This window comes from Antechinus flavipes, chromosome 2 (assembly GCF_016432865.1).
Source record: "Antechinus flavipes isolate AdamAnt ecotype Samford, QLD, Australia chromosome 2, AdamAnt_v2, whole genome shotgun sequence".
In the NCBI taxonomy this organism is placed as follows: Eukaryota; Metazoa; Chordata; class Mammalia; order Dasyuromorphia; family Dasyuridae; genus Antechinus; species Antechinus flavipes.
In genome coordinates this window covers 529972272-530116450 of record NC_067399.1, presented here as the reverse complement: position 1 = coordinate 530116450, position 144179 = coordinate 529972272, and the positions used below count along the sequence as shown (strand labels likewise).

At 34.8% G+C, this 144179-nt stretch overlaps 1 protein-coding gene across 4 annotated transcripts; it reads right to left on the bottom strand.

Moving 5' to 3' along the window:
- Positions 1–25983: 25983 nt before the first annotated feature.
- On the bottom strand, positions 25984–138336 carry MYZAP (myocardial zonula adherens protein). Of its 4 annotated transcripts, XM_051980722.1 has the most exons (14): positions 138214–138327; positions 137828–138000; positions 115890–115976; positions 99070–99225; positions 97064–97156; positions 93016–93129; positions 86800–86952; positions 77416–77541; positions 75540–75668; positions 66856–66941; positions 65020–65125; positions 41228–41311; positions 31951–32051; positions 25984–26996 (listed from the first exon to the last, which is right to left on the bottom strand). In XM_051980722.1, exons 1-14 carry the CDS (start codon positions 138227–138229, stop codon positions 26888–26890), a joined length of 1533 nt encoding a protein of 510 aa, XP_051836682.1. In that variant the 5' UTR covers positions 138230–138327; the 3' UTR covers positions 25984–26887. The 4 variants fall into 4 exon arrangements, 3 of the variants coding, with proteins under 3 accessions (XP_051836682.1, XP_051836683.1, XP_051836685.1); XM_051980723.1 differs by lacking the exons at positions 137828–138000; positions 138214–138327 and adding an exon at positions 137398–137648; XR_007951025.1 differs by lacking the exons at positions 25984–26996; positions 31951–32051 and adding an exon at positions 57503–57829 and having other exon boundaries at positions 138214–138336.
- Positions 138337–144179: the final 5843 nt, after the last annotated feature.

The following is a 144179-nucleotide window of genomic DNA, read 5'->3' as shown; positions in this document are numbered from 1 at the left end:
AAGAGATGAGATTCAGGGGCACATGTAGGTAAGCTGACCTTGGTGAGGAGGTGCACTTCTTTATCAGAGAATAGAATAAAGCAATAAAGAATTCTGGGTACCAATAGGTGTTGAGATGCATAATAGCAAGGAAGATGCTTCCAATGAATGGTCTCTTGAGATTAGTTCCTGTGTTGAAGAAGGTCATGGGAAAATGTGGGAAATGGGAGGCTAGAGAAAAGAGAAAGCTTTGAAAATTCAATTCAATAAACATCTTTAAAGCATCTACTATGAGCCAGGGCCCTGTGCTAAATGTTGGAAAATCCCTTACAGGGAGTGAAATAAAGAGACAATGAGTGAATTAATGTAAAAATGAAATGAGATGACATATATAAAGCATTTTACAAGCGTTCAAGTACCATATAAATGCTAGTTGTTTGTTTATTATTATTATTACTATTATTACTCTAAGAGAGAGTTAAGAAGATTGCCTTATTTTTACAAGATGTTGAAATTAATTAACATTTGTATTGTGGAGTGAGTCAGTATAATTGTGTTTTTAGTATTTATCAGCTTCTTTAGGAAGCGCTTAGAAGGTAGAAAAATTGAGATAATCCAAAACTAGGATTTGGTAAGGCAAAAGTGAGGAGGAGATAGTGAAGAAAGAGATTAACCTTATCTTAATATCAGAATTCACTCTTACAGAACTGCCACTGCCAGTTTTTACTTCAAATGACCTATGAATGTAATTTCCAAGATAATTATTTAGGCTATCAATTTTCATCAATATTATCATTGAAATGGATTCAATTAACATTGAAATGTTGACTTATCATAATGTGGATTAATATCTTTTTTTATGTTCCACATCTAGGTAATGCTAATATAAATAGGTTATATAAATGCTTAGGAAGCAATTGTCAGTTATAAAGTACTACATGCATAGTTAACAATAATGGAGTCTATCATCTTTTAGACTTAAAGGGTTGAATAATATACACTTTGGATCAAACTAAACTGGAAAGGGGCACCAATGCAATTCTACTTAGGCTAGAATTTAAATTATCTTTACTTATCATCCAGGAATGTATTCCCTATAAATTTTTCTTTTTGAACTTCTATTGCTTTGTGGTACTTTATCCTAGTGCAGAATAATACTTAACATAAGGCAATTGGTTTTCTCTTAGTGCACAAATATGAGATGGAGGACAGATAAGTTCCTCTTTATGGTCTTCCACCAAATCTACACTGACAAACATGACCCCCCTTGTGATCCTATTCCTTCAAGGATCCCTGTTCCACCATTCTCACAACAGTCTAATCCTCATCCCACTCTTCTCCCAGGGTCCACCTTTTTCCACCATGGCACCAGCATAACTTTATGCACGTGACTAGGAAGGAACTATTCATGTTATACCACCAGAGCTAGGAATTTGCATCCTGGGAGACAGCCAGAATCATCAATGATAGAAGCTTGTGATTGTCTCCCAGCATCATTCTTGTTGATCTTATGTCCTTGCTACCTTCCCCTAGCTGAATTTATCACATATATTGTGTTTCTAAGTAGTTCTGTCTTGATATATTAATAAAACCTTTTTAAATCTTCAAATCATTTTCAAACTTGTCAAAGGGAACTTTTCTTCTACTTGCTAGTTAAAATAAGAGAAGGGATCATAAGAAGAATATATTAAGCACCTACTATGTGTAAGGTGATATGCTGGGGATATGAACACTGAGAATATACAGATCAAAAAAGGATACAGTTACTAAGGAATCTACATTCTAATATGTGACATGAGGTAAAATTTCATAAGCCAAAGAAGAGAGCCAAAAAGTATACTATAAAAGAGCAGCATCCTTCAAATAGAGCCTTGAAGGAAAAGAAAAAATTTCAAGAGTGGAGACATAGAAGGGAGTACGTTCTAGTTATGGGAAATAAGTGCATGGAGAAAGTAGAGAGGAAAAATAGATCATGGAGTAGCACACAGATGAGTTTGGCTAAAATGTTGAGCCCATGACAGGAATCAAATGAAACAGTGCTGTTAATCTAAATTAATTACAAATTATTAAAGTCCTTTAATGCCAGTATAAGTAGTAATGCAAGTGTACTTTATCCTATGGGCATTGTGGAGTCACTGAAGATTTTTAAGCTAGGGAGTAAGTGACTTTCTCAAGTTATTTGACTGTTTAACTAGGGATCACTATGAAGGATAAATTGGAGAGGGAAGATGCTTGGGGCGAGGAAATAATCTGGAGGCTGGGATGATAACACTATGAATAGAGAGGACAAAATGGATAAAAGATCCCATAGAAGCAGCGATTGATATTGGGGGTGAGAGAGTGGCAAGAGATCAAGACAATTCTGAGATTTGGAGCCTGGTGAGTAAGATGATAAGGATGATGACATCGGCAGAAATGGATTTATGGGAGAGGATAGTAAGTTTCTAAGCTGTTGAGTTTGAGGTGCTAGTGAATATCAATATGAACATATATAAGATCATAAATTTAGAGCTTAAAGAAATCTTACATGATATTGAGTTCAATCCTCTAATTTTTCAATAAAGAAACTAATATCCAAAGATGTTAACTATTAGCTCAGAGTCACACAGATAATAAGTAGAAAAGTGAAGATTTAAATCTCAATATTCTGACTCTCAATCCAACATCTTTTATTCTGCATCCCATGTCCAATATGTTGTTAGAAATATAAGACTAAAAATTACTCAAGACTTAGAGAACATAAAGAGATTTAAGAGTCATCTTCATAGAGATAATGGAATTTACAGAAGTAGATAAAATTGTGAAGGGAAAGAGTATAAAAAGAGAAAGATAAAGACAAAGAATTTGAGAATACTTCCTCTTGGGGGGGGGAGTAGTTTGGGAGTGGAGTTGAAATAAAAGAAACTAGTAGAAGAAAACAAAAAGTGGTTATATATGTAGAAAGAGTCTTAGGATAATGCAATAGAATGGAAGGCAAACAGGTTCCAAGTGATCATTAAGTCACTATTCATACTAAGGTAGGAAGTAGTTGGAAATAGTGAGGAAAATAGTTTTAAAAATTAAAAAAAGCTTCTGCTGAAGGGATCATGTGTTAAATTTTTGTGCCCTCTAAATTTTTGTGCCCTAAACCAAAATCCCATTTATTCCACCTTCGTTATGGCTCTTCTTCCCTCTATCTGCCTCTGTTAACTTCTCTTCCTATGCTATAGCTTGCACTGTCTTACTTTTAAAGCTGTGTATATTACATATAAGACTCTCTTTTAAAAATGTTTTAAGCAACTTTAAAAAAAATGTATCTTTTAAAACTGAAATAGAAATAACTTTTTCTATCAACTACTACTACTAGCATAGAAGAAAAGAATAAGGCCACAGAAAAGTAAAAAATCATCTTTATTTATGGTAATTATCAGAGAAAAAAAGAATGGACTATATTTTACTTTTTATTATTATAAATAATCATTTTAAAATAAGAAAAACATGATATTTTTCAGCAAAGTAATACATATAAGTATGTATTTATGTATATCTGTAGATGTAGATATATAAATATATGCATATCTACCTATATTCATATGCTTTATAGATGTCTAGAATGCATCACCTAATACACATTAACTCATTTGATCTTCATAGCAATCTTTTGAAATAGTCAGGGCCACCATTATCATTCCCATGTTAGATATTAGATTAACAGAGACCAAGACCTATTTGACCATGTTGTTTCTGCTACATTGTTTCTCTATAAATACAAAACATTTTAAAATTACATTATGACTAGCTGAGGGAGAGAATAAATAATAGAAGAAAGGGAAAAAGAGAAGAAAGATTGGGAAAAAGGAAGGAAAAGAAAAAATCAAGAAGAGAAAAAGAAAACAGAAAGAAAGGATAGAGGAGCAGACAGAAAAAAACTCTATAGAATTACAGAATTTTAGAACTGGGAAGCCTTTAATGACTATGTAACAGCTCAAATTCTACTTGTTAAATCTCTTCCACAAGCATTCCTAATAAGTGATGAGCCATCCTTCATGATTTCTGCTGATAGGTAACTCACTATCAATGGAGGAAGCCCATTCCATTGTTAAACAGCTACTTATTAGAAATGCTTCTAAAATCTAACTTCCTAGAACTTCGAAGTAAGCAGAGTGGAGTGGTTAAGTCTGAACTATATCCATGAAATTCTGGGTTTGGGTTGTACCTGTCCATAGATTGGTTGTAAGTAGCCTGGATCTGGAAGAAGTTGTGAGTACATAGCCCACACAGTAGTTGTTTAAAATGTTTTATTGCAGTTATTTAACTTTTTGGTCAGGAACAAAGACAATATAGTTAAACTACATGTATGGTCAAATGAAGTATACTATATTTACAGGATTAAGGTTCACTAACACACAACCGAGAAGAAAAGAGGATGGAGTTTTCCTAGTAGGTGGAGACTTGAGACACAATTTATGTAATTCTATACTGTCCTCACTTCCTTATAACAACAAGATCCCAAACCATTTACTTCATTCACAATTATACTCACTTTTTGGAATTCTTTTCTTCCCCCTCACTGCTTGCCTTATTCCCTAAAGAAATGTCAGCCTTGAGGCCCTGCTTTTCAGATAGGTGACTGCCACAACAGGGTCACTGTTTTGGGAAGGTCCTCAGATGTACTTCACCTCAATCTCAACTTGACTCATTCTCCCGTCTACCCCTTCTTCTCACTAGTTGCCTTGCCTCTATGTGAGTAACCTTATCTCCTTTTTGGTCCCCTTTATTCGTTGTCTTCTGTCTTTATTATGTAAGCTCTTTGGGGGTCTTTTTTTTACTTATATTTATATCTGCAGTGCTTAACACAATGCCTGACATAGAGTAAGAAATTAATAAAAGCTATCCATCCATCTTATCTATATCTATCTAATCTATCTCTAATCACTAAAGGAAAGAGCTAGAGGAACAGAAGTAACAGTGTTCTGATGCCCAGAGAGATTGACTTTCTCTGCAACCACCCTCCAGTGCTGGATGAAGCAGAAAACCATCATGATAAACCAGTGGGCTTCCACCACTGAAAATGGTCAGATAACTGGGCAGAGTGCCTCCTAGTGTTCAGTTTCCAATAACCAACCTTTTATTACGTAGCTCAAGGGCATTAAGTAATAAAGGGTATTCATTTTAAAGGAAAAGTAAACTCTTATTTTCCTTATATAAATAGTTTGGTATGAGAGACTCTAGTTTTTAGCTCCTGTCCCCCTCCTCATCAGCAAGTAGTAATAGTAAAGCCATTTAACAGAGCTACAGCTCTCAGATGACATATTGTGGCCTCTTAAAATTAATCCTAACAGAGTCTTCTTACTGCAAGTAATAGCATAAAGACTACTTTTTCAGAAAGTGTTAAAACAGTTGTTTTATGAACAGTGTGAACAGAGAGCCTATCCCTGAGGCTTTGAGAAAGGAAGCATGTGAAAATGGCTGCCTGCTCCTTTGTTTGCTCAGCTGGTTGGAAAAACTAGGACTAAGGGAAATGGGATTAATCAAGGGGGCAGTTGCCCATGGAAAAAAAATACAGTGACTACGGTGAGAAAATTCCAGCCAAATAAATTAAAGTTGGAGGAGGAGAATTTTCCCCCCTTTTTTTTCTTTCCAGAGTTTTAGATTGATTATTAGTTTTATTTAGTCACCAGTCTTCCATCCCAGGATATATTAGGAGATCATTTGGCAGTTTAGAGCATGGAGATATTTTAAGAAGACGGTTATTAAGTGTTTCCCTTTCAGAAATGTGACAGATAGTGTGTGGTAAGATTTTTATCTCAACAAAATTCTGATGTGATGAAAGGTTAAAGATAGTCATAAATTTCAAGCTTTTATTATTTTTGTTTGGTTGTGTCTGACTCTTTGTGACCACAGTTGGAGTTCTCTTGGGAAAGATACCAGAGTGATTTGCCATTTTCTTCTCCAATTCTTTTATAGATGAGGAAACTGAGGAAAACAGGGTTAAGTGACTTACCAGGATCACACAACTAGTATCTGCAACCAGTTTTGAACTCATGGAGATGAAAGCTTTTGACTCCAGGTCCCAGACTCTATCTGCTGTACCACCTAAATTTAGAATTAGAGGAGACTTTAAAAGTCAACTAGTCCAACCCTATTTTCCTACAGATGAGAAGGTAAGCCCAAGATTACACCGGCATTAAGTAGCAGAGCCATTATTGGAATCCAGGTCCACAAATCCCAGATCCAGTGTTTATTGCCATACATCACATTCCATTACCACAGTTATATCAGAAATAATCAATAAATGGCTCTAGGAACCAACCACATCAAGACAATCATAGACATTCAACTAAAAAATATGATATACAACCTCTGAATCCCTGACTCACAAATAATTATAAAATAAACATTACTATCATTATAGCCATCCAGTCTCTCACTTCCATCATGGGAGCCATTGTGTAGAGAAGAAAAAAAATCTTGAAGCTTTTAAAGCACTCATGACATCATAAAGAAGATAATTAAAGAAATTGTGAAAAGCCGGAATAATTTGGGCACATTTAGGCAAAGCTAACCTGATTATTAACATGATCTCTTTGGTCAAAAATATCTTCTGTGCACAGTAGTTGCATTTTTGCTGACTTCATTTGGACACATTGTCTAAAATTCCCAGTCAAACTCATTTGAAATCATAAGCATCTTCTTTTAAGAATATTATTTCTGCAATTATGCAAGGAGGAACAGCCAGTCATCTGAATATAGTGTAAATTTACTAGAATTGTTTGCATCTTGACTGAGATGAGGGAATGGAGATTTTAATTGAAAGAAGAATCCTAAAATAATATTGGAATGGAAGACACTTAAGGGGAACTGGACCATAGTTGAGCTTGATATATGCTTATTGAATGGAATTGAACCAGATACCTCAGTCAGTCTCCTTTGTCTAATAGAGAAACTTGTTCAGAAAGGGAAATTGGAAGACCAAAGATAGATTCATTCCTCTTACAATTTTACTTTGCAATGCTTTCATACCCAAGAAAGGAATAAGGAATTAAGTACCAAAAACTATAAAAATTTAGAATTCCCCAGTGTGGGAACTTCCTCCACTGAAACACATTCCAACCATCTATGACTTAATAGGTCACAAAATCATAGATTTAAGAGTTGAAAGGAACTTCAGAAGCCATCTAATTGAATTCCTTAATTTAAAAACATGAGGAAATAGAGGTAAAGGGAAGTTAAGTAACACCCATTGCTGGGCATAATTAGAAGCAGATCAGGAATTCAAATCTTCTAGATGCCAGAATATATAACTCTTTCACCAAAATTTGGTGGGCCAATCAATATTTATGACTTATTTTCTTATGGGAACATGCTATCTGACACTTACTAGCTGTGTGACCCTGGGTAAGTCACTTCACCTGATTGGCTAAAAACAAAACAAAACAAAACCAAAAAAACATGCTTTCCACGCAACAAACTTGCAATGGCCCAAAGTTTTCCTTTTGTCCTCTCCAGACCATTGCACTTTTGGACAGCTCTAATTGTTAGGAAAAGTTCTTTTCCTGACATAAAACTAAATTTCACTATTTGCAACTTCTACCCATTACCCTTGATTTAGCTCTAGAGACAGACATATAAATCTACTCTATCCTCCACATGGTAGTGCTTCAAATAGTGGTATTATGTTATCTCATCTTCCCCAAACTCCATTTTTCCAAGCTAAACATCCAAAGTTCTTTCAACCAGATCTCATATCACAGACTTAATATTCTTAACCTCCTCTTCACATTCTCCTTTTTATCAGTATTCTTCTGCACCATCATACCCCAAAATGAACACAATGCTTCAGATAATGGCAAAGTATAGTGGGGATTATCATTTACCTATTCTTGGAAGCTATGCCCCTCAATGTAGCACAAGATTGGAATGTTTTTGATTGCTATAAACTTTGCATTAGCTTCCTGTGATAATTTCAGCTCATTTTGAATGTTAGTATTTTAAACTCTATTTTACCACAACCTTATATTTATTTTCTGTTAATTGGTTTGCTTTAAATTTTTTCACATTTCATTTTAAAATCTTAGTTGGTTAATGGTTATGCATTTACATTTAATGTCAAGTTTACAGTCTAATAAAACTGTTCAAAAACAGTTGCTGTCTATCAATGTTTCCCTCATCTTATTCTTGTAAAGTTAATTTTCTGTACCCAACTACAATACTCTATTTCTCCTCCTGAATTTCATCTTATTAATTTTATCCTAATGTTTGAGTCTATCAAGATTCTTTTGCATCCAAACTCTGTTATTTAGCCCAGTTTTGTGTCATCAACAAATTTCATGAATATATCATCTATACCTTTACCCAAGTCATTAATAAAAATAATAATTAGCACAGATCCTTGGAGTTCTCTACTAGAGACTTCTTTCCATATTGACATTGAACCTTTAACAACTACTCTTTGAGTAGATCCAGACAACCAGTTCTTAATCTATCGGATTGTATTATTCTCTGATAGATGTATCTCTCTTTTGACAATAATAAAATGAGATAAAAAATTTTCCTAAAATCTAGATAAATTATATTCAGAAGATCCCTCCCCCATCTACTAATTTGGGTTTTTTTTTAAAAAGAAAAAAATTAATTTACCTCACGGTAGATAGGATCAAATTATATAATATTTGATAGTTTTTTAAAGTATTTATCACAGTGCCTGGCACCCAGTACACACTATATAAAATGTGTGTTCATTTCTATTCCCTTCCCTTCCTCCTAAGAGGCATGTATTTTTATTGTAATCTTTAATTTGGGTAGCTAAAAGCCATGCTGGCTCTTTGTAATCATCTTTCTCTTTAATTTTTAAAAAAAAACCTTTTTCATTTTCTCTGTAATTCCTTTTTCCTTTTTCCTTTAGTGATTTTAAGCCAACCATCTTTCTAATGCTCCATCTTAGGTTTTTCTCAGGAATCAAGATTAAGCTTAGTTTGCCAACTCTGTTCTCTTCTCTTTTTTGAACATTAGGACAATAATTTCCTTTCTTCAGTCTTGTGGTTCTTCTGTTCTCCTTAATTTCTCACTGATCAGATCATTTTAGCAAATCAGGATTCACACCTATCAATTCTTTTAGGACCCTAAGGACCCTTGAGTCAGGTGACGTGAATTCTGCTTGTGAAGCTAGAGGGACTTTTACTATTTCCATACCTATTTTGAGTATAACTTCCTGTTAGTTATTTCTATTCTGTCATTTCCAGTGTAAAAGCCATCCATCTTTGCAAAGAAAACAGAAAATAATATTTGAGCAGTTCTGTCTTCTCTAGGTTGTAAGTCATTATCATCTATTCATTCATCCCAAGCAAAAGTTACAGCCTTTCTTTGATCTTTCTTCTTTTTCTCCCAATAGAGCATTACATTTTTTGTTGTTGTCATTAGCTTCCCATGATAATTTCAGTTCATTTTGAATGTTAGTATTTTAAACTCTATTTTACCACAACCTTATATTTATTTTCTGTTAATTGGCTTGCTTTAAATTTTTTCACATTTCATTTTAAAATCTTAGTTGGTTAATGGTTATGCATTTACATTAATCTTTTCAGAAAAATACAATCACCACCATCACCTTAAAATTGCTTCTCTTTGTGACTTCAGACTGCCATTCTTGAACATCTTCCATAGCTCATGGTCTGACATTCTCTAAAATATTTACTCCATGGAATCCTATCTTTCCTCTGAAAACTTTGGAACATTCTTTCCTAAAATCTGATTGCATGTCAAACTATAATCAGATTTTTCCTCTTCTATCACAAACTCTAGGATAGATTGACCATTCTTCCTTCAGGTTCCCATCATTTTCACCCCAATAGCAGTTCTCGATTAGTGAGAATCAGATCTAGAAAATAATTTCCTCTTGTTATTTCTTCCATCTTTTGGAAGATGAAATCATTACTGAGGCAAGAAAAAATTATCATTTTATAGGTGAGAAATATTTAGCCAAGAGAAATGAAGTATTAATCATATAAGCAATAAGTAGCAGAGCCTGCAAGCAGGTCTTTTCACTCAAAATCCATCAGTTTTCACTGTTACATTGACCTCTGGAAGGGCAGGCATTTGGGAACTTGAGTGCCCAAATTGTGTGTCCCCGGGAGATTACAAAGTAGAACTTGGTTTGATTTTGCAATACTTAAGATCCTTGGGATCCAAGACACAGATTGTGACCCAGAAGACTTTTGAAGTCTGATGCCAGTCCTCCATATTCAACCTGACAATAGTACATCTGTTCCTTCATGTCTAAATTCAACCCCTATTCCTAAGGAAGATTTCCAGTGACTGAAATTGCAATGGGAGACCATGATTCTTAGGATTGAGATAAACCTCTAAAGATTTTGTAAGATGTGTAAAATGGATATATTGCCTATGGAAGTGTGTGTGTGTGTGTGTGTGTGTGTGTGTAAATATAGGATTATTATATATGTCTGTGCATTTTTCTAAATGTGACTTATGGGGAGGTATAAGTAGACATCTTTGGACTGTTACCTACCTCTCTCCAAGGGAGACTTGGATTTTGCCTGGAGGAGAGCAAAAGAGGCCATGAAGCTGACTGATCTGCTTTTCTCAGAAAAGGAATAAAAGACTAGATTTATATCTATATGACCCTTTAAATATTAGTTTAAGGAAAATCATTTTAGATTCAAGTTCTTTCCCTTAAAAAGGAAATCCACCTTATATCTGAAGACATGCTTCACATGCTGCACAAATGACTGTCCCAAATAGCCAGTAGTGGAAAAACCCATTTATCTAAGCAAAAAGAGGTGCTATACAAACTCAATCAGAAAATGCAGAGAGTATATTTTCACCTTAGGAGGAGTATGATAGGAGAGAGGAAGAGAGAAGGAGGGGAACAAAGAAAAAGGGAGCGATACAGACAGACAGAGAAGACGGAGAATCCCTGATCTCACCTTATTTCGATCCTCAAGTCTCTAGGGAGGCCAGATTTCCACATATCTATTTTCTAAAACCTATTCTCTTCCTCTATAGACTTCTCCTTGAAGAGAATCTGAAACCATGTGTCTTTTTTTAAAGCAAAAAAAGAAATAAATTTTTCTTCTCAAGCCCTTGAATCAACTCTGCTTCCTAACACAGGTACATATATTACACATGTATATCACAAATGTACCTTACTCATCGAGTCATCATCCTCTTCATCAATGAGGAAAATCTTATGTATATGATCCTGGTTTGAATCTCTCATCTGTTATTCTATTCTAATTCTTATTTTATAGTTAACTCACCCTTTTTAAAACCTTTAAGAGTAATGTACTAAAGAAAGCACCTCAGATTGTTTTTCAAAGCAGGAAAGTGTGTGCGTGTGTGTGTGTGTGTGTGTGTGTGTGTGTGTGATTATGAAGTCAAGACATTTTCAATACATGATAAAATGAATTACATTCATACTATATAAAAATAGCTACCAAGGTTGCTTAAGGTTAGACAATGGAGAGAGGTAAGAATTTCTTAATCTTATTCCTTTTTGTACTGTTAAGACCATTGGACCTAGAGGTGAAAGATCTCAAATCTAGCCCAGACTCTGTCATTGTATGACCCTTGTGTAAACCACTTCTCTTCTCTGGGTCTCAGTTTCCACATCTGTTAAGTAAGTTAAACTCAATAATCTCTAAGTCTCCTTCCACTTAAAATTCCATAATTTTATTTTATTTTTAAAATACATTCTCTGGCTACATCTGCATCTCTTTAAGGTCTTACATGTAGAGAAGAATTATTTGACATGCAATAAAATAGGAAGCAGGGAGCCCCCTTAAAAACTCTTTCCAACACCGATTAAGTTCCTGACTTTATCAGTCTTTGTTACTCCTACGATTGGACATATCTCATAGGACTGGATCATGTTTTCAGTCACCTACAAGTCTTAGGCTTAATTTCATTTTTGCTTCTAATCAATGACAGCTTTAAGTAATTTAATGTTATTTTTAAGGTAATGAACTTGGAATTCAGTATAAAGTGAAGTTGTTCAAATTGCACCAGACAACCAAACTATAATAAATGATGTGAGAGGAATATCACTAAAAGTGAACCTGAGAAAAAGGAACAACCATTCCCTCTTCAAAATACTAGATAGTAAAAATGGATAATTGAACCCAAACCATTTATTTTGTGAGACATTCCTATGAGTGCCATAGAAATGTCATTATCTACTGGTCAAAGTTATATACTTCAAACATGGTAGGGTTTTCCTTACCTTTATCTTATAAAGGTTCCCAAGATAAATTAAGAAGAAAAAAGTTCTCATAAAGGGGTCTCAAACATTGCTGTGTTGTCTTAAGTCTTAAGCAAGTTGCTTTATTCTTCTGCTTCAGTCTAGACCTTCATCTTTAAAATGATTCAAAGACTTTGGCTCTAACTCAGGAGATACTATTTGAAGAGTGATCATTAAAACCTACAAAAATATCTGTGAAACTAACTCTTTCAAGACTTTGCTTAGAAGTTTCTGCTGTTTTTTAAGCCCTGATATCACAGACAAGACATGACTATAACATCAAAAGAATACAACAAAAGAGAGACAAATTTTTAATAAGCCATACAGGAATAAGTCTCATTAATAATAATGATACTTCCTATTTCTATAGCAGTTTAAAATTTACAAAACATTTCCTTTCAAGAAAAGGCAAGAATTTTGATGATTATCATTTTACAGATGAGAAAACTGATCCTCAGAGAGGTAAAGTGACTAGTCTAGTCTAGATTCAAATAGTTAATGTCAGAACCAAGATTCAAATCCAGGTCTCCTGACTCCAAGCAAGTCTAACAATCTTTCATTAATGTAACAATGATTATCAATGTACTGGTCCCTCCCCAAAAGACTATGTGAAATCATGAGGGAAAATATTACCATTGTTATTTTTATATTTAATATTCAATTTAAAAATATATTCATAGATATTTTGATAATGTCTAGAGTTTTTATTATACTGTTTTTGAAATGATTGTTTTATTCCCTAAATTTCAAATAAAATAAGTTAAAATTAAAATATACATATATTCACAGATTTCATAACAAATAACCAAAACAAAAAGAGGTCAAATTTTTGAAAAGTCTCAATGTCCATTTCTCTTTTGTTATTTCCAATAACAACTACAACAAATTGCTAAAGCAAAAAATATCTTTTTATTTTAGAACTGGATTTCAATATACCAAATACCAGTTTGGTATTTTTCCCCTAGGAAGCATCACTGGTTTGGATTTCTTTTTGTTTTTTGTTTGTTTGTTTGTTTTGTTTTGGTTTGGTTAGGTAGTGTCAGGACTGATATAGAAAAGGTGTTGATGCAAATCTTGGTTAAGATTTATCTCAAGCAAAAACAAAAAATCTATACTTTTCTTCCTATTTAATAAGGAACTAATCTAACTTTCTGTTATTTGGCTCAAGAAAGTCTTAAATCTGTAACAAGGGAGTGACTTCCTGTTCTCAAGAGCATGGCTGCCAAAGAAAACATTTACAAGCAAAGGCCAAGAGCCAAAAGGATTGCCTGATAATTATTCCTTCCCCACTCCAACCCCCAACCCTATTTCAGGAAGGTGAATATTGTAAATGGTTATATGTTAAAACCCTAAAATATGCTGGAAAATTAAAAGAAAGCCCCTAAGAATTTTCCTCCATTTCTTTTTCTCTTTTATTACACTTAAAATGTGCTATTTTTTAAATGACCCATGAGCATAGGTTTAGTATTTCAAATGGTATCATGTTCAAAATTCCAGAGATGACAATGAATCAAATCTCATGCAGTTTTACCTAATATCTCATACACAAAATATACCTTGAAGCATTTATCAGTTTAAAATAGACAAGAAAATATAAAGCACAAAACAAAGTCTAAACACATTGACAATTATTACATAATTAATCTTTTGATTTTTACAGCTCTGCATGGAACATCTTGCTACATAATTCTCTCAAACATTAAATTTTGAGACAATTGCATGAAGTGAGTTGTTACTTACTTTTGTTTTTAATCAATAGGGCTCCAGAAATAAATACTTGTACATAAAAAATGTAAGTTATCAGGTTTGTGTTACAAGCAATGGACTTCCAATTGGGACATGGCTTCCAAATAGAGCAAGACCTTTAAATATATACTAGTGCACTCATTCCTCTGCCTTGAAAATAACCTAGAAGACTGTGAGCCAGAAGGGAAATTTTAAGAGAGTTCAAATAATATACTCTTTTTTTTGTTGTTGTTTTTTGTTTTTTGCTGAGACAATTGGGGTTAAGTGACTTGCCCAGGGTCACACAGCGAATTAAGTGTCTGAGGTCAGACACTTGTTTTTACAGCATAATCATTTCTGAATGGGCAGCTAATTGCTGCAGTGGATAGAGTACTGGGCCTGGAATCAGGAAGTCCTGATTTCAAATCTCGCCTCGGACACTTATTAACAGTGTGACCCTGGGAAAATCACAGTAACTCTCTGTCTGTATCTTTTCCACATACATAGTCCTAGACAAATATGTTAGGTAAGTGAGTTTTACTTTAGGGGTCTCCTTTCTGTCCTATATCATATAGGTCTTCTTGTTAAGTATAATTCTGAACCCCCCAAAAATGGACATTCAATGAATTGCTATTCTTCCAGGATTTTGTTTCAAAAAGATCTGAACTTAATAGAACATTTGACATATAACACCCAAGAGAAATATAAGATAAGCATAAAATACTAATTTCAAAGGACTCAATAAGGACAAATTGTTTATTTTATATAAGAAAATGTAAATCATATGTCTGAGGTTGTCATTAGTAATTAGTAGTTGAAAAGAAAGATTTGGGATAGAGATGAGTATGATGTGATTCTAAAAAGCAATATTGTGTACAGTTGGAAGATAAAAGGAGTATGTGAATGAGGTGCAGGAGAAAGAACTGAAACAGAGGAACTAGACGGGGGAGGAGGGTTGATAGTTCTAGAATCCTACACACTTCAGGAATGGGTTAAAAAGGGAATAATACATATATGTCTAGAAGTATATGAAAATCTTCTAAATTTATGAAGAAATAAGAGGGAAAAAGGAATATGATAAGGGAGGGCTATAAAAAAGTGTGCAGATTAATAGGAATGGAATAAAAAGGGAAAAGATGAGGGGAGGATAAGGGAGAGATCCTTGGTGGGGTGGGGAGGTTAGGTTAAGTAAAAGCAAAGCAACATAATGGGTAGAAGAAATCTAGCAAAAGAGTCAGTATGGATAGGAACATAATTATAATGACCAGAAGTAAAATTGATTAGGAAAAAAATCAGGGGTAGTAATCATTGATCTCAGACAAAATTAGAGCTAAAATAATCAAAAGAAAAAAAACAGGGAAACTACACTATATGTCAGTCCTTTAATTAAGATTGTTTTAAATTATTTAAAATAACTAGATGATATAAGATTGGAATATTTCTGTGATATGGAAAATGATGAGTTGGTAGATTTCAAAAAATACGGAAAGACTTGGATTTATAAAGAGTGATGTTATCTACCTTCAGAGAAACAGAGGATAAAGAAGCAAAGTATAATCTTATATATATATATATGAATGTAGATGTATATATATATATACATATATGTATATATATACATATGTGTACACAAATATGGACAGCTCTCAATATAATGTATAGTATTTATTATATGGGCTTCCTCGAAATGTAAATTTATTGTTTGGGCATTTTTTTCTTTTTCTTTTTCTATTTTGTATTTTTTTAAATAAAAAATTTTTAAAAGATAGAGGCCTTCCCTTCTCTGCCCCTAAAAATCTGTCTGATGTGTAATCTACTGTATGTATATACTTCTCTATTTCTGTCTATCCATCTTTCTCTTTTTCTGTCTCTCTATCTGTGTCAGTTTCTCTGTCTGTCTCTGTCTCTCCCTAAATAACCCATTTCTGTTCATTCACACAGACCTATATGCAGTATGTCCCCAAAGTCTTAGTTCATTTTAAAGCCTTAATAGCTTGAAACTGTACCAAGATTTTTGAATCACTCTGTTTCAGTAAAAATTACAAAAATACATAAAACCTAGAATCATAGAATCACAAAGTCTCAGTTAGAGATCAACTAGTTAATATCAAATCTGGCCAAAATATCCTCAATAAGTGATTACATAGATTTCACTTAAAGACTTATCGTAAGAAATAACTTAATTCTGCCCAAGAAAACCTAATCTAAACTTTTTTTTCTCATGGAGTCAAAATCTTCTACTCTTTCTAACTGCACCCTCTGAATAGAAGATTAATTTTAAAATTGTTAATCTATTTATTTGATTAAATTATTAAATTTTATAGTAAACATTTCTCAAGTAGCTATTATGTGTTAGGCACAATACTCAGTGCTCTACAGATATTATCTCATTTGATCTTCATAGCAACCCCAAGATGTAGTATTATTACTATCCCTATTTTATAGATAATGAAACAGAGGTTAAGTGACTTGCTCAGGGTTGTATAGTGAATAAATATGTGAGACTAGATTTCATCTCAAGTCTTCCTGACTCCATCACATAGCTGCCTCTATGGATTACAAAATAATCTACAAAATTATTTCCACATGTTTTCTTTGCTAATAATATTTCTATTTCTGGTTATTATCTGTCTTTTTATGTAGCTTAACTTTTTTCCTAGTTTTAACTAGTGGCTACAGAAATTTGAGTAGCTTTAGGCTATTTTGCTTCTATGAAAAAAATTCCAATTATTATTTTTGTTTTTTTTATTTTTAAAAGGCAGGATCTTTGTAGAACATCACATTAAAAAACAATGGGAATCTGATCCTCCTTCTACATGGAAGCCCTTCAGATACTTCAAAAGAGCTATTATGATTCCCTGTCTTTTCTTCTCTAGATTAACCATTCTTGGTTCTTTTAAGTGATCCTTGTAAAGTTTTATCACTTGTCATCATATGAATGAATAAATATTATATCCATTTTGTAGTTAATAATCATAATAATTAACACTTATATAATGCTTACTATGTGTCAGCAGGGGCAGCTAGATGGAATAGTGATAGAATGTCTGGTATCAGGAAGATAAATCTTCCTGAGTTCAAATCTGCCACAGACACTTACTAGCTGTATAATCCTGAGTAAATCACTTAATTCTGGTTGACTCAGTTTCTCATCAGTACAATAAGCCAGAGAAGGAAATGGCAAACCACTCCAGTATCTCTGCCCCTCAAAAAGCCAAATGGGGTTACTGATAGTTGGATATGACTGAAATGACTGAACAGCAACAAAAATGTACCAGGCATTATGCTAAAGACTTTACAATTACTGTATCATTTGATGATTTTGGGATTCTTCATCATTGTGATAATGCTCCATTTTCTGGATATACATCCTAGCTGCCTAGAACAGAACACAATATTCTAGATGTTGTCTGATGGGGGCAGAATATAATGGGATGATCACTTTCCTATACCTAAAAACCACTCTTCTCTTAAGCTGGACAGGGTTATTATGAGGAACAAATGGCTTAACATATATAAAAATATGCTACACAAATCATAAAGACTTACAAATAAGCTAGCTATTAATATTAGGCTCTTTTAACTGTCAAATCATACTACTGATTAATATTCAACTTGAAATCCATTATAATCCTCAGGGCTTTATCAGAAGAATTGTTATCTAGCTACATCTTACCCATCTTATACTTGGGAAGTAATTTTTGTAGGACACATGTTAGACAATACATTTATCCCCATTAAATTGTATCTTACTAGGTTCAGTCCAGTGTTCCAGCCTATTGAGACCTTTAAAAATTCTGTCTCTGTCATCCAGTGAGTGCATTATTCATCTTTTCCTGCTTTGTAACATCTAAGCATTTGGTAGGGATTACATGGCAATTACTTCATTGTAATATTGTGAGATAGCCAATGCAATTATTATTATTCCTATGTTACACATTAGGAAAGCAAGGTTCAAAGAGACTATTTGAGTTACCTATAATCCTACTGACAGAAAAGGATCTTGAGGCAGTACCTCAAGAACTATATCCCAAAATACTAAATTGTCTTCTAGTATTAAGAACTGCTCCCAATCTCATAGATCATTCATGTGATGACAGGTGATGTTAACATTTTATCTCTACTAGGTAAGGGAAAGATAAGGATACAAGTCAAATGCCTACTATGTGTTGATGGAGAGGGTGTAGCTTGGGAGCACAGTGGATAGAGTATTTGGCCTGGAGTAAAGAAAACCTGTTATCAAACATTCACTAGATGTAGAACTCTGGATAAATAATACTCTTTTGCCTTGGTTTTCTCATCTGTAAAGAGAGCTGAAAAAGGAAATAGCAACTATTCCAGTATTTTTGCCAAGAAAACTCCAAAAGGGATCATAAAGACTCAACCATGACTGAACCAACTAAATTATAATATTATTATTATTAACTACAAAATGTATATAATACAAAATTATTTATTTGTATATAATGTATACATATTATACATTATATAATTTATAATATATGTATATAATGTATGCTACATATTATAATGTATATATACAAAATATATATAATAATAGCACCTATTTCACATGATCACTGTGAGGACCATATGAGACATTTGCTAGCCCACATAATTAATTAGCTGATAATTAACTAATACTGGCTAATTACAACTAGCAATATGAGGCCAAATGTGAACTCAGTGAACACTGTGCTTCCTAACAGTCCCAATAATAATAATATTAGCTAACATTTCTATAAGACTTAATATGGGCCAGGCACTAAGCTAAGTTCTTTACAATTATTATCTCATTTCATCCTCACAACACTGGGAGGAAGGTACTATTATTTCCTCCATTTTATAAATTTAAAAAAAAAAAAAACTGAGGGAAATAGTTTCTGTATCTTGCCTAGAGGCTGAATTTGAACTCAGGCCTTTTTGCCTCCAGGCCTAGTGATTATACTATGCATTGTACCGCATAGCTGTTCTATTTTAAAGTGAACATTGTCGATTTTACAGGGTCCCTTTTCTAAAAATCACAATGCTGAAAATAGACTTTTCAGGCACCTTAGCAAACCAATGACACTGTCAGGCCTTCTCCAATATATCTCAATTACTACAAAAGTGAGTATTTGCTTTTGATTCAGTTTTGACCATATAGTATAGAGTAAAATCATATTCCAGTGCAATATAGAAACATACATTCACTTCTTGCTTCTTAAACTAAAAAACCATCTCCATATTTTCATGTACTTATAATACTGCAATTTCATTGCATTTTCCTTCCTTTCATGTGGTTTGGAATTTTTTCCAGATTTAACTGTAACTAGGAAAATTTTAGATGCACTTTCAATTCTTTTCCTTCAGTGAGAATATTTCTATTACTTCTAATGATATTTTGGGATTTTAACAGATAGCCTCTTAGTACACCAATCATATTTTATTTAAAGTCCCTATAGAATTTTTATCAAAATTCCTTTTGAGAAAATAGGAAATTGCCCCCCCACACACATTCATTATGTCAATGATAGTAAAAATCGAGCATAACTTAAAATTGAACAAACTTCTAACAATATGCACTTTTGGTGATTGAAGACCCTTTCAGGAAAGAGCACTAGAATTGGAAGATTTGTGGACGAATACTACCTACAACCTTTACTAACTGTGTGGCCCTGAGCATCTCTGACTCAATGCAATCTTGTTAAGTCTCTTCTATTTCTTTGAGCCTCAATTTCCTCATCACATAAGGGAGAGAGCATTTCTAAGGTTCTTTCCAACTAGAGAGGAGGAAAGGAAAAACCCTTTACTTTTTTTTTTAACTAAAAAATATTTTTTTAGTTTTTTATTGTAGTAAGTTCATTTTTAATACACATAACTTAATGAATCATGTTGGGAGAGAAAAAAACAGAACAAAAGAGTAAAACCATGGGAGAGATTTAAAAAAAAAAAAACAGAAAAAAGAAGTATGTCATATATTGATTTACATTCAGTCTCCTTAGTTCTTTTTCTGTATGCAAATGGCATTTTCTGTTCAAAGCTATTGGGATTGCTTTGGATCACTGACTGAGGAGAACAAAGCCTTTCACAGTTGATCATCACACATTCTTGCTGTGATTGTGTGCAATGTATTCCTGGTTCTACTTATTTCGCTCAGCATCAGTGCATGTAAATCTTTCCTGCCTTTCTAAAATCAGTTTGTTCACTACTTTTCTATAGAATAATCATATTTCATTACCTTCATATGCCACAACTTATTCAACTATTCTCCAGTTGATGGGCATCTACTCATTTTCCAAATCTTTGTTACCACAAAAGAGCTGTTACAAACATTTTTGCACATATGGGTCCTTTTCCTTTCTTTATGATTTCCTTGGGAAACAGACAAGTAATGGCACTGCCATATTTGTTTCACCAGCTTATTTATATTATTACATTATAATAGATTATACATAACTTAATAGATTGCATTATTTATATTAAAGATTATCTATAAAATCTCTTTTCATGCTGGCAAAATATTGGAAATTGAGGGGATGCCCATCAATTTGGGAATGGCTGAACAAGTTGTGGTAAATGGATGTAATGAAATACTATTGTGCAATAAGAAATGATGAGCAAACAGATTTCAGAAAAGTTTGGAAAGATCCAATTGAACTGATGCTAAGTGAAATGAGCAGAACCAGGAAAAACAGCAACCTTGTTTGATAAATGTTTATCATTTTAGGAAGTAGTGAGGGAGAGAAGAGGAAAAAATTTGGAACTCAAAATTTTGTAAAAGAGAAAGCTAAAAATCGTCTTTACCTATAAAATACCACTAAAATTTAAGAGAAAAAAGAGAAAAAGGGAATGAGGTGGTTTTCTTAAGGGTCCTCACTCTAGAGCCTATAATCTTCATTTTTTCTTACCCTACAATGCATGTACAATACATTCCCACACACACCTCTCTACATATACTGTTTTCAGTATAACAATCATAAATTATGAACTTATATTTACTTTAGTATATGAAGAGAGAATCATAGCATTTTAGAATAGAACTTTAAACCTTTAATCTAACCTTGCCATTGTGTTTCATGATCCATGTAGAACCAAGACCCCTCACTTCAGGTATAAGCCTTTGAACTTCAATCTCCCTCCTCTTTGATCACATCCTCATATCCCATGCCCTCCTCTTCAGGACCCAGTCCAGACAGCAAGATTCAGTCACTAAAGCTCTTATTCCAGACCTATAGCTTCATATATCTGGCCTCTCATTTCCAAAACCCTTTGCAATCTGGATCTTCTCCAGTGTGCAGTCTCATTCACTAGACCCAGTCTCCCTTCTTCCTTGGTTCCTGAGAACTCATGGTAGGTTGCCATCAAAGGCACCCTGAGGGCAAGAGCTCCTACTCTGAAAGTACTTCACCACCTTTCTATGTCTAACAAACTCAGTTTGGAACCTTCTCCGCAATTTATAGTCTTAGTGTTTAGAACGCTGAGAGTCAAGTGACTTGACCTGTCAGAGGCAGAAATTTAACCAGGCTTTTTCTTTCTGGTTTCAAGGCCAGCTCTCTATCTCCCACTCCATGCTGGATGGAGGAAGAATGTTATCCTATATAGCTAGAGCAGATATCTTTCTTCCATCCTTCTTTCTTTGGAGATTTTTACATATTGAGATGTTCTCTAAATGAGAGACCACCTGAATCAGTAAAGAGAATTTCCCCATCTTTTAAGCAACAAAATCACAGATCCAATTTCTATTCTGCCCTCAAGAAAACAATTTTGATGGGAAAATTCAGGAATACTTTCAAGAGAAAATTAAATGTTGGCAAGATATGATTAAATGAATATTGTCTAGAGTAGGTCCCTAACAATTTGAAGTAGGGCCAAGAGCTAGGGAAGTCTAAGAGAATGTGGTTCTTGACCTAGAGCTTAGGAAGAGGGGAAAGAGTATCACATTGGAGGTTGGAGCATAAGCAAAGGCACAGAGTCAGGAAGGAGCATGACCTGCCTATGGGAAGCAAGGTGGAGAAGGGTTCCTGTTTTTTGTTGCAGCCACTTGAGATCTAGGAACAGGCCTTGGAGATGGAGGGTCATTCTTGTCTTCCATTCCCATCTACGGCACTAAATAGCAACTCATTTTCAGGCCAGATGTTTAATATGTAGCAAAGGCTATGATAGATCTGAAGATGGACATAAACTCTATTAAAACGGGCACTTATAACTATAAAATATTGACACAGGGTTTAATTTTGACCATTTTAATTGTCCTATTTCTGGAGATCCTCACAACTAAAAATGCCTCTAGTCAGTCATCTGATGCCAACTCCAGTCTAATTTGTCTAATGATGTTTTGATTCTACAAAACCGAATTTGTGCTGAATTGCACCCATCTGGTAACCTTGAGTTTCTCAGTAAGCAGGACGCCTTATCTGGCAGCCAAATGTATCAAGGCTTTTGGTTTTATGAAAGACACTGGATTTAGAGTCAGAAAAATCTGGTTTCAAATTCTGCCTCAGACATTTACTCTCTGTGACTCTAGACTAGCTAACTTACCTTCTTTGAGCCTCAATTTCTGCCATCTTTAGAATAGGAGTAACAGCAATCACTTCATAGGGTTGTTTGAGAATTGAGTGATACAATGAAAGTTAAGCACTTTCCAAATTTTAAATGAAAAGAAAAATGTAAATAATAATTATTATTACTTTTTTCAATTTGGGATGCTCTGGAGCAATCATGTAAAGCTCATTCCTATTCCTTGTTTTATGTGAGTCTTTAAAATACTGAAATTCTCCCAATAGCCCAATATATTCATTGGGCTCTTTGAGCATACTGACAATCACAGCATGAGCCTGTCTATCCATGACTGAGAAAAGCCAGCACCTTGTATTCCCCAAAGGGGTATGTAGGCAGGCCCAGATTGAGGGATGACTTTCACACTTGTTAACTCTGTTGGACTTAAACAGAGTTTGTATCACATCACAATAATTAAAATAAAATCTAAGATCCAACGTTTACTATATTTACAAAAGTCATTTGACTATTCCTCAAATTTTGAACATTATGGCAAGAAACTGGAACCTGCCCATCAGTTGAAGAATGGCTGAATAAGTTATGGCTTATGAATGTTATGAAATATTATTGTTCTATAAGAAATGATCAAGAGGATGATTTTTATTTTATTTTATTTTCAGCTTGAGAAATTCCTTAACTTTTCTTTTTTATAATAGCTTTTTATTTACAAAACATATGCATGGGTAATTTTTTAGCATTGATATTTGCAAAACCTTTTCTTCCAAATTTTCCTCTCCTTCCCCCCACTCCCTCCCCTAGATGGCAGGTAGACCAATACATGTTAAATATGTTAAAATACATGTTAAATCCAATATATGTATACATATTTATACAGTTATCTTGCTGCTCTTTTCATCACTGAAAAATCAGAACTGGTTTGAATCATCTCATTATTGAAGAGAACCACGTCCAAGGAGGATGATTTAGAAAGGCATGGAGAGACTTACATAAACTGATGCTAAGTAAAATGAGCAGAACCTGGAAATCATTGTACATGACAACATCGATAGTATATGATGACCAACTCCGATGAATGTGACTCAATGAGATCTTTCAGGCCAGTTCTAATCTTGTGATGAAGGACAGCCATCTACCCCCAGAGAGAGGACTGTGGGAACTGAATGTGGATCACAACACAGCATTCTCACTCTTTTTGTTGTTGTCTGTTTGCATTTTGTTTTCTTACTCATTTACTTTCTTTTTTTGATCTGATTTCTCTTGTGCAGCAAGAGAATTGTATAAATATGTTTACACATATTTGAGATTTAACATATGTTTTAACAAGTTTAACATATATTGACTTGCTTGCCATCTAGGGGAGAAGGTAGAGGAAAAGAGGAGAAAATCTGAAACCAAGGCTATGCAAGGGTCAGTGTTGTCAAATTATCCGTGCATATCTTTTGAAAATAAAAAGCTTTAGAGAAAAAAAAATGTTGAACTCTACTAAATGCAAAAGAAAATGTTGCTAAATATTTCTCTCCTTCGCCCTCTCTCTCTCCCCCTCTCCCTCTCTGCTTTTCCTTCTCCCTCTTTCTTCTCTCTCTCTCCCTCTCCCTCACTCTTTCCCTCTCTCTCTTTCTCCCCCCACCCTTCTCTGTCTCTCTCGTCTGCCTCTGTCTCTCTTTATCTCTGTCTGTTTCTCTGTGTGTGTGTGTGTCTTATTCTTTTTCTCGTCTATCTCTCCCTGTCTCTCTGTATGTGTCTGTCTCTGTCTTTCTGTATGTCTGTCTCTGTCTCTATCTCTCTGTCTGTCTCTCTCCCTGTCTCTGTTTCTGTATCTGTCAATCTCTGTCTGTCTGTATCTATCTCTCTGTCTTTCTCGCTCTGTCTCTCTCACTGTCTCTGTCTTTCTCTCTATCTCTGTCTGTGTCTATTTTTGTCTCTTTCTATCTTTCTGTGTGTCTCTGTCTCTCTAAGGCCCCTCTCTATTTCTGTATCTATCTTTATCTCACTCTCTTTTGGTCTCTGTTTCTGTATCTGTCTCTGTCTGTCTGTCTCTGTGTCTGCTCTTTGTCTATCTCTTTCTTTCTATCTATCTCTTTCTCTGTCTCTGTCTCTCTGTTTCTGTCTCTGTCTTGTCTGATTGTCTCTATGTCTCTGTCTCTGTCTTTGTCTCTGCCTGTCTCTCTGTCTCTCTCTGTCGTCTCTCTGTCTCTGTCTCTCTTTCCATTTAGAATGTAAATGGTAGGGAGTTGAAAGTCTAAGGCATTAACCTTTTATCAAAAAACCTAAAAAACAATTGTTTTTCAATCCAGTTATACTTAAATGTCAATTCCTCCTAAGTATCCTTAATAGTCTCTTAATAGGACTTACTAATAATTTGATATTTGTGGCTTTTCAACAAAGGAAAGTTGGCAAATAACCTTCCATACACACACACACACACACACACACACACACATACACGTACAATTAGTGACAAGATGGCTTTGACACCGAGACATTCCCTGGCACCCTTTAATTTTAAGATAATCTTTGATATTTGCATTTGTTCATTTTTAAATATCTAACATTGTCTTTTAAGAGAATGAAGGAGAGTTAAGGTAATGTGGGAAGTTCAGTGGGCCATCTTTCATTTCTCTCATTCAGCAGAATTTATATGCTAGAATTGTTGAATCAAACAGAATAAGCAGGTCATGAAACTAGCTCCCTGTCCACCATAGTTCCAAGTTAGTGACTCTTGCTGGCACAAACAAGGTCTTTGTTATTTTCTAGTTCTAGTTCTAGGGTTGATTTTGCTATTGCCCAGTCCTTAGGCTAGTTTTCTCCAACCAACTCTTCTGATGCTGTTTATAAGTCATTATTCCTCTTTTCTCACTGTGGACCTTCTATCAGCATAAATCAGAAGTTTGATGTTCTTTAATACTGTTGGATTAACACTATTCCCTTTCTTTAAAAAAAAAAGGCAGTGTAGTAGAAATTTGACTATGATTATTATTAGAGGAATTGAGTTCAGATCTTAACTCTGCTGTTTACTCTCCATGTGTTCTTGAGTAAGTCAATTAACGTATTTGAGCCTCAGTTTCCTCATCTATAAAATCAGGAATTTGGGCTAGATGCCTTCTGAGATCCCTTCCAAAAGCATATCATGCTTTGGAGAAGATGGGAATGCAACACAGACACAACCTATATACCATTGCCTGTCCAATAGTGTTTCATAATAAAAATTATTGTTCTTTCATGTTGCAGTTATGTTGTCTCTTTTGCAATCAAATCTCATCTAGCATTTCATATTGGTCAACTGCACAACTTTATTTTAGTATAGCTCCTGTAGAACTGGACTATAAAATATCATTCCCCTTAACAATACGATTTTTAAAATAGAACCAGGTAACTAAGTTAAAGCGGGAGAGTCTGTGTATTATAGTAATTTTAAAGACTTCATCTTGGGGTTTATCTTGCTTTCAAAGACTTCACTAATTTAAATCTTTGTTTTGTTTTATTTGATGTTCTTCTTCTGCTCCCTGCACTTTTAACACATAAATGAAGCACTAAGAACCAAGTAATAGAACAAAATATATAGAATTTATTAAATAAATGCATCAAGAGGGATTATAATACCAAAGTACTATAATTCTTGAATAAAACATTCACTTAAGAAAAAAACATCAATTGTTATTGAAAATTTAAATTAGTAAAATTTTAACATACAAAATTATTTTTAGGTTGAAATGAGAAAGAAAAATGCTCAGATAGAAATAAATATTGTGATTTCAATTGGCCTGATAAAGACAAGGCACAAAAGAATAACAAAGGACTTTGGAGCTCCAGAATACAGCTTTCAGATGGCTGCCCAGGCATTAGAATCATTCTTCACAGGGAGCTCATATGAAATATAGAGCCTTCAGCAGACAGACATCTATGGCCAACAGTCGTCAGTATCTGACTTCCAAATAAGTCTTCATTTCCACTTTATTTTGAAAGTGTGTCCAAAAATCTTTTCCTCTTTCATAGACAAATGTCTCTGCACCAGAGAAAAATATCAACTCCTAATACTTTATGGGTAACAAAACCTTCATAGTATATGTAACAAGTGATCCTGGCATAAAAAAAAAATCACTTTTTGATTAATGCCCTTTTCCTCTATTAACACCCAAATCTAATAAAAGTACAGACTGTAAGTGAATCCCACTGATATAACCTTAGTGGGCACACAAAAAGTCACAGAAAACACTGCACATAAGCACATTTGGATTTAGGTTTGAAATATGACATATTGCACTTCAGGTTTTTTCCCTGTCTCTTCCAACCCCCACATTACTTTCCATCTTTAGACTGCCAAAACGAAAGCAAACTGCATAGCAATTCTAATTCTCATTTATGCAAACAGTGGATCAAGGAAGTAACAGCCATCCTTTTCAAAATTCATGCTGCAGTCCCAGTGCATTTATTCCTCTGAAAAGAATGTACTTATTGGTCTGCTTCAGTTATAGCTTTCTTCATTGTTAATTCCATTACTCTTGTGTATGGCGCATAGGTCCTTGCAGGTCTCACAATTTCTCGAGTCCTAATTGTTTGACTAAGAAATGGAAAAAAAAAAAAAAGGGTTAGGAAGATCTAAACTAATCTACTGGTATCCTTGATACATTCAAATGATTAAATTCCATAATCCATAGGAAGGACATTCCCCCTTGAAATTTAGTGAATTATTAGAATAGTGAAAATAATACACATAGCAAAAACTGTCTAGAGCAACAATATCCTAAAAGTCAGAAAATGAGGAAATAGCTATGGAAGTAGACTTTCCAGGTTTCAGAATGAGATTTCACAAAGCTGCCTTTCCAAAAAGAGGGAATAAAGGAATTTTTGCATTTTTTGTTTTATCTGTTTTCATTATTTTTCCCTCTTGGAGTTGAAAATGAGAGAAAACAGATTTCAAAAACATCTAGTTTTAAGATAGAACTTTATTTTGTACATTTTAGCACTTTTAATCTATTATTTTTCATATATCCTGCTTTCAGCATTCATACTCCTCTCCAGATTCTACCTCCCCCACTCCCCTCAAAAATCAGGATACAGAACACCTTAACAAAAAGTAAACAGTTATTTGACAACTGAAAGCAAATGAGGAATTATATTCTCTGATGACATGCTGGTTCTAATAAGTGATACCTTAAAAAAAAAAAAAACAAAAAAAAAAAACTTCACTCTTCTGAGACTGAGGAATTCAGATTAAATTCAAGGATGTTCAATTATGTTCCCAAATAATTGATTAAATAAAGATTTTGAGGTCTGGCCTCTGATGACTTTAGTCTTTCCTTCCTTGCTACCTTCCCTCCTTCCTTCTTTCTTCTCCCTTTTCCTCTTTCTCTTCCTTCTTCAACTATTCTTCCTTCCTGTCTCCCTTTCCTCCTTTCCTCCCTCTCTTCTTTGATCCCTCCCTTTCTCCCTTCTTTCCTCCCTCTCTCTCTCCTTTCCTTTAAAACATTTTTTCACATTGTGAAATACAGAGATATTTTAAAAACTGAAACATGTAAAATTAACAGTACTGAAAACCAATATGTAATCAGTTAGAGTGGTACAAAGTGCAAAAGATGTTCCATATTAGAATGTAAGCTCCTTTAGGGCAAAGATTCTTTTTTGCTTTTTGTCTTCAGAGTCAAACACAACTGAAAATAATTCAACACTTGCAGAAGACAAATTGAAAATAATTTCAGAAATGTACTCTGAGACCAAATTATGAATGGTTTAAAGGCCATTGAGAAGATTGAAATTTATTTTTAAATACTGTGTTCCCTAAGATTTTTGAGCAAAGAAACAACGTGATAAAAATAATTATTTAAGGAAATGAATCCGATAGTGGCTTGAAAGATTATCAAAGGGGAAAGAGACTGGAGGCAAAGAGATAAGTTAAGAGTGACAGTAATGATCCCAATTTTAGCTATACTAAGTTTGAGATATGTGGACAAACTACCTTGGCATACAAATATAGAAATAATTCCTATAGTAGTGATAGTTGAATCTGTTAGTGAGGAAGACAACTAAAAGAGAAAGTACAAAGAGAATAAACAAAAATGGGCTGAGGAAAGAACTTTCCAATATGTCAGCATTTGCAGTCATGAGGAAATGGAGTAATCAGCAAAAGGGATAGTCAAGGAATACTTAGAGAAGTAGAAAAACAGTGTTTAACATCAAGGAAGGAAGTTTTTTTTTTTTTTTTTTTAAATAGAGGGACAATGGTATCAAATGCAGAGAAATCAAGGCATATAGAGATTGATTTGTCTGGTTTTTAAAAATATACTATATTAGTACAAAGAAAAAAACTAGATTTTTTTCTCCAAATATGGCTTGTAAAAGTCTGTAACAAGCACTGCTATTTTTCAGTGTATAGTCATGTATCTTTCCTTTTTAAAGCCCATAACTATCCATTTGACCTTAGGAATATGATTTAAAATACATGAGCCTCAATTTTCCTATCTGTAAATTGGCAGCACTGGCATCTAGTGTCCCTTTCAGTCCTAAATCTATCACTAAAATTTCTTTTTATAGATTTGGGATATATTCTGATCAACACAGTAACCTTTTCTTTAAAATCAAATTCATTTTTATTTTACCTATTAGTTTCTGTGGGACACAAAAACATTAACCAAAAATCTTAAACATGTGACAATTTTAATAATGATAAAAATGGATTCAAGTAAGTTGGTTTTGAAAAAATATGTACTATAAAACATTTTCTGACACCAGTTAATTTGGAGCCAGAATACTAACCACAAAACACACTAGGATGCAGAGTACAACATGGGACCTATCACTTGACATCCCTGAGACATTAAAATTTGGAAGAATATGAAATTTTAGCAAATTAAAAAAATGTAGCTCACTGTAAAAGCTTTCAACATCTACCACTGAATGACCAAGGTAGTTAGGTCACTATGATGTAGTTGAAAGGAAACTGAATATGAAACTTAGGTAAAAGCTGCTTTTAGATATTAAAGTGGCTTCCAGGTTCAGTACTAACATAAGTTATGGGTCTGTCAGCACTTCCATTATGAAAACCGATTTGTGGTTCCATAACTTAGCCATAAAAGTTAGCTTCAGGCTAAACTTTGGCACACAAATTGAAAAGCTGATTTTATTTTAAGTTAAAGTGTGGGAATTTAAAAACAAACAATTTATTGGCTTCAGGCATAGTTTTGTATTCCTCTTAGCCAAACAGGATTTATTAGGCAGTCAATTAGTGCAGACTAAGCCACTTGGGTACTTGGAAAAAAAATAAAAAAAGTAAAGTGGCCAAGATTTGGATTTAAAAAACAGTACTTGCCCATGGTCAGTCCTTATTTTCTGATAAATTTTTATTGTGCACTTGGTACTACATATTCATGATGTACAGACTCAAACTCTGTTTATATTTCCTTTTAATTATGTGACGATAATAAAAACCCCACATTTCGCAGAGAGACAAACAGTGTAAATAAGATTGTCAAAGATTCAAGGTGCCAGGCTTAGTGAATTCCTTTAGATGCACAAATGGCCAATTGAAATAAACACAATTAGAAATCAGAAAGGATAAATGAAAACAAAAACAGTAGATAAGATTCTGGAGAAACAAAAAAGAGAAAAATTAGGCTAGAAGAGATACCTACAAAAGAAGGACTACATGGAGAGTAGATGCAATATTAGTTGAATGTGTGGCATAAGACTTGAATATGCATTTTAAATGGTAATTCATGTATCAAGCTAAGTAGAAATGGAGTAAGAATGAATAGTTAGCATTGACCTTTCCCATATCAAACTCTCCCTCTTGAAATTATTTTACATTTATAAAAATAGTAATGATATTTCATAACAGCTAATACATATTTTAGGGCAGGTAGGTGGTGCAGTTGTTAAGATACTAGGCTGAAGTCAGGAGAGTTCAAATCTGGCCTTAGACACTAACTAGTTGTGTGATCCTGGGCAAGTCATTTTACTTTGTCTCAGTTTCCTTATCCATAAAATGTGCCAGAGAAGGAAATGGTAAATTCTGACAATGTCTTTTCCAAGAAAACTCCAAATGGAGTCACAGAGAGTCGGAGATGGCTGAAATGACTAAACAATATATATTATTTAATACGCATTCTTGAAGAATTAAAAACTCTTTGTATATATGGTCTCATTTTATATACTTGATAACACAGATTGTTATATTCTATGTACTTTGTCTTACATATCTGTGTACATGTGTATAGACAGCAATTAGTTTCAATTTTGTTTTTGCATCCAGTGTCTAGCATTGCTTTGCACATAGCAGGCACTTAATTACTGAATTGTTTTGTACTCACAAGGTATTTAACACTGTGACTGATTGATTCACTCTAAAAAAAAAAAGTCTGGTTAATTGACCCATGTCTCCTACTACCATTTTGCAGCAAGAGGAAACGTCTATAACTCACAACACAAGGCATTCATTGAGCCAAGCAGAACAGATCAATGACTGAGCAGCTTAAAACACAGTCTTAAGACAAATGAACAGTAATAGAGCTCACAATACATTATAATGAATGGAGGGCTAAACTTAATTCAAAAATATATGGGTTCAAATATTGCCTCTTTTACTTGTGGGCTAAGTCACTTAATATCTCTGAGCCCCTTTTTTCAGTAAAATGAGGAGAATAGACTATATAGACTCTGAGATTCCTTCCAATTCTAAATTATGACCAATTTTAATATGTAAATTAGATTGTTTAATGGACTCATTAGTTACTTATCTTAAAAGTGTAATGAAAATCAGACATAAAAAGTAATTAGATGCACTGTCCTGAATGGGACCAATTTCCCCTCCTCTGGAGTAAGAGGTGATTCACGTTGCAACATTTTTGCTAACTATTTTCATATTTCCACCTTCCCATGCCTCTCTTTACACAAAGTTCTGTTTCGGTGCTCCTAGGATACTTCACATGAAAAGTGTTCACAGAAAGAAATAAATCCTGGTAAGAACAACTGCTCAGTCACAATTCCTTAATTGTCTTTGGTAGCAAAAACACAAGCTTGCTTTTTGTTAAAAACCCTATAAAAGCTTATTTACTGATTTTGCTGAATGGCTTTTTGCGAGAAGTGGAGTACAGTGAGGACAGAGAGGAAGGATGATAGGAACACAGGAACAGGAAAGGTATTCAAAAGCCAAATAGTTTAACTCCTTTATTTCACAGATAAAGAAAGTGAGGGCTAATGAAATTGAAATAATAGAAAATATGAGATTTCAACCCAACTCCTCTAGCAGAGATATAAGGGTGGTTTGCCATTTCCTTCTTCACCTCATTTTATAGATGAGGAAACTGAGGCAAAGTTAATTAACTTGGCAAGATCATACAACTATTAAGTGCCTGAGGCTGGATTTGAACTCAGGAAGATGAGCCTTCATGAATCCAGGACCAGCATTCTATCCACCACACCACCTAGTTGCCATTGAACTAAAAATAGAGGGTGGAATTGCTTGTCTGTTTTTAGTTATTGAGGAACATGTTTTTGGAAAAGAAGAAATACACAAATACCTGGGTAATAGATCACAGCCAACTCCAATATCTCTGGTTTCCACTTCAGTCTTGGGCTGTGTTTCCATTAAATAGTCAAGTCTGCTTTGTAGTTCATTATTCTGTATTGGAGGGGAAAAAGCAGGAGAAAAAATGTTTTTAGCAAAGAATATTCTTCCCTTCCCTCCCCCATTGTGTAGTGGACAACTTGTGCTCATTCTCTGGTTTCACCTCATAAACGTGTACATTTTTCTATTTTCAAATACATGTAATGCTTTGCTCCTGGCCTCAGGGGTGGAAGGGTAGCCTTTCCAAAATGTTAATTGTTTCTATCTTCATGGACTTTATATGAAATATGTTAGGTTCTTGATTTTTCACATTTATGAAACAGATAACAATGTTTAAATTAGGTTAAGGTCATGCAACTAGCACATTTATTTTTCCTTTTCAGTTAGCTGATGTGGAAAAGTTGGCTTGGTGATAGAGAAGGACGGAGAAATACCACACAGTGTGCCATGGAAAATCTGAGTTCCAGGTGCTATGGAAGTAACTGACTCAGGTTTTGTGAGAGGGAATGTGAGCTATTCAGCTGAATCTTAGCACAGCTTTTGTACAAAGTTATGGGACATAAAATATCGCATCCTTTCCGATAAATAGGAAATGGTGTAGAGGGATAGAACACTTTCCAGATACCCTCTCAGCAGACAGGTCATGACAGATCTATGGACTCTGAAACCAGTCACTTAATGCACACTGTATGGGAGAATAATACTGGACACTAGCCAAAGAGACACAGAAATTTACGCACATGTACATGCACACATCTTTTCCAGTTACATCTGGACTTTACCATTCACAAGGAAAGGAAATAACAGGGGGATTTCTGCTGCCATTTAGTATCCATTTTTAAATCAGTTAATTTACAAATGTATAGGCTGAAACCATGGACATCAGATCTAGCAACTCTGCTTACTAAGCACTAAAAAGAAAGAAGTGGAGAGTGCCCTAATTTGTATGCAGTATATAGATAATAATTAGCCCAATGTCATTTGAGCACAGGATTATAGGACAATATACTAATGAGAGGAGCCATTGAACTTGATTTCAGAAGGTTTAAGACTCAGATCTGACATTTGCTATTACACATTTCCTACATTTACAATGACAGTAAATTTGAAGTTGAAGGGTCTTTGGAGGTGACCTAGTCCAACCTTCCCATTTGATAGATTTGGAAACTGACCCAAGGTAGTTAAAAGATTTCCCCAAAATCACAGGAACAGGAAGTAGAATTTGAACTCAGGTCCCCATATTCCAATGCAGCTCTCATTCTACTACTACAATTGAGGACAGAAGTTATCTTAGTTCCCCCATTTGTATTCCCAGGACTTAATAGAGAGCTTACTTATTATAGGCCAGTTAATGGATTGATTGAATCTGAGTTTCTTCTTGTGTAAAATGGGAACAATAAGATTTGAACTACTTATACTGATGAAGTTGAATTGCTAACATTTATATATTAATATTCTGAATTTACAGTTGAAGAAACTGAGATAAACAATAGTAATTTGTCCAGGATCACACAGTCAGAAAGTCTCTAAGGAAAGTATTTTAAAAACTCTGGGGGGACAGGGAGTCCTAGTCTTCCCTTCCTCCTTCTTTTCTCTCCTTTCTGGGTCAGTGAAGAGGGATTGTGCAGGGGAAGTAAAAACTAGTAGATTCCCCCACCTTTGAAAGTGAAGATTTCACCTTAGACTTCCTGAGCACTGAACCAGCCATCAATCACAGGGCAGACAAATAAATTGTTCAGAGAAAATTTGGAATAAAAAAAAAGAGGATTGAAGGAAAGAGCTGTAGGTTCTGATCTGACAACACTAGATTGTAAACAAATCATTTAACCACTCTGAGCCCTAACTTTCTCCTCTTTAAAGTAGAAATAATAATATTTCAGTACTGATAGCCCTGACAGCACTAGCATGACAAAGATAAGGGGGGAAATTAATAAGGGGTGATGGTCCTTATACACTCAAAAAGTTTGAAAACTATTTCACTATTTATAAATGTTTTTATTTTATTATAAACCAATCCTAATCTACAGATAAAGAAACAGAGTTAGATCATTTTGTACTTAGTAAATAAATTATTAATCTAAAAATATCCGTCTATCTTTTTTTTAATCAGTCCAAAGGAATCCAAATGGTACATTTGGGCCCTTTATTCTGGACTCAAGATGGTGCCTGCCATTGGCTTCATTTGTTGGCTTCAGAACTCAACCTCCAGACATAATCTCTAAGCTAAATTGCAGTTACAAGTGATATCTAAGAGAACTAAGCCACCTCCTAGCTGTCAGTAGGACCTAAATTTTCAAACAATTACAATGATAGACATTGGGAAACCTCTTTGGAGTCTGGTGTTCCTGGTTAAAATTCAAACTTGGCTATGACAACTTCTAGGAAAAAGCTAGTGATACCAGAATCCCCCATGAAAAAAATGGGAATTGTCAAAGGATGAACCACATTTATGAAATGGGCATGGAAAGACAGACAATCAAATACTGAGAGATTGTGTTTTTAGAGCACTGACTTGTCCCAGGTTCAATTGGAAAGGCATCATGAAGGATCATACAGAAAACATTTTATCTTGGGGGAGGAGCAGGAAATAAATATCCTAATATGTGATAAATATGATGAAAAATTTATGACAAAATATTAATATTTATTTCCTTTCCTGCAATTTATAAATTATCTTATTTTGTCCAGCGAAGGAACAGAACCAGAGAAGTAGCTATTAAAATATTAGAATGAATATTAATATTTTGTCTTCCTTCCATTGAATGTTCACTTTAAATGTAAGTTTATTATACTTAGCAAAGAAAATATCATTTAAAATATAATAACATATCCTAGGAAAATTTAGATTTAATGTTATTATTTTAATTATAGAGAAGTTACAATTTTAAAGCACTTTCCTTATAACAACCCTACAAGGAAGGTTGTGTGAGTACAATAATTCCCATTTTACAGATAAACAAACTGTAAGTGACTTGCTTGAAGTCACATGACTAGTAAGTAACAAACCCTGGGATTCCAGGACCTATTCTTTCCACTACTCTGTGCTTTCTCTGTTAGACATTTGTAGATTTACTCTTCATTAAAAAACAATTTACTAGGGAGTGGTTAATTCAATAATTATTTGTCATCTGAAAGACAGCAGAATTTCAAGAGAATGAAAGGCCAACAGACAAGCTTTGGTTAAAGAAAGGAATTGGTAAATGTCCAAAGAAAAACATATCTATCTGTACCGTCCTACACAAAGTCTACTCTGAATATTTCCCCTAGCACTTTTTTCAGTTGCCAAAATGGAAAGAACAAAGAAAACAATGAAAAGGGAGATGGGAAAAGGGAGTTTAGAAATAGTGCTAAATTTCACAACTTTGTCTAGGATCAATCCAAATTGGAAGAAGTGGAACAAGGAAAATAGTACTGAGCAGATAATTAGCAAGTGGTAAGATTGAGAGGCAGTTGCCATGATTGAGTAGAAAGAGCGTCAGACTTGAATCAGAAGATCTTGAGTCCTGGCTCAGCACTCACACTATGAAGTGTTATGTTGGGCACATTATTTAATTTTTCAGTTTTCTTAACTATAAAATGAAGGGGCTGGAACGTCTGATTCAAGAAAGGAGATGTTTATACCAAGCTTCTAAAGAAACACAGTACTGTTATATATGGCAGATATGTTACTTGATTCTGCTGAAGTTTTTCCCTTTTAAAATCTTTGTTCAAAGAGTTGGTTTGCTAGGTAGAAGAGAAACATGTTCAGATATGAAATGTTAGAGAAACAAAATTTAAAAATTTAAGTAATAAAATAAAATATTTTTTGATTTTTTAAATGGAAAGATTATATATATAGAACAGCAAGTCTGTAGCTTCTCCTATCAACAATCCATCTAAATTCTTAAATTTCCTTCTAATTCTTTGGTTCTATTTCTCCTCTAGACAAAATAAGATGAACTTCATATCTCTAGAGGCCTATTTGTATAAAATAGAGAAAGAGAAGGTCAATGAATTGGGTTTGCAATTAAAAATGCTAGAAAAGGAACAAATTAAAAACCCCCAGTCAAACACTAAACTTAAAATTCTAAAAATAAAAGGTGAGATCAATAAAATTGAAAGTAAAAAAACTATTGAATTGATTAATAAAACTAAGAGTTGGTTCTATGAAAAAACCAACAAAATAGACAAACCCTTAGTAAATCTGATTAAAAAAAGGAAAGAGGAAAATCAAATTGTTAGTCTTAAAAATGAAAAGGGAGAACTCACCACTAACGAAGAGGAAATTAGAGCAATAATTAGGAGTTACTTTGCCCAACTTTATGCCAATAAATTCGACAACTTAAATGAAATAGAAAAATACCTCCAAAAATATAGCTTGCCCAAACTAACAGAGGAAGAAGTAAATATCCTAAACAGTCCCATCTCAGAAAAAGAAATAGAACAAACTATCAATCAACTCCCTAAGAAAAAAATCCCCAGGACCAGACGGATTTACATGTGAATTCTACCAAACATTTAAAGAACAATTAACTCCAATGTTATATAAACTATTTGAAAAAATAGGGATTGAAGGAGTCCTACCAAACTCCTTTTATGACACAGACATGGTACTGATACCTAAACCAGGTAGGCTGAAAACAGAGAAAGAAAATTATAGACCAATCTCCCTAATGAATATTGATGCTAAAATCTTAAATAAAATATTAGCAAAAAGATTACAGAAAATCGTCACCAGGATAATACACTATGACCAAGTAGGATTTATACCAGGAATGCAGGGCTGGTTCAATATTAGGAAAACTATTAGCATAATTGACTATATCAATAACCAAACAAAAACCATATGATCATCTCAATAGATGCAGAAAAAGCATTTGATAAAATCCAACATCCATTCCTAATAAAAACACTTGAGAGCATAGGAATAAATGGACTTTTCCTTAAAATAGTCAGGAGCATATATTTAAAACCATCAGTAAGCATCATATGCAATGGGGAAAAACTGGAACCTTTACCAGTAAGATCTGGAGTGAAGCAAGGTTGCCCACTATCACCATTATTATTTAATATCGTATTAGAAACACTAGCCTCGGCAATAAGAGTCGAGAAAGATATTAAAGGAATTAGAGTAGGCAATGAGGAAATCAAACTATCACTCTTTGCAGATGATATGATGGTATACCTAGAGAACCCCAGAGATTCTACTAAAAAGCTATTGGAAATAATTCATAATTTTAGCAAAGTAGCTGGCTACAAAATAAATCCCCATAAATCCTCAGCATTTTTATACATCACCAACAAAACCCAACAGCAAGAGATACAAAGAGAAATTCCATTCAGAATAACTTTTGATACCATAAAATATTTGGGAATCTATCTACCAAAGGAAAGTCAGGAATTATATGAGCAAAATTATAAAAAAGTCTCCACACAAATAAAGTCAGACTTAAATAATTGGAAAAATATTAAGTGTTCTTGGATCGGCCGAGCAAACATAATAAAGATGACAACACTCCCTAAACTAATCTATTTATTTAGTGCTATACCAATCAGACTTCCAAGAAAATATTTTATTGATCTAGAAAAAATAACAACAAAATTCATATGGAACAATAAAAAGTCGAGAATCTCAAGGGAATTAATGAAAAAAAAAATCAAATGAAGGTGGCCTAGCTGTACCTGATCTAAAATTATATTATAAAGCAGCAGTCACCAAAACCATTTGGTATTGGCTAAGAAATAGATTAGTGGATCAGTGGAAAAGGCTAGGTTCACAAGACAGAATAGTCAATTATAGCAATCTAATGTTTGACAAACCCAAAGCCCCTAACTTCTGGGAAAAGAATTCATTATTTGATAAAAACTGCTGGGATAATTGGAAATTAGTATGGCAGAAATTAGGCATGGACCCACACTTAACACCATATACCAAGATAAGATCAAAATGGGTCTATGACCTAGGCATAAAGAACGAGATTATAAATAAATTAGAGGAACATAGGATAGTTTATCTCTCAGACTTGTGGAGGAGAAAGAAATTTGTAACCAAAGATGAACTAGAGACCATTACTGATCACAAAATAGAAAATTTCGATTACATCAAATTAAAAAGCCTTTGTACAAATAAAACTAATGCAAACAAGATTAGAAGGGAAGCAACAAACTGGGAAAACATTTTCACAGTTAAAGGTTCTGATAAAGGCCTCATTTCCAAAATATATAGAGAACTGACTCAAATTTATAAAAAATCAAGCCATTCTCCAATTGATAAATGGTCAAAGGATATGAACAGACAATTTTCAGAGGATGAAATTGAAACTATTACCATTCATATGAAAGAGTGTTCCAAATCATTATTGATCAGAGAAATGCAAATTAAGACAACTCTGAGATACCACTACACACCTGTCAGATTGGCTAAGATGACAGGAAAAAATAATGATGAATGTTGGAGGGGATGCGGGAAAACTGGGACACTAATGCATTGTTGGTGGAGTTGTGAACGAATCCAACCATTCTGGAGAGCAATCTGGAATTATGCCCAAAAAATTATCAAACTGTGCATACCCTTTGATCCAGCAGTGTTTCTATTGGGCTTATATCCCAAAGAAATACTAAAGAAGGGAAAGGGACCGGTATGTGCCAAAATGTTTGTAGCAGCCCTGTTTGTAGTGGCCAGAAACTGGAAAATGAATGGATGCCCATCAATTGGAGAATGGCTGGGTAAATTGTGGTATATGAATGTTATGGAATATTATTGTTATGTAAGAAATGACCAGCAGGATGAATACAGAGAGGACTGGCGAGACTTACATGAACTGATGCTAAGTGAAATGAGCAGAACCAGGAGATCATTATACACTTCGACAACGATATTGTATGAGGACATATTTTGATGAAAGTGGATTTCTTTGACAAAGAGACCTGAGTTTCAATTGATAAATGACGGACAAAAGCAGCTACACCCAAAGAAAGAACACTGGGAAACGAATGTGAACTATCTGCATTTTTGTTTTTCTTCCCGGGTTATTTATACCTTCTGAATCCAATTCTCCCTATGCAACAAGAGAACTGTTCGGTTCTGCAAACATATATTGTATCTAGGATATACTGCAACATATCCAACATATAAAGGACTGCTTGCCATCTAGGGGAGGGGGTGGAGGGAGGGAGGGAAAAAAAATCGGAACAGAAACGAGTGTCAATATAAAGTAATTATTAAATAAAAATTAAAAAAATATGATAAACTCAGGAAGGAAATAAATATTAATATTAATTATTTTAAAGTTCTAGCATAAACTAAATGACCTATAATCCATTATCATATTTATTCAGCATATTACTATGATTGCTTAGAAAGTTAATATAGAAGAAAAGCATATACAACCAAGATAGGTTAGGTTCACAAGACAGAATAGTCAATTATAGCAATCTAATGTTTGACAAACCCAAAGCCCCTAACTTCTGGGAAAAGAATTCATTATTTGATAAAAACTGCTGGGATAATTGGAAATTAGTATGGCAGAAATTAGGCATGGACCCACACTTAACACCATATACCAAGATAAGATCAAAATGGGTCTATGACCTAGGCATAAAGAACGAGATTATAAATAAATTAGAGGAACATAGGATAGTTTATCTCTCAGACTTGTGGAGGAGAAAGAAATTTGTAACCAAAGATGAACTAGAGACCATTACTGATCACAAAATAGAAAATTTCGATTACATCAAATTAAAAAGCCTTTGTACAAATAAAACTAATGCAAACAAGATTAGAAGGGAAGCAACAAACTGGGAAAACATTTTCACAGTTAAAGGTTCTGATAAAGGCCTCATTTCCAAAATATATAGAGAACTGACTCAAATTTATAAAAAATCAAGCCATTCTCCAATTGATAAATGGTCAAAGGATATGAACAGACAATTTTCAGAGGATGAAATTGAAACTATTACCATTCATATGAAAGAGTGTTCCAAATCATTATTGATCAGAGAAATGCAAATTAAGACAACTCTGAGATACCACTACACACCTGTCAGATTGGCTAAGATGACAGGAAAAAATAATGATGAATGTTGGAGGGGATGCGGGAAAACTGGGACACTAATGCATTGTTGGTGGAGTTGTGAACGAATCCAACCATTCTGGAGAGCAATCTGGAATTATGCCCAAAAAATTATCAAACTGTGCATACCCTTTGATCCAGCAGTGTTTCTATTGGGCTTATATCCCAAAGAAATACTAAAGAAGGGAAAGGGACCGGTATGTGCCAAAATGTTTGTAGCAGCCCTGTTTGTAGTGGCCAGAAACTGGAAAATGAATGGATGCCCATCAATTGGAGAATGGCTGGGTAAATTGTGGTATATGAATGTTATGGAATATTATTGTTATGTAAGAAATGACCAGCAGGATGAATACAGAGAGGACTGGCGAGACTTACATGAACTGATGCTAAGTGAAATGAGCAGAACCAGGAGATCATTATACACTTCGACAACGATATTGTATGAGGACATATTTTGATGAAAGTGGATTTCTTTGACAAAGAGACCTGAGTTTCAATTGATAAATGACGGACAAAAGCAGCTACACCCAAAGAAAGAACACTGGGAAACGAATGTGAACTATCTGCATTTTTGTTTTTCTTCCCGGGTTATTTATACCTTCTGAATCCAATTCTCCCTATGCAACAAGAGAACTGTTCGGTTCTGCAAACATATATTGTATCTAGGATATACTGCAACATATCCAACATATAAAGGACTGCTTGCCATCTAGGGGAGGGGGTGGAGGGAGGGAGGGAAAAAAAATCGGAACAGAAACGAGTGTCAATATAAAGTAATTATTAAATAAAAATTAAAAAAATATGATAAACTCAGGAAGGAAATAAATATTAATATTAATTATTTTAAAGTTCTAGCATAAACTAAATGACCTATAATCCATTATCATATTTATTCAGCATATTACTATGATTGCTTAGAAAGTTAATATAGAAGAAAAGCATATACAACCAAGATAGGTTAGGTAGAAGTAGCTAAATTCATTTATTACTAGTAGAATCACAACCCTCTTAACTAATTTTGATGAATAATTATCAGAATTTCATCTTTTCATTCAAAGTTAATTTGCTATTTCCTACCTCTCAAAAGTCTTCTTTTATTTGAAAATTAAGTTTTGGTACCCCAGTACAAAAAGTTATATGATACAGAAGAATTGGACCTAAATAATCATAGATTCTTACCTCGCCTTCCAAGAAGGATATTTTTTCTAAAAGCTGCAAGATAAATAATTGTTTCTGTTGCACTTTTTTCTTTAATGATTCAACCTATGAAGAAACAAAAGTAATAGTAAATGGTTAATTAGAAAAGATTCAAGAAGTCAGGTAAATGCAACTTGATTGAGAATTCTACCTAATTATTTTTATCGAATAGCGATAACAACAATAGCACTTTTGCCAGATATTATATTCAACACTTTACAAATATTATCTCATTTACTCCTTATAACAATATTGGGAGATAGATGTTATAATTATCTCCATTTTATAGTTGAGGAAACTGAAATAAACAGAAATTAAGTGACTTGTTCTAAATCAGATAGCTACTAAGTTTCTAAGGCATGTTTTGAATTCAGGATTTCCTGGCTTGAGGACCATCACTCAAACCATTGCAGTACTTCAAAGAGATTACATTTTGGTAACCTAGTAAACTGATCTAACTCAGTGTTCATGGATATATCATGAGGGCCATTTATGCAGAAATTAGAGGTGAGAATTAAGCCAGCTGTTGGCCATTGCTAATTCTGTGGTTAGCTTTTAATGTACCCCCAATTCTCTGCATATTTCTTAAGCTCCCTAAATCTCATCCTTCAAAATTGGCTAATGTCCTGTTCTACCTTGCACAGAATCTTTCCTGAAGATTCTGCCTCTCACTAATAATTTTTTCCTCTAAGTTTCTCATTCAGCGAACATAATTTAATAGTTGATTATCTATTTGTTGTGAATTGTTCTAATTTATTTCTTGGGTGAAAGTCTTTTCTTTAAGGTTCAAAATAATAAAGATTTTCTTCATTCCTATGCAGTTTTTTTAACATAGAGTTTGATGAATTTCCCAAAAAATAACCATTCTGTCAAGCACTGTACAAATATTCAGTAAATACTGCTTTATTGAACCTACTAGCTTTTCAATAGCTATCAATATTTTAAAACTCCCCACCAACTTTAAGACTATATATGAAACTTGACTATTTCCCCTCCAAATGTTTTTAATTACCCATGTTTTGAGGGACATTTTGGTAAGGTGATATTTTTTTATCATATATATATATATATATATATATATATACACAATATACACATATATACATACACATTCATACACACATATATATTAGTTTTCTACATTTACTTTTATAAAATTTTGATTTCTATTTTTTTCCTTTTATCCTCCCCCTTTCCTATTCCTAAGATTAAAAGCTTTCTATTATCTTATATAGGTTATACAATCATATTAAACATATATCCACATTAATCATGTTATGAAAGATGAATCAAAACAAAAAAAACCACAATAAAGAAAAAAGTGAAAATAGCATATTTTAATGTGCATTTAGACTCACAGTTCTTTCTCTAAATATGCATGGCATTTTCTATCACAAGTCTTTTGAAACTGCCTTAGATTATTCTATTGCTAAGAAGAAGTAAGTCTATCATAGTTAAACACAATGTTACTGTTACTGTGCACAATGTTCTCCTGGTTCTGCTCACTTCATCAGTTCATGTAAGTCTTTCCAGATTTTTCTAAAATCTTATTCTATTAGAAACATATACCACAATCTGTTCAGCCATCCTCAAATGGTGGGGATTCCCTCAATTTCCAATTTTTAATCACTACAAAAAGAACTTTGTATACGGATCTTTTCCCCTTCTCATGATCTGTGGAATACATACCTACTAATGGAATTGCTGGATCAATGGATATACGGTTTTATAGCCCTTTTGGCATAGTTCCAAATTGCTCTTCAGAATGTTGTTGGATCATTTCACAACTTCACCAACAATACATTACTATCCCAGTTTTCCTATATCCCCTCCAATATACAACATTTTCCTTTTTTGTCATATTGGCCAATTTATTAGGTGTGAGATCTTACCTCAGTATTGTTTTAATTTGTATTTCTCTAATTAATAGTGATTTACATTTTATATGATTATAGATAGCTTTAATTTCTTCAATTGAAAACTGCCTGTCCATATTATCTGACCATTTTTAATTGAAAAATCCTTGTATTCTTATAAATTTGACTCAGTGTTCTTTGTATTTTTAGAAACAAGGTCTTTATCATAAATACTAGACGTAAAAATAGTTTCTTAGCTTTCTACTTTTTAATCTTGGTTGCATTGGCTTTGTGCAAACACTTTTTAATGTAATAATTATTTTGTATTATTATCTATTTTATATTTTCTAATAGTCTCTATCTCCTTTTGGATCATCAGTTCTTCTCCACAGACCTGACCTAATTTGCTTATAATATCACCCTCTATGTCTGTCATGTATCCATTTTTATTTTATCTTGATATACATAATTACCAAGTTATTTTAAATCTTGCACTTGACATTATTTTTCTTCTTTCATAGGACATTACTTTTTACAAATTCTACCAAAAAGTCCATTTAAAATATGTGTATGTATGTGTGTGTGTGTGTGTGTGTGTTTTGCTGAGGCAATTGGGGTTAAGTGACTTGCCCACGGTCACATAACTAGGAAGTGTTAAGTTTCTGAGGTAATATTCCAACTCAGGTTCTCCTGACTTCAGGGCTGGTGCTCTATCCATTACACCACCTAGCTGCCCCACCTTTAATATTCTTAAAGGAAAATTTATTAAGTGTTTATAAAGCACTTCCTAAATGTGCAACTTTGTGATAAATGCTCTGCGATAGGGAGATGCAAAGATGTGTGACAATTCATCCTCTAGAAAATTTATCTTTGATTTGCTATATAAACAATATTAAGCATTAGCATAACTAATTAAGGTTACTTTTTAACTATTTGAATTTAAATAAATCTTAATAAAATATGACTTTTCAGTCACTCTAAGCCTCTATCAGAATGTCTGGTTATCTTCTTGTTACTATTTAATTTTGTTGTTGTTTTTTTTTTCATATGGCCCACCAAAGTATCTTTTGTTCTTTAGGTTATGTTTTTTTTTAAAAAACTGTTTCATTTTATAAAACTCCTTCCAGCTTTTTAAAAATATTACTCATACTTTATCTTAATTGCATTACCAAAATCCATTACATTAATGTACCACAATGTATTTAACCATTTCCCAATTGTGGGACGTTTAGATTATTATACTCTTTGTGATTATTGATGATGCTCCTATGAAAAATTTTAAGTTGTTTTTTATTTGTTTTTGATAACACTTTGAGACTAAATTCCCAGAAATTGAATTATTAAAGCAAAGAAGATGATTATTTGAAAGCCTATAATGAAGACTGCTAGATTTCACTTCCAAAAAAGTGCTATAATTTTGTTATTCTGCCAGTAATGAATGATGGTCCATAGCCCATCAGCTATGTCTTTTATTGCTTTTAATTACTTTTAAAATTGTGCCATTTGATTAAAATTAAGCATTTTGCAATTGATTATTAATGATTTGCTTTTCTCTTTTAAAACAGTATTCATAGGGGCAGCTAGATAGAATAGTAGATTCTGGAACTACTCTGGAATCAGCAGGACCTGCATTCAAATTTGACCTGAGTTACTTAACACTTTTTGGACAAGTTACTTTATTCTGTTTGCCTCTATTTTCTCATCTGTAAAATGAGTTAGAGAAAAAAATGGAAAGCACTCCAGTATCTTTGCCAAAAAAAAACCCCAAATGGGGTCATGAAGAATCAGACATGACTGAAAATGATTCAATAGCAACAACAACAATGTTATCTTGTCCCTAATAATTCTTTTCTATTTAAAAACATTAAAAGTCAATTTCTTAGGGCAGCTAGATGGCACAGTGGAATAGAGCACCTGTCCTGAAGTCAGAAGGACCTCAGTTCAAAACTGACTTCAGAAATTTAACACTTCCTAGCTATGTGATCCTGGGCAAGTCCATTAACCCCAATAGCCTTGCAAATTAAATAAATAAATAAAATAAGTCAATTTTTTCAATGCCTTTACTGGATAAGAAAAAAAGGTTTTAAATGGGGAAAACTTTCAAGGATAACTAGAATAAACATAAGGCAAAATTTATTTTTTTTTTGAGGCAATTAGGGTTAAGTGATTTGCATAGGGTCACACAGGCAGAAGTATTAAGTGTCTGAGGCTAAATTTGAACTCAGGTCCTCCTGACTTTAGGGCTGGTCCTCTATTCACTACACCAAATAGCTGCCCCGGCAAAGTTTATTTAGAATAAATTATACTTCTAGTATAATGCAAGTACTTAACTAGTTCTCAAATTAAGAGAAGCAATGGATATATTTTAAGAACATTTACCCAAGTAGCTAGAAAACTAATTGGGATATCTAATGGCCTGATCATTTTAGATGTTATATTATCATATAGCTATAAATATAGACTTAGAGAACTGATGAAAGAAGAAAATCAGGAATACATAAGGAAGAAAGGATAGAAGACTGAAAATAGGAGGCAGTTTCATAGTGGGAAGAAAGAGATATTCTTAGAGTTTGGGGGTTTGAAGACTTAGGATTAAGTTCCAATGTTTTTTCTGCAAATATTTATCTATTATTCAAAAAGAATTTTGTTTATTCTAATTTACTTTCTCCCTTTGAGGTATTTCAAAGATCATAAAAATTACCTGTTTGGGGCAATTAGTGTTGATATGAAGTGGGAAATGAAGTGGGAAATTTGCAAAGATGAGTTATGGAAAGGTCAAATGTAAAGTGATCTGGAAATTTCAAGGTGCTATGTAAATCTTAGCTATTATCTGCTATTATCACCAAATTTGATAATTAGTCAATGGTTCCATCATTATGGTTGCTTGCTTCAAGAACTTTGGGCTTGTGCCTTTAGAAATACCCTCTGTTTCTAATATGTATTTTCTTGATAGCTCAAGGCTTCAGAATGTTTGAACAAAGTCACAAAGTCATGCAACCTTAGAATTAGAAATGACCTGAAAGGACATTCAATCTAAGCCTCTTGTTTGATAGTTGAAGAAACTGAGTTCTAGAAAAACAAAGTAATTTGTTGAAGGTCATATGTCTGTTTGGTGTTCTTTCTTACAATCCTAAATTTATAATCTCTCTCTCTTACATGAAAATTCCTTTCAAAGTTTTTTTTTCATAATCTCTAAATCACAAAATAGCTTGGAAATGATGTAATGTTTTAAGGTACTATCCCTAAAAATATTAATATAAAGTAGGAATATCCTGAGACACATAGGAAAAATGTATTAGTTTAAAGCAGCAATCATCAATACTGGTTTTATGACATCTTCAGATTCTCTAAATATATAACAACAACAAAATTATTCATATAGCACTTTAAAGTTTGTTATTGTTCAGTTGTTTCAGTCACACCTTTGCAAAAATCCTGGATGGGTCTGCCATTTCCTTCTCCAACTCATTATATATATGAGGAAACTGAGGCAAAAAGGGTTAAATGATTTGCCAAAGTTCACACAGCTAATAAGTGTTTGAGGCCAGAATTGAATTCAAGTTTTCCTGAGTCCAGACCCTGTATTCTATCCACTGTACCACCTAGCTATCCCATTTAAAAATTTACAAATTTATTTTTCCCCATTGTTAAATATCACTTTCATAGTAAAGTATTTGCTCTCCCAACAAATTTGTAAGATTTCTGCTATTATCTCAATTTTACAAATGAAGAAACTGAGACAAAAATTAAGTGATTTCTTCAGGATCACACAAATAGTAAATATCTAAGGCAAGGCTTAAACTCAGATCTTCCTTTAACCATTGCAACACTTAGATTAAATCTCACAAAAAAACCTCTAAAAATTAGCTTTAATTTAAAAAAGACATATTGTGAGTAAACACATTGTGAATAAAGGGAAGCAGTGCAGTGATAAATAATAATGTAAAATTATAAGAATATTACATTTCTGACAAACTAAAAGGAAAAGAGGGAACAGCAGAAATAGAACTATTCAGTAGAAGAGTAACTTAATTTTTGATATTTTTAATGGCATCTATTTTCATTAAGGCTGATCCCAAAAAGTACAATCTGATCATGCCTTCCTTACTTAACTTTTTCTGTGATGACTGGAATAGTTGCCTGGATTAGAACGGGCCCACACTTAGAAAGCCTGTCTTGAATTTCAGTGGCTAACCTCATATGGAACAGAATTCCTGGGGAAGGTTTAAAGTACTAGACATCTCTTCGATCTATAACCCCAAGAATTCTGTGATTACAATCTGGGGCAGTATATTACCAGCATGCGTGTTTGCAGTAATCACTTTATTAGTTTAGGTTTCCTGTTTAAATTTAAACAGTTTTATACAACATTCAAAAGAAAGCAGTCTCTAATTAGGTTAAGCTGCCACCAAGTGGTAGTAGGTGGCTTAGTACAAACTACCAGGCCCTGTGCTATAGAATTATCTGAAAGAGATTAGAACCGTGGATTTGTTCAAATTTTTTTTCCTGGGTTTGTTTGGTTTAAAGGTTTTCCCTTTAAAAAAATGACTACTAAAAATGACAAAGCTTGGAAATTAAGTTTCTAAAATCAAAAATATCTAGATACAATTTACTCACTATGCTAAATTGTCATAAAGCACAGGTTTCCCTAGCTGTTGTCCTAGATCTGATTAGAATGCTCATTTCTAACTCACTCTGAATCTTTATCTTATATTTGGATACCTTATGGGCCCAGTACATATTTCTAGAATTTCATTTCTAAGACATCAAGTCAGTTTTCATGTCAAAAACTAGTTCTACATAGTTGCCAACAGCTTTATCCCATTCTAGCTAACTGAAGGAACTACCTTAACCCATCCTTCTATCCTTTTTATTGACTATGAAGATCTATTGCTGTCCTGTTCTCCTCAGCATCTTCTTTGTCTCATTGGCCAAGGCAGGAGGAGAAAGGGACTAGATTCCCTCCACAAACTCTCTCCATTACATGATTTTTCAATCAGAAAAGACTAATTTTGTTGTCTATCTATAAAAAAGCAGAACTGTCTCTCCTATCACAGAGCAATCTCCAAGAAAATATTGGGTAAAAGAATTTAAATGTGGATAAATTAGTAGAATTAAATAAAAGAAATTAAATTTAAATAACTTTTCTTTTAGATGTTGAAATTGCACATACCATCCTGATCCTTATATATATTTATAAAATATAAATAGAATCCAAACTGCTTTAGAGAATTAATTTAAATGGATTTCTAAAAAAGCTTGCATCTCATCTTGGAAAAGAAAGTTTGGAATTTGAAACTTAAAGGAATTAATTTTTTTAGAAAAAAAGCTTGCATCTCTAGCAGAAGAAAATATTTATAAAAACCAGTTTAACAAGTTTTTAAAGTAAAAATGTTAAGTAGCTTCATCATAAACTTGTGCTGAAGTAGCTTTTTGTTGTTGTTGCTCAGTGGTATGCAACACTGTGATTTTCTTGGCAAAGATGCTGCAGTGTTCTTTCTCCAGCTAATTTTACAGATGAGGAAACTGAGACAAACTCGCCTGGGATCACATGGCTACTAAGTGTCTGAAGCCAAATTTGAACTGAGGATGATAGTCTTCCTGATGCCAAAAGTAGTGCTCTAAGTACTGTACTCCCTAGCTGCCCAAGGTAACTTTTAGTTTCACAGTTTAAAGTTTTAGTTTAGTTTCACAGTCATCTAAGTTTTTTGTTATCTGAGCCTTGGGAGCATAAATTTAAAGCTAAAATGAACCTTAGTCCAGAGCTCCTGAATTTTATAGGTAAGGAAACTGAGGCCCAGGAAATTTTAATTATTTGCCCAGAATCACTCTGTTAATAAATGGCAGAACCACTATTTAATCCCTCTAAATATGTGATAGATCATGATATAAACTCTATAATTCAGTTTCATGATTGACATCTAGTTCTTCTAATTGTAAATAAAATTTTGTACATATGCCTGTGCCTGTGAAAAATAAAAGATCATATGAAAGCATAGTATTTTCACTTCTTTCTTGTTGTTTGCTTGGTTTTTTTTCTCATGTTTTTCCCTTTTTGATCTGATTTTACTTGTGCAACATGATAAATATGGAAATATGTTTGAAGAATTACACATTTAACCTATATTGGATTGCTTGCTGTCTTGAGGAGGGGAGGGAGAAAATTTTGGAACGTGAGGTTTTGCAAAGATGAAAACTATATTTGGAAAAAGAAAATACTATTTAAAAAAGAAAAGAGTATATAAGTATCAATTGTAATATAATATTTTATGGGGGGTTTTGAGAGACATTTTGCCACTGGTACTGAATGAGCAATGCTCACTCTTAGCAACAGATATTTGGTTTTTCACAAAGACAGAAACATAAAAGAACGTTCTACTTCAGCTTTATCTCATACTCTAGTGGCTGACTGATAGAATTCACTTCTATAGTGTTATTGATAATTAATATCTGATTCTCTGTGACCACATTTGGGGATTTCTTGGCAAAGATACCAGAGTGGTTTGCCATTTCTTCCTCCAACTCATTTTATAGATAAGGAAACTGAGGCAAATAGAATTAAGTGACTTGGCTAGGATCACATAGCTAGTAAATGATTGAGGCTGGATTTGAATTCAGGAAGCTGAGCCTTTTTGGCCCCAGGCCAGCACTCTATCCCCTGCATTATTATGCATCCTGGTGGGATTACCCTACCATTTACTAATTTTTCAGATTTCCCAAACTTTTCCCCTACCCCCAAGTATGAATCAGCTCTAATCCCCAAACTTTGACCTGTACTTCAGGTCCAGGCTCCTCATCTTTCCGCTCCACTTCCTGGAATACTACATAAACCCAGGTGGCTTTACTAGTTTGGGATACCTTATTTCACCTAAGGATCCCTAAGGATGTGATCTGTTTTCATCCTTCCTGATTGCCCTTTATTAAATTTCCCCTCAATAAGAAGCATTACTTTCTGCTGAATTCCTTCGCATGCTGTTTGTCTTGTGATGTTCTGCTCTTCCTTGTCTTATACTTTGGAACCTCAAACCTCACTCAAACTACTTTGACACCTCCACATATAATAAGATTAATCCATATTTCATTCTCTTCACAGGAAAGGTTTCATAATTACATCTGCCATTAATTATATTAATTTTAAAATTTATATTAATTTTATTATATTAATTAAATAATTAATATAATTATATTAAAGTGATTGTGCTTTAAGCATTTATTTTTATATTAAAAATAGAAACCTCAAGATAAAAAATGACCTCAGGAAGCAATTTTAAAAAATAATGGAAATACTAAACCTTTTTCCTGAAATAAACCATATCGGAAGAACTAAGTCAGCTATTAAGTTATCAGAATTTGCCCTGCTGTAATATACTACAAAAAAGTAGCTTACAACGAGGGGAAAAAGTTATAATACTCCAATTGAGAGGAAAAGGATGGAATGAATTAAAGCATGAACAAAGTGAAACTGAAAAATTGCTAAATGAAGTTAAGAGGGGAAAATGAAAAATCAATGAAAGAAAGGGGTAAAAAGGTACATTTTTCATCTTCATGATGCCTGATTCAGTTTGTGAAAATTCATTTTCAATTAATGTGTCTTGTGGCATTCAGCCAGGGCACATACAACGGACAGTGCTCATATTTTAATCAATTTTTTCTATTAAGTTCCGAGTAATGTACAGTAATAGAATTATGCCATTTAAAGGGCTCAAGATGAAACTGGCTTCCAAGATAAAATAATCTACTTTTGTTTGACTTTTATTTTAGGCTCATGATATGTCCACTCCTTTTTAAAGTAGGCAACACAATAATTAAATCTAATCCTCTGAAGCACCTAAAAATCATCCTTAGGTGTATACAAATGATACAAAGAGGTATAAATTGATTTTATGGCTTGAACACATTCACAGAGAATTTATAATCACCCAAAAGAGGAAAATGGTAGTTCTCCCTGTGCCATCAGAATTGTTCTGTCCCTGAATTTCTTGTAAAAAGAGATTTTTTAAAACTTTCCCCACCCCTGGCCAAAATATTTTCTAATACTCAAATATAACCTCATAAAGTAAGAGATAGATACTTCATTACTCATATGGCACTGATAGACAGATTTCCCTTACCAACTTTATAATCATACGGGAAGGAAATACCCATACATAAAAGATCTATTTGTACTCTTAAACTGGACTAAATTAAAATAGATCTGGGTGATAGGGGACAGTCTACTTATACCAGTTTTGTAAAATATTAGAACCTACTACAGGATGGGGGAAGATGGGGAGATCTCCATAAATGCATTCCTTTTGATCACTTTGAATAGAAGAGATATGGTTGTTTTTTTCCCTTACCCCCTTTCTGTCTCTTCAGTCTTTTGCCAGGGGCAGGAAGTAAGGGGAGGGGAAAGGGTGGTGATTGGGGGTTTGGAGGATGAAATTCCTTTAGCTTCCAACCTTCTATTGAATGTTTCATTTACAAAGAGGCCTACAAAACTATTGCTGAATAATGGGGCAAAGAATCTTCTTCAAAATCTTTGAGTTTAGGACCTAGATGTAATAACTTCTTAACCTGTTCTGTGTCACAGACCCTGTTGGCAGTCTAGGGAAGCCTACAGATCCCTTCTTAAAATAATATTTTTAAATGCACAAAATCAAATACATATAATTATAAAGGATATTAAATTAAAATAAAAATGTATTTTTTTTTTTTACCCAACCAAGTTAATGCCTCCCTGAAATCTATCCCCTCACTCTTGGAAGGGTCCATAGATCACAGCTTAAGATCCTCTATTAGGGCTTGTGCAGAACTTTCTCTTCCAAGTGAGATATCTGGAGCTAAAGTCCTAAGAAATAATACATTTTTGGTTTAGAACAGAGTTGTCGAATTCATGTATGTAGCCTAAATTGGTTAAAATGTAATTGAGAAATGTGTAACAAAATAAATATAAATGCAATATAGCAAAATGCTATTCATTTGCTTTTCTTTAACCACCCTTTTCATAGTGAATTCATTTCTTCCCACTACCACTATCCCAAACAATTTCCAAATACAGAAACTCAGCACTATAAACATAGCCTATCATTCTTTCTAAGATATCACTCCATATTCTCCCTGATGGCATGAAGACCATGCATGTGAATCAACAGCCAGCCCTATGCTATTTCCCCCCAATTTCCAAGAAATCAAGGCCTTGTACTGGAAAAGTCTAATAGTAGATAGAGGTGGGAAAGGCATAAGTGATATGATGCATGATATTAAATTTTGAACTAAAAAAATCTCAGAAGTCATCTATTTTAATCTCCTTATTTTAAAATTGAAGAAACTAAAAACACAAGTGGTTGACCAAAGTCACACAAATAGTTAACATCAGAGACACATTTTGAACACATCTTCAGATCCCTAAGCCCATACTTTTTATGTTGTACCATGCTGCTTAGGCAAATTTTGCACTGAATTTGGATGATAATTGGAATAATAGAAAAGATAATCAAGATGAAATTTTAATTCATCAAAAACAAGTAATTGTTTTTTCCTTAATTTTTTTTGGACCAGTAGATCAGGGAAATGCTCACAAATCAGCCTTTAATCAATTCAACAAACATTTGTTAAATCCCTACTATATGCTAGGCATTGTGTTAAGCAATGAGAATACAAATAAGTTATATAATATATTTATATAGGATAAATTGGAGATAATCCCAAAATGTGAAGTCAATAAAATTAAGAACTAGGAAAAACTTTTTGTAGAATGGAAACTGCAAACTGGGAGGTAGAAAATTTCAGGCAAAAGACACAATAGGCAAAAATGCCTGGAATTTGGAAATTTGTTCAAGGAATAGCAAAAAAGCCACTGGATTTCAGGTTATATAGAACGGAGCAAAGTATAAGAAGACTGAAAAGGTAGGAGGGGACCAGGTTATGAAGGACTTTAAAACAGAGAGGATTTTGTATTTGAGTGACATAGTGACATAGTGACAAAAGGGAACCACTGGAGTTAAGAAATGGAGGAGTAGGGGGAGGAGTGATGTCATGAAATTTATACTTAAGGAAGATCAATTTGATGGCTGGATGGATGGACTGGAGTGGGGAGAAATTATAGGCAAGACAACCAAGCAGAAAGTTATCACACTAGTTTATATATAAGATGATAGTTGAATACATGGAAGGTGAGATAACTAAGTGAAATAGTATAGAAAGAAAAGAAATCTTTAGGGGATACTCATAGTTGATGGATGAAATGAAGATCCAGCAAAACAACTGAAAAGAATCAGAAAGATAGGAAAACCAGGAGAAAGAAAACCTAGAGAGAAAAGAACAACAAAAGAGGCACCAATAATCTAAAGGCTGCAAATAATGCATGATGGTTATAACAGTTGACAAAAGACCATTAGACCAGGTAATTAAGAGATCATTTGTACTTTGGAGAGAGAGTTCCTGTTGAATGATGAAGTTGGAAGTAAAATTGCAGAATTCAGAAAAGAGTGAGAGGAGAGAAAGTGGAGGCATTGACTGTAGATAGCCTTCTCAAAAAGTTCTAATCACAAAAGAGAAAAGCCATACCATCACTACCAGTAGGTGTGGATGGATTAAGTGAAATGTTTTTGAGCTTGGGGAAGACATGTATTCTTCCCCAAGAAGATATATTTGTAGGCAGTAGAAAACCAACTAATAAACAGAGAATGAAGTTAAAGTGAGAGAGGAGATGACACATGGGGGATTCTGGAAAAGATGAGATGGGATGGAATGGGATCACAGGCATATAAATGGGTTCATCTCAGCAAAAAGAGCCACTTCTTGTGAGACAAGATTGATGAAAGAGATATTTTTTGTTAGAAAGTTGAATGACATGAAATAAGGAAAGGAGGAGAGAAGAAGAAGTTCTCAGTGAGTGGTTTCTACTTTTTAATAGCATGTTAGATCATTTTTCCAGGAATTGGTTAATTTTTTTAAATGCTGTGACTGAAATTAATATGAATCATTTAGAAATGGCAAAGACTTTTTCACTCTCCTGTTTCACACTGTGCTCTTCTCCCACTGAGGACATTTAGTCAAATATCACACTCCACCTGAGCTTGTGGCATTACCTACCCCATAGACTATACTGGAAAGGAAATTATGTATGATTGTTATTTAAACGTAAAAATGGTTTGCTAGTTAAATTGGTTGTTAATTGAGATTCTCTTGAGAGGAAGAAGTGGAAAAGGTTTGTATCAAGCTTTTTTATCCCTGCTTTCATAGGGGGCAAATGCAAATTTCTTGAGATTTAGTTTGAGCAGGTATAAGTTTCTTGAGACAAGAGTAGTTCAGAATCAGGCAGATTAGCATATTTTCAATTACTGTATGTATTGCCAACAAGTTTTTTTTTAACTTTCTTTTTAATCATACCAAATATTCACTTGTATAGAACTCCTATTTTCCATAAATTAGTGATAGAAGGATAAGAAAACAGAATAAGGAGCTCCTGTAGAAAGTATCTGAAGAAGAATGTTTCAACAATGCTTCTGTAAGTTCTAGGTCTACATTACTGGAACTGGGGGGAAATTAAAATATCATTGAGTTTAATCTCTTTTGAGAAAATGAGACCTAAAGGAATATTATAACTTGCCAAGAGTCATACTGTTACTAAGTGCCTGAGGCATTATTTGAATCCAAGTTTTCCTGATATCTGTTTTCTGTTCTCTTATCTATCACAGTGCTCTGACATCTTTCCCACCCCAAGGCAAAGGGGGTTTGTTCAGTGTGAACCAGAGGGATCTCATCATTGCTTTTAGTACAAGCTAAACATGTTCCCTTCTCCTACTACACCTGCTGGCCCCCAGGCTGGATTTTCCATAGATGGTCAGGGATCACATTCCCCAAGGGATGTGTAAGAGCCATAAATGGCCAGAACATTCATCTCATTGGCAAGAAGTGTCCCATTGCTTAAGTGATATTGATGGCTTACTCCTGATTCCTCTCCCCACTCCTCACTCCCCCTCCCCGCTACCCCCCCAATTCCCTCCCCCACCGCCCGCTTCACAGGAATAGTTTGAACCTTCTAGATATATTTGTCTTCTACACATATTTGGAGTCAAAAGAGCAACTACTCTGTAGAACAACAGGATTTATTTAATAACATTTGAAAGAAAAACATGTCTGACTTTTAAGAGAACAATAAGAACACCATCTATATTATATGTACTTCGTAAAACGAAATTGCAGTAGGGAAAAGGAAGGGGGAAGGGAATAAGCATTTATATAGTGCCTACTGTGTGCCAGGCACTGTGCAAAGTGCATTACAAACATTCCAACTGACCCTCACAACAACCCTGTGAGGTAGGTGCTGTTATTACCCCCCTTTTATAGTTGAGGAAATTAAGTCAGACAGATGAGTTGGTCAAGTTTACACAGTTAATATGGCAGGGCTAGTGTCTGAAGAATTCAAGTCTTCCAAGCCCAGAGCTCTATCTACCGTCCCATCCAGCTACCTCTGTTGTCTTCCATAACACACACACACACACACACACACACACACACACACACACACAGCTTATGTACATATGATATTTCTGGCATTGTCTGTAAACTTCACACTTAGTAGAATATATTAATATTTAAAAATTAAACTAAGAACAAGACCATAACAAATTCTGCCATTTAGAATTTTAACACTTCTATTTACTAAGAATTCATTCCATATAAATATTTTCTAATGGCAACCTCATACTGGGATGTTACTAGCAATGGTACAGGATGAGAATTCTGCTAAACAATAAGTCTCAAGCAGATAGATAATGGATCAAGCTGAGGTAAGTCCCTTGAAACAGATGGAAGTAGGTTTCAATACCTAGAAGGTTAGGAAATCAGTCAATGTAGCATTTGCAAGGCTGGATTCTGTCTTCTGTAGCTGCTTCTGCCCTAGACTTAAAAGTGGTAAACTTAACCCTCCCCAAAAGGGAATGGACCTATAGAAAAACCCTCCCCTTGATTAAAGTATGGTCAGAGATACTAGAAATATCTTTAAAGTGCTTAGGGTTGAATGGGCTGCCTTTTGACTTTGTATTTCAGTACCTAAGGTAGCACCTGACACATAGTAAGTGTTTAATAAATATTTATTGGCTGATTGCTACTATTCCATGTTTCAACTCTTTTATTTGAGAAAATATCTCCCACTTACTCTACAAGAATGTTAGAAGGTTGAATAAGATACTATTTCATATCAACATGTTTTGTTTCTTCAGGAAATCAAAAAATGTTAAAGCTAGATTATCTATTCTGATGACACTTTCCCTCACTCACTGATGAGGAAATTGAGGTTCAGAGAAGGCTAATTAAATAAATGACTCATCCAACGTCAAAGAAATGATAAGAACTCTTATTCTAGGCATAAAGGTATTACTATGAATAAAATAATAGACCTAGAATCAGTCTCAGTTCAAATCTCCCTTTGGACTAGTTGTGTGACCTTAATTTAACCTGTATGTACCTCAGTTCCTTCAATTGTAGAAGTAGGGATAATAACAGTAAATGCCTCCCAGAGTTGTGGTGAGGATAAAATGAGATAGTGTATGTAAAGGATTTTACAAATCTTAAAGTCTATATAAATTATCATAATAATTTGTTTTCATGTTCTTTCTACTACTACCATGACTGCAACTCTAAAAATATTAACCTATAATTATATAGGACTTCAGGGGGTACAATACATTTTACACATAATATCTCATTTAATCTTGCTTTGCCTAGCAAGATAATTAATATAAGTGATCTATCTCCTTTTTAAAGATGAAGAAATGAAGATTAAAAGAATTTCAATGACTCACCTAAAGTCATGCAATAAGTAAATTATAGAATTGGAACTTGAACCCAAGTCCAGTGTTGTTTCCAACAAACCCTGCTGCCTCTCAGAAACACTCTATGTAGGCTTTAAGATTTGTAACGTCCTTTATATATGCTATCTCATTTTTTACTCACCACAATTCTGGGAGACATTTATTATTAACCCTTTCAGAAAGGAAAATGATCCAATTCATGCTTAAATAAAGCTCAAATGCTGATGTCTATTCTATCTATTACAACAGCCTCCCACCCCGTAAAAGTACATTATTGGTCACTAAAAACTATATAAGCATTTTTTTGCTTAATTATTTTGAGGGGGGATCAAGAGTGACTTTGTAAGGAAAACTTCCTTAGTTCATATCCATTTGAAAATCAGATCCATTGATGACCCTTATACCATCTTCAAGAGTTTTCCACATCTCATCAGTAATGTCTTAATTATTTGTAGCTTTATTCTGTATATAAGGTTTTATTTTTCAAGTATGGATTGTCTGGAACCCAGCCTCTAAATGTCACTTCCTGAATACTGTTTTTACTTGCATTTTAAAATTTAATAACAGACCTTTCTCTTTTTTTAACCTTGAAGTCTGCTTACAGTTTCTGAAATATTCCAAAAGAGCAGTCCTTAAGATTCTTTCACTTCTCTGTTTGCAGCATACAGGATGTAATTTTCTGAGTAGTATTTAACTACATGGATATTTTCCCAAACCAAAGTCCTAGGATTTTTCTTCTTAATGGAATTTCCTTAATGTTTTGGTCATTGGATGCCAATGGGCAAGTATCACTTCTTCACCACGAATGTTCTTCCAACATCATATGGTACATCACAGAATAATTGGAAAAGCTTCTCAGATCAGGTCACCACTTATCATCTTCCAAAGAAACGAAGACTAAATCTGGAGAACAGCTCGTGGGACATAATCTAGAAACAGTTCAATTCAGTTGATTAGGGTTCTAGATTCTTTTGGAAATTTTCCTTTTCCCCTCCCACATTTAAAATGGAATTGTGTGACCTAGTGATAGAAATTATGAATCTCTGACCAAAGAAATAAAGCAGATTTTACCTTTTATCTTTAGAAAATAAAAAACAGACTGAATACAAGACCAATGGCAAGATACAAAGTGTGAAATTCAGCACATGTTTGGCTATCTTCTATAATATATATTGGTAAGGGCTATGAAGTGACTGTGTGTGTCAAAGAGTTATGTAAAAAAATGTGGTGGGGAAAAAATAGAACAAAAGAATGCTTGTGTATACAAATGTTATGGGTAAAGGTTATTTTGAAGATGGAAACTATTGAAGATTGGTAGCAGGATAGTGAGAGAAGAGCTACAAAAAGCTGACCAAAAGAGCCAGGTTTTGTTTTTGAGCACACAAAAGAAAAACAATTTTAGAAAGACTTTATGATATGGGTAGCAGGCAGGTCTGCCGTGTCTTTTTCTATCCAAAATGCCTATTCTATGTCGGACACATATATCTTCACATCGATATATCTCTATAATACAACTCTGAGGTCTCTTCTAACTTGAGATTACCCCCTAGTGAGCCTTCCTTCAACCCAAATCTCATTTCTCTCATCCACAGAGAGAGAAGGTCAACATAGATCAGAATTCTTAACCTTTTTGGTATCATGGACCCTTTAGTCAGTCTGAGGATGCCTAAAATCTTCTTCTCAAAATGATTTTTAAAAGCAAATAAATAGAATTATAAAGGAAATCAATACTATTGACATGCAGTTATAAAAAATATAAAAACCCTCAAACCCAGGTCCCCAGTCCTTCAGTGCTAGATGACTTCTAAGATCCCTCCCAGTTCATTCTATGAAAAACAGTTTTTCAGAAACTGTGCAAAGGTGTTATTTATACTTAAGAAATAAGACATTAAGACCTGAACTACTTTAATTTTTTTTATTTCCTTCTTTCTTTCTCTTCTTTCCTTTCTTTCTTCCTTCTTTTCTTTTTTTCAGATTGTCTCTCCATCTTACCTAAACTAGAAGTGTATTGATCACTTTAGGGCACAACCCTGAGTCTGACCCCATTTGTGAAACAAAGGATGCTGTTGACCTGCTCCATTTGCAATATGGGCCTTCTGACCTCTCCTTTTCATCCCAGAGCATACTGCCTGCCTCCACTACCCCAGAGGGCTCGCCATATTGGTGCTGCACTCCGTGTGGACACCTGATCTGTGTTAGTCTTCCTGCAGCTCAAAATTCCTGAGCTCAAGTGATCTGCCACCTTCAACCTTCCCAGGAATGAAAATTACAGGGATATCCCATCATTCCAAGGCTCTATTCCCTTCCTAAAAAGTTACAGAACAGCCAATTTTCATAGATACTTCCTGAAGATTTTAAACTAATGGAAGAAGATTTAGGGAGACACTAGTACTTGTCCTGGGGGAACCACAGTCCAAAGAGGACAAACAAATCATGTTCAGTCACTGGCAATCCCAGATATAACTCCACAGGAACAGGGTATACTGTATTACACCTGATCTCTGCTTCCTGTTAACCATAACATCCGTTCTACTTTATAAAAATCTGTACTCTCAAACTATCTGGACAGCCTTTGTAAGACTTTTATTTATCTACAAGGCTATCAGCCAAAAAGAGAGCATTCTCTAGTCATTATTTGTGGCTCTGACAGCCTAAGAACTCCTGAAGGACAGGAGGTGGCAGGATATAACTCTCCAACAGAAGGTGATGAAAGTCATGGATGCAGACAAATCTCCCTGTCACTTATTTAAATGGGTATACTTTTGTGGTCATCTCTTCTGTGTTTCTGTTTCATTTGTGGCTTCAGATTCTGGATTGTCTGCCTAACCAGTTAGATGAGATTTTTCTAGTGTTTAGAATATAGTTCAAATAGAAAGGACCATAGCTAGAGGAAATATTGAGGAAGGACTAGCTATATAAATTAAAGACTTGGGCACATACTTGACAAAAGCTTAAGTTACTGCTGTGAAGTAGCATCTTGGGAAGCTCCATGCCTTTCTGAACCCACCAAGGATCTAGTTTAATAAATAAAAACTAATTATACCCTTTTTTCTTATGCCATAAGCCAATCCTTACTGAGACCACATGGGGAAGACCCCATGGACTGACTTTTTGTAGAGAAAGAAGTATTAGATACCTATAAAAGAGATATTAGAGGGAGGACATTATTGTAATGCTTTCTGCTGGTTGAAATGGAAAGTGCCATGGGAATAATGATTTAAGTTACTTTTTATTAATCTAAAGAATGTGGGCACCCATTTGCACAAATATGCAATTATAAAACCATCCACCCCTCTCCCTACTAAGTCTGAAGAAAATTATGAGAGTTTTTTTTTTCCTTCTCCACATTATTTTCCTATGGGCCAGTGGGATGCTTTGGTTGGCAAAGGCAGCAGGCTGGGTCACAGCAATTGAAGAGGTGTGAATGACCGTGTTTGCTGAAGTCTGAAGGTTTAAAGAGGTGTTAACAGCAGTTAAGTGCTTTGCCCAAGCCTTTAGAGGTGGTAGAGCTGCGAGTGATGAGGAAAATTAAGCATCTTCCTTGGTACTTTGGTGAATTCACCCCCATTAGTTCATTCCTGTGTATACTCATCCTTCTCCTCATTTGGGTTTTAAAATATGTGCTAATGGAGGGAAGTAGATTATATAAATAAAAGCAAGTATTTTTTTTTAATGATAGTAAAATAATTTGTTCTCCTCTGGTCTCATTCCTTTCTCTCTCTGCCACACTAATAACTGAAAATCAGTCAATCAGCATTTATTAAGTGTTCATTGTGTGCCAGGCAATGATATTTGGGAAGCCTATATATTTTATAATGCATGAAGCCTAATTCAAGGCAGGGCCTACCCCACAAAAGGCGGTCAGATAAGGAATACAAAGGAAGGACCAGAGATTGTTCCTATTTTGTATATGTCCCCACTCTAAGGTCTTTCTCCTTTCTGAGTCCTCTGAGGAGATAAGCGAGTAGTTGGGTAGCACCCACTATATAATAGTTTTATATTCATTTGAAGTCATGACCCTTATGGTCTTTTCTAATGACCAAGTAAGTGCAACTCATGTCATCTGTCTAATTAGGGATATATTTCCTTTTTTTTTTTTTTTTTTTTTTTTTGCTGAGGCAGTTGCTGAGGTTAAGTGACTTGCCCAGGATCACACATCTAGGAAGTATTAAGTGTCTGAGGCCAGATTTGAGGTCCTCCTGATTTCAGAGCTGATGCTCTATCCACTGAGCCACCTAGCTGCCCCAAATTATTTCTTAAATATAATTCAGTCTGGTGGTTTTTCTGGGGAAGTCATTTTAATTTTTGGCTCTCCCAGCTGAATATATGTATACATCCTTCATGAAAAAGAGATCACCTCCTTTCCTTCTCTTGTCTATTTTTCCTGAACATCTTATATTTTCCTAGCAGTTAAATTATCCCAGTAGATAGAGTACTGAACCTGGAATCAGGAAGACTGATCTTTCTGAGTTTAAATTTAGCCTCAGATGTTTACTAGCTGTGTGATCCTAGGCAAGTCACTTAACTCTGTTTCCCTCAGTGAGGCAGGAGAAGGAAACAAAAAACCATTCCAGTATCTTTACCAAGAAAACTCCAAATAGGATTCACAAGGAGTCAGACAAGACTGAAAAATGACTCAATAACAAAGTTTATCATTCTAGTTATGTGTAAAGTTCTATGTTAGGGTCATATATAGATCATCCTCAGAGAATTTCATAGTTTACAAAGCTTTTTCCTCTTGTGTTTTCTTTAATACAGAAAGGTAAGTTCTTTTTGTTTTTACAGAATGGACTAAATTCAGAAAACCACATACTAGTGTAACCTTGGGTCGATTTAAAAATGGAAAGCACTTATTTTAATGTATAGAATTTCTTCATAGACATTGTAACATTTTCAGTGAGTGTGACCCCTCAATCCATAATACTCATGAGCTTTCAAGCTTCAATACAATATAAGGGAAACTACTCAACTAATTTGCCACCAATAAAAAACTTACTCTGTAGTCAAATAAACAAATATTTGGCTCACTGGAATAAGATTTCACACTAACCTCTCAAACACATTTGCTTATCAAAGTTTGTCCTTACAATATGATCTGATTTTGACTGCTGATTTGACTTAACTTCCCAAAGTAATGGAAATATTAATATCTATCTTAATTATAGTATGCCATCATAATATATGTATATAAGATTTTTTATCTAAGTTCAGCCTCCCATTTCATGAGCAATCCTTTCTTCAAAGCCATCTCAGATAGCTATCCTCTCTCCCAGGGACATTCTGCCTCTTCAATAAACAGTTTAATCTTTTGCTGAGCCAAAAAAATGTCTTTGTGATATTTACCCTTTTGCCTTCTAAGACAACACAGCACAAGACTTTGCTCTCCCCAACATGATAGGTCTTCAAAAATGTGAAGATAGATGTTATTTCTATTCTTAGGCTTAATCCTTCTGATAATCCTAACCAATCCCTTCTACTGGTTCACACAATAGGACATGATTCTCATATCCATCACACCATGGTGATCAACTCTCTTCTGGATGAACTTCTTTTTGTTAAAGTTCTTTCAAGATACCTTTGAACAACAACAACCAAAAAAGATTGCCATGATAATTAAATACAGCAACCGAGACTTGAAGCCACTTGTTTTTTCTGCAACTTGAAGCTAACAGAAAATTAAAGGAATATATGATTGACATGCTGCTTTAAAACATCATTTTTTTAAGAAATAACAGATGTAGTACTCTTCAAAAGCACTTGATTCAAGAGTAAAATATTTTTATTTTTAAAGCAAGGTCTTAATGTACCAATAAAACTTAGCATAATAGCCAGAAATATCACCTCTGACATGTATACACACACACACACACACACACACACACACACACACATACAATCAATTCTCTTAGACTGTAATTTTATTCTAACAAATGGGCTTAGAGATATTGGATAGGCTAACAACATATATAACAGTAATGTGGACACACACTATAATTCACTTTTCTCTTGCCTTAGGCCTCCAATTATTTACAATAATGTTTTTGTCTTTACAAATAGTTATGTTGATTATATTTTGTATTTGAGATGAAGAACAGAGATTTCCAAACCACCAAACAAAATGAAAGCCAGCCTGCCTGAATATGAAATGTTTATTTAAATAAATTTCCTAAATTTGACTGTAGCCCTTATAAATTTGAGCATTATAGCACAATCAGAAATGTACATATATATGATTATTTAGCATAGTCCTTGGAAGTTTAGTAATCTATTACTATATTCTGAGGAAAGCAAGAGATACCATTATTCTATGTAGTAGGGAATAATTTGACCAAATGTTAAATATTCTTAATTTAAGAAGTGATATAACAGAGGAGAGGGGAAAAGAAAAATAATATTCTCAAAAAAGGGGAAAAAAAGTTGCTCCCAAAGAAGCTCCCTATTGAGGGAATAGGGAGCCAATAGCAAAAGAGCGCATCCTAGGTTTTCCTCAGTATCTAATATTAGACAAATATTGAATGGAATTTCTCACAAGCTGTAATGGAACATGAAAAAATTCTCAATTCTTGTTATGTTCTCTAAAAGTTCCCTGCACAATAATGAGTACAAACTCTGCCTACAGTAAGTGACTAACAGAAATGCAACATTTTTCTTTAGGAAGTGACCCCATAACAATAGCCAATAGGAATGCTGTCCTTGTGGTACAGGTACTATGGATGCCAGAGCAGCTAAACAGATGTACAAGAGATGGCAGAAGCAATGTGGAAAGGGGGGGGTTAAAAGGGGAGGGAGCAGAATATGAGTAGCTGGCCATATTTTACATTTATATTAAGAGCATAATAACAATACTAAAAGTCCAGAGTCAACAAAAAAGACTTACAAAATACATTATGATATGATTTGATTTCTCAATTTAGGCCAAGATGCTAATTAAATCACATTTTAAAGCAATAAAATAGAAATTCCTTCTCCTTTCCTTTTCTACCCTCTACCCTTAGAAGTAATAGCATCATTTTTATATTGGCAAAACATAATCAGCAAATTTCAAATGTATACAGCAATACCCAATGTAAATATATATATTTTCAATATTTACTTTGAGTACTAGAAGGCTAATTAGGTTGAAACCTTCCCCCCACTTTTTTTTATAAGAAAGGGAATCAGACCCTGAGGAATGTTTACTAACCAGCTAGAATGTCAATGTCTTTCTTTTTAATCAGGTTTGCAAATGAAATAGCACTGGAAGTAATTTTAAAATTTGTATAAGGAAAATAGCTCACAAATGTATAACTAGTGTCATACTATATCACAGTATCAAACAACCAATATCTGACTTTATGACACAAATCAAGGGTTATGAACTTCCCCATTCCAAAGATGAGGGGAACCTTATAAAAATAAAAAGCAACAATTTTCAAGTGTTATTTTAAAAAGAAATATGAAATATTTGACTTACCTACTGTGTCAGTTAAGAACAGGGAACATGAAACTTTATTCAGTAAGTACAATAGGAATTAATTATATCATTTACTTCTATTTAATAGCTACTATAAAGAAGCAATGGCAGTAGAAATAGAGGGAAAGAATAAGAAAATAGAGGGAGAGAAAGCATAGATGAGAAAGGCACAATGTAGGGCAGAGAAAAGGAGGGAGGAAGAAGAACAAAGGAAGAAAGAAAGGAAAGGAAAAGGATAGGGAGGGAAGAAGTAAAAAAGAGAAGGATAAATTTAGAGACAGAAAGTAACTTAGCCATTTAGTGGTGACTACTAGTTGAGACAAGCAGTTTTCATCATACCCCATGTAGTACTGGACTATAGGTATGAAATTAAGTTATCATAGCCATTTGAAAATTATTCAGTTGATTAGCTATTAGAAAATGTTCAATTCTTTAATCTTTAATCTCATAAATCTCCATTGTGAATAAGATAGCCACAGAAATCTATGCCAGGGACCATTAATCCCTGTACTAAAATGATTGTGGTCAGAATAATTTGACCCAAGAACTGATGAAATCAAGCAGAGATCTAGAACTGGCCAATTGGCCAAAGATTCCTTATTCCTAATGGCTGCTAAAATCCATGGATAGCATGTCTGGCATTATAATACTTTATGAAAAGCTTACCTCCTCAACCATCTGTTTGACTTTCTTTTGCTGGCAATGGACCATGTCATCCAGGTGTCTAATGCGTTCTCGCAGACTAGCTGCTGCCTCCTCCAGCTGCTGATACCTAACATCAGGAGAATATAAAACAACTAAATTACTTTTGGAGACAACATAATCAACACATATAGTCAAATTGTTAAAAAAATATATATAGTTTAACAGCAAGGTATGAAATCCAACATATTTTGCATGTATATTCATTAGCAATATCTGTTCAGTAGATACTTCCATAAGTACCCATTAATAAAATGGATTGTGAAAAAAAAAAAAAAAGAACCGTGACTTTGCCAATCTCTATTTTGTTGAAAGGAAGACAAAACTAAATGAGAAAAGCTACATTTGTATAGAAGCATACTTTTAGAATGCCCTCCATTTCCATTATTTCATCTGATCCTCAAAATAACCATTTAAGGTAGCAAGGTAGTCATTATGCGACCATTTTTTGTAAGAGAAGGAACAAAGGCCCAAAGAGATTAAGGTATTTGTCCTAAACTACATGGCTAGAAAGTGATGGAAGTATGTCTTATCAACATGAGTTTTTTGACTCCAACTTCAATATTCTTACAGCTATAAAAGTCAAAAACCTTGCCTGTGATTGGTATTAGTCTAAAGGAAAGAGAGTCACGTTGCAACTAAATATTTTTGTTTTCTAATACCAAACATTAGATTACTTTATCAGTATCTTTCCTTTGTTCCTGTTTAATTTTAAATTCCACCATATTTTTTTCAGGGAGATGCATTTACCCAAATTAAGTTGTAATCTTCTTGAGAAGAACAGCATTATTGTTTTTCTTTATAGTATTAATGTCTAGCAGAATCAGCATTTAATAAATGGTTTGTTGAGTTCATTGTATTTGATTGCAATGTTTTGTGGAATCCTGGGTTTTAATGAGGTATTTTAATATGATACACGAAGGACAATTTAATTGTTTCAAGCTTTAACTATCTATCACATACAGGTTATGTCCTAGAATGAATGATAATGGAGGGGAAGTTAAAATTCTTGGCCTTGAAAAAAAGAAAAATCCCATAACTTCTTTTGAAGCCTTTAGTTGTAAAAAAAAAAAAAAAAAAAAAAAGAGAGAGAGAGAGAAAATATAAAGCAGCATTATTCTCTAGAACCATTAGCTCCACTTAGAATTTTCCATGTATTAGCAACATTTCTGTTGCAAATGAGTGCCATTCTCCTATTTTTGATGTAAAACAGATAGTGGGAGGTAACTTTACTTTGTACAAAGAAAGTTTTGGTAAGCTTTTCTGCAAACAAGTAGGAAAGAGAGTTAAATTTTTTAAACTCTGGAAAGTGAAATTAGTCTCAATTGTGGGTCTTCATCAAAATGATGCATCCTGCTGATCAATGAGCAACCAAATTACACAAATCAAATGATGAAAAACCTTTCACATACTGAACCTTCCCTAGAGAGAAAAAGGAACTGGATTTGAGATTTTATTGATATAGGGAACCCCTAGACAAGGAAACTTCATCCACCAATGCATCATCATCTTCTCTTCAACATAAGGCATTACTTAGAACATTAAGAGGTTAATTGACTTGTTCAGTGTTCCACAGGCAGGAGCTAAATTCAAGTCTTTTTGATTTTGAGGGGTGTATTTATCCATTAAGCCATGTTACCTGAAATAATCATTTATATGTCCCAAGCTACTAAAAACTCCATCCAAATAGGATAACTGATGTGAAAATGAGAGCTCTATTGCCCAGAGAGACAACATTTCAATGACAAATGACAGACCACTGAGGCATTTCCTTGTAAGACAAGAGATATTATAGTTTACCTTTTCTTGTCAAAATCTGTGCTAACAACTTCTCCCGACATTTCTGTCTCATGCTGAAGTAGCTGTAGTTGAAGTTGCTGGCGTTCCTAAACAAAAAGAAACATTTCTAAATTAACTCATCATTAAAAGCTCTCCAAAGTAATTATACATATATTAAATTCAGTTTAACCAGCCTCCAAAGCAAGACCAAGTATCTGTAATAGAATTCAATTTGTTTGTTTGCACATTCTATATTTAAATTTTAGGAGAAATAAGAAGGTTGATAATATGAATTATTTATTTTTAAAATTATTATATGTCAGAGAGGCCAGGATATATTACAAGGTCAGTATAATCTTGGCCTAGACTCCTATATATCCTACTATTCTACATCTATAGTCTTATAGGATCATAGCTTTAGAACTAGAAGAAATCTCAAAGTTTTTTCTTCTAGTCTTACCACATAACTTCATAGAAAAGGATACAGATTTAATATGATTGCCCAAAGTAACAAGCTAGTGTGTCAGAAGTGGAATTTGAACGTCAAATTTTCTGGCTCCATGTCCACACTATTTCTTTATTACCATATCCTCAATTCCTTTCTTGCAAAAATGCAAATTTGGATCAGTATAATTTTAAGCTAAGTATTCCTATCTTCCAGTTCTTTTAAATTGGGTAATACTGCTATGGTATACATGCTAAGTTAGTATGTCATAAGAGCTAATTAATAAAAACACTAAATTATACAACCATTCTGGAAAATAGGAGATTGCTCAGTCTATGGAAAAAATTGGTTTCAGGAAGATAAATAAATAGGTCATTTGTACTTGAGAACTAGAATGGAGGCACCAAGCTCTTTCCAGAAGTACTTCACAATCCGAAATTTCACATGAGAGGATATTGTTTAGTTTTTTGAATGGATTGTCAAAATTACAAGATCATATTATATCAGGAAAATGGCCTATAACTCTTTCTCTGCTAGAAGGGGGAATTAATGCTCTTTGGGAAGAGTTCTGACCAAATTATAATGGGGTGGGACTGGCAAAAGAGCTGATAAATCTTAAAACTTTGTTCCTAGCTGTCACCAGCTAGGAAACCTAATCAATCATATCCTGTGCTGGTCAGAATACAGCTGGCATGCCTATTCAGTTCTGGACATCTCATTTTAAAAGGTACAATGACAAACTCTAAAAAAACATTGACAATGACAAATTCAAGAAGAAAATGACAAAGCTGGTGAGTAATCTATAAACTCTGCCCTACAACCATAGCAACTTACATAGATATAGCACTTTTACACACACACATAGTATGTATAAACATATAAAAATAAATAAATGTGTGTGTGTGTGTGTGTGTGTGTGTGTGTGTGTGTGTTTGTTCAATCATCTTTCAGTTACGTCTAACTCTTTGTGGCCCCATTTAGGATCTTTTTGGCAGAAATACTGGAGTGCTTTGACATTTCCTTCTCCAGCTCATTTTACAGATAAGACAACAGTGCACACAATGCTTTAATTCCATTTACTCTCTACATAAAACCCTGTGAAATATATAATACAAATACTATTATCTTTCCTTTGTAGATAGGTAAATTGAAACTCAAGGTCTTCTGACTCCAAATTTGTCACTCCCTCGCTACATCATAGAGGATCATAAGAAAGATCTGGGGACACTTAGCCTGGAGAAGAGAAGATTAAGATCAGAGTGATTCAAGTAATTAAATAGTGACCAAGTGGAAAAGGTATTAGATTTATTTTGCACTACTGGAAAGGAAAAAAAAAAACTTGACACAATGGGACATTACTATAATGCAAAATATAGATCAATACAAAAACTTCCTGATGATGAAATGGGCTATCCAAAAATGCTATGGACTGCTTCCTGAAGTAATCTTTTAGAAATGTTGTAGTGTATCAAATTTTAATAGAAATGGTTGTCCCAACATATATTGGTCAACCTGCCATCTGGGGGAGGGGATGGGGGGAAGGAGAAGAAAAATTGGAACAAAAGGTTTGGCAATTGTCAATGCTGTAAAATTACCCGTGCATATAACTTGTAAATAAAAAGCTATAATAAAAAAAAGAATAAAAAAAAAAAGAAATGGTTGTCCCTAAAGTATATAAAAGGATCCCTACAGGTTGTGTATTGAATTAGAAAAACATGTGTAATATTACCTATGCTTTATTATATTTTTATCTATTTTGTTAAATATTTCCCAATTACACCTTAAATTGGGTGGGGCTATACAAGGTAGTATTGTGGGCACTTGTGGTCCATGGGTCATTGTATTTTACTTTTTTAAAAACTTTTTTTTTTTTAAACTTTTAAAAAAATACTTCCTGAGGCAGCTAGGTGGTGCAGTGGATAGAGCACTTGTCCTGAAGTCAAGAGGATCTGAGTTCAAATTTGACCTCAGACACAACACTTCCTAGCTGTCTGATCCTGGGCAAATTACTTAACCCTGATTGCCTCAGGGAGGGGGGAAAAAAAAACAAACTTCCCTACAGAAATGCTACTCCCATACCTCACTGATGAGTCATGCAATGAGACTGAGAAATAATACAGGAACTGGCCTCAAGAGTCAGTGGTACCCCCAACATATTAAAAGTACCTCAGGAAAGCATTTGGCTTATTGGAGCAGATCTTTGAATTTCCTTTGTATATATTTATATATGTGGGCCTGAAAATCGTTGGCTCTTCAGAGGCAGGAATTGCTTAGTTTTTGTTCTTCACTACCCCAGGGCCTATCACAGTTCTTGGCACACTGAAGGCATTTAATATTTGTTAATTGATTAGTTGGTTAGCTAAGCTGCTAAAGCAGATTTATGTAAAGACGCAGAAAAATAATTATATAAGAGAAGGAACTATAGAGAGAGTATCCATAAGAATGAGATCACAGGTCTATGAAAGTACTCATTAATAAATTACAGGAAGAAAAAAAAAGTAGTTAAACAGGACCACAGAATCTAACTTTAATTTGGAGTTTAACTTGGATCAAGATAATATTTTCAATATTGTGAGTGAAGAGAACTATAAATTAAGCCTTATAATTGACAAGTCATTCATAAAGTAGAAGTTTGCCCTTGAGCAAAGTCCAAAATAGAAGAAACAAGGTCATGAGATGGGAAGTAAGGATACAAACAGTACCACAATTCATTCTTCCTGGCAGGCTGTTCACATACCTGATAAGAGTCTGGCAGCATTTCTGCTCTCAAAGATTTATAATAGGGGTGCAGGATGGGAGTAGGGTAAGGAGAAGGTTTGTAATTTGGAATGCCAAATTTTAGCTTAGCTAAGGAGACATTTCTCCAACCCTAAATGGAAATGATAATTTAGAGGAAAGAACTATTCTAAAGCTATTAAGAGAAAGTCATAAAGACTTGAGGGACATTTGTATGCTTATACACAAGTTTACAGGAAATTCACAATTCACAAATGGCTGGTATAGCAAAAGAAGTCTGGACTAGGAGTCTATCTCAGATGCCCAATGCTTCTGGGACTCAGTTTCCTCACTGTAAAACTAGGGAATTGTATGAGATGATTCCTAAGGTCTCTTTTGGCTATGAAATTAGATAAAATAGGAAGTTCCAAAAAAGCATGTAGTTATATGGAATTCTCAATGAATTCTTCCCCAGTCAGCTGATCACCCCCTAATGCTACTTCTTACCAAGCTGGCTCCTTCCATAGTGTTTGAGTGTTTAATCAGCCCTATTCCAGAAAAACTTTATACAAATAGCTCCTATCCTGGCTGCTGGGAAATGTTGGCTTTCCAAATGAGTGGGTTTCTTAGCCTTTTGTATATCATGAAGCTTTCTGATAGTCTGGTGAAGCCCTTCTCAGTCAGTCAGTCAACCTAGTATTTATTAGGTGCCTACTATGTACCAGGCATTGTCCTAATTTCTGGAGAAACAAAATAAAGATAAAAAACATTCCCTGTCATCATAATCTAAAACAAAGTTTCTTAAAACATGGGTTACAGCTCCATGAATAACTAAATGTAGAGGTGGTGAAAAAAAAAAACTGGCAACAGTAAAAGATATCAAATATTCTGCCAACATTTCATTCTTTTTATAAACAATAAATAAATACATCCATCTCAGTATGAAAATTTTCTTGTCTTTAATAAATGGTAAAATTATATGTATACCAAATAATTGTTTTAAAACAAATTTCTTTGTGATTCTTTTGTTAGTAAATATTTGATTTGTAAACCTATTTTATAATCTATGGCCCATCATCTATCCACTGCACCACTTAGATGCTTCACATTTGGGAAGAGTAAATATCTTTCAGTTCTCATCGTTTCATAGAGATCATAAAAATATTTATAAGCCTCAAGGAGGCACTTAACACTAAGGACATTAGAAATAGTAATCAAATTGATGACCCTTGCCCTTGCTGCCATTAGGACAAAAGTTACGATCCTCTTTATAGAATATTAGACAAGAAGTTATTGGGAAGGATCAGGAAAGAAAATATGGGCCCATGACATCTAGGAAATTATATATTAGAACCTGGAAAATATAGCAGTTGTATTCTTATACATCTTGTACTTATACATCTTGGAGTATATAACAATATGATAGAGGAGGGCAAGAAAGGGCAGCCCAATTTTTTAAATTTTGAAATATGGCATCTTTTTCCTCATTTATAGCATTTTTTTCTATTACAGGTAAAAACACAGTTCAATAGTTCATTTTTATAAGATTTTGAATTCCAATTTTTTACTCCCTCCCTCACCCTTCCTCCTCTCCAAGACATCAAGCAATCTGATATAGGTTATGCATGTATAATCATATTAATCATACTTACACATTAGTCATGTTGTGAAAGAAAAGGAAAAAAAAAACAAAAAAGTGAAAATCTGCATTCAGACTCCATAGTTTTCTCTGAATGTATATAGCATTTTCCATTATGAGTGTTTTGGAATTATCTTGTATCATTGTATCGCTAAGAAGGGCTAAAGTTATCATTGGTTGATCATCACATAATGTGGCTGTGGCTGTTACTGTATACAGTGTTCTCCTGATTCTGTTCACTTTACTCAGCACCATGTAAGTCCTTCCAAGTTTTTCTAAAAGTCCACCTGCTCGTCATTTCTTATAGCATGATAGTATTCCAATATATTCATGTATTATAACTTGTCCAGCTATTACCCAATTGATGGGCATCTCCTCAAATTCCAATTCTTTGCCACCACTAAAAGAATTATTGAAGTATGTTACCTACTTCCCAACAGAAGGATAACATATTCAAAGGGCAAAATGAAACATACTTCTGAACATAGATAACATGTTTCTCTTGACTATGTGTATTTGTGCTCAGGTTTGTTTGTTTGTTTGTTTGTTTTTTTTCAGATAAGTGATGGGGAAAAGATTAAACAGATTTTGTTAATTGTAAATTATAAATTTAATTTTTGAAATGCCCTTGAGGATTCCACCAGACTTCTAAATCAGAGATATCAAATTTTGAGTTCCAAAGAATTGCTTGAAAGTGTGGATAGATTATCAGTAATATAAATGATATAACTTGATTTATTCTAATTCCTGTATCTTTCTAGCTTTTAATATTCATTGATATCTCAAGAAGTATGAGAAAATACTTTTATTCTGATTTTTCTTTCATAACATGACTAAAATGGAAATATATTTAAAATGATTGTACATGTAGCAAGAAACTGGAAACTGAGTGGATGCCCATCAGTTGGAGAATAGGTGAGTAAGTTATGGTATGTGAATGTTGTGGAATATTATCGTTCTATAAAAAATGATCATCAGGATGATTTCAGAAAGGCCTGGAGAGACTTATATGAACTAATGCTAACTGAAATGAGTAGAACTAGGAGAACATTATATACAGCAACAGTTAGATTAGATGATGATCAATTCGGATGGACGTGGCTCTTTTCAACAACGAGGTGATTCAGACCAGTTCCAAAGATTTTCTGATGAAGAGAGCTATCTGCACCCAGAGAGAGGACTGTGGGGACTAGTGTAAATCACACCATAGTATTTTCACTTTTTGTTGTTGTTTGCTTGAATTTTGATTTCTTTCTCATTTTTCCCTTTTTGATCTTATTTTTCTTGTACAACATGACAATTGTAGAAATATGTATAAAAGAATTGCATATGTTTAACATATATTGAATTGCTTGAAATCTAGGAGAGGGGAAAAATTTTGAAACACAAGATTTTGCAAGGATGAATGTTGAAAATCATCTATGCATGTGTTTTGAAAATAAAAAAAACTTTAATCAAAAAATAAAACTACAAATTAATATTTAAAAAATAAAATGATTGTACATATATTTCTACCTATATCATATTTCTTGATGTTTTGGGGAGATGGAAGGGAAGGGAGAAAAGAAAAAAATTGTAATTCAAAGTCTTTAAAAAATGAATGTTGAAAATTATCTTTAGATGTAATTGGAAAAAAATAAAATACTGTTAAGTGTGAGGAAATATAATAATGACATTTGTTTTGGGAGAGAGGTTATAGCAAAGCATTTATTGGACCACTTTTTTTCTGTCAGAAGAAAAACTGATTTTAGGATTATTTGATATACTCAAGCCTAGTAACCCCAAAATTAAAACATTGGTGATGAAAGGGAAAGGATTCATTTTGATTTGTTCCAACATGATTAATATGTTAGAGAACATTTTGAGCATAGCACAATTTTTGAGTCTGCTTCTGTATCATTTCTCCAACAAGAAACATGTCTCTATGTACATTTGCATGGCACTTTTTAAAGTGCTAGCAAAGAATTGGAAATACAGCAGATTCTCATAATTGGAGAATGGCTAAACAAATATTTACTGTGGAACAGAATAATATTTACTGTGCTATAAAATGATGTGTATGATAAATACAGAGAAATATTGAAAGATCTATATTGAAAGATCTAAATTGATGAAAAGAATCAAGAAAACAATATTCACAGTAACTACAGCAATGTGAAGAGAAAGAACAACTACATACCAAAAATCAAAAGTGAAAGTAGCAAAATTATAAAGATTAAGCAGGATTCAAATCAAGAGTTAAGAGAATACCCTACACACAAACTTTTCTACCATTTTTTTAGGTTTCTTTTTTTACTGATAGAGTTTTGGAACATTGTGCTCCAGCTCCATTTTCCTTTTAAGCTCTTTAGTTTTTATTGTGATTTTGCAAGGGATTGTCTTTTGGGGGAAATACATATGCCCTTATAGCAAACTACCTGTATCTAAATCTATAGGACACCAATCCCCAATACACACACAATTCAGGACTATATAGATAATACTGCAAAGGGATCACAGTTCTAGAAGCTTTCCCAAACTATTTAGTTCAATGTCTTGTTTTTACAGATGAAGAAACTGAGGTCATGAGACGGTAAATGACTTGTCCACATTTGCCTTAGATTCTCTAACTCCCAGTTCAGTGCTGGTTCTGCTATATTACACTGTTTCTGGGTAAGGTATAGTCTATAGAGAGACAAGAGGACTCCTTACATATTCCATCTAGTCTTTTAATTTTCAACAAGTTTATTAGAGGATTTAGCCATTCAGCAGGAGAAAATTGGCATTCCTGGGGAAAAGCAGGTCAGATAATTACAGGCTAAAGTAAGCTTCCATGCACCCCAAATGCACACATTAATTTTATTGAAAATCACTAGGACCCCCTCAGGGCTCCATAAACATTGAATTTACTACATTTCCTATTTCAGTTAATCCCTACCCAAGCACTAGAGAGCTATGAATTTTTCAGCTAACAAAAGGCAAAACCCCTTTTGAAATTTTTACTTGGGAGCCCCAAATTTCACCTCATAGAACTGGATAATATTTTCACTAGAGGGAGTGGAAAGAACTATTTAAGTTTAACATAGTTAGCACCAGCTCCTTCTTCCTGTTTTCCTCTGTGTAAGTATTTAAGGACACTGGCATTTCCTTTCTCCAAAGATCTGACAGTGGCTTCAGTAAGGTCACCTAGGCTTAGCAACAGTAGTCAAAGAGGGTCCATCCCTAATTGTCCATTACTTTTAGTCCTAGGCCATCAAACATAATTAGAAACCACTTAATAAATAACATTTATTAAGTGATTACTATATACCAGGACATTACATAATTGAGTAGAAGTTCATCTTTTCTTTTTTCTTTCCTCTTTCTGATCTCCTTTCTTCCTTCCTTATTTTCTTCATTCTTTTCCTCTCCCTAACTAATTCTTCCTTTCAGCCCTCTCTCTTCTATGACTTTAATAATCAGATAACCTCTGGAGCAACAGTTTTCAAACTTTCAGAATTCTTTTAAACTCTTAAAAACTATTAAGGACTCTAAAGAACTTTTATTTATGTAAGTTATAATTGTTGATATTTGCTATATTAGAACTAAAATGTCATTATTATGAAAATAGTTTTGATCTCAAGAACCATTGCAGAGGCCCCTAGAGGTCCCCAAGCCCCATTTTGGAAACCACACTCCAGAAGAATGCTGTCAGCTCAGCTTGCTCACAACATCATCCTATAAAAATGTGTCTTACATTCACAGTCATCCCTGCCCTCCCATCACTACATCATGCCCACAAGTGTCAGGGAAAACTTTTAGATTTAATTTACACAGCATATAATGAAATGAAAAGAGCTGGGGAATGCTGATGTAAGATTTGAGCTAGAGAGCTGTGACAGTGCATGAGAGTTTGAGAGAAAGGGAGAAAAGGAGGCTTTGAGATACCTTTTCCATACGTTCAATTAGCCTGTCCAGTTCCCCGATCCTTTGGTCTCGCTCCTCGAGGCTGGTCTCTGCTGCTTGCATTTTGATGTTAGCCTCCTCAATAGCTTTCAGGAAATTATTGGTTTCTTCCTTCAAAACAAACACTTGTCTCAATACATAGAGTTTGTCCCAAACAATCACCTTAATTCAACTACCTTTCTTTTAAGGGATATGAAAAAGAGCCTCAGGTATCTTCAAGGGTGAAATCATTTTTTTAAACTTTTTATGAAAGCAAAGAAGTCCTATGTATAGGATCGTAAATGTAGATCTGAAGGGATCTCAAAAGCCATTGAAGTCCAATCCATTCATTTTGTGAACCCAATGACTTGCCCAAAGTCACACTGGCAGAGCCAGTCCTTGACTCAAATCCAACATCCATTCTCTATTTTATCAGACTTGTAATATGCGTTAGCATTTAAACCCCACATACAAAAATGGACCCTATGTCTTCCTTTATAGCTCCTATAATAGGGATAGAGATGAGAAGCTGGTCACCTTGTGTTAGTTCTAAGAGAACTTAAGCAAGGTTTGAGCAGTTGGAGGAGGTATTCTTCCCACTTATATGCAGAAAGGTGTTATTTAACTTTGTAAACCAAACAATCTCACTACCTTGTTTCCATTTACCATCATGGTTCCCATATGTAGTAAATCTAAAAAATCCTGTCACTATTCCTCAGCATTTAACTATATGCTCCCTGAGCTTTGTTTGCTTCCCCTTTTCAATCATGGTAAGTCACATTATTTGTCAAAACCAAGAAGGAATCAATGTTATAAGTATAATATAGAATTCCTGGATGCTTTTTCTATAGCACTGCCAACTAAACTACTCTTAAGAAATTTTTTTTTTACTAAGGAGAGGGAAGAGAGTAAACATTTATATAGCATCTATTATATGGCAAGCATCCTGCCTCTGCTAAGAATTTTACAAGTATTCTCATTGGATTGAATGAATGGCAAGCATCCTACCTCTGGTAAGAATTTTACAAGTATTCTCATTGGATTGAATGAATAAATGAGCTAATTAATCACTCAACATTTTCTGAGTCTATCATAGACAAATCACTGTAGTCAGAGAGATGGGAAATACAAAAATGCATAAAATATGGCCCTTGTCCTCTCAAGTTTGCAATGTGTTTGGGGGATAAAAGACTTGGGAATCACCACAGTAGAATGGAAAAAATGCTGTCTCAGGAGTCAGGAAACCTGAATTTAAATCCTGATCATGGCACTTCCCACCTGCTTGATCCATGGGCAAGTTATTTAAATTCCCTTTGTTTCCATTGCCTTATCTACAAAATGATCATTTCTGATCACTTCTACTTCATTCTGTGCACACAATTATTATATAGACTACAATAGTGTCTGCATGGTAAAGAAGTACCATCTCCCTCCGGTGGAAGGAAATACTTTTTGTGATTGGGGAAGGTTTTATGGAAGAAGCTACATTTCTGTCAAGCTCTGAAGAATAGTTTGGTTTTAAACAGGGAAAGCAATAGAGCATTTTAGAAGGGAAAAATAGTATGGAAAAAGAAAAGCACAGGGTGAATTTGGAGGACAGTGAAGATTTCAGTTTGCCATACAGGAATATATCTGGGTATTTTATTAATGGAGAAAAACTGGAAAAGTAGATTATGAAAGAGTTTAAATGTCAGGCAACAAAGTTTGAAATTAATTTGGTAAATCATGAGAAGTCATTGAGGAATTCTGAGAAACAAATAAATAAATGGAATCCTCCTTGCTATAGCCCTGTGATTATGACCACATTTGAGGAAGACGAAAACAAAACAAAAACAAAGAAACTATCTTCGATTTTCATTGCAGGGATCCCCAAACATACCAGGAGGGCCTCTTTCTCTGCATTGTGCTTTTGTTGTTCTTGATGTAGTTTTTCTTCATACTGACTATAGAGCTTCTTGGTCATCTCTCTCATGACATCAGCATTGGCTTCCTGAGAGGATTCTACCTATAAAAGGGAGAAACATCCAGGTCATATCATCTGCAGATGAAATAAAGGTAGAGGTAACAGGTATGTGTATGTATGTGTATATACATATATATATATATATGTATATACACATATGCAATATTAATATTAAATTATAATTTACTAGCTGTGTGACTCTGGGCAAGTCACTTAACCCTGCCTGCCTTAGTTCCTCAATAGTAAAATGAGCTGGAGAAGGAAATGGCAAACCATTCCAGTACTTTGCTAAGAAAACCCCAAATGGGCTCACAAAAAATTCAGTACAATCAAAAATAACTCAACAAAAAATATATGTACATATATATGTGTGTACATGCATGTGTGTATACATGCATGTATATATGTGTATGGGTACACACACACACACAAACACCCAGGAAGTTTAGATAGTTTACCAAGAGTCATGGAAGTAGTAAGTATCAGAGAGGATTAAAACTCAGGTCTTCGGACTCCATAGTCATTTTTTCCCCACTGGATCATGTTACAGGTTTCTATATAGTGCTTTTGAAAGTATAAGGAGCGATCTCCCATATTCCACTATTCTCACTTTATTTACAAAGATCCTGATTTAGTGTTATCATTCTTCCTCTCTGTGCCTGTGTTATTTCTAAATGATATGAAATAAACCTTATTTTGTCAAGTCATTCATTGTTTTGGTTTTGGGTTCTGTGACCTAGATTTAAATAGAAAGCTACTTTGTAATGATACCTGCCTGTAATCATTGTTTCTAGAGGGAACCTGAAGCTGGCAGAGTAGCTGATCTTGGGAGTTCTGAGTTGTCACAGGTTAAAGCCTGTCCACACTATGTCCCCCATCAATACAGTAAGCCCCTAGAAGCTGGGGGGTAGGGGGACTGATGTAGGTCAGAAATAGCTCAGGTCAGAGCTCTCAAACAGCAATGAATCTACCTATAAATGGCTGCTATACTTCTAGCCTGGGTGAAATAGGGAAAACTAGTATCAGAAAGGGGGTAAAAAAATCTAAAAGGGAGGAAATCTTTGGGGAATAGATTTAAAATTAAGTATATGATAAGGCACTAGCAGCAAAAAAATGAACTAATCTTAGAATAGGATTCTTTTGGGTAGAGGGAATCTTTATCTTCTCCTTTTCTATGTGAAATTTATATTTATTTTTTTAATGTTTTTACTGCCACCTAAAAACACATAGCTGATCAAGGAATTTGAGTGGGCTGACATATGTGAAATGCCAAATGTCCAAAATGAAAAATTAAAGGAAAGAGAATCTTGTTTCACTTCACTGTCTACCCTTTCCCCTCCCCCAATATTTAGCTATCCCCCCACCCCAATAATTTGTCTTTTGAAAGCAAATAACTTGAAGTCAGGAAGACTTGAGTTCATAACCTGTCCCTGACATTTTCTAGCTGTGTAATCATGGACAAGTCACTTAACAGATGGCAAGTATTAAGTGACAGTGTCAAGTGATCAGCAACATCAGTTTAATTCGCAGAAAAATCAACAGGTTGAACCAGAAGGCCTTTGAGGTCCCTTTATTCATGCCTGACTTCTTCTGTCTTTTGGTTTTCTAATGGTTTTGGATACTTTTTTTAAATCTCTAGAAGTCATCAACTAGAAGTAGAAAAAAAACACAAAAAGACAATTGAATCCACTTAAAGAAATTGAGGCACAGGAAATTAAGTGATTTGTTCTAGATCACAAAGAAAATAAATAGTATCAGTAGTGGGATTTTAACCTAGCTCCTAAGTCCACAAAAATGGGAATTTGTTAAAGGGCAGGTCAATTCTCTAGAGCCTCCACAGCTGTGGATCATAGCATCTGAAGGAGTTGCAGGGCAGTCTTTGCTGACACAGGTGTTGCAGACTGGGAATGAGATAAATTGGAGGCAGAGGGAAGAGGAGAGAGGTCAGACAACACAACAGCCTCTCAGAGAGGTCAGAGAACAGCAACTGGCTCTCAGTCTCCTCGTATCATCCTCTCACACAAGGAGATCCATTTTGCAGGTCTGGGTTGGATCTCCAGCAACCACTATTAGGTGGCCCCCGTGTATTCCAACAGCTCCCGTGAATTATAGGAATTGTCTCATTCTTTCTTTGTATGTGTCTGCGCTCAGTGTATAGAAAAGGATTTGATATAGAATCTATTTAATAAGTATCTGTTGTTATTTATTCTTTTACAGTCATCCAATTCTCTCCATGACTGCATTTGGAGTTTTTTTAGAAAAGATACTAGAATGGTTTGTCATTTCCTTTTCCAATTCATTTTATAGATGAGGAAACTGAGGCAAATTGAATTAAGTGACTTGTCCAGGGTCACAAAGCATGTAAATGTCTTAGGCCAGTTTGAATCCAGATCTTCCTGACTCTGGGTCCAGACTGTCCTTTATCTTTATTTATATATATATATATACACACATATATATGTATATTTATATGTATATTTATATTGAGCATTTATCTCCTAGTAGAATGTAAACTCCTTAAAAAGTTCATTTCACTTTTTTTCTTTGTATTTCTAACATCTAGTACAGTCCCTTGAATATAGTGGATATATAATAATTGCTTGTTCATTGACTGCCAATATTTAAGGACTCTGGTCAGTACCCTTTTTCTTACCCTATACCCCTAAAGAAATCTACTTATCTTTCATAGATACATTCTGGAAGCAGAGCTGGAGTTCAGGAATATGCCACTAGGAAACAGCACTCCAAGAGGGGAGGACTCACTAAAGTTAATTTGATCTTCCCTATCTTTTCTATTTTAATGGTACTGTCAATTCTAATCTTGCCTCCTGCACTTACTTAAGTGTGTGTTTATGTGTCATTTAACTCTGAGAATATTAAAAATATGTGTACTATCTATATTATAGGGTTGTGGTAGAGAAAACACCTTGTGAACCTTAAAAATATTACATAAATATGATTTATTTTACACCTATTTTATTGTCTCCTGTTATCATTTTTCATTCCTATCTGAGTTCCTGTCTCTCTTATACAGCCTTCATTATAACTTGCTGCTTCTAATTTGATGTGAGCTGAGGAGTCATATAAATAAGCAAGCCTGTTGGACTTGTGTCTAAATTACAAGTAAATAGTCTCTAAGTAATGACTTGAAGGCACTCCTATGAGAAAAGTACATGATCTTTTAGCACTAAAAGTGGAGAAATCATTTTTCCCTTAAACAAATAGAAAGAATGAGACAGTGGAGTGATAGTGGAGGCCTGAGCATCTAGGAATCATGTTATTGTCTTAATATGTAACTAGCATTATGAGTTTTATAATGATTTGTGATGGGTTTTTTAATTGGGGTGAATTCATAAACCCCAACAATAAGGGGAAACTTTGGGATATGAATTACAGACTTGAAATAAGCAAAAATTAACAAAGGTTCATTCTTAGATTGTACCAAAAAGCCAAAATGTGATAGGCTTTATTAATAGTTCACATTTCTATATCTTTTTAAGATTACAAATTATTTTCTCACCATCACTCTTTGAAGGAGCTAGTGAAAATATAATTATATCTATTTTATAGATAAGGAAACTGAATATCCCAGAGAAGTACATGGTATAGTGCTACATTTGAAGTCAAAACACTTAAGTTGGCATTTTGGTTTTGCTACTCACTCAAGAAATCTGGGCTCTATAAATGTTTTTATTGTTGCATTTTTGTTTTTTCTTAGTTGTCAAGTAAAAGTTTGTATCTCTCAAAGTTTTCTATCCCAGTGACTCACACAAATCAAATGCTTAATATATGCTGATTGGCACACAAGTGCCAAGGATTATAATGCTTTATGAATGCATAGCATTCCATTCAAAATTCAAAAAGTGCATTTTGAAATCAAAGATATATGTAGCCTGATTAGGATCTCCCAAATTAATTTTTCATTGAGTCATGGTTTAACAACAATATATAACTCCTAAACAAAAATGCAGAATGTTTACCTGGCTGAGGCAATGACTGATATAAATAAGAATGGGACAGATTCTACCATTGGGAGAGCAATAAGCTATTCACCAGTGAGAAATACTAACACTTTCAGGTCCCTGGCAATCATCAAAAAGCTTTCCTTAATTTCACCAAATGGCCTCCCAAAAGAATAGATTTATAATAGAGAACTGATGCTCAAGAAAGCTTAAAAATTATTATAATATATTGGGCTGCATTAGGAGAAAAATAATGTCCATAATTAGGGAAATGATGACTTTCTGAACACTGATAATCAGAACCTGTTTGCAAATTCTGGGACCTACATTTTACAGGATAGATATTAATGGTAATACAACCAGAAAAGAATAAGAAGATGGTGAGGGGACTAGAATTATGCTGTACAAGGATTAGTTAAAGATATAAGAATGCTTAGCCTAGGGAAGAGGAGATTGGCTTGAGGGAGTAAGGGAAGATGGGACTGAGATAGCTATCTTCAAGTATTTTCAGAATCACTTTGTACAAGAGTAATTAACGTTACGCTTCTTGATCCCAAAGGGCAAAAGTTTACAGAAACACATTTCAACATAATAAAAAGAAAGAAATGCAGAACAATTAAAAGTGTCCAGAAATGAAAGGTTCCATAACTAGAGCTCTTCAAATAAATCTGGAAAAACCATCTGAAGTCCTTTCTAATTCTGTAAGTCTATATTTCATAGAGTTGTAATAGGGATTTGAGGGTTGAGTGACCTTCCAGATATCTGTAGTTCAGTGAGGCAAGTATTATCTACCAGCCTTGGGAGACATCTGGATTACAGTAATCTCTAATCCAGGAGGCAGCCTTAAATTATTCCCAGCAGTTTTTTGGGGAAAAAAAGGAGATAGAGGAACAGAGCATTAGTCAACAATAAAACAAAGCACTAAGGATTCCCTACAAGTATCTTGCATAACATTTTCTAGGACTAAAAACTTAAGCTTCAGAGCATGGTTCTGGTCAATAGAGCAAAGAATTTGGATAGAAAAAATAGATGGCTCTTTCTGGCTATACTTTAAGGAACTGCACCCAAAAATCTGAAAGAATTTTATTTTTAGTTTCTTCTTGGTCTCATTCTCGTGCTTGACAAAGGGCTTTTAATGTAATTGTCTCTCCCTTTAAGCTGTTTGTTGTCTTCATTTTTATTAAATTTGAATATCGTGAAAAAATATATATGGCATGAATATATAGTTATTATATGCCAAAGAACTATAAGTAAGTTCAACTGATCAGAATTTCCATAATGATCTAGAGGCAAAAAATGTTACATGTATTTTTTATTAATAACTAGAATTTGCTTAAGCTCCCAAAAATAATAGACAAATAGAATTTATCCATAATCTACATGGAATTTGGAGTCATTTTACCCTCTATGCTAAAAATTAGTTTGTTATGGTAGCAGAATATAGATGCTCAAGTGTCAAGAGGAAAATTTTAACTTCCAACAGAGGAGAATGGCATCATTCAAGATTCAGTGCCTGGCCAAACTTTTAATTACACAGTAATGCCTAGAGGCTATAATAGGAATATGTATTTTCTAGGCTAGGACAAAGATTGTCAAAACTTTTTGTGTGCCATGGTCCCCTTTGGAAGTCTGATAAAGCTACAAATCCTTTCTTTAAAATGCACAAAATAAACAAAGTTAGAAAAGAAATCAATCATTAAAATATAGTTTTCCAATGTCTTTAATTTACAGATGTCAGGTTAAGAACTTGTTTCGTAGTAACAAACTGAGGGTAGAACTGGTTGCTATTAATAAGGCAGCTGGCTGCCAGCTATACATGTCTCTTTATACATCTATTATAAAACAGAACCAATAATTCATCACTGCCACTTACCCATCCACCCCATCTCTTGGCTAGGACTAAGAAACTTAGGGGACACCACAATTATCTTTTTTGCTGCAAAATCAGATTAAAGTGTGATTCTAGGATAATTCTTAGTAAAACTTTAACACATCTTTATTCCAAAACCATCAATGTTACAGTCAACATACAATCTAAATCTCATCCTGGACACCCCCCCCTTCCCTATCTATCTCTCTCTGTCTCCTCTCCTCTCCTCCCCTTCCCTCTCCTCCTCTTTCCTCTCCTCCTCTCCTCTCCCTGCTCTTCCTCTCCTCTCCTTTCCCCCCCTTTCTCCCCTTCTCCCTTCTCTCCTCTCCCCTCTCTTCCTCTCTCCCTCCTTTCCTCTCCCTCTCCCTTCTCCCTCTCCCTTCTCCCTCTTCCTCTCCCTCTTCTCCTTTTCCCCTCTCCCTCTTCCTCTCCCTCTTCTTTTCCCTCCTCCTCTCCCTCCCTCTCACCCCCTCTCCCTGCTCTCTCTCTCTCTTCCCCCATCCAATCAATTGTAAAATCCTGACATTGCTGCCTTATGTCTTATAAATGTTTCCTTTTCTTTGGGTCTGCTATCACCTGGCACAATCCTTCATCTCTTCACACCTGGACTATTTTCTCCTGGTTGGTCTTCCAGCCTCAGGTCTCTCCATACTTTTAACTCTTCTTCTACTTCTACTCAACTGCTGATCTTCCCAAATCACAGGTTGAACTATATTACCCCTCTATTCAATAATCTCCAATGGTTCCCTAAAACCTCCAATCCTCTGTTGGTTTTTAAAGCCCTTCATATCCTGGTCCCTTTCTTTTCTTTCTTTTTTTTAAAATAACTTTTTATTGACAGAATCCATGCCAGGGTAATTTTTTACAGCATTATCCCTTGCACTCACTTCTGTTCTGATTTTCCCCTCCCTCCCTCCACCCCCTCCCCCAGATGGCAAGCAGTCCTTTACATGTTAAATAGATTACAGTACATCCTAGATACAATATATGTGTGCAGAACCAAACAGTTTTCTTGTTGCACAGGGAGAATTGGATTCAGAAGGTATAAATAACCCGGGAAGAAAAACAAAAATGCAAGCAGTTTATATTCATTTCCCAGTGTCCTTTCTTTGGGTGTAGCTGCTTCTGTCCTTCCTTGATCAACTGAAACTGAATTAGTTCTCTTTATCGAAGAGATCCACTTCCATCAGAATATAGTCTCAAACAGTATCGTTGTGGATGTATATAATGATCTGGTTCTGCTCAATTTACTTAGCATCAGTTCATGTAAGTCTCGCCAGTCCTCTCTGTATTCATCCTGCTGGTCATTTCTTACAGAGCAATAATATTCCATAACGTTCATATACCACAATTTACTCAACCATTCTCCAACTGATGGGCATCCATTCATTTTCCAGCTTCTAGCCACTACAAACAGGGCTGCCACAAACATTTTGGCACATACAGGTCCCTTTCCCTTCTTTAGTATTTCTTTGGGGTATAAGCTCCAAATTGCTCTCCAGAATGGCTGGATGTGTTCACAATTCCACCAACAATGTATCAGTGTCCCTGTTTTCCCACTTCCCCTCCAACATTCCGCATTATCTTTCCCTGTCATTCTAGCCAGTCTGACAGGTGTGTAGTGGTATCTCAGAATTGTCTTAATTTGCATTTCTCTGATTAATAATGATTTGGAGCATATTTTCATATGGCTATAAATAGTTTTAATTTCTTCATCTGAGAATTGTCTGTTCATATCCTTTGACCATTTATCAATTGGAGAATGGCTTGATTTCTTATAAATTAGAGTCAATTCTCTATATATTTTGGAAATGAGCCCTTTATCAGAACCTTTGACTGTAAAAATGTTTTCCCAGTTTATTGTTTCCCTTCTAATCTTGTCTGCATTTGTTTTGTTTGTACAAAAACTTTTCAATTTGATATAATCAAAATTTTCTATTTTGTGGTCAATAGTGATCTCTAGTTCTTCTTTGGTCATAAATTCCTCCCTCTTCCACAAGTCTGAGAGGTAAACTATGCTATGCTCTTCCAATTTATTTATAATCTCATTCTTTATGCCTAGATCATGAACCCATTTTGACCTTATCTTGGTGTATGGTGTTAAGTGTGGGTCAATTCCTGACCGCTTTCTACCACTTCAGTTTTCTTACACCTAATTCCTGGGCATTTACTCTGAGACCCAGTGATATTGACATCCTTGCTATTCCTTGCACAAGACTTTCCATTTACCAGTTCCAAGCATTTAAAAAAATTATTTAAAATACATTTTTAAGCAATTAAGTTCAAGAAATTTGCCCAGGGTCACACATTTAATTTCAATGATTATTTCCTGTGCCTGTGCTGTTTTTCTCTCTGCCTATGAGCTTCTCTGGTTTCTTTCAAGTCTCAGCTAGAGTCTTCCCTTCTGAAGAAGCTTTGCCTAGTCCTACTAAGGACCAGTACCTTCCTTTTGAGATTACTCTCTAATCTAACCTGTATATATCTTGTTATCTCTCCCTCTCCCACCCCCACCTCCTTATTGGATTGTGAGTTTCTTGAGGGCAATGAATGTTTTTTACCTTTCTTTGTATCCCCAAGCACCTAGGACAGTATCTAGTACACTGTAGGCATTAATAAATGCTAATTGACTGACAGTAAACAACCTTGCCTGTTTGCAAAGAACAAAGGCATATAACCTGTCTGAACAGTTCTTGCAATACTTAGAGGGTAGGTGAAAGGAAGGGAGTAAGTATTTATACAACACCTGTTAAGTGCCAGGTACTGTGCTAAGAGCTTTTACAAATATTATTTTATTTGATCCTCATAACAACTTTCCAAGATAGGTGCTATTATTATACTAATTTTAGAAGAGGAAACTGAGGCAAACACAAGGTAAGTGACTTGCCTGGATTACATAGCTAGAAAATATCTTCAGGAAGATTTGAACTCAGGTCTTCTTGATTTCAGTCCCAAGAGTCCATCCACTGTGCCACTAGCTACATTATGGAAGTTGTCATGTTAAGTATGAATGTTAAGAGAATGGAATAAGGTTAACATTCCTTGGATTTAGTACTTGAACTGTGATGAAGACAACAGTTAACATGCTCAAACATTCTCTAAATCATCTAGATTATACCTTCGATTTCAATCTTCTAGGACTAGTAACAATGAATGTGAAAAAAACAATGGAGGAAGAAAGGGGTAGAAAGAAAAAGTGAGAAGACAGAAGAGAAGGAAACTGACAAAGGAAAGAAGAAATGAAATAGAAATTAGGAATAGAAACCTGATGAAAAATTTAAATTTCATTTACTTTACCTTTAGTTTCTTTTTTATTCATCTCCTTATATTTTTTTTATTTTAATAGTATTTTGTTTTTCCAAATACAAAGATAGTTGTCAACATTTATCTTTGCAAAACCTTGTGTTCCAACTTTTCTCACTCTCTTTCCCCTTTCCCTCTTCCCAAGAGAATAAGCAATCTGATAATTACCTTTAGTTTCAAAAGCTGGTTTTCAACTTGAGCCACTTCTAATTGTCTCTGCTTTTCTCTCAGTTTTTCCATAGATGCTTCATATGTAAGCTGTAAATTTCTGATCTGGTCCTTAATGTTACTGTTTTCCAAGGTAACATCCACCAATGTTTTCTGTCGGGATAGAAATGAGAATGCATTTTGAGACATCCCATTACTGACTGATCATCATAAAAACACACATTAACCACATATGAACAGAGGGTCAAGGGATTTCATAACACTTTTAACAAGGCTGTAGCCTAGAATAGCTTTATGTACTTTGCCTTTGAGTGTGTTAAGACAATCCAACATGCAACCAATAGGAGGAACAACAAATCACTCTGCCTCTTCACACTCCAATGCTTAGACCATTCTGGGAGCCTTTGTCAGCATCATAGGTGTGGATTCTTGTTATTGCCAAATTGTCCGGTGGCTCTACTTTACCTACCACCTAAACTCCTCAGTTGTAGCCACCTACACCTTTCCCATGGAGCCTGTACCACTGAAGTTGGCTAGAGAGGAATTTTAAAAATGGGGAGTCTTTCTCTCTTACTTGAAATGGGCGGCCAATTTTGTTCTTCAGAGCAATATGGAGGGATAGGGAAGGAGTGGCTCAGTTGATTCCATGAAATGACAGTTTCATAAGGAATCTCTTCACTAGTGGCTTTCTCTCATTCTAGTGGAAGTGGGAGGGAGGAGCTGGTAGAGCTAGGGGACCATGGACTTTCAATGTAGTTTATAGCACTTTACTATAGTGTTTTGCACAGACAGGTGCTTAACAAATGCCTTTGATAATAGCCAGGAGTTGCCCATCAGCAAGAATGTTTTAAATGCCTGCGGCTTTTTATGACTGCAATTTGTGTTTGGTTTATTCTTTTAGGACTCCAGAAGACTGAGGTCATTAAAATCCAGAACTCCCACAGCTAGACACTATGTTTATGGCCTTCTTCCCTCACCTCCCACACCCTTCCCTCCCCCACCACGTCGCATGCCATTTCAAATACAAACATCTGGAAATGCTATCCTTTGAAATAGTATCCCAAGACCTTTGCTGACTCTGTAGTAGGAGGAGAATTTAATCTCTGAGGCTCCTTCCTTTCTAAATCCTTATTTGAATAATGATAATAAACTTTTTTTTTTTTGCTTTATTTCTCTAAGCAGAAGATAGGATTCCTGATTAAAGTATATAGCGACTACTTGAAATATCTATGCTTGGAATGAACTCTTCCAGCTTCATCTATTAAAGATTCATCCTTTGCTTTAAGACCCAAGTCAGGTACCATCTCTTCCACAAAGCTTTAGTTTCACACTTTATTATCTAAGTGAGTCATTTTACTATCCAGAACTCTACCATCCTCATCTATAAAGTAAGAAAGTTAGACTAGATGGCATCTGAAATTGCTCCCAGCTCTAGAATCAGGTTCCATGATCCTCTTCCACCCCTTGCATACCTAAAAGTATCTAGCCTCTAACTTAAAATTATCTATCCTCTTATATCTGTTAAACCTCATCTATGAACTTTTGTGAATTCCAAAATTGTGAATTTTGAATCCCCAGGGAGCCCAATCTCCACTAAATTATAAATTCCTCAATAGGCAGGATGATTTTTGTCTATTTCTGTATCTTCAGCACCTACCACATACCCTTGATGCTTCAAAAATATTTGTTGAACTGAAATCTTACAGTGAGATGTGGAAAAGCTAAAATCTTGAAGTAACATTGAGCTTGGATGGAGGTATAGTTCTATGGAAAGAGATCTGAACCTAATAAAATGTGTTTCCAACAGATTTAATCTAAATACAAAATTAAAATATTTTTCTTTCATAGTACCTTTCAGTCTCAAATTTATAATTCTAGGAGTAAGACCAATTTTTAAAGCTGAAGACCAGGCTTCCTGAGTATCACAGAATCTTAGAGCTAGGAAAATCTTAGTGATCATCTAATTGATGCAACTAATTTTAAACATGAGGAAATAGAAGCCCAGATGTTACTCTTCCTCAAAAACCTACATCAACTTTTCATCATCTGCAGAATAAAGTCTAAGCTTATTGGGGAAGAGATGCCACAGTAAAACTAAACAAGGACTTGATTTCATTCATCAACTCAAATGAGATATGAGAAAAGTTGGTAAGTGGAGAAGCAGAGGAACTGACACATAAAGACTTAATAAATGTTTGTTGATTGATTGAAACTTAGGAATTGGTATAAATAAGAAGCCAAATTGTTTAAAAAGATCTTCAGCCTCAGCTAAGTTAGCAGGCTGTTAGATGGACAATTTTATGCTTAGTTGATTTTCCTTCAGTTATAACATATTTGTTCTTATCTATTTGTGATTAATTTTTAAAGGCAATTTGGAGTTGGGGGCAGATAGGTGGTACAATGGATAAAATGCCAAGTCAGGAAGACTCATCCTCTTACTTTGCTTTGCTTGTTCATCCTTTACTCTTGAAGAGGATCAATAACATCATGAAGATGATGTCTTGACTTGTGAGTGAATGTGATTTAAGTGAGACAGAGCTGCACAAAGCCATCAACCTCACTCTCTCTTCTAGGGTCTTTGAAGTCCAGAAGTTAAGACAACTGGCAATGACCAAAGATGCAGAAAGTTAGCCTTTCTAAATTAAGGTCTTTTGCACACCTCAGTTTGTCTTCTTGAATTAAAATCTGCTCTCTGACCTTTGCCAGCTGTGTGACTTTGGACAAGTTACTTATTGCATCAGTTTCCTCATCTGCCAAATGAGTTGGAGAAGGAAATGGCAAACCACTCCTGTACCTTTGCCAAGAAAACCCCAAGTGGGTTCATGAAGAGTTGGACACAATAGAAATGATTGAACAATAATTTGAAGCTGGCTGTATACCAGGTCAAGATGGTAAGATTTCAAGGTTTATCCAGTTGCTTAAATAAAAATGTGCTTCTCAAAAGCAAAAGACTGAGGTGTCTACTGGCAAGTAAATTATACATCTGGCTAGCAACCTGGGATCTGGTAAAAAGAACAATTAATCCATTGTATATCCATACACCAAAAAAGGGAAAAGAACAAATTTGTATAAAAACATTTATAATAACTCTTTTGTGATGACTGAAAAGAAGTAATTGAGGGGATGTCCATCAGTTGAGGATTGGTTGAACAAGTTTTAGTTCGTGATTGTAATGGAATATTTTATTGTTTTTCAGAAAAAACCTGAGAAAACTTACATGGACTGATGCTGAGTGAAATGAGCAGAACCAGAAGAACATTGTACACAGTAACATTAATACTGTGCAATGAACAACTATGACTGGCTTAGCTTTCTCAGCAATACAGTGATCCAAGAGAATCCCAAAAGACTTATGATAAAAAAATGTTATGAGCTTCCAGAAAAATAACTCATGGCATCTGAATACAGACCAAAGAATTCATATTTGTATTTGCATTCTTTTTCTCTCTCACTTTTCACCTGTCCTTTTCCCTTTCTCTTTCTTCTTTCTTTCCTTCATTTCTTTCTCCTTCCTTCTTTCCTTCTTTCCTTTCCTTCTTTCTCTGTCTCTCTGTCTCTGTCTCTGTGACTCTATTTCTCTCTGTTTCTTTAACTCTTCCTCTCTCTTTCTCTCTTCCCCTCTCTTTCTCCCTCTCTCCCTTTCCTTTTTTTACTTAATTTCTTTTTTGAGTTTTCTTCTACAAAATGACTCATATGAAATATTTTACATGATTGCTCATGTATAAACTATATCAAATTGCTTACCACTTCAGGAAGGATGGAGGGGAGAGACAGAGGGATAGAATTTGAAACTCAAAAATAAAAATGAACATTAAAAAATTATTTTACATGTAATTGGGGGAAAATAAATTAAAAAAAGAAAAAAGATAAGCACATAGAAGCTTACCATAGGATAACTCTTAAACTCAGTTAAGCTGATCCTCTCAGCTGCCAGGTGATTAAATGCATTCTAAGATAGTAGGAGAAGCTTTGGTTTCCAGATATAAAAGGAGACATGAGGGAGAATGTGGAAGTGAGTTAATAAACTAGTACCCACCCGGGAAATTCCACCAGTCTATGCCCAGAAGGAAAATGATGTGCCATAACAGGGCTCAGAAGGAATATGGAGACATGCTATATAACTTCATTTCCAAATTCTTCTATTGTTGTTGTTTAGTTGTTGCAGTTATGTCTGATTCTTTGTGACCCATTTGGGGTTTTCTTGGCAAAGATACTGGAGTAGTTTGACATTTCCTTCTTCATTTTTTCCCATGAAGCCTTTTAATCACACTTGATTCCATTCCTCACTCTATTGGTAAGGAAGTCATGGGAAAGCCAACTAAGACCAATACCAGAAATTTCATCCCATGAGCCACTTGACCATTGTCATTTCCTATAATTAGTGACAAAAGGCTCATCCTCATCATTTTATTACAGAGATATAGGGGGGTCAATACTTATTCTTTAGGGAGGAAGTGCAATCAGTACTTGACATCTTTTTAAATTATTTTAGCACAAAAATCTGTGGACTGGGAGATTGGGAGACCTGAACTGTTTTACCAACTTTGCTACTACATTATTACACAGCTTTCTCAAATGAGTCAGTTTCCCTCTCAGAGTTTTTATTCCCTCATTCAAAATCAGAGGACTGGATGAGATGATTCCTCAGATCCTCCAATTCTAACCATCTATGGGCTACTTCTCTTTAACTGCAGTTACTCCAGCCAGCAATCTTCCCAGCTAACCCAAATACAAGATGTGGTTCCAGTAGACTAGTCATCAGATGTCTTACAGTTAGCTTTGTTGTCGATTCAACTCTGATTTTCTGCTGCAATTAGGGTCTGTGCCTCATGTAAACATGCAGGTGGCTTTTAGCTTCCTAAACCAATGATTTTGTAAATGAATTAATGAAAGCAACATTAAATAGGAAAAGGGCACTAGATTTAGAATATTTTCTTAACCTCAATTTCATCATAATGGGAAGAATATGTGCTTTACCAACCTCTTGAAGCTGCTTTGAGGGTTATCAAATAAGATGGTGATTTTAAACATGCATTGTGGATGATGAAGTGTGATGTTATTATTTATGAATTCTATTTTACAAATGGACTTAGGATTTCACTAATCTAGCAATTTCCTCTAATGACAGATCTTTGCCTACTTACCATTTGTGACTATGTTCCATGTCCTCCCCAATATAGTGAAGATCTTTTGTTTTCTTTCTCCTGCTATTGTAAGAATAGCAGTGTCGAATACAGGTGAAAAAATGATTATCCTTTATTTCTACTATGTGATAAACATCTCTTTTTTGGCCATAGATGAGTTTGATATTGATAATAATCACTTTAGAAGCAGAAAAGCTTTTAACTTGCAATGCTGTTGTTCTCTACCATTCACCTGCAAATTGATACTCCAATCTTGATTTAGGGCTGCTGATCAATGAGTATTCAACATATTTAAAACGCCTCAGATCTACTATGAAACAGATCATTCATCATTTGGCCATTATCCTTTTGAGGCACCTGCACACATACTATGTATGCACTCTGCCTGACTGCTTTCAATCTCTTGCTCTAGAAACAGTAATCAGATCAACATTATCATTTATAGACAGGACATGTTCATCTATTGCTCTACTACTCCTTTTACTATTCCTATAGCTCCCTAAACCAAAATACCCAACCCTGAACACCATTTTCCTATATGTATTTTTCTCTCCTATTAGAATATGTTTCTTAACAGCAGAAACAGTTGTCTTTTTTCTGTCCATGCCTTTGGCATTTAGTACTGTGCCTCACACTTAATCAATGTTGTCTTATTTATTTATTCTTTCATTGATTTTTCATGAATACTTTCTATAAACCTTGTCCTCAATTAGATTTTCCTTATGTTTAATAAGATAGATAAATCCTTGGTAACACTGATATTGAAGGATGCAACTACTATAAAATATGCAACTTTTACCATATTCATTTAGTTATATTTGGTAAGGGATGTGATTTGGCCCATGGTGAAATGGGGTTCTATTTTAATAACATTTCATATTACTGAAGTATAATAAACCCCACTACTTTCTTCTTTTGTCATTAAATTTGATGGTGGTAATGACAAAAAAAATAGTTTGGAAAAAGACTCTCTGCTTGAAATTTGCCTTAAAGTCTCATTTTCAAGCCTTTCTAGAAAATTGGAATGTGGCCATCTTGGAGCATTGTGAATATGGAGAGCACAATAACATACCTGTAAGCCAATGGAGTCTGATGCCAAAGAGGAATTCATATCATTAAAACTATCCAGGGCTGAAGACTGTGTTTCAATGTGATTCTGTAGATAGTCCTGTTGAGCATTGGAAACCTGAACAGAAGGAAGAGAGAATTATACAAAGCCCACACAGAGAGATAGTCCCTCAATTCAGTTGCCTTAGATGAACTAATCAAGCTCATTGAGATTCCATAGAACATGTTCAAAGGCAATAACCAGATGATGAGAACAGAATTTCAAATGTTGTTTATACCCAATAAAGTCAAAACAAAAAATATGATGCTCTTTCCAAACAATGACTAGTTTGTTCAGATATAGATTTTAGAAAACGCTCTGCCCTGGTTTGCTAATTCGTTTAGAGGATAGATACCTTTTAAGTTAAAAAAATATTCTCAACTTTTATCTCAGTTGTTCCTCCTACATCTACTCTTAAAATCCTCCAGGAAAGTAAGAGTGGCCTTTTTTTGTATCTTGATACTCCTATGCATTTGGTAAGATCACAAACACTGGGCAAAGCCAATGTTCATTAGGTAAGGTAAATGTGCTGGAACAAAGCCCTTTCTTAAAATTCTCTCAAGAACGTGGGATCTGAATTGACATCATTTAGCAGAATAATCAGTCTGGTATTCTCATTAATCTATGTCCCATTCTCTAAAGAAAGGAGAAAGCCAGCATATAAATAAAAGAACCTAAGAAAGTTACTAAGACCATCTATTTTTTCCAGAGTGCCCCATATAAACTATATATACACAATGTAGAGAAATCATAGTTGAGTCCAAAATCAGGCTAATTCCAATAATAGAGAAAGGCAATGAGCAAATTCATTAACTAATTTATCAAATATCAATTGATTCTATATAACATGTGCCCAGCTTTTACCAAATTTTAGAAAAACAAATAGTTTAGAATAAGACTCTGATTAAAACTATGTTTATGATATCCTTATCACCATCAAATTTTAATGACATAAAAGAAAAGCACTGGGGTTTACCATGCGTCAGTAATATGAAGTGTTATTAAAATGGAACCCTATTACATAATGGATTGTTTCACTAGATACTTTGGTGAATATAAAATGAATACATTAAAGCGTGGTGCCTGACACATAGTAAATACTTAATAAATGCTTATTGACTGACTCTTCCCTAGTATTATTACTAGTTCTATTGCTACCACTAATGATAATGATGATAATGACAATATTTATATAATGCTTTAAGGTTTGCAAAGCTCTTTTAAAAATATTTTCTAATTTTATCCTCACAACAATTTTGGAAAATAGATGCTATTATTATCCCCATTTCACAGATATTAAAAACTAAAGCAGACAAAGGGTAAGTGAATTGCCCAAAGTGAAACAATTTCTAAGTGTCTAAAGCTGGATTTGAACACAACTCCAAGTTCAGGGCTCTATCTACTTAGTCAACATTTTTTGCTGACAAAACTAATGTAGAAAGCAATTGAGATCACATATAACGATGTACAAAAGTATGTGACACTAATACAAGTGCTATCAGACTTTAATGAAGGAAGACATTACTGGAGTAGTTGGAGAAGGCCTCTTGAAAGAGGAATATCAAGGCCTAATACTTAAAGGTGTTTTAATTCCAAACAGGCATGGTAAGAGTAAGAATAGTGCTGGGGGGTGGTAATGGTGGTATAGCTATAGAGAAGTGAAGACGAGGAACAAATAAATGTTGAGTTTTGCTTGTGTTTTTATTATCCATCAAATCACCTATCTGTTTACACTAAATTTTTTTGCCTTTATTACAGGGATTTAGTAACTGTTCATGAATGTTTCAGATCATCAATATGTCAGAATTTTACTATCCAATTTCCCAAAATATTTATATTTCAACACCTTTCATTATTGAATCCACATAGCCTATTATTGCTATTGGTTCTTTCTTACTTGGCTTTAATCACACACAAAGATGACACCCAAGTTAAGGAAAGTGAATATTTAAAATTTGGGACCTAAAAAAAAGTAAATTATGATTCCCACTTCAAAAAAATTAATTGATTATTTTCTAAAAATAACCCCCCTCTAGCATATTTTAAAGCATGTTTCAATTTACAAATATCAATAGCCTTAAAATTTCTCAGATACGACAATATTCCCTAAACTAATCTATCTATTTAGTGCTATACCAATCAGACTTCCAAGAAAATATTTTAATGATTTAGAAAAAATAACAACAAAATTCATATGGAACAATAAAAAGTCGAGAATCTCAAGGGAATTAATGAAAAAAAATCAAATGAAGGTGTCCTAGCTGTACCTGATCTAAAATTATATTATAAAGCAGCAGTCACCAAAACCATTTGGTATTGGCTAAGAAATAGATTAGTTGATCAGTGGAAAAGGTTAGGTTCACAAGACAGAATAGTCAACTATAGCAATCTAGTGTTTGACAAACCCAAAGAATCTAACTTTTGGGATAAGATTTCATTATTTGATAAAAACTGCTGGGATAACTGGAAATTAGTATGGCAGAAATTAGGCAAGGACCCACACTTAACACCATATACCAAGATAAGATCAAAATGGGTCCATGATCTAGGCATAAAGAACGAGATTATAAATAAATTAGAGGAACATAGGATAGTTTATCTCTCAGACTTGTGGAGGAGAAAGAAATTTGTGACCAAAGATGAACTAGAGACCATTACCAATCACACAATAGAAAATTTTGATTATATCAAATTAAAAAGCCTTTGTACAAACAGAACGAATGCAAACAAGATTAGTAGGGAAGCAACAAACTGGGAAAACATCTTTACAATTAAAGGTTCTGATAAAGGCCTCATTTCCAAAATATATAGAGAACTGACTCAAATTTATAAGAAATCAAGCCATTCTCCAATTGATAAATGATCAAAGGATATGAACAGACAATTTTCAGATGATGAAATTGAAACTATTACCACTCACATGAAAGAGTGTTCCAAATCACTATTGATCAGAGAAATGCAAATTAAGACAACTCTGAGATGTCACTACACACCTGTCAGATTGGCTAAGATGACAGGAAAAAATAATGATGAATGTTGGAGGGGATGCGGGAAAACGGGGACACTGATGCATTGTTGGTGGAGTTGTGAACGAATCCAACCATTCTGGAGAGCAATCTGGAATTATGCCCAAAAAGTTATCAAACTGTGCATACCCTTTGATCCAGCAGTGTTTCTATTGGGTTTATACCCCAAAGAGATACTAAAAAAAGGAAAGGGACCTGTATGTGCCAAAATGTTGGTAGCAGCCCTGTTTGTAGTGGCTAGAAACTGGAAAATGAATGGATGCCCATCAATTGGAGAATGGCTGGGTAAATTGTGGTATATGAATGTTATGGAATATTATTGTTCTGTAAGAAATGACCAACAGGATGAATACAGAGAGGCTTGGAGAGACCTACATGGACTGATGCTAAGTGAGATGAGCAGAACCAGGAGATCATTATACACTTCGACAACGATATTGTATGAGGATGTATTCTGATGGAAGTGGATTTCTATGACAAAGAGACCTAACTGAGTTCCAATGGATAAATGTTGGACAGAAACAGCTACACCCAAAGAAGGAACACTGGGAAATGAATGTGAACTATTTGCATTTTTGATTTTCTTCCCGAATTATTTTTACCTTCTGAATCCAATTCTCCCTCTGCAACAGGAGAACTGTTTGGTTCTGCAAATATGTATTATATCTAGGATATACTGCAACATATTTAACATATATAGGACTGCTTGCCATCTTGGGGGGGGGGTGGAGGGAGGAAGGGGAAAAAACGAAACATAAGCGAGTGCAAGGGATAATGTTGTAAAAAATTACCCTGGCATGGATTCTGTCAATACAAATTTATTATTAAATAAAATAAAATTTAAAAAAAATTTCTCAGATACATACCTTTGCTTAAATGAAGCCTATATATACATCCATGTATGTACACATGTGTATAATTTTCCTGTGAAAATTATTTATATTCTGATTATCTCTCCACATTTCTAAATGAAAATAATTACTTACTCTCAATTCTTTGGTAAGGAGTTGAATTTTCTGCTTCATTTCATCATAGTTTCCATATATTTGTTTTCTGACTTTTTCCAGTGTTGCTCTCACCTGCAATCCAACAGAGAAGCTAATTAAAAATCATGCAAACATTTTAAGCAAATGCAATGATGGGCAGCCCTGACATAAGACAGTCCTAAGGAAAAGACAACTTGGAAAAGGACGCCTAAAGTACCCTGTATGTTTTCATTCCATCAGCGCTCACCTATCCTGCTCATTTGAAAAGAGAAAATCATGTACTTCCAAAGTCTATTGTCTCATCTATAAACAAAAAGTGCCTGAAGAAAAGAAAGACAAAAGCATAGCCTTCCACGTGAGGAAGAAGGAAGATCTTTCTTCTACTGTTAGGATACTATAGCAGCTCTTAAAATCCTCCTCATCTCAAATGGTTTGTTTGGCTAAGGCAGGGGAGAAGTTAGTTAGAGAGTGAAAAGTAATTGTTAATTTTGAAAGACTTAGAAACTCTAATCATCACAATGATCAGCTTCAATTCCAGAGGACTCATGATGATAGAAGATATCCACTTTGATAGAAGTATGCTAGAATGGAAATTTAAAAGCATTTTTTAGACATAGCCAATGTGGGTATTTATTTTTGCCTGACTATACATGTCTATAAACAAAGATTTAGATTTTCTTGCTTTATTAATTAAGAGAGACAGAAAGAGGGGGGGGGAAAGAGAGAGAAAGATGGCAGGGGGTAGGGGAGGGAGACAGACAGACAGACACAGATACACAAACAGAGGCAGAGACAGACAGAGACAAAGACAGGACAGAGATAGAGAGTAGATTTCTTTTTTAAAAAGCTAAAAAATTTCAAAATGATTTTTGAAGATTCACAGGCAATAGAAGGTATAGCAACCTTTACTCTCATTTTAGAATGACTAAACAAGAGGTTAGTCAAATCTGACTTTGAACGTGAATTTGAATTTAGATAGATAGAATATTATCAGTTCTGATAAGAAAATTTATTTTGACTCATTATGACATGGGAGGTCATAATGGACTAGTACATTTGATGTTGGCAGTTAAAAATCAGTCTTGCCAGCTTTGCTCAGCTTTACACATTGAATGGTTTTCTCTGACCTTTAATTTGATTTTCATCCCTTTTCTTTCATACTGTTCTAGATATCTGAAAAGAAATTCTGAGGTAATTAGGCAGCTTAAATAAATAAAAGTTGTTTTTATTATGAAAAAAAATCCAATGTGGAACGCCTTTGCCTAAGTTCTAATAGTAATGATGAAGGGTGCATTAAATATATAGTGCATTAAAGTCTGCAAAGTGCTATACACACACACACACACACACACACACACACACACACACACATATACACCGATCCTCACAAGAGGTAAGTGTTAATATTTTTCCAATTTACAGATTCAGAAATTATTTAGACTGAAAAGTTAAGTGATTTGCCTGTGAGGTAAAGCATATATGCCTTTTCCTCAATGGTAGAAAACCGAAAACAAAGCTATACATTCAAGTCAACCAGAGAAAAAACAAATGTATGCTCCTCAGAAAAAAATGTTTTTAAAAAAAACAGCAAATCAAAGTAGTTTTTATTTCCTTTTTGTTACTAATCTCAATCACAAGATCATATATGCCCCAGTCACAATTGCAGTTTTATTTGGTGAAGGAAAACTCTCCATGGAAACCCAAGGAAAGGAATGATGTCACTTTAGTCAGTATTTCTTAAGGCTGTTCAACATACTAAGAGAAATCTTTTAGGACAAATTTTAAAGGAAAATGTCTCACATTGATTCTAACAAAGGCTAACATCATAACGTAAGAATCACCCCTTTGCTTTGGCCATGACAATAGGATGAAAACTTAGGGAACATTCTCTAACAAAAAGAACTGATAATTTTCTTGAAGGACACATTGCAGTCTATCACAGAGGAATAAGTGTTCTCCACAAAGTAACAAGAGCCAGAAAAAAAAATTTTTTTAAAGTAACTCACATCCTTGATGTAGTTCATTTCTTCTTTCAGCTGATTAGTGGACCAACCATATACCACCATTTCTTTCTGCTGGTTTTGGTCAGATCTCCGAACCACACCATAAACCACACCTTGGGGGAGTCTTTTGGTATATTCTCCATTGACTAAATCAGAATGCTATAAAAAGGAAAAGGGCAAATGGTAAAACAAAACAAAAAAACTATGTACATTTGTAATAGTAAAACTAAAAAAAAGTAAATAATAAAAACAAAGTAAAATAGATAAATAGTAAAACAGTGGAAAAACATTCATTCATATTCACAATATCAAAACATCCTGATATTTTCCCTTAAAAACAAAACAAAGCAACATCTCAATCCAAATCACATATACTTCTTGTTGTTTGGTAATTTCAGCTATATTGAACTCCATGAATCCGTTTGGGTTTTTTTTTTTTTTTTGACAAAGTTATTGGAGTGGCTTGGTGTTTCCTTCTCTAGCTATTTTAAGATGAGGAAACTAAGACAAAAAGTGACTTGCTCAGAATCACACAGCTCATAAGTATCTGGAGTCAATTTTGAACTCAGGAAGATGAATCTCCCTGATTCCAGGTCCACTGCTCTTTGCACTATGGCACTACCTAACTGCCCTCATATATACCATTCTCACTCAAACCAACTCTCTTCCAAGGCACTCAGTGAGGTTAGAGTCAAATAAGAACAAATCAGATTAAGTGCCATTAATCCCAACCTCCTCATTTTAGAAATGAAGAAACTCAGGCACAGACAAATTAATGTTACTTGACCTATATCAGAAAACTACTAAGAATCTAAGGTAAGATTTGAATCCAAATTCTCCTGATTTTAAATCTGATGCCCTATCTCCTATCTTCTTTGATTTTTTTGCATGAAAATGTCAAGTTCTCTTATTTCAATTCTATAGTAGTATAAACCTTATCATCCCAATAAATCTCCTAATTATGATATCTACTTAAGATCCTGTCAACTAGCTATCCTCCTAACCGCATCTGAGTGACCATATTGAAACTTAAAATAGCAATCTTCTAATCCACCCCCCATCCTACCCTCATTTCACAGACATGAAAGCTGAGATCCAGAGGAAGGATATGATTTGCTTAAATAGAATATAACTTGTTTAAATAGGGCCACAGAATTCCTTATCTTCAAGGAATTTCTCATCAATTGTAATATAATAAGACTGACAAAGTTGAAATAATCAGTAAACTCTTCCCTAAGAAAAGTTCTGAGAAGGCACCATTTTTGCAGGGATATAAGAGGTACATGTATATACATAATGTCTCCATGCAATATCAGAGGTTTTTTGATGTATTATTTAGTTTTGCTGAACTGGCTATGAGGAATGACTCTCTAGGAAGGGGAGGGATATATTGGGAGGTATAGGTAATATACAAACGACATAACAAGGCAGTTTTTAAGGCAGGATTTGAATACAGAGCTTCTTGATTTCAAATCCAATGCTGTATATACTAATTCACATTAAAATATTATTGGTGGTTTATCTTTTATGGGATTAAAGATCTGAGAATAGAGAAAGCTTTCAAAAACCACAGAAGACAACAAAATCATCTATATAATATTTTCCCCATATGGGCTCTATTAACATAAATTTTTATATTAAATTCTATAACTATGATTTTTACATATCTTGAAATCATGTTCTTCCTACCATAAATTTTTATTAAAATAATTTAAATTAATTTTTCAAAATTAAAAACTTTTTTAAAAAGAATTTTCTATTTTTTCTCTTCCCCCCTTATCAGAAACATACAAAAACATGAATATAAGGCACAGGCGAAGTCAGTAGGACCTGAGTTCAAACCTGATCTCAGATGTTAACACTTCCTGTCTGTGTGACTCTGGACAAATCACTAACCCCAGTTGCCTCAGCATATACAGAATTCTTATCAAATTTGCTAATGTCAAGAGAAGTAGAGGATTAGTTACTACATTGGCTAATAAGGTCCGAAAAGATTTCAATAGGTTAGAATGATAGATTGAATCTAATAAGAGAAAATCTAACATGGAGAAATGTGTTCTTTTATAACTTGAATTTTTTTAATTCAACATTATAAATACAAGATAGGATAAATGTGAATGGATGACAATCTATGTGAAAAATATCTAGGAGTTTCAGTGGACTATAACTTCACTCTGAATCAACATGGCAGAAAGGAAAAAAAAAACATTAATACTGTCAAAAATGTCCAGAACTAAATTATCATCCAGTTTTCCAGCGCCCTGGCCAGATCCTGCCTGAAGAACATATATAATATTTTAGGAAGGAAACAGACAGATTAAAGGATATTCAGAGAAAGTGACAAGGATGGAACTAGAAATTGTCATATGATGACCATTTGAATAACATGGAGAAGATTTTTTGTGACAGACTATCTGAAGAATGGACCAATAAAGAAGAGTTAGACCTATTCTGGACAAAAACCCCTGCAGGCAAAATTAGTGGCAATAGATAGAAGTACCTTGAAGACATTTTGGTTCCATGTAAGAGGGGAAACAATCCTTTCTTTTCTTTTTTTTCCCACCCCTCCCCATTTATTTATTTATTTAATGCTTTCTCCCAGTTTCTATTCAAAACAATTTTTTTAACATTTTTTTTTAATTTTTGAGTTCCAGTTTCTCTCCTTTATCTCCACTCACAATCAAGAAACCATATGTTAAGTTAGGCAAAACATTTCCATAAAAGTCAAGTTGTGAAAGAAAACAAATCTTCTACTCTAATGAAAATAAAAACCCTCTAGAAAAATTAAGAGAAATAAAGAGAGACTGAAAAAGAAATTGAGAATGTTTCAATCTGTATTTGGACTCAATCAGTTCTTCTCAATCAGTATGAATAGGATTTTTCATCCTAAGTCCTTCAGAGTAGTTGTGGATGATTGTACTACTGAGAATAACAGTCATTTATTTATAGCTGGTCATCGCAGAGCATTGCTGTTACTTTGTATATAATTTTTCCAACAATCCTTTCTATTAAGAGAGGTACAAGTTATCTTGGGAAGTAGTCATTTTCATATTACCAAAAATCCTCAAACTGAAGTTGAATGGTCACTTGTCAGGGATTTCAGAGGGAATTTATATTCAAAACTCTCTTGAATTAAGTGACCTGAGTTTTGTTCCAAGTTTTTGTAGATTTCCAAGTCCATATTACTTTAGAATGACATCTGCCAGAGATTTCCTTCCCCATATTTTAAAAAACCTGATTTCCCAGTATATTTAGATTAGTAGCCTTACTGCCACTGTCGTCATACTACCAAACATATTAGTCATTATAAAAGCACAGGTCCCAACATTTATGGATTTCTGATCATATGGTTCTTTATTGAAAAAACTTGTGTGTCCTTGGAATAAGGGTTTTACACAAGTAGTTTATATTTCCATGAAGCCCACCTATTTTTTTATCCTAGAAATCTATTACTTTCTTTTTAAAATATTTTATTTTTGCCTTCTGTTTTTTACATCACTTTTATTTCCTGATATACTTCCTCCCCCAAATCTGAATTCCCCAATGAAATTGTCCCCTGTAACAAAGTAAAATTTAACAAAACCCAACCCACTAAAGTGATCTGATAATATAGAATTCTCCTTTATAGTCCCTCCTACCTCTCTCCCAAGAGTAAGAAAGTAAGTTTCTGCATCTGTTCTTTAATGCCAATACAAATCATTGTAATTAATCTGAATTTATTTGCCTCTGAGAAAAAACAGATGCCTGGGACATGCCTCCAAATACCTCCATGGATACCAGCACCTCAATATTCTTGTTCTTGTATATTTTAATAGGACAAAAGGAAATCAATAATTCTTTTTTATTGTAATATGGAAAAATCAGCTTTCATTATTTCAATTTAACATGAGGTATTTGGAGAGTTAACATAGTAACTGTTACATAATAGGTGCTTAATAAATGCTTATTATCTTCCCCCTATGTTAGTATCCATTTACATTTTTATAGTTGTTTATGTTGTTTTGTGGTGCTGTTTTCTTCACTCTGCATTGATTCATGTAAGTTTATCAGTTTTGTCTGAATTTCTGAGTTTTCATTTATGATACAAATGTATTCCATGATATTATGTATATCATGAATTGTTTATTTGTTAATCAAATGGAACCAACTTTGTTTCAAATTCTGTACAATTACAAAAAAAGTAAGTATTTTGATATGTAGATAATATTTCTTTGTTTTTTTTTAATCTCCTTGGAACATATGTCTAGTGAGACCACTGGGTTAAAAGGTTTAGTGATTTTTCTTGCCTAAGTCTAAGTTGTTATCCAGAATAAAAGAAACAAAATTCAATTACTCCAAAAGAGTCTTAGAATGTTTATCTCCTCTAGCTCTTTCATCATTAACTTGTTCCAACTTTTATGCTTGTTACTAAATGTTTCTTAAATTGAACTGAATTTTCACATCTTTGCACTTTTCAAAACCTGCTCTAATTTGCCTTTCTCTTATGAGTGATTTGGTGCAGTTTTAAATCTGGTTGTTGGCAGTTTTCAAAATAAGAAATGAAAAACGTTCACATCCTTTGACCTATATGGAATCTAGTGATTAAGAAATGGACATTCCCAAATGAAAACACATAATTAGGAAGAGGAAAAAAAAACTAAAATGGAACTCCCAATGAAATTTCACATTCCAGGAAATGAAAAGCAGTTCTTTCAGTCATATACCCCACCTAGTTCCTGAAAAACAAGCTTGATCGCATAAATCTCTGATCATCCAACTTAAATTCTGTAAAGTAAAGACATTTTATGATCTGTTGATTTGCATACATTTACAGTAAGACCAGCAGAGAAAAGCTTATCCACAGCAAGTAGGAACTATTTTATTTTTTGCTTCAGTAAAACTACCCCCAAATATGAGAAATTAAAATGCAAAAACAAACCAGTCATACACCTAAATCAGAGGTTCTTAACCTCAAGTTCATAAACTTAAAAAAATGTTTATAACTATTACAATATAATTGATTTTCTTTGGAGTCTCATGTATTTCATTTTAATCATTTAAAAACATAATTCTCAGAAGGAGTCCATAGGTTTCACCAGACTTCCAAAGGGATCACAAAAAAGGTCATGAACCACTCACTATTCTATGATTCCAGAAGACTAATTATGAAAAATACTACACATCTCCTGACAGAGGAGTAATATACTAATATGCAGAATGACATGCAGTTTTGGACATGGCCTGTTAAACAGACATGGACCATATTTGCTTGACCATACATATTTATTATTATGAGGATTTTAATTTTTTCCAGTAGTGGGAAGGAAGAAAAAAAACAATATTTTATAATTGAAAAAATACAATTTAATTAAAGTGAAAAGACTCCTTGCTCTAGACAGACAAATTAGAGACAAGTTTAGAGAAGAAGACAGATAAGAGAAGTTTATAGAAGGAAGGGACCTTGGAGATAAACTAATCCAAATTCTCATGTTTCAGATGTGGACTACTCAGACCAGGGAAATGAGGTGATTTTCCCAAATCTACAGTGATTTCAGAAAGGACAGAGGGGATAGTGTCACAGGAAGGGATTTTTTTTTGCAGAGGGGAGCAGTTTGCAGATCTGTAATAGGAAAAAAGAGAAAATTCTATAGGTACAGAGGTAGTGAAGAATAGGACTCATCAGCTGAGTATTGGCCAAGTATTCCAAGATGACAGATTAGTAAAAGCAATTGCTTCTCAACATTCTTATGAACTGGAATATCATCTCTCCCCCCAAGTCTGCCTTTCAGAATCTTGATCTTCTTTCAAGGCTCAGGTCCAGGACTCAGATCTCCTTTGTGAAGTTTTCACTGATCTCTTCAAATAGCCTTCCAAATATCTTGTATAATGAGGTCAACATTTCCCTGATACAGCTTTATTCCTACCTCCTACAACATGGGAGGCTTTCCCTAAAAGAAGGTGCCCTAGAGACTTGATTGGCGCCAGTTTCCTTTCCTGATCCTCCTTCCCAGAAAACATGAGATAGATCCAAGATAAAGCTACTCTCCTGGGACCTGATGGTCCTGTTTTCCCTGACACAGCTTCCCAATCATCTAAAGATCTAAAAATCCCAGAAATTTAGAAACAAGGCCCTTGGGACATGATGGATTTCTGAATCTCATTTGAATTGCTTTACTCTGCCCTGCTGATCAGACTCAGTTTTTATAAGGAAAAGTGAAGTTAAGTACCAATACATCCCTATTGCATATCCTTGTTCAGTTTAGCAAATTAGATCAATGACTTACAAGTTACTTTTGTCCCAACATCGAAGCTAAACTAAGAGAGTGCTTCCCGTAGAGCTATGCCTCCAAGACCTCACATTTCCTTATTTATACAAATACATTTTATTCCCCTAGCAGAATGTAAGATGCTCTGGGGATAATGGGTTTTTCTCTTTCTATCCCCAGCACATAGTACAATGCCTTAAAAATGTAAGTTGAACTGTCTGTGTCCAAAGTCCTGAGGACTAAGACACAGAAGGCTAATTCACCACAATCAATGAATATGTGGGTGATAAAGACCAACACAAAATATTACTGTTTTGCAAGATAAAAGTCATATTTATAACCTTGCCTCACAATATCCCTGTGAGTTAGATCATGTAAGCCTTATTATCCTCATTTTATAACCAAGACAACTAAGGTTCAGAATAATTATTCCACAGCCATATAACTACCCAGTAGCAGTGCTTCAATTCCATTCCCAGTCTTCTGGCAACTGAGTGGCAGAGTGGATAGAGCCCTGAACCCTCAGTTCAAATTCAGCCTTAGACACCAGCAGCATGACCCTGGCAAGTCACTTACCCACTATATGCCTCGGTTTTTTCACCTGTGAAAGGAGCATCTAACTACCTAATTGTTGTGAGGATTAATAGAAATAAGATTTGTAAAGCATTTTGTAAATCTAAAAGTTTTATATTTAATGTTATTGTTGTTGTTGTGATCTTCCTAGTCCAATGTTTTTTCAACCATACTACAATGACTCTTTATTCTACATAGTAGCAAAGGGCCAAAATTTTAACATATCCATGAAGTATCTAATAAAACTAAGATAAATACTCTGAAAATGAGAATTATAATAAATATATGTAATGAAATGATGTGGTTTTCAACAGCAAACAAGGCTGATGAAAGGAGGACATAATTGAATTCCATTAACCTTAAACAAACTGCTCAAATCAACACCAGCTTTGTACTGTAAAACTCTAAAGAAGTTGCCAAATAAGGTTATCCCATGCCATATATCCAAATTTTAAGTTCTACCAATAGGCCCATAATTCTCAATTTCCTGCCTAATACATTTTCCCTTTAAGAAGTGTTTAGGAGCACTCCTTTAAAATGCTTCACAAAAGAAATTAGGAGATATAGAAAAGCTGCCCAAAATTGAACTCTAAATTCCCAATTCCATATTTTATAGAGCCTTTATTAAAGAGGCATAAATTTATGAGGCCCAAATTATACCCCAGTGCTCACTCTAGCAACCCTGTAGTTGTTTACCAATACATCTCATGGATGTAAAACATATATAATATAGGAAATTTAGAGTTCACTTTTGGATGTAAAACACCCTTAATATACGAAAGTATTAAACAAAAGCTTTAATATGTTGACCTGTTTGCTACATGTATACAGATAACAGTCTAGATGACTGATTCAGGAAAGTTCAGTCAGAAATCTTGTCCAAGAACAACTTTCATGATATTTTTGTTTTGTCAATGTTCCATCCTGGCATCCCTTGAGCTATGAGATTACTTGGCCAAATTTCTAATGAGCTATATTAATGTAGATAGTGGCCATCTGTATGAAGGAGTAACATATGGGAAATATTTTGGACCTTCCAGTCTAGGCTATAGAATAGAATATAGAATATATCATGAACATATATTTGTAAAGTCAGCTACGGGGTGAATCAGAATTTTTTCTCCCTTCTTCTGTTATTTCCCTCCCTTACCCATTAAGCAGCAACATCGGATATTTTTTTTTATTTTTTATTTTTTTTTAATTTTTATTTAATAATAATTATATTGACAGAATCCATGCCAGGGTAATTTTTTTACAACATTATCCCTTGCACTCGTTTCTGTTCCGATTTTTCCCCTCCCTTCCTCCACCCCCTCCCCTAGATGGCAAGCAGTCCTATATATGTTGGATATGAGCAACATAGGATAGTACCTAAAAAAGGAACTTGAAAACAAAGGACATGAGTTCAAATACCAGTTTTTCTATTTACTAATTGTGTGGGTATGTAATTAAAATATTTGAACTTCTGGGTCTTAGTTTTCTCATCTGTTAAAAAATGAGAGAGTTGAAGTAGATGACTTCTTTTTTAGTTTCTGGGTTCTGTTGAGCCTATGAAACCTCAACCAATTATATAACTTTCAAATATCTCAAATCATATATATATATATAATTTTCAAATATCTTAAAATGAAGATCTGGAAGTAGAATTTACACCCTGCCTCTTCATCAATCATTGCCCTAGAATTCCTAGCAAGAAAAGCAAACTGGTAAAACATCACCAAGACGCATCAAAGATGAAATTTTCCCCAAGTGTGAGGGGGGTTACATCTAGGCAGTTATTTATGTGATGTCTCTCACAAACTGATTCAGTCTGAAGACCTGAAATAATATTCAGACTTCCTAGAGGTATCTTCAATACCCAATGTTCCTAGCTCATTTGGCTTCTCCTGGCAAAAACAAAACAAAACAAAATAAAAAAAACCTTTCATAAATCTTGTTAGACTATGTAAGCTTTATGAACAGACTGTCTTTCACGTTTCATGGGTATGGATGCAGGCTTACCACCAAATTAACCATTTGGAGAGCATCTGCTACTGGAAAATGGATAGAAGGTTTTGATTTGGCCTGCTTTATCCACAAGGCCATGATAAAATCCCTGCACTAACTAACCCTTCTTTCTCCACTAATATCTTATTTGGATGCTACCCATATCACAAAGGCAACTTCAGGTTTTTAATGGCTATGCCAACAGAAAACATAATCTGACAGATTTTACCAAGTTGAAAAGTTCAGTCTTTAGACTCAAAAATCATTTTCCACCTTCTAATTATAGATGGCTCCAGCTAAATACAGTGAAGTATGTGAGCAGAAAGTTAGCCACTTTCACTGGAAAGTGCTTAATTCTCTTCCTATAGCAACTGAAAGTCAGCATGATATAATGGAGACACATTGAAATTGAATTAAGGAAGACCTGGTTTATTTTCTACCTTAGACACCTATCAATTACTTAGACACCATAAACAAATCTATGACCCTAATCTCTGTGCCTCAGTTTCCTCATCCATAAAAATAAGAGGCTTGGATTCTAGAAAGTTATTTGGTAGTATGCAAAAATAATGACTAAATTCTCCATATTCTTTCCTCTAGATATTGCACCGAGAAGCATATACGTAAAGACCAATGATAAAAAGAAAGAGTCTCATACACCAAAATGTTTGTGGCAGCACTTGGTATAGTAGCAAAGTATTGGGAATAAGATAGAAATCCATCAGTCATGATGTGGATTTCTATGACAAAGAGACCTAACTGAGTTTCAATGGATAAATGATGGACAGAGACAGCTACACCCAGAGAAGGAACACTGGGAAACGAATGTGAACTATTTGCATTTTTGATTTTCTTCCCAAGTTATTTTTTACCTTCTGAATCCAATTCTCCCTGTGCAACAGGAGAACTGTTCAGTTCTGCAAACATATATTGTATCTAGGATATACTGCAACATATTTAACATATATAGGACTGCTTGCCATCTTGGGGGGGGGGGGTGGAGAGAGGGAGGGAGGGGAAAAAACGAAACATAAGCGAGTGCAAGGGATAATGTTGTAAAAAATTACCCTGGCATGGATTCTGTCAATACAAAGTTATTATTAAATAAAATAAAATTTAAATTAAAAAAAAAAAAAAAAAAAAGAAATCCATCAGTCAGGGAAAGCTAAACACACCAATATAATGGAATATTACTGTGGTGTGAAAAAATGAATATGATAAATAAAGAAAAGCATGACAAGAGTTATATGAACTGATATAAAATGAAGTAAGCACAATCAAGAAAACAACATACATAATAACATCATAAATAAGGGAAATAATTTTTAAATCAAAATTAAATGCTATGAAATTATAATGACTAAGTTTGGTCTTAAAGAAAAGATATTAGAAGAAATTTTCTTCTGTTCCTTTGCAAAGGTGTGGGTCAGTGAGTGTGAACAATGGCAAGTGACATCAGACTTGCTTAGTATACTCGTTTGTTTTGCTGAAATGTTTCATTTTATTTTCCTTTTTTTTAATCCTTTATGGTAAAACATGACTTCATGGTAAAGTGAGTGAGGAGGGAAATGTAGGTGATATAAACACAAACTATATCAATAAAATTATTGTAAAATGTTCAAAAGAAGAGATACTGAGCTTAATAGCCTCTAAAGTTTTTTCCAATTTTCCAATTTTAAATCATGCTCCTATAAACTAAACTGGGAAGAAAATGCAATCTAGATAAATGGGAAACGTATAACATACCAATAAAGTTGTGGTTCTCTTTTGAAGGACTGAAGTAGAAGTATTATTTCTTATTTCATAAAAATCATTCTAGGAGAATTTAAGTCCCTTGTGGGTAGGGATTGATTCCATTTTTTATATTTGAAACCACAGTCCCTGCCATATACCTGGAATATATAATTAGTCCTAATAAAACATTTGTTGAATTGAACTAGGTGGAACTGGAACTAAACTGAATTGAGAGCAGTACAGATTAGACTAGGGGCTGGACACTTTAGGCTCTAGTTTAATTACTACTATAACAGGGTGACCTTAAAGAAATCAGTTGACATCTTTGGATCTTACTTATAAAATTAGGTTGAAATAGGGGACTACTAAGGTCTTTTCCAGCACTAATATTTTAAGACTATAAAAAATATGAATTGACAGAGGGACACTACAGTAACTCACTGCAGGGAAACATAGAAAAGAATGGTGGGTTACCAATCCCCCTCTGCTCAGTCCCCACCCTAGTGATTGTTTCTTACTTGAGAATTGTTTTGCACTGAATATTACAGTACAAGACTATGTGTAACATGCACAAAGCACTGAGGTTTCAAGAATGTGCTCCGACCTGTTGTCAGTATTAGCAAATAACTAGTTTCAGGCATTATTCACACTTGACAATGTTTTGTCTCCTTTGCCTATGATGAATGTCACAGGAAGGGAAGTATTTCATAGCTCTCAAAACAGGTTGTGTAAGGACTAAGCATAAAAAGACACCTCTTGTATCTTAGAAAAGTAAACAAAGGCAGCTTTGGTGTATTGGCAAGAGCCCATAATGTGGATTTAAAGGATTACGAGCTCATAAGAAGGGAAGGGAACGTGCTGTTGTTCGGTCATTGAGTCATGTTCAACTATTGGTGACCCAGTGGGGAGTTTTCTTGCCAAAGACAGTGGAAATTTTGCCGTTTTCTTCTCCAACTAATCCAATGCGATGAGGTCAACTGAGGCAAATAGGAACAAGTGACTTGCCTAGGATCACACAGCTAGTAAGTGTCAGAGGCCAGATTTGAACACATCTTCCTGAATCCAAGCCTAGCATTCTACACTGAGGCATTGAGAGACCGTAGAAGTCTTCTAATCCAGTACAGTTATTTTAAAGATGAGGAAAATGAGACTGAAAAAAAGTTAAGGCTTCCCCAAGATCAGATAAGTATTAATTGGAAGGCCTTTGAACCAAGGTCCTTTAACTCCATGTGCAAAATTATTTCTTCCATACCATGCTGCCTCCAAATCTCTGTTTTGCTAATTATTATTTGTGTGACCTGGAAAACTGCTTAATCTTTCCAGACTTCAGTTGCTTCATCTGTAATAAGGCATTACAACCTCATGATCTGTATGGTACCCTCCAACTCTAAATCTTAGAATCTGACTTTGGTCCTGGATAAAATCCATGTAATTTCTGGCTATCCATGAAATATACATTCCCAAGTCCTTCAATATGTGCCTGATTAGTAAAAAGCCCAGAAGAAAATAACTGTAGCAGGACAGAAACCTTATACTTATTTTCAGTGGCCTAATTATAAGAAAATAATAATTCCTTCCCCCACAATGTCTCCCTTCCAACACATGCACGCGCACGCGCGCACGCACACACATGCACACACACACACACACACACACACACACACACACATTTTAAAAAGAAGTTATTTTGAAAGCCTTCAGAAAGAGGTAGTAAAATCTCATATGAACAATACTAATAGCTTTCTTTGGCCTTAAAAATCTAGGGAAAGAAGAAAAAAAAGTAAGACTTAGATTAAGAGCAAAGAATTGTTTTTAAAAATATAGAATTATATTAAGTAATGAAGATTTTTTTAAAATGGTACTGAATAAAGAACTTAAAAACTCATAGTTGATTTGACTACCAAAATTTAAACATCCAACTGCATTTCCCCAAGATGGTGGAAGGCTCCTAAATGAATCTGGATCCAAGTGATCTTGATTTTTTTTAAATTTTGAATAAAGAGATTATGATACACTCTCCTTTATGAACCAAATGGTCCTGTTTACCCTTCTCTGCCCCCTTTCCAAAGTAGTTATTATTCAAATTTCCCCTTCTTTGAAATGATCCACCAGGCAGCTCTCAGGAAGCATTCTAGGAGTTAGAGACATGAATGAATTAAATAAAAAGCATTTTTATTCATTACTTACTACATTCAAACAGGCATGTATTCATAAGAACATGTATTTTTAGAACTATTTGAGGGTGGGCCCTCTTTACTAGCAGAGCAAGGCAAGGATCCTTTAGTCATTGCACATGATACCATGTATCCTTGTGAGACAACGGATAAGCCTTCCCCCAAAAGTGGACTCTATCTCCATTCAATTCTAGTCAGTGAATAAAAATTTATTAAGGACCTACGATTTGCCAGGCACTGTGTTAAGCAACTTTGTAATGCTTTATATGTAGAAAACATTTAATTTTTTTTCCAAAAATTTATTCATTCACAGGAAATACATTTAGAAGTTACAGAGTTATTGCATCTCTTTCCTTGCATTTATTTTATCAACTCATTCTACTGGATCAGTTTCCTCAGCTACAATTTAGAAACCAGATTATGACAGATGCAACTGTTTACTTGGTAACAGCCTATTATGTTAAATAAACAAAGTCTTTCAGGAGGATAGAAAGCTGTGATTCATCCATTTATTATTAAAGAGAAATATAAAAGATCATTGGTCATGATTTCCTCCTTCTAGGCTTTTTACTACTGAATGAAAGTGCCACCCCTTCCATGCTCTCTCACTTTTTGGGTTTCCAAATACAATCATCATCCCTAAACACACACACACACACACACACACACACACACACACACACTTTCAAACCTGGCTCCACAAACAAAATATAGTATTTTTTAAATGGCCAATTAAAGAGTCATTTGCATAACTGGGGACAATTTAGAAAATATTCTATAAGCAAGGTAAAATAATACTCATCAAACACTGACTGAGCACCTTAGATACCAAATAAAGCATGGAAGAGATCATATAAGCTAGCAGATCTTAGGGCATTTGTCCGAGATTATAGAACATGACTCCCAATTATCTATTAGCCACCCAGCTGAAGAGAAACTTATCCCAAGCTGAACAAGCTACAATTACTTTTGTTTATGAGTAGCTCACTATCAATATATTGTGACTTACTCACTGTGGATAATAAATTGCTAACTTGCTCACCTTGCCTCCACAGCAGATGCCACATAGGTAGGGAGGAGACAAGAGAAAAGGAGACGTCAAAACAAGCTAGGAAGTCTTGAGTACATGCATGAGGAAAGAGGAGGGGAGGGAGGAGAAAGAAAAATCATCATGATGCACACAGCAGAAAACTATATCAACAGGGCTCATAGCCTATAAAGATGAAAATCAATAAAGACTTGCAAGTGGTGATCAAACTAGCTACATGTCTTCTCACTAATAATACAAATTATTAGTATTGGTCTCCTTTAAAAGACTTCCAGGACTAAGTAAATCAGGGACATCCTTTTCTACTATGTTTATATTTTCCCCTCTCCCATCTGTTCATGTAAGTGAACTCCTTTGGAACCTGCCCTTTCTAATCTAGGGACTCGTGCTTCTCTGTTGACTAAAAAGCTAATGATCTCAGAGAAGAGCCCTAATTTACTTGGATGTCAATAAGTAGTTGGAGGAAATTATTTGGCCAGCCACAGGTGCTATTGCCAATAAGATTTCCTGCCAGGATAGGTTATTTTGCCTTTCATTTCCAAGAGGAGATCTAATACACCAATTTCTGCTACTCTTGCCCTTTTATATGATCTTATATGTAATCAGTACAGCACCCTGGAACTGTGACATTCCTCCTCCTATTGCCCTCAGCCTGGATTCATGTTTGATTCTGCCAATCTTAGTCCTTCCTTGCTCAGTCAGGAGGCTACAAAGTTATATAAGTCAGGGTGGCTCTGTTGGGCTTGATTTTGATGCGAGTCAAGCCAATGGTGATCTTTCATACAGCAGTAGCATTTGTGAGAAGAAAACCAAGGGAAGTTTCTCTAGGAACACTTCAGGAAAACTGCCTTCAAGTTCAGGACACTGAGAATTTTTCCTAGGTGGTTACTGCAATGCAGAAATAACACCTATTAAAACTGCCACACTCCCGATTAGCTTCTAGGAGAGTCTAAGCAGGACTCTGCATTGCCTCTGTGATGGCTCTCTATGTTGGTAAGATTGTAAAATTTTATAATGTTTTTGGAAATCAATATAGCAATCTTCAGTAAGTCACAAAACTGATCATATGAAGCAAAAATGAAGGTTAGGAGCACCTGTTTGTACAAAATATACTCATAGTTATTCTATTTTAACAGAATGAAAGAAAAAGGAAAAAAAGGAAGAAAAAGAAAGAGAAACTATTTGCCTCAAAAATTTAGAAAATAACTAAATAAATTAAAATATAGATAAAGACTTTTTCTTTAATACAGAAAGTCACTAGTAAGGAAATTTCCATATCATGGCAGGTTAGTACCTTCTGAAACTTACAATATTATAGAGCTACTTAGAATACTGAGATGTTAAATAACTTGAATGTCACACAATCAGTGGGTAAGGTGAGATGAACTCAGTTCCTTCTGACTCCAAGGCCAGTTTTCTATACAATATGTCACTTTTATACTAAAGGTATATCAGTGTAATGAAATAATAAGTACAAAGAAACATGGGAAGATAAGTGAAGAGAGATCATAGAATGAAAAAAAAATGTATAATTACTACAACTGTATTGCAATTATAATCACCATCAATTAAACTTTAGGTGAAAGCAGGAGATAAGAAGCAAACTGATATTATTATATGGTTAAAATGTACACGATGACATCAACAATTTTATGAAAGATTCTATTATTTATTTTGCTTGCTTGCTTATTTTTCATGGATATTAAATTTATAAAGTTACTGTCCTTTTTGGTGTGCCATGTCATCTAGAATGATAGAAAAAGAGACATCAGCATTTTGGGCAAATTATTTTATAAAAATTATGAAACTAAATTAATAGTTAACAACATATGAAAGAGCACTGGTTTCAGGGTTAAAACACTTAAGTTCAAATAGATACAATCTAAGTTCTAATTTACTAGCTATAGCTATCCTTGATAAATCACTTATCCTTTTCATGCTTTGGTTTCTCCATCTGTAGAATGCCTTTAAATAATAATTACCACAGGAGTTACCCACAATTCCTAAGGTTATAAGAAAAGTATGCTGTAAACCTTCCTGTATTCATTTATATTATCTCATTTGACCCTGAAAATAACATCTGGCAGTAAACAATGCAAGTAGCATGCCTATTTTTTAGGTGAATAAAGGAGTTAAGCTCAAAATCATTGTAACTTATCCAAAGCCATCCCCAGGCTTACATTACTACTAAGAAAGAAAGTTAAGATTCAGTCCCTGGGACTTTGGTCAAGTTCTCTCTACTATACTATGTATCCCTAAGTCACCATGGAATTGTGAGAGTTAGATCCTTATCTTCTAAAGCCAAGCTAATCTGGAGATCATCATTGTAATTATCTGATGATCTGGGAATAATATATACTTTCTGTACTTTTCTAGAGCAACTGTGTCCTCAGATATTGACTGGGCAATTGACATCATGGGACTCTGGCCAACCTGCTTTTCAGAGGCCTATTCCCTTGTTCCTTCCTTTTCTTTACTTCTCTAAGCCTATACCTTGTCACAAACCTTTTCATTTGCCTTACACAGAACCCCAGATATTGTACTATTGTGACGTTAATGAAAATTTCTTCCAACAGAGGGAGATTTGAGGTGGGCAGAGAAATTAGAGTCTAGTCTACTGTGTCTGTGCAAAGAAAGGCTTGGCAACGTTGCAGTCCCTGCAAACAATGCTCCATTTTGATACTCCTGAGCTACACCTCTCAGTTGGAAAGGATCCTTTCCTTAGAGTATCTGCTGCTAGAAAGTCAGTGTCCCCAAAGGCTTCAGAGGTAACATAGCTCAATAGTATTCATGAAGAAAGAGGAGAAGGGGATGGAGAGAGAGAAAAGGGAGGCAGCGCTAGCCAGGGAAGAAAGGTGTTTTCTGGGAAGGTGGGAAATGAGAGCATTGAGGGAGGATGGTGTTTTTTATTAACTGAACTCCTGACATCCAACTCCAGTGAATAGCCTTTCAAGGAAAAAGCAAGCCTCCACCAGCAGCGCTAAGAGCTGGAAGGGACATTTGTTGTTGGTTGTTGTTTTAAAGTAGGTCTAGATGCTATTCACAGGCACCAGAAGTACTTACTTGCTCCTTTCTTTCCTCTTTCCTTTCACTTTGCTCTGGCACTGGGCTGTCAGGGGGCACCGTTAATCGTAATCTGCAGACGTTGGCCTAAGCAAGAAATACATACACATACAGAGTAGGCATTAATTGTAAACATGTTATCAGAATACAGATCCTAGTGACCTAGTAGAATAGATGAACTTTAAAGTTGGAAGAGACTTTAGAATCCACAGATATTGGAGTTGGAAGGAATCCTAGATGTCATATAATCCAACCAATATCTAAAGAGAAATCTCAACAAGATCTCTAGTGATGAGGAACCTATATATTTTTGAACAGTCTGAATTGATAAGAAGCTTCTTCTTGATCAGTCATCAATAGCATATGCCTACTACACATCAACAACATAGTCAAACCTGGGCTTTAAGCCTTTTTGGCAGCTGTGTAGAAGATGGATTGAAGAAGAGATAGGAAGAGACTTGAAGAAGAGAGACATGTTAAAAGTGTAGATCATTAGTCCAGGCAAGAAATAATAAGTGACTAAGCTAGAATGGGAGCCATATTGGAGAGAATGGGATGACTGCAAGAGATGAGAATAGATTCAGTAGATGTTGTGGAGATAGAATGATCAAAAAACTGACTGGATGTGTGTGATGTAATGGAAAGTGAAGAGCTGAAAAGGAATTAAAAGAATTTAACTGGGAGAACCATAATATCTGAGACAGAAATAGAAAGGTTCAGAAATATTTCAAGGGAGGAGATAGTAAAATCCATTTTTGATAGGTTGAATTGAGGTTCCTGCAACACATTCAGTTCAAAATGCCCAATAGGCAATTGTTGACATAGGACTAGAGCTCAGGAGAAAGACCAGGCCTGGATCTGAGAGTCATCTCCTTGGAGATAATTGAACCCATGAGAACTGATGATATCTCCTAGAGAGTGGGTATGAAGAGGGCCCACGATAGTGAAACTTGAGGGTGATTCAGCAAAACAAGCTAAAGACTGGCCAGATAAATAAAATTAAGAGTAGGTTAGAGGATATGACTTCATTTTAATTCAAATTCAAATTCTTTGTGTATCTGTGTGTGTGTACACAGATATATATGTATGTATGGGTAGATATATTGTGTATATTGGATATGTGTGTATTTTGGATGTGTGTGTGTATACACACACATACATACACACACGCACACATACACTGTAAAATAGACATCATATAATACTTAAGGAAAAATCACCCAATCTTAGAAGTGCAAATTGTAGCTTTTGATTTCAATGGGAAAAGGTGTGAAAAAGTGCCACAATTCAAAGAATACATCATAACTAGGAGAAAAAGTGGAAACTGAAATCCACCCTGGAGCTACTTTCATTCAGTGTTCCTAGTTCTGCTTTCTGGGACTAAGCAAATAATTCTCATCTCTCTCAAATGAGAGCCTTTTGATTACAGGAATATGGTTGTCTTCTCTAGTGTCATAACTCAAAAATAATAACTCACAATTATTTCATGTTCATGCTTTCAATATACTTTCCCCACAATTAGTCTGTGAAAAATAGGACAGACATTGACCCTATTTTACAGATATCGATGCTAAACAACTTCAATTTCTCCAATTAATCTTTGCATGTATGATAATTGTGGAAACATATAGAAAAATTATACATGTTTAACATATATTGAATTACTTGCTGTCTAGAGGAGGGGGTGAGGAGAAGGAAGGGAGAAAAAAATTGGAACACAAAGTTTTACAAAGGTGAATATTGAAAACTATATGCATTTACTTTGAGGATAAAAAGCTATTTTTTTTTAATTTGAATGTTATAATCTCCCATTGTCTTATCTTTCTGACTAACCTCCTCTTGAAGAATATCTTCCATTTAGTAATACATCAGCTTTATTTTACATCAACTGCCTCTGCCATCCAGAAAATCAACATGAAAGTCATTTGGATTTATATCATTTCCAAATACCTTAGTGTAAAAAGGTATTTTAAAAAGTGTTCTTAACATTTTTGTCATGAGGTGAGTCAATCTCTATCAGGTAAAATTGTCAAAAAGGACCCTAGATTTGGAGTCAGAAGATTTGGGATAAGCCGCATGACTATGGGCAGGTCCTTTTATTAATCTGAACTACATTCCTCTTCCACAAAATGAAAATTACACTTTGCAGCAGAAAATAGTACCTTCCTCACTGTGTCTGACATTACAAGTGTTTTGAAACCATTAGAAAAATGTTTGCTGGTATCATTATCTTCCTCATAGCTGCTGCCTGACGTCACTGCCTTAGGTCACATGCCACCTTACCTACATATGGAAATTGCCTACAGGGCATAGGGAATAAAGGTTTCCCACATTCAGGGCTGGATACAGATTTTGTGGCCTGAAAAACACTTGTATGAACTGCATTTACAGCTTCAACAAATACATCAGAGCCACAGTATAATTGTGTACTGGTCTCTCACCTGAGGAGGGCCATTAGCCTGAGGGCACTCACCATGTTTCACCCAGCTCAAAAGTAAAGTTCAACATCCCTTACTTTTTTTTTTTTTCCTGTTCGATTATATTATCTGGGGGAAAAAAATTGTAGGATTCCTGGACTTCCAGATTCCCATCCCCTGAAACTATTAATATTAAAGTCATAAAAGCCTACTTAAAGTGTTACCATCCAAAAAAAAGGAAATCAGTTCAATGCTCTATTGCCTTCCTCTTGCCTGATTAGAAATAGCAGGGTATTAAGATGGTACAGTGGATAGAATTGCCAAGACTGGAATCAAAAAGGCTCATATTCCCTGAGTTCATATCCACCTTCAAACACTTATTACTTGTGTGTGATCCTAAGCAAGTTACTTAATCCTGTTTGCCTCAGTTTCTGTATCTGGAAAATGACTTGGACAAGGAAATGCCAAATGTGTACAATAGCTTTGCCAAGAAAATCTCAAATGGAGTCAGGAAAAAATGGAAATGATTGGGAAAAAAAGACTGAACAATTAGAAAATAGAACCTAATTCAGATCACCTTGGAAAGAATTTATTCTCCCAACAATTCTGATTTATCCAACACATTCCTAACATTTTGACAAATATCAAAGCATGACTCCCCCCAGATATACAAATACAATTCATTGGATCCTCCTCCCACTTAGATATTGCAACTCTTAGGTTAAGTCTGGACTTCAACAAGATTGACCTATATCCTTCTTAGGGGCACTATCTTCACTCTCTCAGGGGCCTTCTTGCCACATTCTTTTCCTCTCTACCTTTTAACCTCTACCCTAAAAAATCCTATTACCCTGTCCTCTCAAGGGCATGGCACTTTTATTCTTTCATTACCCCTCCTCTCAGCCTCCAGCTGTGCAGGGCACTTCTCAGATCAATTTTACATGAACACACTCTCTTATAGTCACCTATTCCCTATCCCAAGCTGTTTTGCAGCTGTCACACCTATTTCGTACCAAGTCCCCCAGAGCCAAATGAAATCAGCCTGCCCTCATCACATCTTTTCTAAAGTGTTTTCACAAGGGAAAACTTGGCAAATTTAGCATCTAATTCAACTTTGATGAGAAAGAATCAGAGAATTTCCTACCACTTCCAGCTAATGTATATTTTATCACAGACAAACCCCTATTTTAATGTCAAACCAAAGTAAGATTCTCATAGCAAAAACTCAGACTGAGTAAATGACAATAGCATCATAGATGACCAGCAGGAGAAATATTTTGCATCTGTAATGAACAAGTAACAATAACTTGTAGTTATACAGTCCTTTAAAGGCAAGTGATTTGCCAATAGTCACATAGCTAATAACTGTCAGTTATTGCTAATGAGTCATTCAGTTGTGTCCAATTTTAAGCAACCCCAATGACAGGATTTTCTTGGCAAAGATACTGGAGTAATTTGCCATTTCTTCCTACAGTGTGTCCCCATTTTACAGATAAGAAAATGAAGCAAATAGAGGCTACATGGTCCAGAGCATACAGTTAGCAAATGTCTGAGACAGCATTAGAACTCAGATCTTCCTGACTCAAGGACCAGTAATCTATGCACTGTATCACCTAATTGCCCCTAAAAATATCAGGATTCAAGACCAAGCCTCCTGTTCCAAGGCCAGCAATCTTTCCACTGCACTAAGCTACTTTCTTCCTGGGTAATCATCTGAGGTAAATGGTCACTTACTCTCTCTATGCTTAGGTCTTTGTCATTTTAGATAATAATCAAAACAAAAGAGTTGAATTTCCTAGAAGTATTTTATGTGCTATGGGCACATCATAATGTGCTAGCTACCTAAGGTGATGCTTTATTTTAAAAAAAAATTCTAATAATTTTAACTAAATTGCTCTAATGATGATCCAGACTTAAAGCAGGATTATAATTCCAACTCTAGGTCACAAGGAAATTATATGTATATAGATTGGCCATGGTATCTAGGTAATTTCTGAGTTGATTCCAATGACAAAAGAAAAAAAATGTATTTTTATTTGTTTAAATAAGATGCTATTGTTCAGTTATTCAGTCATGTCCAACTCTATGAGATTGCGTGGACAATTGGCAAAGATATTAGAATCATTTGCCATTTTGCTCTCTAATGTGTCTCCATTTTACAGATGAGTCACTGAAGCAAGGTGACTTGCCTAGAGTGACACAGCTAATAAGTATCTAAGGCTGAATTTGAACTCAGATCTTCCTAAATTTAAACCTGGTGCTCAATCCACTGTGCTATCTACCTGCTACCAAGTCACCCAAGCTAGAAGAGCAGTGATCATTCATGAACTTGACCTCCATTATGATCTTTCACAGAAGTTTTTGACATGTTCCATTTTCCTGATCTGGACTGGTTCACCCCTTTTTTTAGTAGCCTTTTGACAGTTTGCTCCAGGATGCTTACTACACTGGTATCAGACAGCATAGACACCCAATTAGTTTCAAACCTCCTATAACCCAGAACTCCCAAACTGATGGAATCCATCAATCTCAAAGTTCCTAAGCAACAGGGATTACAAGCATGTACTACTAAGACAAGTAAAAGTATACCACTAGCAAAGCATTTCAAAAGGAATGCCTTTGTTAAACTGCATATCTTCTTTGAAAAATAAAGATATGAATTTTCTTCTTTGAAAAATAAATATAAGTTGAATTACTTGACATCTAGAGAGGGGGAAAGGAGGGGAAAATTTGGAACACAAGATTTTGCAAGGGTCAGTGTTGAAAAACCATCCATTCATATGTTTTGAAAATAAAAAGATTTAATTAAAAAAAAGATTTCTTTACCAGAAAGAAGGGAAATTTCTGAAATTGTTAAGATGAAATGTAATTGGTAATAAATAATACCTCATATTTTAATAAGTACTTATTGACTAAAAAAATTTAAGAAGATTAAAAAAAAAGAAAAAGAAATATATGAATTTCTCTGTGGGAAAGTTTCTTGGGTCCAAATGAAAGTCATCTCTCTGAGCATTTTATAACCCCAATTACCAGTATCCAAGAACACAGGATAATAATCTACTGGCCTTCCCCTAGGACTATTAGAGCCAAAGAATAGAAGACTAATTTCTCTCTAGTTTCATTGGAGCTACTGTCATATGGTACCTGAAGCATAGGAGATAATAGTAATTGGAATATTGATTTAAAATTTCCAAAGCATTTTACATTACTATTGACTAACAACCACTGTTGAGATAGGCATAACCAGCATTATCACTATGTTACAGATGAGAAAACTGAGAATCAGAGTAAGAGCTTCAAGATTCAACCTCAGTCGATCTAACTCCATGTCCATAACCTTATCCACGACACCATGCACAGATCATGCCAGATCTCAACTCGGTCATCATTCATCAAAAAAGCATATTAAACATATTCAATGTGTGTTTAGGCTGGGAAATTTTTTAAAAATAGTTGTTTTTAGCTATTCTCAGCTGTATGTAAGACAATTTCAAAGGACTCAGGATGAAAAATACTATCCACCACCAGAGAAGGAACTGATGTACTCTAAAGGCAGATCACAACATAATATTTTAACTTTATTTTTCTTGGTCTTTTATTTTTTATTTTTGATCTATTTTCTTTTACAACATGACCAATATAGAAATATGTTTTACATGAAGACACATGTATAATCTCCAATAAAATACTTGCCTATTCAAAATAAATATTTAAAAAATTGCATATAATTGGAAAAAAATTTAGTCCTAACATAAGAATAATCAGACTATTTAAAATCTATGGTCAACAAAAAAGAATCTTAATGCAATAATACAAGAAATAATTAAAGAAAAGTGTCCTGAAGTATTAGAACAAGAATGGAAAGTAGAAATAGAAAAGTCCACTGATCATCAACTGAAAGAAATCCTACAAGAAAAACCTACAGAATAATATAGCCAAATTCCAAAATCTTCTAAGTCAAGGAGAAAATATTATGAGCAACAAGGGAAAAAAAAACAGTTTAAACAGAGAGGAGCCACAATTAGAATCACACAAGACCTAGTAATAGCTAAATCAAAAGATTTCAAGTCTTGGAACACTATATATCAAAGAGCAAAAGAACTAGGGTTGCAACTGAAAACATTACACTCAGCAAAGTGTGAATGAAAGAAATGGACATTCAATGAATTGCCAGACTTTCAGGATTTTGTTGCACAAAGACCTGAACTTAACAGATAATTTGACATATAAGATCCAAAAGAAATATAAGGTAATGATCCATCAAAGACTAATTTCAAGAGATTTGATAAAAAACAAACTATTGCTCATACATAGAAATGTAGACCATATGCCTAAAACTTCATTAATAATTGGGTAGTGTGAAAGAAAGATTGGGGTAGAACTGATTATGATGTGATTATAAAAAATGGAGCTGTGTAGGAAAAGGTAAAAAAAAGTAATAAGAGTAATTATGTTATGTGAATGAGGTTCTAGAGGAAGAACTGACACAGAAGAATTAGATGGGAGAGGAAGGTTGATAATTCTAGAATCCTACTCACATAGGGAATGGGTTAAAGAGGGAACAATATATATATATATATATATATATATATATATATATATATATATATATATATATATATATATATATATATATATATATACATACACACGTATGTGTGTATAAAAGTCTTTTAAATTTATAAAAAAATAAAAGTGGGGATAGGATAAGGGAGAACAAAGAAAGATATGTAGATTAATGGGCCTACTCACATAGGGAATGGGTTAAAGAGGGATCAATACATACATACATATATGTATAAAAGTCTTAAATTTATATAAAAAAGTAAGTGGGGATAGGATAAGGGAGAACAAAGAATGGTGTGTGGATTAATGGGAATGGGATATGGTATATAGATTAATAGAAATAGGATAAAGGGGGGGATATGAGGGGACAGGATAAGGGAAGGATCTTTAGGGGAAGGATGAGGTTAAGTAATGATACGGCAAGTAAGCAGGTGGAAGTAAAGTAGAGGAATCAGCAGGGATAAGAAATAAAAGACATACAAACATAATAATCAAAAGTAGAATTTATTAAGGGGGAAAAAAGCAGGAGCAGTAATCATTGATTTCTGTCAACTATATTAATCAATATTGCTTTAGACTATTAAAATAATTAAATAGTATAAGTGAAATATTGCTGTGGTGTAGGTCCTAAACTGTAGGAAAATGTGACTTGGTGGATTGAGAAAAATATGGGAAGACTTGGACTTATAAAGGATAATGTTATTCATCTTCAGAGAAACAGAAGCAAAATAAGCATAGTACAGCCATACACAAGTGTATATGAATGTATATGTGTATATATGTATATGATTATAGATACTTATGTATATGTATATGTGTGTGTGTATGTGTGTGTGTATATATGTATGTATATGAGGGAATGAGGAAAGGGGAAAAAAGAATTTCTTATTCTATTTTGTTTTATTTTCTTTTTAAGATTTAAACATATATATATATATATATATATATGTATATATATATATATATATATATATATATTTTAAAGGACCTTCCTTTACTAGGGAAATGCAACATGAACCTAGACAAATATAAGAAAGAAAATCATCGGAGCAAAAGTTGCAACCCAAAATAATCTAAGAAAATTTGAAGATAGAAATAGCACTAATAGCTGGGCCATCTTGAGGAGGCAGCATCAGACTCTGCAAGTATTTTACCAAGAGAAATAGAGACGAAGTTTATTGAAGATATAAGGAATATTAAGTGAACCTACAGAAGTAGAAGGCATAATATTGAGAGTTCAGCAACTGGCTGTATGGACAAAAGAGAGTAATGTAAAGTAAGTCTGAAAAGGTAAGCTGAAGCATATTGGAAAAGCAAAGATTCTTACCCCTTTCCATGCTATAGATTCCTCTGGCAATCCAATAAAGCCTATAGACCTCTTTTTGGAATATTTTTAAGTATGTAGAATAAAAGATAAGATTTATAAAGTAAGAAATAAGGGATATATTTTATATATATATATATATATATATATATATATAAAATATCAAAAATCAGGAGTAGAATTTATTAGAAAAAAAGTAGAAGTAGAAATCCTTGCTCTCAAAGTCAAACTTTTAAAAAAGATTCAATCAAGAGAGACATCTACATTATAGGTCAGCTATATTAATATTGTTTTAGATGTGTATGTAAATTCATATTATATAAATAGGTGTTTATATATGTATATATGTCTATGTGTGCAGGTGTGTATATATACACATACATATACATACACACACACATATATCCATGCTTAACAGGAATCTGCTTGGGAGGGGTGGGGGGAAAAAGAATAAAGTAAAAAGTGCACAGCAGAGAACAAAAGAAAACCTACAAAGAAGCAAAGAAAAGATGGACAGTTATGAATACAATGTTTCTATTATCATTATATGCTTTCTTGAAATGGAAATATATTGTTATGTAATTTGAATCCTTCCTGATGTTCTGCAAATCATATGACAATGTTTTGTTTTTCTTTTTCTATTTTGTTTTTTTCTTATTTTACATTTAAGTTATATATACATTAAAAAAAAAAACAGCAACAATAAAAGGAAACTAATGATCATGAAACAGTCATCCATGTTTTTCTAAGCTCACAGACCCCAAGTTAGAAAACCCTGATTCATTCAGAAGTTATGTGATTTGTCCAAGGTCACAGAATTTTTAAGTATCAGAGCCAGAATTCAAACCTGTCTTTCTTGACTCCAATTGGAATGTTCTTTCACACATAACACTCCATCATCCATTTCAGTGCCTTTGAATTCTCAACCCCTATGCCTGGGATACTTTTCTCATTACTTCATCTAGCAAAGGACCTTAATCATCAGTCTAAAGAACTTATATTTAGAGGCAATAAGGATCTTCTGAAGACTTCTTATTAGAAGAAATAATGGTGAGATCTATGCCTTAGAAAGGTTATTTTGACCATCATGTGAAAAACTGGTTAAGGGAAAGACTAAAATATTAGAAAGGGAAGGTGCTGAATTAGTAGGATAGATACAGAAGGATAACTGACTTAACATCCAGAACATGACATAATAGAAAAGCACTGACTTGAGCATCAAGAACCCTGGGTTCTAGTCCAGGTTCTGCTACAATTAAATTGCATAACTCCGGAGAAGTCACTTCAGATTCAAGGATGGTAGCATTTGGAGGGGAATAAATTCTTTAGATCATCTAATTCGATTCCCTTTTATTTTACAGGTCAGCAAAATGAACTCCAGAGAGCAGAAGTAACTGACTCCAACTCATGTAATTAGAAAGTGATATGAACCAGGACATGAAAACAGTAGTTTAAATTAAGGGAGGGATTCTCCAGGTCTTCTAACTCAAAATCCAATACTTATTTGTTCAACTATACTTTAGAGATGGTTAGATCTCTTAAGTATTCATCTAGATCTGAAATTCTATTATTATACTATTCATAGTAGAGCTGTAATGTGAAAATTTCCCCAAAACATTGACTCATGGCACTATAAGATGCACAATACAGAAAGGATTTTAGAGATCATTTAATTCTTTTGCAGATTAGGAAACTGAGCCCCAGAGTGGTAAGATAATATACCCTCTTGACTCTAGATCTATTGCTAAACTGGAGGCAGCTAGGTGGCTCAGTGATTAGGCATTGACCCTGGAATCAAGAAATCTTAGGTTCAAATATGGCCTCTGACCCTTAGTAGGATGTGACCTGCTTGCTTTAATCGCTAAAGAAGTAAAGGTAAACTTATGTTTGCTAACAAATCCCCATGGATAACAAGAGTTGCACATAACTGAACACTCCATGCTACCTTCAGACAAAACACCTAAAAGGGTCAGCCTAAAATTAAACTCTGCTAAACTGTGGTGAAGTACACATCTCTCATTCACAATGAAACCCATGGTAATCTCATAACTTCTATCTCAGACAACATGAGGGGCTGATCATTAGGAAATTTAGATGAAAAAAAAGTCAGAGTTTGCTTTCTGAGGCTGAAGTTAGTTCTAGAGAGTATTATGTGAATAAAAATCATTTTGTGCATTTTAGTGGCTGAGATATGTCAAAAGCACTTGATTTTGAGAGAAAAAAAAGCACTGAGAGAAAAAAGGAAGGAGGAGCAGAGAAGATAATCAGAGAATATATAGAATAATGTAAAGTCAGCAGAATTTGCCAAGATGGATTTGAAAATTCACCAGCAATATTTACATTTTCTTTAAAGTAGTACATATTGTAACTAAAGAGCAAGGTCAGCTAGTTCATACTTGAGTCCCTTTTTTTGGGTCTTCCTCTTTTCCTCTCAGAGAAACATTTATGAGGAGATTATCACTGTCATTTCTCTTCTTAAAACCTGCTCTACGTGACCAGTGTGAGTGTGACTGAAGACTTAAATCCCTACATTTTCTTCTTCACTGATAGAAACTCATAAAAACTGTTGGTGCACAGGCATTGCAAAGGGCTTGTTGCCTTCTGTACCTCTGCTCTTACACTTACTGTCTCTGACAACTACTCCAAAATGGCCTACTCCAACTCAAAAAAAGGCTGGCTCTCTGATTGTTTAAGCTGAGTTCTGTGCATTATTCTTCCAAGTTGAATTTCAATGATTCATGACTTACAATGGATATTTTATGACTAAAGCAAGAACATGCATGCCTGGGAAAGGGTACCTTATCTTGGAGCAAGACTACAGGTCAACCCAAGTGTTTACATTGATATTGTGAAATACTAAAATAACAAACTATTCACATGGTACATGAAGAATAACAAGTCACTTTCCTTAGAACAACTCTAGGAAGGTATATACTGCAAATATTATTCCTACCTTATAGAAGGGGAATCTTAAACTCATTCATATCTTAGTTAAATGGCTGATTCAAGCTCATACAACTTTTACGTGTCACAGCCAGAATTCAAATCCAAGACTTCCCTCACTCCATATGTAATATTCTTACTCACATGACATTCCATCACTTATCTCAGAGGTTGCCCCTCATATGGTTGGAATCCTTTTCTCCTCACCTCTGCCTTGTAGAATCCCTGATTTCCTTTAAGACTCATCTCAGACTCAATTTTCTGCAAGAGGTTTTTCCTAGCTACTCCCTCATCCCTAAACCAGGGCTTCTTAAACTTTTTCCATTTGTGACCCCTTTTTGCCCAAGAAATTTTTCACAGCCCTTATTATATAAGTATATAAAATAGGTATACAATTTAAACACTTATTGACAATAAATCATTATTTCATGATCCCCCCCAGTCAATTACACTTCACATGTGGTCAAGATCCATAATTTAAGAAGCTTTGCCATAAACAACTAATCTTTTTCATTAAGAAAAGCCAACAACAATCTTTTTTTTTTTCTGAGGCAATTGGGGTTAAGTGACTTGCCCTGGGTCACACAGCCAGGACCCGTTAAGGATCTGAGACAACAGCAATCATTTTTAAAGAACTTACTAGGTACTAAAGCTGGGAATTCAAAGAAAGGCACTGTACATTGCCTATACTGTATCTTTTTATATACAAGCTGCCATTCAAATTCAAAGCAATCAATAAACATTTATTAGACACCTACTATGTGCCAAGCACTGTGTTAAGTGCTAGGTAAATAAAAAGAGGCAATAGACAATTCCTGCCCTGTAGAAGCTTACAATCTAATGGGAAGACAATGTACAAGCAATATATACAAAGCAAACAATGTACAGATATATAGGAGATAATTAACATAGGGAAGGCACTGGAATTATGAGGGCATGGGAAAGTCTTCCTTTAAAAGGGTAGATTTGAGTTGGAATTTAAAAGAAAGCCAGAGAGGTGAATAATCAAGAACAGGAGAGAGCTAGCATTCCAGGCCCGGGAGATACCCAGAAAGAATACTTGGAATCAAACTTAAAGACTATTTTTGCCTCTTCTTTTTATTTTCAGTCCTTATCAGAGTGGCTGGCACACAGTAAACATTAAATAAATGCTTTTCTAAAAGACTCACAGGCACAGTGAAATATTTATGCAGCAATATGGACAAGTATTGTACGGAATGAGAAAGTGGTTTGTAATCTGTTCCTTTGGAGAGCTGTTGTTGAAGAAATATCATGGATTCATAAATGACTTCCCAGCTCCCATCCAATTCTAAAATCAAAATAAAACAAGATTTTTTCTCTTTCTTAGGCGTGGCCCTGGACAAAACCATTAAATGGGTGATATTTTTATTGAATCAGTACTTTACTTCCCCTTTTTTCTATTTAATTTCTCTTCAAGTTTCAGTTTTCTAATCTGCAAAAATGGCAGTCTTAATACTTATAACCATATGTCTCATAGAGTTGTTGTGAGGACCAAATGACTTTTTAAGAAATACTCTAAAGTACTAATTTCCCCTTTTCATACCCCCTTCAGCCTAGAATGTGCTACTCACATAGTCCTAGTTCTTTCAGGTTCTGAAACCATGCTGTGATTAAGTCACTAGAACTTTTTTAATGTAAGCTAAAGTCCTATCTCCATAATTACCACATAAAAACCTCAAGGCTAGGTGAGAAAGAGCAATGACTAACCATAGGAATTCATTTCTAGTGGTGAAATATCAGACATTGTGGCATTTGGGTGAGGTCGATATTTACAGTCAAAGGGAAGCTTCCCTAATACTTCACAAATTACTTCAGGTAGACAACTACTAATTAACTCTGCCCTTACCCTGTTGCTAATGGATATACCACATCAATCCATTATACAGAGTATTTGGGTCTTTGGCCAACTTCCAACTTCTCATCAAAAGTATAGATCCCTAGTACTGGTCACCTGGTATTTCCATCACTTTACTGCAGGGGAATCTTGTGTTAGTATGAGTATGAATCCTAAATGACAATAAAGAAACTCTGGATAACTAGAGATATCATTTGTGGAAGATCCAAGTATTAAAGCAAGACTCTAGGGATTTGTGAGGGCAAAGGTAAGGCTTCATTCATCTTCCCACCTACCACTAGCAGGGTTCTTGTTGAAGGACTTAATTAACATAGAACAGAACCTCCTTTATTCAGGCCTTTGGAATTTGATGATATTTGGGCACATGGCTCTCTGGGAGGGGTCTTTGAAGGAAGAAATTGGCTTCATTTGTCTAGTTTTTCTATTTCTTTATCAATCCCAATTTCACTGGACTACATAATAGCAGAATTCTGGGCTATCTTGTAGTGGGTCTTTGGCTGGTCTTTGGCTGCAACTCCCACTAAGTTACCCAGGGTGAGGCAATGGATCTAATGACAATTTAACCAAGTAAGAGCAGGTAAACAAGGTTACAAACTAGAAGCAAAGAAGAGTCAAAAAAAGCAAGGCTGTAAGAGGCAAAATAGACATTTCTCAAGATACATAAAAGTCTTGACTATTGCCCAACTTACCCTCAGGTGACATAATTTGTGTGCCTACCATAGCTAGTATTGGGTTCAATCTTTCATCATGGATCCTGCTCTGTGTTTGAAAACTATATCCTTGCCAGCTAATGAAATGTATGTATACAAATATATATATATATGCATGCATATATTATGTGCAAATATGTGTATTTACAAATATATATGTATTACATATAAACATATATATAAAATATACATATACTTCCTTTGCTTATATTGGATAATTTTTGTTATCTTAGTGCCTGAAAATACAAAGTCAAACTTAAAGATATCTTTGGATGAAGACAAAGTTTCTGTAATATAGTCAAATGCCTGTACTAAGCTGGTCTTTAAGTCATATTTTCAGTCTGCAATAAGCTTCTACTATACTGCTCAAATGTAAAATTCTTTGGCATTCAAAGTCCTTCATAACCTACCCTCTTTTCTTTTCTGTTTTTATACACACACACACACACACACACACACACACACACCCTATGTACTCTGAAAGTCAGTATTACCCGCCTCCTTACTGTTCCTCAAACAAGATTCTTCATCTCAATTCTGGGAATTTTCACTGGCTGGTCTCCACTTCTGTAATTCTCTCCCTTTTAACATTCACCGCCTGGCTTCCTTTGAGTCCCAGCTAAAATCCTACCTTCTACAGGATCTTCCAAAGACTCCTTACTTCTAGTGCCTTCTCTCTGTTGATAATGTCCAATTATCCTATATATAGCTTGTTTATACATAGTTAATTGCATGTTATCTTCTCTCTTAGACTTTGAGCTAGTTCCATGAGAATTGGGACTGTATTTTACCTTTCTTTGTGTCCATAGTGCTTAGCACAGTGCCTGACATGGTAAGAAATACCATTTGACTAATTATTTACTAGTTATACAGACTCCTTATGCAAACATATATTGAGAATGTTTCAGCATATAGTTCCTATGCTTGACCATGGCTCTGGGGAAACCCTATGGCTGCTGAAACCAGAGGACTCAAGGTGCCAGCAGCTTTTGGGGAGAAGAAAATGGCTCCTACCAATTGGTTTTCAGTACAATCTGGGATTCATAGCTATAGAAACAGACTATGCAACATATCATCTCCAAGCCAAATAGATGAAATATGAATCCTATTCCCAGATGGCCCTTTTGTGATTTCTTTTCTCTTTTACAGCTGCCCTAAATTTTTATTTTAATCTCATTTCACTTATACCTTGCTTTTTGAAAAAGAGAAGGAACACAATGTGATTTTATCCTGAGATTTATACCTTCCTCTCAAACTCCAAAGGAGGGGCCTGGGTTCCTCTGTGACTATATCCAGAGGTTATGATCATTTCTCCTGCCTAAACAATTTAGACTTTCCCAGTAAAATCTTCAAGATCATGAACTATCCATCTTTGCACCTTGTGTAAGAGTTTAATGAATGTCTGTTGAACTGATAGAGATTGATACTCCCTTCTAGGCCCCATTTAATCTCCAGGATATCTCATTGTTGAGGGGAAAGAGACCTGTATATGGGGTCAGAGGATGTGGGTTCAAGTTTTACTTATTATCTTTGAGACATGTCACCTAGCCTCTCTGAGCATTAATATCTCATCTATAACATGGAGGTATTATGCTAGTTGAGCCCAAGTTCCCTTCCATTTCTAAAGCTTGTGAACCTATCAAGTCTAACACAGACTGCCAAACTGAACTGTTAGTTACGTAGTTCTCAATTGACCAACATAGGCAACCCTTTGCCAAATCTCCTCTCTACTCTTATAGCCAAAATCTAATTCAAATCCCTATCAGCTTTTTCCTAGACTATTGCAATAGCCTTCTTAATCTATATCTCAATTTGCTCTCTCAAATTCTGTTTTTGACTCAGTGGCCAATACAACTTTTTTTTTGGTAGCTAAATATCATACTTTTTTATAATAGCCTTTTATTTTTTCAAATACATGCAAAAATAATTCTGTCTCTCTTTTTTTCCTCTTTCTCTCTCTCTCTTTTACTGAGGCAGTTGGGGTTAAGTAACTTGCCACTTCTCTGAGGCCAAATTTGAACTCAAGTCCTGCTGACTTCAAAGCTGGTGTTCTACCCACTGCACCACCTAGCTGCCCCAAAGATAATTTTCAACATTCACGCTAGCAAAACCTTGTAATCCAAAATTTTCTCTCTCCTTTCTTCCCTCCTCCCTTCCCTATAAGGTAAACAATGCAATATAGGTCAAACGTGTAGTTCTTCTCAACATATTTCCATATTTATCATGCTGCACAAGAAAAATCAGATAAAAAGGGTAAAAAAAAACAAGAGAAAAAAAATAAACAAATAATAACAACAAAAGATTTTTTTATCCACCTTCACTCTCCATAGTCTTCTCTCTGGATGCAGATGGCTCTCTCCATCACAAATCTATTGGAATTGCCTTCAATCACTCAATGTTGAAAAAAGTGAAATCCATCACAGTTCATCATCACATAATGCTGCTATGTAGAGTGTTCTCTTTCTTAGCATCAATTCATGTCTTTCCTCACTTCTTATAGAACAATAATACTCCATAACATTCATATAACATAACTTATTCAGCAATTCCCCAACTGATGGGAATCCACTCAATTTCCAGTTCCTTGCCACTACAAAAATGGCTGCTACAAATATATTAGCACATGTAGGTCCTTTTCCCTTTTTTATGATCTCAATTCACAACTCCACCAACAATACATTAGTATCCAAGTTTTCCCACATCCCCTCCAAGATTTATTATTATCTTTTCCTGTCATCTTAGTCAATATGAGAGGTGTGATGTGGCATTTCTCTAATCAATAGTGATTTAGGACATTTTTTTCATATGACTAGAAATAGCTTTAATTTCTTTAACTGAAAATTGTCTCTGTTCATATCCTTTAATCATTTATCAATTGAGAAATAGCTTGTATTCTTATAAATTTGAATCCATTCTCTATATATTTTATAAATGAGACCTTTATCAGAAACAATGAATATAATTTTTCCCCTAGCTTTCTTCTTCCCTTCTAATCTTGGCTGCATTGGTTATGTTTATACAAAAAAAAAATAATTTGATATAATTAAAATTACCCATTTTGCATTTTATAATGTTCTCTAGTTCTTCTTTGGCCATAAATTCCCCCTTCACCACAGATGTGACAAGTAGACTATCCCTTGTTCTCCTAGTTTTCTTATAGTCTCATCCTTCATGTCTAAATCATGAACCCATTTCGACCTTATCTAGTTTCTGCCATAATATTTTCCAATTTTGTCAGCAGTTCTGTCTCAGCTCAAAGCTGATCTTCTGCAAGAGGCCTTTCCTGGTTTTCCCTTCTTCTTGTGCCTTTCTTCCTTTCTCAAATTGGCTTCCTTTTATTACCTATAGTTTTAAAATACCTCATTAGTGACATGTTGTTTCCTTTATTAGAATGTGAACTCTTTAAAGGCCTTTATTTGTAATCCTAAGACTTAGAACAGTGCTTAGCACATAGTAAGACCTTCATAAATGTTTTTGACTGACTGATTTCTTGAGTTCACTGGGAACAAAAAGGACCAAGTATTAACTAGGTACAATGAATCATGGAATTATCTTAGTACTCTGGTGAATTCAAAGAAGCCAAATTTCCTTAGTAGCTTCTAGAGCTAAAGGTTACCCACATTAGTAAAGACATTTTGCAAAGATCAGTAAAGATAGCTTCAAGGTCTTAACATTATTTTTAGCCTTTCTCTTCTACTGCCTGGCATCAAGGACTATATTTGCTGTGCCAGGTTGTGCCCTAAAGTTACACTGATACTCCAAGATCAAATGGTTGTTCAGTAGTTGGTCTAGGAGGGACCCTAGAGCCTAACTATGCTGATGGGTGACTGCCTTCTCAATCACTGTTTAAGAAAAGTCTTCATTCTCCAGCTTTCTCTTCTGTAATTTATCCATTGTAATCTATCCACTGCTAATTAAAGTATTTTCTCTTCTGTTACAATTTTGGAATCATGAATCATGATCAATAATTCAACACTACCATAGTTCTTGGATGGGGGGGTATCAATCTATTCACCTATACTCACCATCCATATAACTTTCTAGACCACAGTGCCCCTCCCTAGGGTATATTTAGTAGATATTTGTTTAAAAATGCTTATTAGTATAGTGCCTGACACATAATATTTAAGTATTTATTCTCTTCCTCTCTCCTTCTTTCCTTTTCTCCTTTAAATTATATGCTCTTTGAGACTAGGTATTATCAATGCTCTGTATTTAACACGAATTTGGCAAATAGTAAATGGTGGATGAATTTATTCTTTCCATTCATTTATTTCTTCATTTATTCTAAAGTCCATTCAATTCTAAAATTCTATAATCTCCACATTTACATATATATAGGGAAAGTAAAATGGAGATGGGCATCTTTCTGAATCTAGGAGTGTAATTGATAGCTCAAAGTCATTTAAGGTCATTCAATTCTAAGGCTATGAAACTATAATCAGATTCAGATTTTACTTAGATATTGATATGAAAACAAAAAAGTGATGACTAACAGGTTAATTCTAATTCTTTGCAGGGAAAACAGTATTCTAATATAAAGAAAATAGTGGAGGAAGAAGAGAGGAGATGCCTGATTTGCTTCCCCCTTTTGTAAATATCTCTTAGTAGTCAGTTGTCAGCTAGCAGTCAAGTCACCTATGTCTATAAATAAGGTCTGGTGTTAAGAGAAGAGATTCAGTATACTCCTTTAGTCAGTGCTCTACACAACAGAATAACTGAAGATATTTGGCTGTAGTAAGTTCCAAGCAGTCCATAAGCACAAAAAGCTTTTTTCTTGAAGGGAATATGCCAGTCTTACTTTTAAGGGATCATCACTGTCTTCTAAACATTCCCTTGAATGACAGAAGAATTTCAAAATGTTTGATTTCCCCCATCCCCCAAAGTTATCATTCAAGTTTTTTCTGATCATGTTTTCCTTGCAAGTCTTTCCAATTTCTCTTCCTGCTGTTGCTGTAGATAAAACTATTTTTAGTGCACAACTGTTTTGGAGGCAGACGTTTTTGTTTCACAATATCGGCTGGTTGGCACATTTCTAAGCTTCTCACACCTCTGATTCTGAGCTAACAAAAATTACTCCGCATTTCTTTAGACACAACTTCAGTTGAGAGGCAATCACAGTTTCTAAGTGACAGTCATAAAAAAATGAAATTCCAATAATAACCCAGGCTAGATAGATCATTTTTGGTACCTGATTCAGAAAATTCAAATGCTTCCTCCTGAGCTTTTAATAATTATTCCTAGTCTGCTTGAATTTCCATCCTATCAAAACAAAGTGTCTTCCCTACCTCCCCTAATCATGTTTGATGTGCTACTTTTGATAAAACCATTATTCCATCTGCTAGCAACATCTTATTGTTTCAATTTCCCTCCTTGTCCAGCACCAAAAAGGTAAGCTGTCTACATGGACAAACCTCCAAGTAAAAATGTTTTTTTTAACTAACTGATCTATAAAGATGAAATAAAAATTGTTGCCCTTAAAGTAAGCAAAATGTTTTTTTCTTCCTCAACCAATTTCAACACTCAATAAAGTGATCAATAGTATGTCTAATGTGCCAGTTCCCATTCAGAAAATGACACTTTTTCAGACTAAGGCATTTGAAATTCATAATTAGAGCTAACAACTTTGAAAGAAGGAAAATAATTGGAAAGTTGAATCATCTTCTTTCCAGATTCAGGAACTGGTGAGTTCAAACTGAGAACTCTATTCATTGGGAGAGTCAGAAGTCATTTAAACTATGTTATTGTAGGAGTGTCCAAAATAGTCCTGACCAAGGATGTGAATGATATTTGACTACCAAGGCAAGGCCTTCCTTAAGAATGTTTCTGTCATACTATATTAAGAACACAAGCTAATTTATTTATTATAATATTGGTCTGGTTATTGATGAAAGTGACCATTTGAGCAAGCTGATCGATTGCTGATCACATTTCTAAATACCCATAGTTTTGTGCTCTAGACTTGTTTTTATGAAACAATTCTTCCACTGTCTTAATAGTATCCTAACAAAGAACTTCACAAAGTTGAATGAACACATATCTTTGTATAAAGGCCATTATTATCAAAAGCCCTAATGGTCCAAATTGAGATCTTGGATTTTGAAGTTAAAAATCAGATAAAGTCCTTTTGATCTATGTGTCTAGCTAGCTTTCAAAAACAAGAGGAAAAAAATAGGTAATGATCTTAACAAGTCCCCTACTCAACACCCCTCCCTCCCACATACACACATAAGAACCTTAAAGAACTCAAGACATTGAATGCCATTAATGTCTTTGTGGTGGTATAAAAATTAAAACAGACATACTTAAAGAATAAAAACTTTTGAGTAGGCAAAAAATACCAAACTACCTAAAGATAGCTCTGGCTTGGGTGGCAATTTGGTAGTAATCCATTAAATTATAGACTTCTTGAGGGCAAACACTGTCTTTTACCTCTTTTTTATCTCCAGCATTTAGCACAGTGCTTAGTACATAGTAGATAGACCCTTAATAAATGTTTATTGATTGATAGTAATAATCTAAAAATATGATCAATGATGGCCTCTATATATGTATATATACATATACCTACACACTAAAATGTATATATTTATGTGTGTGCACATATGTATACATGTATATACATGCAGACATGCACAAAAATTAGGGAAAGATAAAAAAAAAATATTAGGCAGCTGACTTTTTTTAGAGTAAAGGTGCTGTTTTGACTTCTAAGGCTTACCACGAAATGTTAAAAGGCACTCTAATTTCCAAATTAGTTTCTCTAAGATGGAGAAAATTCTCAGGAAAATAGAAAACATTCAATTTTGAAAATAATAATAATAGCTGCACCTTATGTGACACTTTAGGAAACTGATTTAGATTTCAAGGTACATAAAATAGGCTTTCTTAGCATGCATCATGGAAAAGGTACCCAAAACTCAGAGCTATTAGAATACACATAGAATTTCTAGGATTTTATTTTGGTCTTTTTAAGCAACTCAGAAGGAAAAACAGTGGCTTCTACTAAGTGAAGTCAGAGGAAATAGAGTCAATTGGCTCTTAGAGGGGTTTTTCTCTGTTAAGTACAGTATAAGGGCATTATTTTAAAATAAGGACCATTCCCTTTTCCTACATTTCCCTTTTTAAAAGCAGCTCTAGAAAAATTCTTAAAGGTCAGCTAACATTACAATACAAATATACTATTGCTTTTAGTTTAACCAATGGACAAAACAAAGTTAGACATTTTCTTTATGTTTGCTTTTGGGTCCCAAGTCATCTAAAGTTATTAAAAAAGGTCGTGCTTGTTTCTTAAAACAGATGCCTTCACCATATCCTAGGCTTAAGAGGGGCACATAGGTCAGAGAGAGGAATGCAAACAACAGAGCAATCGGTGGGCACCACGTAAAATGCTAAGTCCCTTTCCCCTCCCCTGGGGCCTCTCATCCCTGGGAGTTTGCAGGAGAGAGCAGGTGGACTTGTGAAGGGCCTGAGCTTGGCTGGATGGAGGGAATGCAGGGGCTCTCGGGCAGAAACTTGAGCGATTCTTTGGCCCACGGCTAGCGTGTTTCTGGGAGCAAAAGCTTACCTAGCCAAGAGAGGGGAGCCGAGCGCCTTTACACTGGGCCACTTGGGAGGGAGGAGGAGAAAGGGGGGCTCGCTCGCTTCTTCTCTTTCTGTTACCACTACTCACCCTCTTGCCTGGACTCCCAGAGGAAGCGGCCCCGTTGCCCGAAAGCAGGGTGACCGCGGAGCTGTAGCGCAGCATCCTCCAGTTGTGCCTTGGGGCGCCGAGGACTGGAGTGTAGCAGGAGTGTCTTTCGGGTTCGAATAACGCTCCCGAGGCCCCAGGCTGGCAAGCTGTCGGCCCGTCGGTCTATCTATCTACCCGCCCTCTTTCGTCCTCCTCGCCTCCTCCCTTGGCCCTCGTCACTATTCCCGCTCCTCCTCTCCTCACGCTACCCCGGGGGAGTGTCCGCAGCCCGCCCGGTCCGGAGGGAACGCCCAGACAAGCCCCCTACCCGCACCTCCAAGGCCGCGCCAAGCCAGCTGTGTGGCCAGCTGTGGTCGCAGAGCGCCGGGGTAGAAGAGTGGGCGGGTAGATCGGAGGGAGCGGAGCGCACCTCGGGGCGGAAGAAGCGAACTCCCAGCTCGTCCGACCTGTCCAGCAGCATTTTCTCCATTTGGCTCTGACTCAGTCTTTCTATGCAGGGGTGGCCAAACCGAGTTTGGGTGAGGGAAAGCTGAACCCCTTCCTCTAGGCCAGCGCAGAAGGCTCTTCTTCCTCTCCTGACACCTTAACACAAGTGGGAGAGAGAGTTCTCTGGGGAGGCCCACTCTAGCTTTGGGGATAGGAATTGCTAGAACAATATTGTCATTCAATAAACATTTTGTTCTGCTCGTGTAGCGCGCAGAGCACAGTTCTGGGTATTAAGGAATTTGGGGAATATACAGCCAGACCCCCTGGACAAATAAGAAGATAGCACACAGATATAACGATCATACATACATGATGAGCATTGCATTAGAGAGTGAAGAAACAAAAGTGCTGTACGAGTCGAGATGTTTTCCTCAGTCACTGCCCCCTAATTTTGAGGAGGGAGAAATCCATAGGCCCCCCGATGATGAAATGACGTGTCTCCTTTATGATTCCCCAGGTGTGGCTTTATGACGGTGGGGACATGGTCCACCTGGTTCTCATTTTCCCCACCTGTCAAAACGGGGTCAGGCTATTAGTGAAAGATTCCATTAGTTAATTGATATCTACCAAGATACTTATCAAGAAGGAGGTTAATGATTATTGTCTTGATGTCTGGGCAGCTCTTCTAAGGAGGAAGGAAGTGGGTTGTGGCCCAGACAAAGACAAAATAAACTGGCATCAATTGTTTACATTTTGTGACCACTGGAGAGTTTCTCAAATGTTTTGGTAAAGACAAAGAATGCAATAGATCTACATTTTATCTTGGGGTACCATTTGGCCGTTGCAACATAATAGGTTTGGGTGCTCCCTCCCAAAGGCGTTTCTCTGCAAATGTGCTTTGTAACAAAATTAAAACTTTTAATAAATTCCAAGTCTCAAGAACAAAACCCAGAACTTTTGCGACTGAAAACGACACTGACAGAGCTCTCAGAGCACTGTGCCAGCTTTTGTGACAAGAACCGCAGGATTTACACTGCCTGTTAAATCTTTAGGAACCAAGGGCTTTGGGCCCTTGGATTACTCACTCAGTCAATTCCCAGAGTATTTTGATGCTTCTCTGGGTTATGTCACTGTTCCAGCCAGGCCAACACTGGAAAGCATAATTAGCAATATTGGAGGAAATCCAAGGAAGAGAAGAATGGGGAGCAAACAGGAAAGTGGAAAAGGGGGTGGGGAGGAGAGAGGAAGTACAGGGAGCTGGGAAAAAGAAAACAATAGAATATGTTTCTTAACTGAGAGGAAAGCAGAAAACTCAATAATTTATTTCAACCACACACTTTAAGGAACAATTCTGAGAAGTGAAATAATAGATTTGAATATAGTTTTAAGAATAACCAAAGCATTTCAGTATATATAGATTTCAAGCTGGAAGGCACATTAGTGATCATTTAATTTAAATCCCAAAGAGGTTGAATGTGGATCACACAGGTAGTTATTTACAATCAGAATTTGAATTCACTCTAGACTAGGTATAGCAAATAGAAAGGAAAACTGATTATATTGATAGGATTCTGATTGTCACCCCCAGCCCAAATCTAGCTCCAGCTCCCTCTACTTGAAAATTCACAGAAATCCCCAAGAATATGCTGATGAGTACAAGTCTGCATGATCTATAACACATAATGTGAAAAAAGTATATAACTAATCTATGAATAGTTATATTCCAATAGAATGAGAAGCTTCTCGAGTCCAGGCTCTATGGTATTTTTATGTTTGTATCCCTTGCCTCTGCCACAAGAACTCTGCATAGAGATGACATTTAATAATTGATTTAATGAAAACATGCTAGAATAAAATATGGTGCTGAAGAATGGAAATGAGAGAGGAGGATAGGAACATCCTAGATTTGTAAACTATATGTACTCCTTCAGATTTAGCCATCCCAGTGTTGGATATTTTCTTTCTTCCTTCCATCCCACCTCTTTTTTTTCAGTTTCCTTTAATTTATTATCTTCCCATTAAACTGTAATCTCCATGAGGGAAGGACCTGTCTTTTTTATTTTATTTTTAATCACAGTGCCTAGCATATTTTAAGTGCTTAATAAATACTTATTGACTGATTTAAAAAATTAAATTTAAAAAATTAAAAAATTAAAATCTTCATGGAGGAGGAACTAATTAGACCTTGAAGGACATATAGATTTTGCAATGAGTAGAATGGATAATTTTTAAATTATCCCCAAAAGTAAGAGAATTAAGTTATTTTTAAAGCTTTCCTCTCAAGATGATTCCAAGACCTCCTATCACCCAGAAAATGCACAAAATTTGAAGAGACTTTAGGGATCATATATTAAAATCTCCTCATTTTGAGGAACTCAAATATATGAGGAATATGAGGAAACTCAAGAACAGGAAGTTAAATGATTTTCCCATAATTATTTAAAAAAAAAAAAGAATTAGAGATAAAGTAAAGACTAGAACTCAGATTTCCTGACTCTCAGTTTATCACTCCATTAAAATTTTTTTATTCCATTGTTTCAAAATTTCAACTATAGTCAATTTCCATGTTCTGTGGCTTCTATATTCTGCAGATTACTTTCTAGTCACTCAAGGGGGCTTTCCATTGCCTAGTTTGTTTCCCATAGTCCTATTCCTGGATTCTCTATCATGTAACTAAACTTTTAAGCACTTTCCTTCCACTTAGTGTGACATCTTGGTTGGATGCCTTTTCTTCCTTCACTGCTCTCTCTCCCTGAATAGTAGGAATAAGGAAAGTCAATCCATGAAACAGAGTTGATTCAAGCATGAACAGTGGTGAAAGCAAGAGAAAAACCCACCGAAATAGTCTTGACTGATTGGGATTGTCTTAGCTACCATCCTGAATTACCAATGCTAGTAGAATCATGTATACACATAAGACTTAAATTCTTCATCTACTTTAAATTCCTTTGCTTCTGCTTAAACCCAAGAAATCCAGAGGCAACTCAATGACAGACAACCTATACCCTAATCAGACAAATGACTTTGTATTTGGTGCTGACTTTGGTGGAAAGGGGGTTTACCCACTCTCTATATAATACTTTCATATAAATATTCAAGTACGTTCAAGATGCTGATTGACTTTCAGGCTTCTCTTTTCCACACTAAATAATCTTAAAGTCTGTAACTTTCCCAACATGTTTTTATTGCTAGTCCTTTAATTATTTGAAGGGAGAGGTATAAATCAGGGTTAAGTAATTTGCCCAGTGTCAATGAGTATCTGAGGCTGGCTTTGAACTTTAGTCCTTCTGATTCCAGAACCAGTACTCTATCCACTGTGTCACCTAGCTACTCCTAATTTTTGAATTCTTTTTACTGAACCCTCCCCAAAACCATTTGTCCCACTTTAGTTGGGGAGCCCAGAAGTAGTCTAGTGAGTTTCAGGAAAGAGCCAAATATAATGTGGTTGCTAGAAGAAAGAATCAGGGATCAATTCATTGGATATATAATACTGCTGAGTATAAACACACGCACACACGCACACACACACACACACACGCACACACACACACACACACACACACACACACACAAAATACATGGTAAGTAGCTAGATAACTCAGTAGATAGAGTTCTGAGCCTAAATTTAAATCCCTAAACACTTACTAGCTATGTGACCCTGTTTGCTTGTTTCTCATTTGTAAAATGAGTTAGAGAAGGAAATGGCAAATGACTCCAATATCTTCACCAAGAAACCCCATGGACAGTATGGTTCATGGAGCCTTAAAGAGTCAGGTACAACAGAACAATAACAACAACAATAACAACAACACACACAGAGGCTTTTCTGGTGTACTTATGTTCTATTTTTTAAATTACAGCTTTTTATATATAGTATGTTATAATATACTTGTATTATACATATAATTATTATTAATATATTACAATATATTTTCCCCATTGTTTCTTAGTTCCACTGCTAGATTATAAACTTGTCTTATTAACGTCAGTATATCCCTCAACATGTAGCACACTGCTTTGCCCATAATGGGTTTCAGAAACAAATGAACAAGCATTGACTATTTCTGCATTTTGTAGCGTTTTTTCTGCTATCTTTAAAGCTTCTCTTGTCCTGTCAGTTGGACACTGGGACATTTGTCCCAAAGTTCTGATACATTTATCTCTCCTGAAGACCAGGAAAGAATAACCATTTACAACAAGACAGAGGAAACATTTTCAACACTTTGACAAGGCTATTGAATTACAAAGACAGCTTTAAAAAAAATAATAAAGTGCAACAAGAAACACTGTACATTCACAAGGAGTTGGAGAACCAGAGAACATGACCTAAAGATAAGGAAAGCAGGTTGAAAGTAACCAAATACACCTTGCTAACCCAGTGAGAGCTACAGTATTACCTAAATCTGTCTAGACACACAGGGTAGAACTTGGCTAAACTATACTGGTGAATGCAAGACCCACTGAAAATAATCCTGGTTCCTGCATCAGTTAAGAATGTGAACAAATGAGCAACAGCAAAGAGTAATAGAGAATATTGCCCAAAAGAGATCTCCTATCTTAATGAAGAATTCTTTAAGTTACAGGTGGAATCACTATTCAAACCTCATTTAAAAACTCCAAATGAGTACATCCAAGGGGGTAGAAAATGGGAGAAGGGATTATAGGATCGAAGATCAAAGTATCAGAAGATACTTCAGAGACCATCAAGTCCATCCCCCTTCATAACAGCTATTCATATTTCATTTGATCATCACAGTAGTCCTGGGAAGTGAATGCTATCCCCAATTTACAGATGAAGAAACTGAGACAGAGATTAAATGACTTTGCAGAATCACAAAATAAGGAAATGTGTGAGGCATGATTTAAAGTCAGGTTTTCCTGTGTCTAACTCCTATGCTAGATCCACTCTGCCACCTTTACAAATGAGGAGAGACCCATATAAGTTAACTGATTTTCTTGGAGTCACACAGCCATTAACTGATCCTTACTACTTTAATCCAGTGCCTTTGCATAAAATATGGTTTGATAAGGGAAGAGATCTTTTCCCAGTAATAATTTTATATTTTGCATGCAAAGGAGGAAATTGATTTTTTTTCCTGATAAGAGGTTCCAACAATTGTTTGATTTCAAAAAGGAATCAGGTCCACAAACTACCCAAAAGGGGAGTGAGTAAATTGGGTGGAAAATGTAAAAGGATATCCTATAAGGCACCATACTAAAACATCTTATTGTGTAAAATATGCTGTGAACTTCACTGAATAATATGTGGGATTCATCCTAAAAGTTGTTCAATTCATGTCTGGCCAGTTAATCTTCTACCAGTAACATATACGTATGCTTCTAAACCCAAGACATTGAAATCAAGTTGGATAAAGAAGAAAAATGAGTTTGTTTACAAATTTTGCTCTTACAAATAGTAAACATTTGGGAGAGTAATAAAGAAGTCCCCAGATCGCTCAGATTTGGGGGGAGTGGAATTTGAATTTCTTGTAACGTCTGTTCTAGATTCATTCCATTGTTATTGCCTGGAGCTTTCTCCCTTTTCTGGAAGTTTCTATGCCTAGAACATTTTTGCCATGCTAAATAGAAACTTCTTGAATCACACAAGCTTGCTGATTGGTGCCTACCTGCAGCACTAGGAGGTGGAGAGTCAATCAGAGGCCCCACCAAAGACTTTGTCCCTCCCTATAAAATCCCTGGCTTTCACATAGCTGAACTGTCCTGATTCACAGAGTGATGATAGATGCAGGCATCCCACCCATGGAACTGGGAGGAGTAAAGAGGGTTTTGTATTACCTGCCTACGCCAAGTTCAAAGGGAGGCCTCTTGCAGGACCCCTCCTCCCCCACCTATAGCTTAAAGATCATTCCCTCTGATGCCCTAGCAAGATCTTTGGTTCCATCTGTGTCCTCATATAGAGATGTTGGCTACTGCTTGAATCTGGGGTGGAAGGTTCCACCCTAGTTTGTATATATCAGCTCTTGCCCTAGATCTAACCATCAGCTGTGGCCCCATAGTCTCTCCCTTGTTGCCTCTGCTTCTTCCATGTCCCTCCTCCTAAGAACAACCCTTTCTATATCTCTTTTGCATCTTTATTATTGTTATTTTTTTCTATCTTGTCTGATTCCTCATGAACCCATTTGGGTTGCATTTGTCTTTGTTTTTGTTTTAGCAAAAATACTGGCGTGGTTTGCTATTTCCTCCTCCAACTCATTTTACAAATGAGGAAACTGAGGCAAACAGGGTTAAGTGATTTGCCCAGGGTCACACAGCTAGCAAATGTCTGAGGCCATATTTGGACTCAGATCTTTCTGACTCCAAGCCCAGCATTCTAT

Excerpts from the sequence above, each read along its gene's own strand:
- MYZAP (XM_051980722.1), bottom strand. Across the intron at positions 75,669-77,415 it reads CAGAGAAAGAGGCCCTCCTG|GAAGAAACCAATAATTTCCT; the intron begins GTATGTTTGGGG and ends TTTGTTTTGAAG. Across the intron at positions 32,052-41,227 it reads TATCCTTCTTGGAAGGCGAG|AATAATGAACTACAAAGCAG; the intron begins GTAAGAATCTAT and ends CCTCCAATACAG.